Below are 144,179 nucleotides of genomic sequence, written 5' to 3' on the forward strand. Positions count from 1 at the left end.
AGATTTATGGTACAATACACACATAAGAATTTAAGACACGATGGAAAGAAACAACAACAATAGCAACCCTGAAGTCCATCAATAGAAGAGACTGGAGAGGTGTCTGCCGTTGAAAAGCCTGCGGTCAGCAGAACTCAGTGTTGGACTTCCAACTTACTAAAGGAGTTAATTTCAATCTTATTTAAGTTATTGTAGGTGTTAGAGATAGGCATGTTTCTTGGGTAATTTGATGAAGTCCGCATAGCAATACCACAGCCTGCAAAGGCAACAGCAGCAACCGAAAAGGTAGATCTGCTTTCTTCCTACTATGGATGCCAAACACATGAAAGACTTGTCGCAGGCTGTAACAGAGGAAGTGTCCACTTCGAAGAAGGCTTCAACACGGGAAGGAAACGCAGGCTAGTTCAAGGATTCTGGCTGCATATTGATTACTAGCCATTACCAATAGGTTGTGAAGGCAAATTTAACAGAGAACAAGTTATCGGAGTGAAAGGAAATGCTCAGCAAAATAGGAAGGAAGTATATATAGTTAACGAAGGCACACTAGTAATGGTTTACGTACAAAACGTTAAACCGTTACTCAACCCCAGGAACACACAAGCATCTCCATAATTACTTACCCTGGTATCTCTAGCCACCAATGAGACTAAAGGATTCATAAAAACAAAGAGCTGAAGTAGCCTTTTCTGAATATACACCTCTCTCTTTCTTAGAAAATTCTCCTGAGGCTTCCATGATCAAACACGGCATTTGGTTGCACCGGATAAGCACAGATGCGGCAGAGAACACTAGCCGCTGTCAATCCAGGAAATGGCACTCAGAGATACCGGGAGAACATTAGATCTGGAAGACAGATGTTGTATGTAACATTATTAAGTTGAGTTTGGTACGAAAGGTATAGGCCGCAGAATAACAAAACTACAAACACCTGTCATCTTCTAGGTCAGAAATGATAGTGTTATAAACATGTCAACTCTCCAAAAATTATACACAAATATAATGCAGCTTTAAGCACTATTTTCCTTTTACATAAAGCACTGTACTCGTAAAGAGTGATTCAGGGGTAAAGGTGCTCATTGGGTAAAGAAAGGTACTTGCTATGAATCCTGCTGACCTAAGTTTGACACCTAGGGCCACATGCTGGAAGGAGAAAATCACTCTCTTATCCTGTCCTCTGACCTCCATATGGGCGCTGTGTCATGCATATATAAACAACTGTAATAAAAACGAGGAAAAGAGCACTGAAAGTTGTCCTGTGCACAGTAGGTACATTTCTGTACAGTGACTGGGGGATTTATATATCGTAGGTTTAAAATAACCATTCCCTGCTTAGTTAATGGTTGGGCTAAAAAGTTAAATCCAGAAGACTGGAGAGAGGGGCTGAGGTGCCGGAGATGGAGACAATGGAGGGGAGACAGAGGAGGTTCAAGAAAGAGGGGGAGATGGAGGAAGGGCGGGTGCTTTCTATTGTTCTGTCTTTGGTCAAGCTGCTTGTGTCCTAGCACCAACTATGGAGTGTCCTGAAACAAAGGTTCCAGATTCCTCCCCGAGTTACAGAGACAAGCTGCAAATCACTTTCAGGAATCACTGGCTGGCTACATGCTCAGCCATCATTCACTTCAGACTCCCAGAGCATCAACAGCGGTCCCCAGGAGAGGGTTAGCATCTAATCCTCACACGTGAGAAATGACTCATCTCTCTTCGGAATTAGCCGTGCGCATAGATGTCAAACTAAGTCTGACTGGGCACACGGGTGCAAACCTATATTCCCAACACTTGGTAGGCTGTCAGGATTCACAGCAAGACTGTGTCAAGGCACCAAAAATAAACACAGAAGCACGAAACAGATTTCCCACTGCAGACAGGCATGAGATGCATGGCTTGCTGAGTGGCTGACTACCACAAGGGTGGGGTGTGATGCCAGGCACTGGCTCAAGTTTGAAAGCAGCTTTTTGCTAACGCTGCCATTTTAACTAACGGCTTCATTGTCTCTGTGATGGAGCTGGTAGATATACTAATGATTTACTACGTACTAGCTCAAGGCAGACTAGGAGAATATACACAAGTCACATCCTCAACGTTGGCCTAATCTGACACATATTAGCACCCGAGTGAATGTGCTGCGACAACCCTTCTGCACTGAGCAGCTTAGCACAACTTATTTTCCTCTAAGGCAGCAAGCACCATTCCTACCTTTCTTAGTATCATTTCAGGGCAACACGTTTAAAGATTCCTAGGTCATCTTAGTGAATACAAACGAATTTGCCTCAATAACCAGCATGTAGATAAAGTTTCAAGCAACCTTGGATGATAACTATCCTTCCCACAGTCCTTTCATTCACCTCAAAAAAATCTTCTTTCTCCCCACATCTGACCTGTCTTCTGTCATGAGGGTTAGAGAAATAGTGCATAGATCCAAAACCTCATACACTCATCTTAGAACATGATTCTTCCCCTCTATGGCCCTAGTATACCCTTAGGTTTTCAAGACATTGAAAGGTCTGTGACACCCCACCCCCTTCACTTTAACAACTTTTCAAGTTGTCATAAACATTTCCTTTTCTTCATCGGGAAACATATGTGCTAAGAACATCAACTCACAAATAGGTGGCTACAGAGGACACAAGACCATCAAGTCTCAAGACATCCATAGGCCATATCCCCCTTTTCTGTATCTATTTCTATCTTCAGCCATCTTTTGAAATCTTGTCTACCCTTATTACTGCTACCTTCAACAGGGAAACAATTGAATGTGGAGAGAGCGGCACATATCTGAGGCTGATTCTATGTGCCCCGTGATGAACCGTTGGTGTCTCTAAGGAGCCAGCTCTCTGGGCTCCCCAGCAACGCAGGGCTCTAGGGATATGTGCTATGCTCACGCTGACGTGCGAACACCAGCATGCATGTACCTTATCCCAATAGCCTACCATACAGAAAAGCAGCAACTTCTGCTCCTGAGTTCTCTTGCTTGAGATCGGAAGAATGGTGGCCTGAAATGTACATGTAGTGTGAGGTGTGCACAGGGCAGTCATAGTCGAGGACGGGCAGCATGGTCCTCACCCTCACGGGAATGCTCCACTGAGCTTCTGACCCTGTTGCCCTAACTCTTCCGGGGAAAGTCCATTTTCTCCTTTCTGGTCCACTTTTCTACATCAGGGTGATGTCATGTCAGATACTCAAATACCTCTTCTCCATCATAAGACTCAGTTTTCACAAAGGTCAAACTCTCACCCAGGTCCCAGTAATAGCTATGTTAAGGCTTACAGCATATTCTCCCCTCCCCCACCCCTGGAGTATTAAATCCAGACGTCAGCGTCGGTTTTGCATCGTTTAAAACCCCATTTTAAAAACCAGGAACATTTCCATCTCAGTAAAGTAGGGAGTAGAGGCTAGAATTGAAAATACTTCTGCTGTGATGTTCCTGTAAATGCTCAATTTATGTTGGCTTATCCAGAAACAGTAACTTAAAGTGAAATTTCATTTCATTTGGGGTACACTAAGCACCCCACCCTAGTCACATTTTATAGGTAACTGCCAATTTCCTTCTAGATGGAGAGCCAAACAGTTCTTTGTTAACCACTGTGCTCCAGAAACGGATGTGAGTCTAGCAGGGACAGGGGCAGGAAAACCAGGGAAGTCAAAGAAATTTCACACTTATGCACTTTTCCCAGTCCTGTGAGGTTCATTTCATGGAAGATGACGATTATCTCTGAGTTACCAAGACAGTAATGTCTGAACTCATGAATAAGAAACCACAACTATTCTTGAATTACTTCTGGATTCTTTCATAGATCTGTTCAAAGTGTCCACACCTTCAATCTACATTTTCCAACTTCCGCCTAGAGAATTTTGTCAGCAGGCTCTCACCTCAGACAGACAACAACCTGTTGGGTGGGTGCTCACTTGATCTTACTGTCTAACTTTCAGGTTCACATTTGATGCCCTCTTATTAGTAACTAAAAAATAAAAAATCAGAAGAGCCCTTTTGCGAGATCCAAGGCACCCCTCTGTGATGAGTTGACGAATGGGCTTGGCACCTGGCGGTCTAGGTCACAGCATGATGAAGGAGGTGGTTCAGAAAGGTGTCAGGCCAGCTCCCCTAGCACCCCCTTAGGAGGGGACGCCACCCTGGAGCTAGCGTTGCTAGGTCCTCTGTTAAAGGCGTTCTGAAAGCTCCCTGAGCGGGACCAAGAATAAGGCGGGGTGAGGGGTGCCCTGGAAAGCCCAGTTCATCTTTCTGTACACCTAGATGAAAAGCCACGGGGCCGGGAGGTTCCTAGTTCTCGGGGCGACGTGCGGTCAGAGGTTTTTCTTGGTTTCTTCTGCCCGTCGCCAGCCCTCCCGAAGTCCTGGTGCTCGCATCTCCAAGCACGACGCGCACCCCTGGGCGCAGCGGGCAAATGGTCTGGCCCATCGGTAGCTACCACCCCTTTGGGCACGACAGCTGTTCCAGCTGCTCCTAGTCGGGTCGGGCTTCCGAGCTCTGAACCGTGGCTGCCCCGGGCGGTGGGCGAGCTGAGGTGATCCCAGGACAAGCCGCCGGGTGGGCCGACCGGGGAGCCTCCAGCCGCTGGCGGGGAGTGTGGGCCACCGAAGGACCGGCCACTGGATCCAGCCAGAGAGGTCCCTCAGCTGTGAGTACCTGCCCTTGCTCCCGCCCCTCTCCACCACACCCCAGGTCGTGGTGCCCATTTCCTCCTGTTGGTCCCTGTCCTGGAGGCGTGCCAAGGTGGAAACTGTGAGGAGGGCATCTGCTGCCTGGCTCATGATTCAGCATCATTGGCGCCCAGTGGTTTGGGTAGAAGGAGGGGGGGACTGGACCGGTTTATTTATGGGGGTCCCACTTCTGTTTCTAGACCCGCTTTGGCACAGTGAAGGGGGCAGAGCTCCCACTACCCCTCTGGGTTGATTTTATTAAGATACTGTGTCCCCAGCCCCAGTGTCTACCTCCTTGAGCAAAACATGTTGTGTATTCTTGAAAGTGTGTCAGTGAGTCTCCCCCCCACCTCCCTTTCTCCACTTCTCATCCCATTAGAAATCCACTTTATCTGATATCAAAACATCCCCCCAAACGACATTTATTTTTTTGTAGAACTTGTCTTATTTTCACCATTAGTTTGACTGATTCAAAAAAAAAAGATGTATAGGAATTATGAATAATAACATTGTATTTTAGGCGTGTGTGTGTGTGTGTGTGTGTGTGTGTGTGTGTGTGTGTGTGCAATCGAGTTAAATTATCCATCAAACTCACAGCCAGTTCTGAAAAGGAACAGAGATCTTAAATCACAATCTCAAGGTCACAGAACAAGAATTTGAATCCAGGTCTCCCTCATTCCAACATCTATGGCCCACTGACTGTATCAGTCAGTCTTGGGCCCACTTATGCACGATTAGATATCAAGTATCATCTTAATTTTCCATGGAGTAATCTCAAACACTAGCAACCTGTAAACTTTCTGCAAATTATGCTGCACATGGGAGCGACCCTGTGAGAAAACATGCATTTCCTTCGCATCTAACAAAAATGTCTATTTGGCAAACACTGGGAGAGCTGGACCTGAACCAGAGATGCCCAGCCTGATTTTGGGTGTGGATACATGCTGGATGCGGAGAGTCTTGGGAGAATCGATTACCCTCACAGTAAACAACCTCGAAATCGCTACCTAATCTTTGGGTAACATTCAAAGGAAGAAGAGTGATCTAGTTTATGAGATGTGAGACTGAATCACACACAGCAGGGTGATAAATAAACCAAGACCCAAGTAATGCTATTTGGCTGTCACAACTTTGTGACTTGGTATAGCAGGGGACAGTTTATAGGTTAAAGAGCTAAACTATAGAGAAAGTCTGAGGTCATCCAGTAAGTGCAAGCACACAACACGCACTTAGTCTTAAGTGCTACCTCACTTACTAAATAAAACATGTATGTGTTACAGTAAGATGGTGTCGTGAACAGTGGGAAATGGGTTTGTTAATTGATTCCCTGCCTGTCAGAGTCAGTAGTCCTATTGACCTTGTATGCTCCTGCAGAAATGGTGGACAGTGGGTCTTTCTTTCTGCTCTGGCAGGTCCTTTGGCCTGCTTTCATTCCTGATTTATGGATCTTCTCTTAAGATACACAACTCTGTGGATGTCCTGGGTGTCAGGTTGCTAATGTACAGATGGGGTTTATTTCTAAGTCCTGGCAGAGTATTTGGTGGTTTAGTCCATCTCTTCTGAAACTCTAGACCGTTGATCTGGAGAGTTCTGTTTATGGTTAAAGGGGACATTAATAGACTAAAGCCCACAGCCTAAGTAAGGACATAATGTGGAGACAGAGACTTATATATCTGTTGTTCAGACAAAACCTGCAGGTGAAGCGGGACACTGTGTGTGGTCTTGTGATTTCTAGAAGTCCATTCCACTTGTTATTTTTATTCTGCACCTTGCTGAGGCAGATTGCAACCCAATCTGTTTGATCCCAAGAGGAGCCTCTGGATTGATATGAATGAATAAGCAGAAATAGGTCGTTACTGCTCCAGAAGCAGAAAATGGAAAGTGCATGTCCTGCTAGTGATGTCACGGGCAGGGTTGTAGAACCGCGGGTTTCATTTGGATAATACACTAAAGGCACAGATAGGATGCCAGCCGGGCTGTAGAATTCTACTTCCTGTCTGCCTCTGTATGCATTTGGCTAGCAACTACTGAAAAACATCTACATGTATGACCTCAAGAAACCCCAGGTCTAGCTGAGAAGTATTTACTTACTCTGATATGACTAACAGAATGACACCAAGTGGGCTCAATGTCGACAGGTGATGTGACTTCAGGTGCTATAGCAATACCCAAAGAAAAGAGAAAACCCAAAGAAGTACGGTGGTTGGTCAGACGGCCACCTATCTGAAACTTGGATTGATTTCCATAGGTCTCGAAGCAGTAAGTCAAGATGTGCTAGGCTTCAGGCATGAGACCTGCTTCTGATGTGGAGGCCACGAAACTAGTAGAGAGAATTTTAATCAGAGTGACTTTCTTGCTCATGGCCACCATTTCCTTTTCCCCAGTTCCCTTGCAGAAAAATGGAATTCTCTTGGACACTAAAAGAATTATCAACTAAATGCAGAAAAAAAAAACTTCTGTGAAAATAAAATATTTCCCTTCTAATGAGAGTCCCCCTTTAAATTTGTATCCATTGTACAATTATGAACAAATTGGAAAGTATCAAAATCTAAATAGATAGTGTACTCTTACCAAGTAAAAACAACCACTGACAGCATTATTTGTGTTTGGCTTGAACTGTGATAAGTTAATTATCACTGTATTTTTTAAACTTTTACTCTCTAACACTAATTTTCACCAAATTGTAAGTGACCACTAATTTTAATGGTTGCATATCTTTCCATGAAGTAGACATACTAAAATTTCCTAATCAGTCCTCCTTGTCAATAAATTATTGATTATAATCATGACATCCTGGTGAACATTTTGATGCATAACATTTCTTTATTTTGAAGATTAATTATGTAGGCTAATGTCTCTGGAGAAAGAGTATGTGGACTCTTCAAACTGGATGATTTCAACAAGTTTTGAATGTCTCCTAAAGTTTGAATGTCCAGTTCAGGTTCAGATATTGGCTATACAATATTTGTGTGTTGTTCAAAATGAAAGTCATGTCTGCAGCTTCTCCGATCGCCCTGTTTCAGACAACTCAACTTTTCATTAGAACAATTAACTAGATCCTAAGTACCTGGAGGTAGGTAGACCTTTAGAGTTAAAGAAAGAAGACAAAATTAAAGCCAGAGAACAGATTTGACAAGAGAAAGGGGGAGTGCCCGTCCAGAGAAGAGGTACTTGTGCTAAAGGACCTTCAGCTCCCGGGGATGTGTTGTGGACCCAACACTACAACTTAACTTTCCTGAAACAGTCTCCTTCAGACTTTAGCCTCTGTTCTCCCATGTCAGATTCCCATGTCTTCAGCTTTGGTAATGCTGGGCTCGGATCGAAGCTCTCTCAGTCTATAACTTAGAGAATCTATGACCCGAGCCACACCACGCCTCTTAGCAGAAACCCCTCATGGGTATGTAGGAGACACATTTGATGGACCCCGAAGACTCCTGTTTACTCCCTGGTGAATGCTCGTCAGAGGTAACCGAGGTGACCTTCGAGCAGAGTGGTGGTTGGGAGACACATAACATGCTTGGTGTCACCACCCAACACTTAGGTTCTCACCTCATTTCTCACCAGAGGAAAAAATTCCTCTGTGGACGAGACAGTGTCTCTGTTTTTCTTCTGTCTTGAAAAGCCACATAACATTCCCTTTCTATTAAAAGTAAGACAGGAGCCCAGTGTTGAGAAGGTGCTTTAACTGGGCTCTTGACTTGATCCTCAAAGTTCTTCGTTGGACTTCCCTTGGAATCTACTTCCATCCTTCTTGCTTGGGTCATGAGCCTGCGACTCCGCGGAGGTGGTTGGCTGCCTACTGTGAGATGGTCGCTGTCACTGGTGGAAGGGAGGTCAAGGCTAAGACTGCACTGGAGGACACACGTAGGAGCTGAAGTTCGTTCTAAGACCAGTTGGTCTTGAAGCAATGAAAACCTGAGCATTGCACTGCAAACCACCTGACCTTCTTCTTAGGCCCCAAGAGATGATTTTTGATGGAAGCTAGGCTTTCAAGGATCTGAGGATTTTTAGCTGAATTTGCCTTATGGTTAGTTGAAGCTTATAAAAAAAAGTTGGCTTAAGTTCTTAGGAGCTTGCAACTCCCTTTCCTTTTAGCTCAGGCATTATTTGTCCATTATTATAGGGTGGGCTTAGCAATCTCTAAAGTGTAACTAGCTTTAACTATTCATTCCCCGTTCACCTGTTTTTCCCATTGGGCATTTATCTCTGACCACATGGCCAGCATTAGTATATACCACTAGTGACAAAGCTAAGACAATCGGCTCATTTAGACTCTAGAGCATGGGTGGGTGATGGGCTAATCCTCCTCCCTTCTCTCTCACATCTTTTATTTGAAAGCACCTGGTTGACTGGTTCTTTTTTTTTTTCTTCAGGTTTTAGAATTCAGTGGTCAAGAGCTCACTGTAGTCTTCTCTCAAGGTACCCCAAAGGTTTCTGGGATTGCTTATCCACCACCCTGTATTTAAAGCTACTGTCGATATTCAAAGCTGCCACATTGGCTGCCGATTCTAAATTGTTGGAACACCTAAGCTTCCAGCCCTATGTTCTTTTTGTCCCTCTGCCTAGCCATGTGAAACGAAACATCACATTTGACAAAGGACTATTTTTGAACAATTCTAGCTCTCTCACCCACTGCTTTGTGAAGTGTGAACTGGTACCACAGCCGATGAAAATAGCCTGGTTTCTTTTTTGAACTTTATTTTTATGTTGAAAGTTCCTTCCCCCCCCCCCCCGTTAGCATTCGAGCAGCAAAGCTGTCTCTTAAAGCAAGTGAGACATCTGTAGATTTAGGTGGTGAGGGAACAGTAATCCAGCAGCATCTCCAAGACTACTCTTTGGCTGTAGCTCATTCTATGGCTGGCTGTGGACATCCTTACAGACTCTCATTAAAGGTAATTCCATCTCTCTTTTCCGAGTATTCCTGCTTAAACTGCATGCGAAACTTAATTGGCATAGCCTTACAGTATTTACATGTAGAATACTGGTGAGAAAAACCACTGTAGGTTTGAGGTACTGCATTTTCTGGAAACATCTTAGTGCATAAATTTTGTCAAAATTAAAAGTATGCTCTTTAAAGGACCTGTTAGATAAAGCGTACGGCCGCACGTAACATCTGCAGTGATAACTGGAGAAGCCTGGTTCTTGGTTGGTGTCTGGCACAGTCTGCTGCTAGCTAGTGGCCCTGGGGTAGTCCTGGGAAGAAATAAGATAGAAACTGACCCTTTTCTGTAGTGAGTTGGTTTAATATTCATGAGCCACCCGTGAATATATTTACTTAGTTTTAGTTTTGATCACATCCACAGAATAATGAGGAGTCACACAGTCTAAAAGCCTATGATGGGAAGGTATCATTCTAACAATGTGAAAAATAGAACTAAAAAGACACAAGGCAAGCAAACACTAGTGTGCAGAGAACCAGCATATGCCGTGTTATCTTTCCCCACATCCGCTGCTAGGACTTCATATGAAACAAAGAGGATGACATCACTGGTTTGTGCTGAGAGTCTTTTAGTTGTACTTCCTCAGGGCACCTGAGAAAAACTTAACTTATTGAATCCCTGTGTGATCAATAGTTCACATTCAAACCCATTAGTTTTGCAAAGTATAAAATATCATTTCTAGAACTCGACAGAGATGGGTGGAAAGAAAACAGGCATCTTAAGTACTAAGGGAGGCTGTGAGGGAAGGAGCACTGTTTCTCAGACAGAGCTTGGGCCAGAGAGAAGGCTCATCAGGTAAAGTGCTCGCTTCACAAGCGAGAGACCCAAGTTTGAACTCTCGAACCCATGTGGTGCATGTGAGTGTGGAAGGAAAGAAATTACTTCATAGGAGTTCCTCTGATTCTACCATTTGTTCCGTGTGCATGTGTTACCTGTGTTACCTTTGTATAATAGTGTGCATTTATTTACACATACAAGCAATATATAAACGGTTTAAAAATTTTTTTTAAATTAGATTTTATATCTGAGAAAAAGCCTTTTCACTTGTCTAAAACTGATACCAAACAAACATTTGGTATAATGAAATGGTTGCTATCACATACGTTTTTGGGTTGTCATTTTATTTTTAAAACGTTTATTTGGGTGTGTTCTCAAGAGCTATTTTTAGCCCTGACTCAGTGTTAAGTATAACATGTATTCCTCATTGGTTGAGCATAGCATATGTGTTTCCATTTGGTACTTCATAAATTGTGAATGTTGTTTCTAGAGCATTCAGGGGGTAAGAATAATACAGATACAGAATGCATGAAGGTTAGAAAGCACATGGGGATAAGGAGATGGCTCAGAGGTTAAATCATTGTGCTGGTTTTCCAGAGAACCCAAATTTGTGTCCATCTCCCCCATGAGGCAGGTCACAATTGTTTATAACTCCAGCTCCAAGGAATCTAACACGTTCTTCTGCCTTCTTTGGTCACCTGATCTCATGGGCACAAACCTACACAGACACACAGATACACACACACACACACATACACACACACACACACACACACACATATGTATATATACCATATGTGTCTATGATATATATATATATATATATATATATATATATATATATATATGATTAAAAATAAAATAACATCTCAAAAACATCATAAAACCCAAAAAGTGTACCCTGTATTATTGAATATAAATTTTGGATTTTCAAAAATTAGCTGACGATACAGAAATGAATTGTTCGTCTTCTTACCTAATTGTATATCTTGTGTCAATATAAAAGTGGTTGTAGTATTTTCCACTAATAAATTACAGTAGTCACTGCTTGTCTATGATGTCATCTTTCATGGTTTCATTTATAAATGGCTAACCATGATCTAAAAAATATTAAATGGGAAGTTCTTGAAATAATAGTTCACAGTTCTGAGTAGTGTGGCTCCAAAGTGTGCAGGCAGTGGCTATGGGGACTTAGATATGACAAAAAGAAGTAGCAAAATACTCTTCCCATGGATATACTCCCAAAACTCCCAATGAGAAAGACGACAGTCATGGGCAGTTGTTACTGTAGCCTGTAGTACAATGAGACATGAAGAAACACATCTGTGTACCTTTTACAGACTGAATTGTTGGGTTGTCATATTTTACTGTTCGTTGTCATTGTTGATTTCTTTCTGTGCCTAGTTTATAAATGGAACTATCGCACATAAAACACAGACACAACACGCAGAAACATAGTATATAAGAGTTGGTTCTAGCCAAGATTTCAGGCCTTTGCTACGTGTCTGGGGAAATATGTCCTTCCTCTTTGATCTTAGCCACAGGTAGCCAACATTCTTCTTTCTGTGTCTCTGAGTTTAAATATGTTAGACTCTGATCGAATGAGACAGGATCTCGGGTGGATGGAGCCAGATGCTGTTTGCCTTTGGTATCTGTTTATCTGGACATAGTTCCCTCAGGGTTCACCTGTAGGATGTGGCAAATGTTCCTTCCATCTGAGGGCTGAGTAACAAGATAGTGTGCTGGTGGATCACATTGTTTCTCACTTGGCTCCTTCATGACCTTTGTGTCCTTTCCACTTCATGGCTCTAGCCCTACTGCTTCTGTGGATGTGGGAATCACATGTCTCTTCAAGGCTTCGCTCACACCATTGTTGAATTGTATTCACGAGCAGGATGCCTGGATCATGGGGGGGGGAGGGGTTCTACTTTGCACACTTTGAGGAACTCCCATGATGTTTTATACAGAAGTGCCAGTAGTTTGCCACCAGCACTGCACACGTGTTCTAATTACCACACGCATGCCGACACCACCTCCTTTTGGGTGTTTTGGGAAGTGATGACTCTCCCGTGGTTTTGGTTGTATTCTTCAGATGATTGGTGCTGCTGAGAATCTACCTTTCCATATGCTCAGTACATCATCTTTGGAGACATGCCTATTAAAGTCATCTTTTAAAACAGCATTAGTTACTTAAGTTTTTCGAATAGCATTTTTTTTTTTTTGATTTTCACTGTTAAGCTGTAGTTTTTATGTATACTAGCTGTTACTGTGTTCAGCAGACACTTTGCAGATATGGATTCCTATCCTGCACATCATGTTTTCCTCTGCTGTGGCCTTTCTTATTTTATATTGTCAATTTTTCTATTTTTGCTTTTCTTGCTTTACATCTATAATTGGTTTTTTTTTAGCAGTCTAAAAATTTACTGTTGGATTGTTTTAAAACTTATGTTCTTGAATTCTTTTTTCCTTACTTTAAAAAAATCTACAATATAATTTTTGTAAATTTGTGATTATGACATATACCATACCTTTTTATAAGTTAAACTTGGTGTTAGCTTTGATTGTCTGTGAAAAAATGTAAAGTTAGTTGATAACTTTACTGTATCAGTTTTTCAAATTGTGAACATGACAGATTCTCCTAGGCTGTCTTACAAGTTTGATGATACCGATTTTTCACTTTAAGTCCTTTTCTTTACCTGGAACAGATATAAATAATATCCAGTTTCAAATTTCTGTTTCTATTTTCTTGTTGTCAGTAAGTAAACATGCATTTGGTTTTGAGTCTCAATTTTGTTAGCCTTTACCTTACTGAATTTGTTTCTTGGTGATAGAATTCACAGATTTTTTTTTCATACTAAACATGATTACATCATCTGCGTAACAATTTGCCTTCCTTTCAACCTTCTTAAAACCATGGTTGGAACCTCTAGGAACCTCTGGTATTCCCTTAAGTAAAAGTGATGAGTTGACAGCATTGCCCAGCTCCCAGGGTTAAGCGGACATCATTCAGTCCTTGTTAAGTACAATGCTAGTTGTAGTGTATGTGTGTGTCTTTGTGTGTGTCTGTGTGTCTTTGTGTGTGTGTGTGTGTGTGTCTGTGTGTGTATATCTGTGTGTGTATGTCTCTGTGTGTCTTTGTATGTATATCTGTGTATGTGTGCCTATGTATGTCTCTCTCTCTGTGTGTGCATGTTTCTATGTGTTTGTCTTTGTGTATGTGTATCTGTGTGTATGTCTATGTGTGTGTCTGTGTGTGTGCACCTGTGTGTAGGTCTATGTGTGTGTATGTCTGTCTGTGTGTATCTGTGTGTTTGTCTGTGTGTGTGTGTGTGTCTGTGTGTATGTCTCTGTGTGTCTGTGTGTATGTCTGTCTGTGTGTGTCTATGTGTGTGTATGTAGTGTATGTCTGTATGTCTCTCTGTGTCTGTCTATGTGTGTGTGTATGTAGTGTGTGTCTGTGTATGTTTCTGTGTCTGTCTGCGTGTGTTGTCATCATCATCCCATTGTTTCTGTCAACCTTTCCATAAATGAAAACTGTTTATAAAATTGCTTCTGTACTGAGCATATATTTACATTCCCTTTTCATCATCACTCCCAGAAAAATGTAGAGTGACTATTTACACAGCTTTTGTGTTGTATTGTTAGGAATGTAGAGAGGGCTTAAAGAATTTGTGGGAGGACACGGGTCCAGGAAATGGGAATATGTGCAGCTTTGTGTAAGGGCTGAACAGGGATAGATGTTGTTGTTTATTGGGAGCATTGGAACCTCTGTACCTGCCGTTTCTGGAGGTCCAGGACTTTCCTCTCTGTTCCTGGTGCAATGAGACTTTTTCCATGAATGGAGGTTACAGCCATAAGCGGTGATATCTGTCTAACTGCGACACTTGGGAAGTAGAGGCAGGATTAGGAGCTCAAGGTTATCCTTGGCTATATACTGACTTTGAAGCTAGTAAGGGTTACATGGAATCCTGGCTCAAAATACAAAATGAAAACCAATTATCATTCAATGTGAGTGTATAATTTTTCTTCTCCATGATATCTATATGGTACATCATATTGATTTTTGAATAATGATTCAGCTTTATAGACATGAAATAAATATTGATTAGTCATGAGTGTGTGAACATATTATTTGCATTTATACATATGTATATACACATATTTGCTAAGTTTCATTAAGGACATTTGCATTTAAATTTATAAAGGGCTATAGTCTGTAGCTTCTTTTATTCATGTGTTTTCTTTATCTGGTTTGGTTCTATATACTAGATCATGGGTTTGGTTCTATGTACTAGATCATGGGTTTGGTTCTATGTACTAGATCATGGGTTTGGTTCTATGTACTAGATCATGGGTTTGGTTTGATGTACTAGATCATGGGTTTGGTTCTATGTACTAGATCATGGGTTTGGTTCTATGTACTAGATCATGGGTTTGGTTCTATGTACTAGATCATGGGTTTGGTTCTATGTACTAGATCATGAGTTTGGTTTGATGTACTAGATCATGGGTTTGGTTCTATGTACTAGATCATGGGTTGGGGAACTGTTTTCTCTTCTATAAGCTCACGGAACTATATAGGACATGGGCATTTCCTTTGCAGAAATTTTTAAATTAAAAAAACAACTCTAACAGTTGAAAAATGGCTCAGGTCATGCCTTTATTCTTAGAATGAGATTTGGCAGTTTGTCATTTCTAAGGAAAATTCTCTAGGTTATTGGGGTTGATGTATTCATTTGTCCCCAGATTTCCCTCACCTACTTTTCCTTTCTTGGATTTTTTTTTTCCTGCTTGCTCCAGCTTTATTTTCTCATTTTTTAAAAGTTTTTAAACAAGCTGAGGTGTAGACTTAGGACGGCTTCTTCCATCTCATGCCAGCATTTATGCTCGACACGGTTCCTCTTGACCCGGTTTTGCTTCTATTTTACAGAGTGATGTTGCATTTTATCTACAGTCTGTCCTAGATCTCTGTTGAAGAAAGCATTTCTGTTTTAACCAATGGGCTACTGAGGAACCCTTTCCCCTCCTGTGTGTGTTCTGTAAGGTTTTATTTTATTTTTTATGTACATGTGCACTTGTGGTGTGTGTGTGAGCGTGTGTGTGTGTGTGTGTGTGTGTGTGTGTGTGTGTGTGTGTACCTTTAGGGCCATTTCTTAGAGTTGGAATTACAGCAGTTGCTAGCCTTCAGATATGGCATGGGGGACTTAACCCAGATCCTTTGGAAGAACTGAACGTGCTTTTAATCTCTGAACCTGTTTTCCAGCTTCTTATTACATTTCTTAACTTAATTTTAATTAGGTCTCACGGTTTGGCCCAGGTTGGTCTTGAATTCATGGCCTTAGGTCGTCATCCCAGCCTGGTGGGGAAGAAGAGACTGACTTTTCAGTTTGGAGATTGTGCTGTTTTGGTTTCTAGCTTATTTCTTCTCCTTAGTTAAGGAATCTATTATAGTTTAAAGTATTTAAAATTTGCTTAAAAGTTGACCTTGGTTTGCAAGTCTTCCTGTGTGTATGGGTGAATATACAGTAATTCGGTAAAAGCTTGATAGGTTCTTGAAATAATGTGTATTTTCCTGGTCTGAGTAGGAGATCCTAAAGCCGGCCAGATCCTGTCAGCTAATGCACTGCCAATAGATACACTGATCCTCCTGTCTAAACTAACCCCATTGGAAGGTTATTGTTAGAAGATCTCAGTCCACTAACGACTCTTGACATACCAAACTTGTGAGTGAGTCTGATTGATTAGAACTTTTGAATTCTAAGTGAATGAGGCATGTGTTATTCGATGACTCCTGAGTGTCCTATCCCTTCTTCTTCTCCCCTGACATTTTCCAGTCTCCAGTGAGCAGTATTTCACTCCTACCTTGTGTGGTATCAATTCTGTCCTATTTCACAGGTAAACACCAGCTTGTGTGCACGCGTCTTCTGTTGCTGACTCACTGCATCTGTCTTTTCTTGCTGACTTAGTGCACCTAACACAGAGCACTCCAGCTCCGCCCGCACCTTCACTGGTGTCTTATCATTGGCTAATACCACGTTGCGTGTGTGTACTGCATTTCCTTTGTCTGAGCATCCATTGATGGACACTGTTTCCACCAGTCAGCTATTGTGAATAGTGCTGCAGTAGGTGTGAGAGCAAAGATGGCCTCAGTGCACACCGATTGAATTTCCTTTGCCTTGAACCCGGCCATGGGTTGGCTCAAGTGCCTTAAAGCTCTATCTTAGGTCTCGGTGAACTTCCAGACTGTTTTTTGAAGTATCTCTACGAATATACATTCTCGCCAGCAGTGTCAGTGTTTCTGTCTCCACGAGCTTACCGGTCCTTGTTTTTCTCTGTCTTCTGTAATAGCCATTTGTAACTGATTCAATGAGGTAGAGACTGAGTGCATTTTTCCTCTATGATAAGCAGTCTCTAGTGTGCGACTTTAGTGGATGGTCGGGAAGGCCAGTCCTTCTGGATTTTTATGAAATGATTCTACTCTGCCCATCTCATTTGCATTTTGGATTGAATTCTTGAGAGGGACCCTCTCCAGAGACGTTGTCCTCCGTATGTGGCTTCTCAACTGTTAGTGAGGAACTGGACAGATGTCCAGGGAAGAAAGAAGGGTTTTGTGGAGTCAGAATCTCCTGGGATCTCCCTCTCTGATGTGGTGGTCTATTGAACAGCTGCCTCAGATTCCATATAGATTAAGGTTACTATCATTCCTCGGTGGTGATCGGTTATACCCTTGGTAGGTGAGGTTAAAGTTCTGGAGGGCTCACCTCACAGGTTAAAAGGAGGGAAAGGGAAAAACACTGGTTTGGGGGTTGACGTTGGGCATGGTACCCAATGTATAACCTGTATATGCAGGTGATGTTGTCACACAACCCCAGGGAGAGCATGCGGAAAAGATTGCTGTGGTCAGAAAAACAAACAAGTTGCAGATAATCCTTCCTGGAATCACCCTATAACCGTGCGTTCTCTCCTGTGTGTGTGTGTGTGTGTGTGTGTGTGTGTGTGTGTGTGACATACTCAGACACTAATGGCCAAGCCAGTGCTATGAAGTGAAGTTGCACTAAGAAGGTCAGGCCAAATATTGAAACAGAATAGTGGTGTGAAATTTTACTCACGTCTGAAGATGTTTTGGTGAATTGTTTCTAGAACTTCTGGAGTTTATGCTTCTAGAAGCTCTCCCGACCCAGAAAGCCTCTTAGAGTGCTTTGGATTCCTCAAATAGATAAATACAGAGCAATATCTGTGTTCTCTGAGTTACTCTAAAGTTAAGTCTCATTTCTATTTTCTTATAATTGTATAGTTCTTTAGTGATAAATTTCAATTCTAGTTTTCAAAGTTTTTATATTCTGTAGTTAAGATTATATACATGCAGTCAATGACATTTATTAAACCACTTAAATGCAGACCACTACACTATAAAGGAGTTTATATTGATGGAAAATATAAAGTATTAAAGCCACAATACATATGTAGAAGCAAACTTCGTTTTGAATTATCAAAAGTCACAACATTTAAGTACAATTGGTAAATGGGAAAAATATGAAAAAAAAAGGCTTTACAGAGGTGAGCACACATTAGAAAAATTTTGATGGGGTTTAAAAGTCAAGATTGAGAGAGCATCAGTGTGTTTCATTTGAGTGTTTTTTTTTTTTCAGATGTTTCCCTCTTTTATTGTTCATAAGATAGGAAAAAGCCATAACTTAATTTAGTGTATCTTGGTAATTGTTTAGCAAGTGTCTGCTAAATTGAAAGCAAGTAGGAAAAGATGGATTAGAAAAGTCTATTTGTGGACTGGAGAGATGGCTCAGTGGTTAAGAGAACTGACTTTCAGAGGTCCTGAGTTCAATTCCCAGCAACCACATGATGGCTAACAACCATCTGTAATGAGATATGATGCCCCCTTCAGGTGTGTCTGAAGACAGCTACAGTGTACTCACATATAATAAATAAATAGTTTTCTTCTCAAGTTTTTTATTGGGTATTCTCTGCATTTACAATTTAGATATTATCCCTTTCCTACAGTCCTCTCCCCTCTCCCACTGCCTCCATGAAAGTGCTCCTTCTCCCAACCACCCTCTTCCACCTCAACACCTTGCCATTCCCCTACACTGGAAAAATGAGCCTTCACTGGACCAAAAGCCTCTCTTCCCATTGATGTTAGAGAATGCTATCCTCTGCTGCATATGCACCTGGGGCCATGGGTCTTTCCAAGTGAACTCAATAGTTGGTGTTTTAGTCCCTGGGAGCTGTGGTGGGTTTGGTTAGCTGATAATTTTGTTCTTCCCAATGGGGTTGCACACCCTTTCAGATCTTTCAGTCTTTTCTTTAGCTCCTTCATTGGGGTCCACATGTTCAGTCTGATAGTTAGCAGCAAGCATCCTCCTCTGTATCAGTATGGCTCTGACAGATCCTCTGAGGAGGCATCCATATCAGGTTCTTGCCAGTAAACACTACTTGGCAACAGCAATAGTGCTTGGGGTTAGTGGCTGCATATGGGATGGATCCCCAGGTGAGGCAGTCTCTGGATGATCTTTTCTGCAATCCCTTCTCCTCTATTTGTCCCTTTATTTCCTCCCATGAATGTTTTGTTCTTCATTCTAGGAAAGACTGAGGCCTCCAGTTTATGGCCTTTTTTCTCTTTGAGCTTCCTATGTTCTGTGGATGGTTTCTTGGGTATTCAGAGCTTTTGGGGCTAGTATCCGCTTATCAGTGAGTGCACACCATGAACTTTTTTTTTTTTTTTTTTTTTTTTTTTTTTTTTTTTTTTGTGACTGGGTTACTTCATTCAGGATGATAGCTTCAAGCTCCATCCATTTGCCTAGGAATTTCATGAAATCATTGTTTTTGATAGCTGAGTAGTACTCCATTGTGTAAATGTACCACAATTTCTGTATCCGTTCCCCTGTTGAAGGACATCAGGTTCTTTCCAGCTTCTTACTATTATAAATAAGGCTGCTATGAACACGGTGGAGCATGTGTTCTTGTTGTATGTTGGAGCTTTATTGGGTATATGCCCAGCAATGGTATAGCTGAGTCCTCAGGTAGTACTATGCCCAATTTTCTGAGGAACCACCAGACTGAATAAATCTTAAAAAAAAACTTATTTGCATTGAAATTCTCTAATAGGCTGGTGAGTGAGTTCCCAGGATCTCCATTTGGTAACTTATAACCTCTGCTCTCATGGAGCTGTCCAACACTCTAACAAGAGTGAGTCTCTGAGTTTCCTATTTAGAATAGGTCAGTAGAGCTCATGAGAATGAATTGATTACTATAATATGTTGCTAATATTGTTTGAACACCAGGTCTCAAGTCTTTGCTGTGTGATTGAATCACAAGAAAAGTTTGAGGAAACTTTGACCCAAGCTGAGTTCTAGACCCATTATATTAGAACATTTGAGTCTGGGACTGAGGCTTCAGGGTTTTGTTGTTGTTGTTGTTGTTTGTTTGTTTTGTTTTGTTTTGTTTTTTTCCATTCTCATAGTTGGCAAGCCTTGACTGTAATGCTTAAAGTGCAGAGTATAGTGTGAGGTGGGTATTTGACCCATATCTAGTTATCTTAGCTAAACACCAACAACATATGTAGTTCACTTTTTAGGCTGTTTACTAGTGAAGAAGACATGTTTGCTTTGTATGTTTCATTCTGCCACATATGGATAAGTGTATGGCTGCCATTAAAAGAAAACATTGCTTAGTGTTGTGGGAAGGGCTGGCTGGGACAATTAGGGGCTGAGGTGTAAATGGCATTGCTTAAAGATGGAATTGGCTTATCTTAATGTTTCTAGACTTTGCATCAGCTTTAATCAATTTTAATCAACTTTAATTAATTTTAGATTAGACCTTAAACCTTCAATATCGTCTTATAGAGTAGGCACAGTATCAGTTTGACATAGATAAATCCTTCAAATATGTAATGTTCTCCATAATAGCAAGAATATATTGATACAGTAGAGTGGAGCGTGTGTGATATTTGTGTGGAGTGGTTGGGTTGACTTCTGAGATTGTGAGAAGTATTGAAGCCAATTGTATGATGGCTTCAATAGAATTAGGCTAGAAAGGGACCAGAGGCTCTAAGAGTGATTTCAGAATTTGAACGATACCTGAACATAAGCCAGGGACAGGAAGGCTTGCCTTCTAGGTGGGGAGAATGGATGTGCAAAGTCCGCGTAAGTGGGAAGAGACAAGCGACTGGAGCACAGTGAAAGTTGTGCTAGAAGAATTCATAGTGAAATGTTTGTAGCAATTATAAGGGAGATATTGAGTTCTTGCATCTCTGCGTCATGTGGTGAATCAACAGACAATCAAGTTAAAGACCTGGCCATACTTGGAAAGCACAGGTCAAAACTAGTCTTTGTTCGACTCTTACTCCATGTAACCCTAACAGTGTGGTTGACCTCCATGAGCACCTGATGCTCTTTGCCACAGAGCCTCATAAAAGCCTGGGTGTGTTAGGTTTGGAGAGGTTGAAGTAGAAGACACTAGAGAAGGCAGGGAAGATTCATGTCTATTGCTGCCCTGTGTCATCAGGGACAGAAGCAGAACAGTGGCTGCACGGTGCACCATCCTTACCCCTAGGGCATAATGGCAATCTTAAAAATGCAGGCCATTTTCTTCTGTTGATGTCACTAACCGGAATTCAAGCAAGGACAGGGCTTCTAGGAGATATTAGCTCAGTAGCTCATTTCATGAAAGATTGATTTTAGTTTGATTTTGAGTGTTTTCATATTAGCGTTGTAAAGCCATCAAACTTATGTAAGCCAGTTAGAGTGGTGGTTATTTAAGGTGGGGTGTCTTAGTTAGTGTTTTATTGCTGTGAATGGACTCTGTGACCAAGGCAAGTCTTATAAAGGACAACATTTACTTGGGGCTGGCTTACAGGTTCAGAGGTTCAGTCCATTATCATCAAAGCAGGAGCATGGCAGCATCCAGGCAGGCATGGTACAGGAGAAGCTGAGAGTTCTACATCTTCATCTGAAGGCTGCTAGCAGAATACTGGCTTCCTGGCTGCTAGGAGGAGGGTCTTAAAGCCACAGTGACACACCTACTTTAACAGGGCTACTAAAACTAGCCTTCCAATATCTTCAACACATCTTCTAATAGTGCCACTCCCTGGGTTAAGCATGGCAGGGAGGCATCACATGGAGGAAGGATGTTAGAGTAATCGTAGATTTCCATTCTGAAGTTCTGGTGAAGAAAACAGATCATAAGCAAGCAAGTGGATAGATGTGCTTACGTTAGGAACTCAGTTAATGATCAGAGTAAGCAATGGTGCCAGCAAGGATGAGAAGCAGAAACTAGCAAGGGCCAGTTCTGGTTGTAGACAACCAGAATTGGGTGATGTGATTCATAAGTGCTGGGGCAGAGGAAAGAGTCAAGGTCACGGGCTGGTTCTGGACACTGAGTTTGCTGTGGCATTGAGAATATCCAGATGGAAATGTCTAGTAGGGACATCATATGGATAGCAGCCATTGCTACAGGAGCCGAAACATTACTTGGAGAGAAAAATTAGTTACCTACGTGAACATCACTGGCTTCCTTTCTGGGGCCTCAGGTTCATTTCTGCTTTATTTTTGGGTACCCGATAAACTGCTGCTTCCCCAGAATGGAAGAGAACTCTTTTTTCATGTTCCCGCTCTACTCTTTAAATCTCTGCATATTCAGATGCTTGTCCTCCTGCTGCTGTTAATCCCACAGAATCCCTGTTTCAAGATCAGCAAGAGCTCCTTTTCTAAGTAGGATGACTTCCTTGTTTTATTCCTTTCCTTTCCTTCCTTCCTTCCTTCCTTCCTTCCTTCCTTCCTTCCTTCCTTCCTTTCTTCCTTCCTTCTTCTTCCCTTCCTCCCTCCCTCTCTCCCTCTCTTCCTTTCTTTCTGTAAATCTCAAATGTCTTTCTACACTGCTCTTGGAAAAGCAAGGAACAAGTCCCATATCTACCCTCTTAGCAACGGGGCAAGCATACCGTGTTCTTGTTAGTTCTCTTGATGTCTATGACCTTGGGGTCTCCATAATCTTCTCCTACTGCTGATGACTGCTTGTCACAGCAGACAAGAACTTTTCATCCAGAATACACAAAGAATTCATGAGGCTCAAAACAAACCTTCCAGTTAAAAACTGGACCAAAGATGCTCTGGCATGCAAAGGGAGATTCTTGAACTGCATTACTTGGACTTAGCAGGCGCAGCATGGATAAGACCGCACAGTTCTCTGATATCCAGAATCTAAAACCCTGACACCACAAAATGCTAATGTGCAGAGCAACAGGAACGTTCAGTGATTACTGACATCAAGGAATGAAAAACCATGGTAAAAACTTATTGGCAAAATCTTCATGTAGGATTCAGTTTCTTTAAAGTAGACAAAGTATCTTTTATACCCAACTCTCTGGAAATAAACGATTAATTTACTAATCTACTAACTGCATGAATTATTCATCCATTTATGCAGGCAGAGGTTTAATCTTCTTTGGAGTATCTGATGGAGGAGGGTTATGTGTAGGGCCAGTGTTGCGTGGTACCCTCAGTGCCCTGCTCCCAGTCCCTGGTGGTGTCTTAACATGTCAATAGGCTCCTCCTGCTCTAGTGCTCGATTGTGCCTTTCTCTGCCCGAGGGTGTTTAAGGCACTCCTGGTTCTTTGCCATCCCTGGCCTCCTCTGTGCACCCCCCTTTCTGTGCTGTCCAATGGCAGGAGATGATTAATCCTCCGTTGCCCCAACAGTAACTTTCAGCTGATGGTTGGCAGTTGGTCTGTAACTATGAGCTTCATGCAGAGCGGAGGTTCCCTAGGGACCGAAGCTGTAGCTGCTTCATGACACAGCCTTTGTGGCTGCCTTTCCTTCCCCGCCTTGCTTCCCTGCACCACTTAGCAGCATTTTCTGTAACTTGCCCCTGTTGCTGGTACATGCATCCTTTCTTTTGAGGAGCATGAACTAAGACTAACTGGCAAGAAGCACTGTCTCTCATTTCTTCCAAGTTCCTACCCCCTCCTCCTTGTCTTACTCCCTTTTCCTTCTTCTCTTCCTTTTCCTTTACCTCTTCCTCCTCACCTCTCTTCTTCCTCCTCTTCCCCCCTTCCCCTTTTTCTTTCTCTGAGTACTAAGTGTGTGTCCCAGGGCCTTGTGCCCATTAAGGAATCTCTCTACTGCCACCATGTTCTAGCCCCGGTCTTATTTTGGTTTTAAAAATTTTCGAATGTCTTAATTTTCACCTACTTCCCAGTGACCTCTCAGACCTGACATGGGAAAGAAAACGCAAATCAGAACCTAAAAAACAAATTCGTTCCACATTGCTGAGGAAGGATTGTTTTCTGGGATTTCAGCAGTGTGCGGTGTGCTCTCTTTCTCTTCATATCTGATGGGAAAAAAAAAAAAAAAAAACTTTTCAGTGGACTCAGGGTGCTTGCATATTCCTCCCTTGCTCTGGCTGCAGTGGGGACAGCACTGGGCAGATATAGCTTGCATTCTAAATTCACTGGTATTTTTACACGATGACCTCAGTCTTGGCTTGTGAATCTAGAATCTGGGATCAGCTTGTTTACATTCTGATTTGCCCTGGAAGCGTTAGCCTCAGAGGTGGTTTAGCAAATACTTCAAGGACTAAAATAAACACAGAATGCTGTGACTCACAATCATAATCCTTTCAAACTCCTTAGGAATCAGTCTTCTAAAAGAAGCCAGGTTGTTCACTATTAAAACAAATCTTTATTGACACAGTTGATGACAATTCATCCTGCCATAAGATTCATGGTTATTTCATATTATTGTAACATAGTTGGATCAGAATTAGTAAATCAAAGCAAATATTAAGCTTTACAATACATTTATCCATTCGTGGAAAGATAAATATTATTTTATTTCGTATGAATCATTCTCAGCCTTGCTCAAAATAGTATCTTCTAAAACTAGTGAGAACTTTTCACAGTTCATCTTAGCAACCATATCATAACCGATGTTGACTAGATCGAGTATGTTTAGAATGTTTTCAGTTCTTATTTTCCTTTTCATTTTATTATTTTAATTTTATATGAATGAATGTTTAGCTCAAATGTGTATATTACGCACGAACATCCAAGGAACTGCTGACATTGGATATTGTCAAGTCGTGTTTCTGTTTCATTTAAGACTGTGTTCAAGTTGAGAAAAGAGAAACAGTAAAATTGAATAGAAGAATTTTGCAACTGCCATTTGGGATGATTAATGTTAAATATTTGATTCCCAGCAACCACACGGCAGCTGAACATCATATGTAACTACAGTGCCAGGGGATCCCATACTCTCTTCTTGCCTCCATGGGCACCAAACATGTATGTGGCAGACGGACATGCATCCAAGCAACATAACCCATATATAAAAATTAAAACAGACATGTATAGAGTGCTACATTGTGCAAATGTTTTTTATAGTCAAGAAAAACATCTTTAATAATTTGTTATTTATATTTTAGATTTTGATAAACACAAGTGGTCTTCTTCTGAGAATAAAAGGTTGGTTCTGAAATTAGTGTGCTCAGCCCTTATTGTGATCTTTTAGAAGAGTAAGTTGTATAGATTTTAAGTGAAATAAAATAATAAGAAAGGGCAGGAGCTGGGTATGGTGGCTTACGAATGTAATCCAGGACCTAGGAGGCTGGGGCATGACATTTGCTGCCAAGCTGAGGGTCAGCCTGGGCTACAAAGCAGAGCTGTTCACAGAAACAAAACACAAGCAACATCAGCAGCGAGTAAACATGAGGATTTTTAAAAAACAACTTTAATGCTCATGGCTAACATCCTTCCTACAAGGTATCTCCTCTTTTGGCCTACGAGAATTCCATTTAGCAATTGTGTGGACTAGGTTTATGACTTCATTAGTCCTGTTTTTCCTTGGCAACCTAAGACGGTGTCTACCTGGTAACATAACGATGGGTGAACCAGTGAGTAGGTCAGACGAGTCGGGCCCCCGACGCCAGTGTTCTAAGAATCAAGAGAAGTGGTAATACTCCAGTCCAGTATTCTAGCTGTCTATGATGGTTAATAGTGATTGTCAACTTGACAGGTTCTAGAATCACCTAAGAGACAACCCTCTAGGCTTGCTGTGAAGGACTGTCTCGATGAATTCAGGGGCAAAGGCTCACCTCAGCTGGGGGCAGCTCCATTCCAGGGACTAGGGAACGACATGGAGTTAGCTCAACACCAGTGTTGATCATTGGTTACGGATGCCATGTGACCGCTCGCTGCAGGCTCCCGTCTCGGCATAGACCATGCCCTCAGACTAGGAACTAGAATCAACTCCATCTTCTCAGCCTGGACTATGACCTCAGTGTCCTCAGGCTAGGGACCAGAATCAATTTCGTTTTCACTAAGTCGTTTCTTTCAAGTGGCTAACACGCTGTTTCTGAGTTCTCAGCCATATATTGACGTTAGTACAAATACGTCTATGTGATCTACATCTGTGTGAATATTTGAAATAAAATCCGTTTTGCCTGGTATTCAGTGGTTTCGTAATATTATCTAGTAAGTACCAAGAAGTAAACAAAATAGACGTCTGATCAGCCAGAACAACTTTCGTACTGAAAACCTGAATCTGAGTCCTGGCCGTGTGCACTGGACTCACCGTCCTTAGTCCTGTCTTCTTGGTGACTGAGGGAGGAGCAGCGGTGTTGTGAGTGAAGAGGGGAGGAAAAATGTCAGGGATGTTCACTTGGGGATGTACCCTACGCTCATTGTAACTAGTAAGATTTCAATGCATACTATCAAATTTAAAGAAAATCAAGTACTGACAAAATATATTTATATAGTTTTGTGCAAAAATGCTTTTAAAATCTGTATGTTTATCTCTGTTTTTTTTTTTAAAAAAATAAAGTTTTAAAAAAAGGGATAGTTTGAGGAATGAGCAGAAAAATAACAACAATAAAATGACATTACAAAAAAAAAAGAAGGGGTGAGAGGCACCACTCACACCTCCAGAGACGTGTGATTTCCGATTAAGGCAGCTGAGGTATTGATCTTTACACCAGCTGCCCGCTGGGTTTGTTGTAGCTGACGAGCAAAGGGCACAGCGCTGTGTCCTCCAGCACCAGTGGGCTGCCATGACTCCCACCCAGGGCCTGATGCTGATTTAACTCATGCCATGGGAGAATGGTGGTGTAGGCACTGCCTTTAGGATACAGCCAGCTCTACTCTCAGCCTAAGCTGGCCGTGCCCCTAAGCATCTTCCCTTGCATCCTGCCGGCCAGTCTTCAGGATCCTATAACAGCTGTTTTGGTGGTTTGGGGCAATTTTTTTTTAATCAATATTATTTGCTAACAGTTCATTTAGGTCCATTTTTAACGAGAATTTTAAAGCTTTGTGTTTTGAAGGAGACCTGCGTTAGAAGCTCTGTCTTGATCGTGGATGACCAACCTCCATTTTTTTAATCCCTCTGACTTGCGTGCCTGTTTACACGGTAGGAGTTGTTGGTGCTAGACTGGATGTGGGAGCTCACGGGGCGTCGGTCCCCTGGCCGCTTCAGTACCGACGTGTTAACTCTGCAGCCACAGAGCTATGCACGTGAGCTAATCCTGTCTAGGTCAGGATGTACAAGGTCCTAGCCCAGACCTGAGGTGCCACATGGGTCACACTGACATAACCTGGAGCATGCCGCCTGGTGATCGTCTCCAGTGTGAGAACCTCAGGGCTTGAAGGAAGTGTCGCCACCATCAATTTTTTTACACTTGAGATAGTGACAGCCGCTAAGATGCCGTTTTCCAGTGTGGATCAAATTGCATTGCAAGTCACGTCACTAAGTCATTCACTTGGGAAAACGAAACAGATGCTGCTTCAAACTATGCCTTTAAAAACCTTACCGTGTATTTTATACTCACTGGGAACACCGTTAAGGACACTCCACTTTATGCACTAACAAAGAAAGAGAAGTAAGAAAGACAAAGTGGTCAAGGCATTTCTTAAAAGACAACGTGTGTGTGTGTGTGTGTGTGTGTGTGTGTGTGTGTATGATTCAACCCTCATATTGTGTACCCTGGATATGAGGAGTTGATGGTGCAGCCAACACATGATGGCACATAGATTGAATCCCAGAATTTGGGAGGCTGAGGCAGGAGTGTTGCCAGTTTGACAACAGCCTGGGGGCGGGGATGCATGGCTGTATCCTAGAAGGAAGAGAAAGAAAAGAAAAATGGAAGGAAGAGAAGGAAGCAGAGAGGCAGGGGAGGGGAGTTAGTTTACTGTTTGGAACATTTCTGTGGTGTTCTTGTTCTGTGCTGGTGAGTGTTTGTCTCGGCAGCACATGATGCCCCTGCTGCTGACTTTGCTGGGTGGGAACTGGGGAAACTGTGTGTGTGTGTGTGTGTGTGTGTGTGTGTGTGAGAGAGAGAGAGAGAGAGAGAGAGAGAGAGAGAGAGAGAGAGAGACAGAGAGAGAGACAGAGAGTGGGTGAGAGAGGGGGGGGGAGAAGATGCTGACTTAAGGAATTTCCTCCTGCAATGGGAGGCCTGCCAGTCCAAAACTTGCTGACAGGCTTTGACTGGAAAGAAGCAATGTCATGGAGTTTGAATGCACACAGCTGGGATGCAGTTTTCGTCGGGGGAGCCTGAATCTGCTTTCCCGCTCCCCTTCAGCCTATGGAATGCAGCTCAGGCACGACAGTACATTTAGGCACTAATTGAACCTGCTAAGCACCTTTGCAGCAACATACAGACTGCCACTTGAAAAAGCAGTGTGGACTCTCGAAGTCGATACATACACAGGAGGCTGCCTTTGTTTGTGTTCTGCGATTGCTGATCTTGATTTGCTGCTGACTTAAGATCATTCCTGAGTGAATTTTAGCCTTTCCATCATCGATTTCCTTCTTAACAGCAGGTGGACATTCAAGTAATCTTCTTCATATGCATGATGGCTGTGGTGAGGATGTGGAGTCAGACCCACTGATGAGAAAGAATTAGAAAGGCTTGAAACCTTTACTCCTGCAGAAGGGCTGAGGTCTTACAGATGCAAGGAGAGCGGCGAGTTCGTCACATAACGCCCACTTAAGAGTTTTCTTTGGGAGAAGTAATTTAGCTTAAGATATCTTAGAAATAAAACTCAATTCAAAGTCTATGACATCGGCTGCTCATAGCAACCCTAAGTGTGCTCCAGAGTGACAGTCAGTCTCCTGTAAGAAAAGTTTAGTCTTGTGGTTTGAGGAAGAGATTCGAATGGAGTGTTTAAAGAATCAAATAGCAGCAGAGAACAACAATGTCAGTAGGAGGACCAGGAAAACTACACACAAAATATATATTGTTATGAGCAATTTTCCATGTTCTTACTAACATTGGTTTTCTGCCCAATGAATTTCAATCAATGGACTGAAAATAGTCGAATGAAATTAACACTCGAAGGGCTGGAGAGATGGCTCAGTAATTAAGGATGCGTATTGAGCTTGGAGAAGACCAAAGTTCAGTCTCTGATACCCAGCTTAATTAGCTCCAGATCCCTCTGTAATTTCAGCTCCAAGGAATCCTACAACTTCTTCTGGCCTCCAAGGGCACTGCAGTCCCGTGTGAAGACTTATGTGCGGGTGTGCATATGTGTGTGTGTGTGTGTTTACTTTACACACACACGTAAAGTAAACAAAATATTTGAGCATAAGTTCCCAGCAACGTGGTATTGCCAGATAAAGACAGGAATGCATGCAACTAGCATTGCATTAATCAAAAGCATTCTAAGGACTGAACACCATTTTCTAATGAGACTTGTATAATGGATAATTTTGGATACTAGATTAACACTTTCAAAACTGGCCTATTTGATCTCTCATGGCACATTTGAAATATGACATTACCTCTGCTTCTGTCGCTGTTTTGTGTGGACTGCGATTCTTGAGCATACGTAGGGTTGATATGAACAGCCGATGTCATGGACTTTGAAGTTTTATTTTTAAGATATTTCAAGATAAATTGCTTTTCCAAAGGAAAGCGGTATGTGGGCGTGTCGAACTAAAAGATGCTCATTTTACTTTACCTATTAAGTTGGTGAGCATTTGTCTCAGCTGAAGCTACTGCTGCTGTGATGAGCACTGTCAGCAAACGCAGCTTGGGGATATCGGGGTTATTTGGCTCACCCCTCCACACCGGAAAGCATCACTACTGGAAGCCAGGACAGGAACACAAACAGGACAGGAACCTGGAAGCGGAAGTCAATGCAGGCGCCATGGATCATGGAAGCTTACTGGCTTGCTCCCCACAGCTGTCTCACCCTGATTTCTTACAGAACCCTGGAACAGCCCAGTGCTGCCCCCATCCAGAATGAGCTGGTCCCTCCCCACCCCTCACTAATTGAGATAATACTCTACTAGCCTGCCTAGAGCCTGATCTTACAGAGACATTTTCACACCCAGGGTTACCTTCACTTTTATGATTACAGCTTGTGTCAACTTGACATAAAAGAATAAAAATGTTCAATATGCAACATAATGAACCCATAAGGGGGCGACTGAATTTTTGAACAGCTTGGTGACACAATGCCCTATGTGACATATTACTTACCGTGTCAGTTGACTGTGTGATCGACGAAGCAAAAAGTCCAGACATGGAATCTGTGAGAAAATAAATGCTGGTGATTCCAGAGCATCTACGGAGACCGTGTTATTGCGCCCTGGCCAGCTCCGGACTCCAGTCCTGTTTTGCATTTCATCCATGTTTATTTTGATGAACAAAAATAGCCTTCTCTCTCCATGTGTCTATAAAAGGACTGGTTTTATGGCAAAGGCTGTAGTGCCTAGAGACAGTGGTCATAATAAGATTTATTTATTTTTAATTTTATGTTTATGAGCGTTGGCCTGTGTGTGTGTGTGTGTGTGTGTGTGTGTGTGTGTGTGTGTGTGTGTGTGTGTGCATGCTTAAGAGCACCTTGTGAGTGAAGTACCCACAGTGGCCAAAAGGGGGCAGTGAATCCTTGGAACTAGAGTAACAGATTCCTGTGAGCTGCCATATGGACACTAGGAACTGAGTTCTGGGTACCAAATGCTGGCTCTCTGGAAGAACAGCAAGTACTCTCAACTGCTGAGCTGAACTCTCCATTCCTTAGAGTTTTTTTTTAAAGATTGGGAATTACTTATTTGTAAGTGAGCTAATCTTATTAAAAACAGTTGAATTTAATTAGTCTTCTTAGCAGACAGCTTTGGAGGTAAAGGTGACTGTTTCTTTCCTCAAACATTGCTCTGCAAACTCACTCTGCATCTACCTGAGTGATCGAGAGACACACTAATCATTTTTTTTCCTGCTTAAAGTATTAGATTTATGCACGTGTTAGCTTTACTCACGGACACCCAGGGAGCATTGCACGAGGACTAGAGAACTTCCCGTATGGACTTTCCAGACGTCTAGTGACTCAGTCATCGCCAGTTAGTTTTATGTGATTTAATTTCACCTGGAAACATTTGGAGATGATGGCAGATTTATCTGACGTTTAAGCTACTAGTGCAATTGTAACTTTAAAAGTTTAAATCTAAGAGCCTTCTAGAGAGTAGTATTTCTCTAGCATGGTAAACCTAAGTTGTATTCAGGCTTTGCCTGGAAGGCAGTGCCTTTTGGGGAAGAAGGAAAGAAGGCAAACCTTAAAGCACTTTTATTTATTTAATTTAAAATATATTATTGATTTATTTATATTTCTGTTTAAAAACAAAAGCAAGAAATGAAACCTGAATTCCCACAGATGGCTAGTGTGGGCTAGTAGCGATAGATACGTATCTTCTCTGATTCAAACGCTTATCACAAGACAGGAACTGTTTCTCTCCAGGAGTCTTAGAGTGAGCTCTGGGCGTAATTCTTAATATGGGGTAACATATCCGCCAAGAGGGTCAGTGAGGTGGTGGCAACAGAAGCTTAAAGCAACAGGGGTCTAAACAAGATGGCTGCCGGCTTCCCAGCGAATACAGTAGTTCTGAGATCAGATCTGATCACTGAACCACACAGCAGCTGGAATCACGTGTACACTCAAGGCAGAGGAGCAAAAAGTCCAGGAAGAGGGTTCTTTCAGGTGCTCTGGGAAGTCCCGCCAAACCACATCCTCTCCTCCACCCCGTTACCCTCTTCAATGCCCACTCCTTTAGAGTCATGTGGTCACTAACATCCAAGGACGTCAGGTACATTTACATAGGCACACTGATACCCTCACAAAGAGCCTAATCTATGGTTGTTTGGTAAGGATGAGGTAGAGGCCAGAGACACTATTCAGTAACTTAGTGACTAATAGAGATGGTAAAGGGGGCTTCTTTAGCAGTCTAATTTATGAAAAAAAAAAAAAAAAACCATCTAAGTCTTACAGTGCAGCCCAGGCTGTCCTTGAACTCAGTAACTTCCTGCTTTAGTCTCTCCTGTGCCTGGATTACAGGCATATGCAGTCATGGTTGGTAGCTTAATAAATTTAATGATTTAATATGTAATGATTCACAAGCATGGATATAAAAATAAGCACTAAACTAATATATAGCCTAAAATTGGTAATATCCATGCACCAAATAAGTATCAAACAAGGAATTCAAAGGGAAAATTGAGAAGGATTTTGTTGTGTCTTTTTCGGGTTTCACTATGCCATGACACACTTTGTCAAGCTGAGGAGTGTCAGAGGAGCCACCGGATTTATTTATTTATTTATTTACTTATTATTTAATTACATTGGTATTTAATAATAACAAACATAAGAATTTAAAAATAATCAGCCTCATATTAACTACAGTTTTGTAGAAGTGGCCTATTAGCATGATCTCTGAAGTTACAAGGTTGAATTAATGTAAATTTGATTACTTTTTAGGTTGATATACTTTTTTAAAACATTGGATATTTTCTGTATTTACATTTCAAATGTTATCCCCTTCCCCCACTCCCATACCTCCTCATACTTCCCTTGTTTTTATGAAGATGCTCCCTCTTTCAACTACCCTCTCTACCTCAGTGTCTTGGTATTCCCGTACACTGGGAAAATGCACCCTCAGTGGACCAAAGGCCTCTTCTCCTGTTGATGCCAGACACTGCTGTCCTCTGCTACATATGCAGTAAGTTAATCTCAGTTAACATCTCCCCACATTTTTCTAAGAACTGGGTTACGGCTCTAGAGTTTTTACTGGATGCTAATATGTTGATTTCTCCAGTTCCTTCATTGGGGTCCCCATGCTCAGTCAGATGGTTAGCTGCAAGCATCCTCATCCGTATCAATAAGGCTCTGGCAGAGCCTCTGAGGAGACATCCATATAAGGCTCTTGCCAGTAACCACTACTTGGCATCAGCAATAGTGACTGGGTTTAGGAGCCACCAGATTTATAAGTGATATTGAAAAGTTAAGTTTTGGACAGTGAGAACATGCTGGTGTCACATGACCCTGCAGTGATGTCTTCTTTGCACCCACGAGGCCGGTGCACTGTTTGACATCTACTGTGATATCTCTGTTCAGCATTTTCGAAGCATGTTTCTGAGCTGGGGGAGCTGGGTGGAAAGCATGCGCAGTCCCACCTGACTATCTCAGAACAACACAGTGCTTCCTGTAGCCAAGTGTGAGCTGATGCTTCGAGATGCCATAGATTCGTAACTCTGTGTGTGTGTGCTGGTGAGCACAGGCCAGTGTTTATGTGTGTGTCCATGTGTTCATGTGTGTGTCCCTGGGTATGTTTATGTGCATATGTGTTCATGTATATATGTCTGTGTATGTATGCATGTATGCATGTGTATATTTATGTGCACATCTGTGAATTTGTCTGTACTTGTGAATGTGCATGTATGTATGTGTGCATGTTCATGTGTGCTCATTTATGTGCATGCATGTGTAGGTGTGTGTATGCGTTTGTGTGCACATGTATGTGTGCCTATGATCACATGTAAATGTCTAGACAGAAGCAAGTGAAATGTGCACTTCTCCTCCCTTCATCCCCACTTTGGGGAGATCTTAGAACTTTTTAGAATAAAATATTATATTCTTGGAGACCATGTCAAAAGGGGGTTTGACTCCAAAGCATGTAACATGTTATGTGATAACTTTGTATTATGTTACTTTAGTAACTTTATTACTTGATCTGAACTTTACTCAATCCTCAACTTACTGAATGAGATTTGTGTTTTTTTTTATTATGTCAAGTAGTGGAAATATACATATTAAAAAGGGAGATACCTTCAGTGTATGATATGCTGTACTAGTGGTTGCCACATTTTTTTTTTTCGTGTAACACTCAGCTAGATGCTAAGGATGAGATACTCCACAGACTCTTCTCACTGTTGCCTTTGGATGATCCCAAGCAAACTGTGGGAATCTGAAGCAATGACACTCCATTGTGGAGCTACTGCCCAAGGTCAGTGTTCCGGAGTGAACACATGGTCTTTCCTTGGCTCCTGCAGATCTGTAACATTCTACATAGTCAGCTCTAGGTTTGGAGAGGGTAGCCATAGTGAGAATGGGACACAAACGCTCCTGTGTTTAGCAAGCAAGTGGCTTCTCCAAACTCTTTCAGTTTGAGCACACAATGAAGAGGGTCAACGCACCATTGTTAGGAGGACAGTTAGAATGACGTCATCTGTTGTTCACCAGCCATGCAGCTGTGCACACTGAAATGTATTGTCATAATTGGGGGAGGGCTAGAAGCAGAAACAAGATTAGTTAGGCTGCAGAAGGAATCTGTAATCTGTGTTCTTTTTAAAGACTTATTTTTATTTTGTGGGTGTGTCTTGCCTGAATGTATTTGTGTGTATCACGTCATATGTGTGCAGTGTCTGCAGGGACCAAAGGAGAGCATTGGGTCCTTCTGGATCTGGAATTACAAATGTTTGAGGATGCTGTGTGGGTTTCACAAATGCCATGGTTCCTCTGGAAGAGCAGTAAGTGGCCTAACCACTGAGCTATCTCTCTAGCCCCATTCTGTGTTTAATTAAAGGTGTATTCTATATAAAATTAGAGGTGTTTCTTGTCCTATCTTCAATTACAGATTCTATTTATTTTCTGGTCCAGATTCATCCATATTTTTTCTCTTCAACTGTCAGCTTGAGCATTTAACTCCTGGGACTGAACTGGGACTGGATTTTTCTTTTTCCCCTGCATTTCTTTTGATGCACAGAATCAGCTCTTACCCCCTTCTCTTAGCCAGGCATATGGAAGTCATTAGCCACTTCTCTCATGATTGTACTGCAGTAACACTTCTCTCTCTCTCTCTCTCTCTCTCTCTCTCTCTGTCTGTGTGTGTGTGTGTGATGCTGCCTGTGCCCAAGCACTCAGACCTTCAAATATCTTCATCACTCTGTTCTTCCTGCTCCCATTACACAGCTCGAGTAAGTAAGGAACGTCCTTCAATGGCTCTGCATTGCTTAAGCTTCAAAGGCGATTTCCAGTGGGTACTTGCAGAAAAACACACCAGGGCTCAAGTGAATCTGTCAGAGACTTGTGTTTCTAAATGTATTTGATTGTGTCAGGAGGTGACACTATGGTAGACGTGGGCTAACTCATGATGACATCGCTATGGTGGACGGGTGCTAATTCATGGTGATATCGCTACGGTAGACATGTGCTAACTCATGATGACATCACTATGATAGAAGGGTGCTAACTCATGATGACGTCACTATGGTAGAAGGGTGCTAACTCTTGGTGATGTCACTATGATAGAAGGGTGCTAACTTATGATGATGTCACTATGATAGAAGGGTGCTAACTTATGATGACATCACTATGGTAGACAGGTGCTAACTCATGATGACATCACTATGGTAGAAGGGTGCTAACTCTTGGTGATGTCACTATGGTAGACATGTGCTAACTCATGATGACATCACTATGGTAGAAGGGTGCTAACTCTTGGTGATGTCACTATGATAGACGGGTGCTAACTCATGATAACATCACTATGGTAGATATGTGCTAACTCATGATGACGTCAGTTATCACACTCCGGTGCTTCTTCACTTGGAAGAAGTGTGAAAGCTTCCATGTCCTCCTCCTTTTCAGGAGGCATCAGGCCTGGTGGCTGTATTTCCATGCTGCTCTTAATACCTTTGTTCATACGCATGCAAGCAATGGTTTCGTGTGTACAATTTGTAGCATTTAAAATCTTAAGTAAATAATATACTATGTATATTCTTGGGTGATTTTCTAAAATCTGAGTTTTTAATGTGGCTGTTCATCTAGCTCCAGCTCACTTTATTGCTTAGCTGGGATTTTATTGCGTGAGTGTACCACAGAGTGTCTACTCTCTCTCTGTGCTGTTGACTTGTTTCTCTTTCCTCTGTATTTATTTCCCATCCCTCAAAAATTTCACCCTCTGTGACCTTTCAGATCAAGGTCCCTTACCTCTGGCCCAACACGGAATATAATGTGCATTATTAAACTTCATGGTTGCTGTTACTTTTCATATTTAGTGATTTCTGACGCATTGATTTTCCAGAAAAGTGATCGTATTAGTCAGCCATAGTGGGAGCTTGTAGTCAAGAGATGAGATGCTTTTCTCTCTTAGCTGGCACAGGTTCCCTCAGCTTTAGCAAGTGAGGAACTTTATAGTCCCCCTCCCTTTTCTAGCTGCAGAAATAAAGCTTTTCTCACCCGATGCTGTGTCCTCCACTTATCGCTTACCCAGGGGAGTATGGCTGTGTTTCAGAAGGATCAGCTTAAAGAAGAGACCCCAGTCTGCCCTGACCCCCACTTCCTAGAACATGCCAAACCCACCATAGGCCTTACGGTCTAGCTCTAGTCTGCAGCAGGGTCACAGGAGCTGGCAATTGAGGTGTCTTATGCCCAGACTGGAGACGACTGAGGTCAGCCATTGGCCTGGGAACATGCATTCCTAAGCGCTGTGCAGGTGTAAACGCTGGAGTTACGGGGTATTTGGGGAAGCACTTTGCAGCCTGTATCAGATGCTTCCCCACTGCTGATAAACCAACTCCCAGAAGGGGTCATTGTGGCTTACGGTGCTTGAGGGGTAGAGTCTAAGATGGTGGAGAGGTTAGGCAAAAGTCATACACAGCATGAAGATTTCTATAATATACGCTTTTCTTCTAAAAACAGGTAAACTTGACTCCACAATGCTTTTGTAGAAGTTCATCTTCTCCCCCCTCCCCAGTGCTTCCAGCCACAAGAGATCACCAGTGCCCTCTGCACTGACTGTATTGCTCCTCGGGTTTAACCCAGCGGTGCTGTATTATAGACACCTTTAACCATTCCTTCGCTTCTAACTTAGAATATGAGCATGATTGGCCTTGACTCATCATAATCCCATGGTCTGCTTTCCTCACCTAAAACGATTGCAAAGTAAGTTTTCAAAAAAAAAAAAAAAAACTCATTTTATTAGTCAATATGTGTTTCTATAACAAAACACCAACCACTGGATAATGTGTGGGTCATAAAAGCCCGTGTCTCACCGCGTTGACATGATAGCATCTGGACCCAAGAACTGACAGACACATTCTTTGCTTTTGAGACAGCATCTTTAGTGCTGTGTTCGCACATGGCATGGGAGAAAGGCAAAGGGGGTCAGACACTTCGTGAAGCTCTGTGCAGGAGAGAAACGTTTATGACCTCCTCAGCTCCCCTTCACAGCATTGCACTGGTTATTAAGCTTCTCCGTGATTTCAGGCAGAAGTAACGTCCAAACTGTAGCACGCATCAGCTTAGCAGCAGGCGCCGACTGAACAGTGTCAGGCCCCAGTCCTGAGAACTGTGAGGTGAACAGACAGAAACAAGCCACTGTCTTCGGGAAACTCACCCTCCAGACAAGAAAAGATCTCCAGAGCAGGCCAGGAGAGGGAGAAATGAATCTCACACACGAGGCCAAGGTCGCCATTTGTCTAGATTTTCAGTGATGGAGGTTCAAGCGTGGAGGAGGTCTCAGGCACCAGTGCTTTCACGGTTTGGGGTTTGGGTGAGCAACCATTGGCTTAAAGGATTTCCTAGGTAGATAAAACAGGCCTCAGCGTTGAGAGAGAGGACAGTGGTGGCCTATCTGCGTGATGTCGTTAGTGTGTTCTCTCAGTTTACTTGGCTAAGATGAAGTAAATTAGTTAGAATTGGAGGATACAACTAGTTGTAAATGGGACGGGGTCATTTTAAACACTTCATACACCTGGGTGACTCCGAGAAACATTTTCATTCTTCACTAGAAACGGAGCTGTTTATTTTATAACTTAAGTTCAGAAATTAACAAGCTGTTTTAGGAGCCTGGTGTACGCCGGAAAGAAACTGTTTTCAAACTCTGACTTGTCACCCACTTCTAATGAGATAGTGTGGCATCACTGTGAAGGGACCTTTGTTTACTCCAGTGACAAGGTGTTGATCACGAAATCCCAAACTCAGTGTCCTCCTGAAGTGTCAGAGAGCTTCTAAGCAGAGCTGAACTGAAGGTCGGGACACTCCGTTCTTCCCTCGGAACGGTGACCTAGTCCATTTCCAGCTTAGATTTGGGAGCTGGAGGATCAGTTCAGAGATGTTTACTGCAAGTTCCCTGTTTGGTCCGAAGTATTTGCAGAGTACGGCCTGTCTTCTGAGAACCAAATTAGCCCTGCAAGTTCCTTTTATGTCCATGTAATGTTAGTGTGGTGTCTAAGAATAGTGGAGTGGGGTGGACAGGCAAAACTGAATCAAAGCTCTTGCTTTGTTTATTTATTTTTAAACTTTAAGCCATAGTTTCTATATCGAGACCTTGTGGGAAAATGATCTGGAGTCCAAGGTTTGCTAACAGGGTTACTTTCTTAAATCCTTAATACACTGCTACCCATCACCAGTCTGTAATCAATGATACTTTACTAGTTTTATTGTGAATCACACTGGAGACTGATTGGCACTGAGACTGCACCCTGAGAATGAGCAAGGCTGTACCTGCCCTTTAATGAGACCTCACTGTTAATAATGAGTATTGAGGGTCCTGGGTGACTGGGTCAACTTTGATGTCACAGGATTTGTGATAATCTGATAATCTTACTAGTTCAGCGGAACAGTTCTGATTTCTTCTCCATTGTGGTTAGAGACATTTTATAAGAGTTTAAAGAAGAGAGAAGTCTGAGAGTCGGGACTGTGAACTGGTCAGTATAGTCAAGACCCAGTGCCCAGGTTCTTTCTCAGACTCTGCTGATGCCCACACAGCATATGTGGATCCTGTGGGTGGGATGCGGCTGAATCAAGATATTTATCCCTTAAGGAACCATTGTGTCTCTCTGTGTTTAAAGAAGACCCTGCTGCAACGGGCCTATTCTGTGCCGCCATTGAAACGTGTTCTGTATCTTAAGGCATGGCTCCATCTACTTTACGGAGCTGTTCTTCCTTATCTTGTAAAAATGAATCCCTGTTCACATTCCTTCTGGAGTGACTCCTACCCTCAGGGGAAAAGTGTCACCTTGGGAACAGGCAACGTATTGGAAGAAGTTCCTATGGGTTCTTGGGTCAGGGACTCTGGCTTTGGAGCACTTCATTTCCAACTCCATGTTACCTCTTCCTTTGCATAGAGAGAAAATGGTTTGTTCTTTCTGAGCTTAGCTAACTTTTCTATAACGGAAGGATAAAAGGCTTCGCCTAATCAGGCTTGAGAACAGGCAGTCTATATAAATCTCAAGTTTCTCCATGCACAGTGCATAGCAGTGGATTTTATTGTTTTTATTTCTGTGTTTAGTATGTATATGGAAAAGGTCTAGGATTAAAAAAACACCTTAGACTGTGTACTTTCAGGCTACAAAGCTATAATTTGGTATTTTCTGCATGGGTTAATAATAGATCCACACAAACTGTTTTTATGGAATAAATTGACTTTTGCTGTTGTGTGGTTTCTCACGGGGACGGTGTTGGCATGAGAAACATCATGAAATGGTGTCTTGAATAACTCTGTCTTAAATCTCTCTAGGTAGCATCCTAGCCCAAAACTTGTGTTGTGAAACCCAAGACTGTGACCCAGATAATGTGATAGGATCTTCCTGTGATTTGGGGCCATATCCTCCTTAGATGAACTTGGGACTTCAGAGAGCACTTGGTACTACACACAGGCTTCTTGATTGCTTCGTATAGATTACCATGCCATCACTGCCTCAAGACGGGGGTAAGTGGACTGGCCGGACCCTACTAGGATGTGTCTAGAAGATATGATATTCAAGCTCCGGGAGTGTCACCATTCATAGTTTTAACTCGCTGGAGGCAGCGTGTATGTTTCGGGTCATAATGTTTGTATTTTAGTGACGACTGTTCACTTTGTGTTTCTTCTTGAAGTTATTCAGGGATCATCTCCCCTGGATCTGAATACAGAACTACCTTATCAATGCACAATGAAAAGGAAAGTAAGAAAAAAGAAAAAGAAAGGAATTATCACAGCGAATGTTGCTGGGACAAAGTTTGAAATTGGTGAGCTTCTTCAGAATCCTTTGTCTTTCATAAATGCTGGAAAAGCTGCCTGGCTTTAAAAACAGCGTAGAGTTCTGGAGAGACAACTATTTTTACGTAATGGATTTTTAATTGTCTAAATTTCTGACAGGTTAGAAGAATTCTTTTTTCTATGCAGTGGAGGATGATCTACTCTTAAAAAGTGCTAATGGGTTTCTAAATTTTCAGTTCAAACAAAGAAATGCATTCAATTATCTTGGCTTTCTCTTCAGAGAAAAGCTGCAGGTCTGGTGTACAACACTGGGTTTTTCTGTAATGTATCAATGTGAGCTTCGAATGGTATCTATCTGAGCTTTGAGGTAAAGGTTTAGATATGCCTGACTTTATAGATTTGTGAATGTAGAGTATATCTTTTCAACTATCCTTATGTAGTCTGGAAGCATCTGTCCTGACTGGTGTGTGTCTGTCCTGACTGGTATGTGTCTGTCCTGACTGATGTGTGGATACTTGAAGACCCTGGATTTCAGAAGCCAGCTGAGCTGTCCCGATCACTGCCAGGATTTCTTCTTGTCTTATTACCAAGGGCCACCACTTATGCCTGAAACTCAGATGAGTTTGTGTGCCTCATGGGTAAGGTTTTGTCTGCTGTGAGCCTTACAGAGAAGGAGTCTTGCACGCCCTGTTGCTACTGCTTTCATGCTCTATACGTGTCCAAATGTCACACTAGCAGCAGAACCCTCAGGCCACCATCCCAGCATGAGAATCTTGTGTGTGCACTTGATGAGACAAGGTATCAATATAACTCCAAGCTTCATTCTGCTGCTCTTAGAGAGCAGCTCTCTGACCTCACTTAGATGGTGTCTTAGTTAAGATTTCCACAGCTGTGAAGAGACACCATCACCAAGGCCGCCCTTACAAAGGCAAACATTTAATTGGGTCTGGATTACAGATTCAGAGGTTCAGTCCATTATCATCATGGTAGGAATCATGGCAGTCTGCAGGAAGACACGGTGCTGGAGGAGCCAAGAATTCTATGTCTGGATCCAAAGGCCGGCAGAAGGGACTCCTGCAGGTAGCCAGGAGGAAGGCCTCTTCTACACCGGGAGAAGCCTGAACATAGGAGCCTCAAAACCCACCCCACAGTGATGCACTTCCTCTAAGAAGGCCACACGTCCTTCAACAAGGCCACGCCTCCTAATAGTGCCACTTCCTATGGGCCAAGCATATTCAGACCACCAGAGACGGCCCCAGGGCCTCTTTAGATATCTCTATATTCCAGGCATCACTGCATATAAAACCAGTTCTTTCTCTAGCAAATAGCCAAGAGGCCCTAGGATTTGAGATCAACTGTGCTCACCTATCAGCTTTACACCTAATCTAAGTCAGCCACACAATTCTCATCACTCCTCAAATATCAGTGGAGCGTGGTATAAAGAAAACGTTAAATAATGGAACTTGGAAGCGTTGGCGTGTAGATACACTTTTTTTTTAGGGCTCAGAATTCGCTGGGACTCAGAGGTTACCCCAACTGTATGACTCCTCTTAATTTCAAACTCAAAATTTGTTGAAAAATTCCAATATACGAACTGCAACCTCTAGGCTAAAGAGGAGCACATGCGGTTTGTGCTCAAAAGGATACCCCGAGAGTAATCTTTTTTCATTTGGGACCTCAGGGTTGGGGGCAGTAGAGACCCAGTTTCCAAGTCTTCTGTGAATTTGGCTTCAGTTCCTCATGCTCTGAGGAAACAGCTGACTTGGTGACTAGAAGTGTGAAAGGCACAGGGCAGATGGTCCAGGGTATTTTTACCTTTCCAGTTTTATACCTGGTTCCAGGACATAGAAGAACCCTGAGGGTAGATGTCCCTGTGAAGCGTAAATTCAGCAGTCTGTGCGTTTCCACTGTACCAAAGTCACTCTCTAAACTGTCTGCAAGTTCTGGGTTGTGGTACATTGCAGAGGGTTATGACTAAGGCTTTTTGGTGCAGCCCAATTCAGTGTGAAGAATAGTTTGGTCCTAGATAAACGCTGTCACTGGTAATGAGCTTATGCTATAGGGAGTGGGGGAGTGTGAGTGTCTTTAAGGTGTTCCGGCTTAGGTTTGATGTAATCACCTCCTTTCAGTTCGTTTAGTAATAGATGAGATGGGATTTATGAAAACTCCTGATGAAGATGAGACAAGCAATCTTATCTGGTGTGACGCTGCTGTTCAGCAGGAGAAGATCACAGACCTGCAGAACTACCAGGTAGGGACTGACTGCAAGCCATCATCGTCAGGGGGACGTTCACACCCCTTCTGTCTAAGATGATGCTTTGAGATTGTGTGTCGGTGGACAGAGACCTCACAGCATCAGCTCGGTTTAGTCTGAATCTATAGTGCAACGCAAACACGTTTGGAAGAAATGGAAGCCAAACAGGAAAACCTACAGGGAACTAAAGCGATTGATGTCTGCTATGGTCCCTTCCTCCCTTTCATCCCCGTCCTCCCTCTTCCTTCTTCTTGCCTCCTTCCCTACCCCTCCCTTTCTCCCTTTATCCTCTCCCTCCCTCCACCTCCCTCCTCTCAGCCTCTTCCTTGCTTTGATTCTGAGAATACATAGTAGAGTAGACGGAGAAAATGTTTTAGTCCCATGTTATCAATGCTTGTATTTATGTCTAGCATTCCAAAAGCAGTATGGATATTGAATTGTCACTTATCCAACACAGAACTTTAGGACTTTATTACCTCTGTAAGGTCTTTTCCAGCTTTGTTCAAAATTTTACAGTTTTAGTCACTGATTATTGTATTTTTTAATTTCATAAGTTGTTAGCCATTTAATTTTAAATTCTTTACATTAATAACTTCCAATTTATTAGACTGTAAACCTCAAAGAAGATTTTTAATTGTGTTACAGTATAAAAGTGTATTCATTGAATCATTAAATGTTAATGTTTACCTTTTTATTTTTCAGAGAATCAACCACTTTCCAGGAATGGGGGAGATCTGTAGGAAGGATTTCTTAGCAAGAAATATGACGAAGTAATCTTCATTTTCTTATAATAGAGAAGACCTAAGCAAGCTTTTTACTGTGGCTGTGGTGGTGCTATGTTGTGTGAGGTTATATCCAGCTGAATGCTCATCCGATGGGAGAGAGACTCGGCTAGAGTGGTCTTGATAGTTCCTTGTTCTAGCTTTTAACTTTGCACAGGAGTTCACCGAGGCCCCGAGAGGAGACTTCTGCAGAGATTCCCACAACAGCTCCTAGTAGGGCTGGACCCCAGCTGGTTTTCAGAATCTCAGAATCCCTTTCTATTACAACTCAGTGGGCTCCTTAGAAACAAAAACGATCCATACATGGTTGCTTTCAGGTTAAACCTCATAAAAAGTCAATGTGTTCCATTATGTGCTGTGTGTTTAGTGGCTTGTGAACATCACACTTTCCAAGTACTATCCGATGTATGCACACATGCTCCTCGACATGGGCACCAGCACTCAGTCGGAGTCATACATACATCTCCCAAGTCAGGAGCTAGAATAATAATTTTTCGAGGGAATATTGGTAACCGGTGCTCAAATGTTTTGTTGGAAAAACATCTGTAGAATTTTTATGCAGTTTATATTTCTGTTAGTTAGATTTAGTTTTTCTGTTTGTTTGCTTGTTTTTTTTTTAGTGGGGGAGGGAGCTTGGGAATGTTGAGTGACAAACAGTATTTTTGAAAGAAAGGAGTATTTATTAAAAAAATCAGAGAACCATGTATATAATTAAAGATTAAATATTGATATTATTCATGTGTATGTTAATAATTGTTCAGTTATTCATTTTTACATTTAGCTTATATGTCAAAAACTAATAGTTTTTAAGTAGCTGAGACACACAAGATATGTAGCCGCATCTGTAGAAGAGAGATGCCACGTGGGTAGTTTTAAAGATCACTGCTCTAATAAGAGCCTGAACTCGGTCTAATTTCAGGTCATTGTTAAATATAATAAATGACTGTAAAGGCATTAAAGCAAATACGACAACATTAACACACATTTTATTTTTTAAAAAACCCAAATATCAAATTAGTCAGCGTTGTCCCTTTTTTGAATTGAGATGATCCAGTTGCAGGATTAAGAAACACTGAGAAAATGCAGTTGGAAATTGTATTATTTCCTTTCTCATGGTGGTAATGTCATGTTTGTGTACACACACAGGAAAGAGAGCTAGAGGAAAGGCAAAAGGAAGGGGGTAGGGTGGGGGAGGGTGGAGGAAAGTGAGGGAGGGAGAGGATGGGGAAGGGCGGGAGGGGGAGAGGAGGGGATAGGTGTGCTGTGATGTACACACTTGCATCTGAAGTTGCACCTGCAGACCAGAGGGGGCGCTGTGTATCTCCTTTGTTACTCTCTGCTCACTGAACCTGGAGCTGGGCTAGTGGGTAGCCCCAGTGGTCTTCCTGCCTCCACTTCTCTGTGGTACTGGAAGTTCATATGTGGCTGCACCTCAATTTTTATTAGGGTTCTGGGGATTTGAAGTCATGTTCACATGCTTGCTCAGTGAGCACTCTTACCCAGTGTCCTATCACCCCAGCCCAACATCACTTAAACACATGCACACACACATCACATATACCACATACATACACCACGCATACATATACACATGCATCACACTCACCACACACATCCCACAATACCACACACATACCATACTACATACATACCACACATCATAAACCTCACACATACAACACACACACAGCACAGATATATACACCATGCACACACAAATACCATATATATATATATATATATATATATATATATATATATATACATGTATATATATGTATCACAAATACATACCACATATAATATATACACACACATCACACACATACCACACACACAGCACACACACAAACATATCACACATGCCACACATACATACAATATATACACGCACAAACATACCACACCGGTATATACACACATCAAACACCCCCCCCCACACACACACACCAGGAATGTCTTTGGGAAAGGTCTTGACGTGTGTTAACTGTGTGAATGACTCGCTGTTTCACCCGTTGGCGATGTTCTTCTGCAGATTCTCCTCTCAGATTGTAGCTTCTGCTTTTGCGCTGTCTGTCTCCCGTGGCTGTATTTTAATATGAGTAACCTTATTTGCAGATTATACTCATCATCATTACATATTTAGAAGAAAAAAGTCTCTTTTGAAAATACATTCTTAAAAGGTAGAAAAATGCTGTTAGGATTACTGGATGCTCTTCCCAGAGCGATACAGGCTTGAGTCCCAGCCCCACATGACTGCTCACAACAATCTGTAACTCCAGTTCCAGGGAATCTGATGCCCCTTTCTGGCCTGTTCAGGCACCAGGCACATACATGGAGCACAGGCAAAATGTGCATATGTATTTAGTTAGTAAGGCTTAAAAAATTTACCTTTAATAATATTCAGAAATCATTCTTCATTTTTGTTGGGAATTGATTGATAAGTATAAAATACTTAACATTTTTGGACGAATAAAAAAGAAAGCTTTTTGGTCCTAGTTGTACAAGTTTGTAATCCTACCTACTTTGGAAGATGAGGCAGGACAGTTGCGGGTTCAAGGCCCGCCTGGGCAAGTGACGAGCCCTGATTTAAAATAGAGACTACCATGGAGGAGTGGGTACTCTCAGTGGGGGGCACACACACGTGGGGGACCTCTAGTTCCTCCACTTTCCCCAAAACAGACATCTTACACCTCACAGTGCCATCAAAGTATGGACCACAATAGACAGCGAAATCCTAGCAAGTGCAACACAATCAGAGGACACACTGTGAGTGCAACACAATCAGAGGACACACTGTGAGTGCAACACAATCAGAGGACACACTGTGAGTGCAACACAATCAGAGGACACACTGTGAGTGCAACACAATCAGAGGACACACTGTGAATGCAACACAATCAGAGGGCACACTGTGAGTGCAATACAATCAGAGGACACACTGTGAGTGCAACACAATCAGAAGACACACTGAATGCAACACAATCAGAGGACACACTGAGTGCAACACAATCAGAGGACACACTGTGAGTGCAACACAATCAGAGGACACACTGAGTGCTACACAATCAGAGGACACACTGTGAGTGCAACACAATCAGAGGACACACTGTGAGTGCAACACAATCAGAGGACACACTGTGAGTGCAACAGAATCAGAGGACACACTGTGAGTGCAACACAATCAGAGGACACACTGTGAGTGCAACACAATCAGAGGACACACTGTGAGTGCAACACAATCAGAGGACACACTGTGAGTGCAACACAATCAGAGGACACACTGTGAGTGCAACACAATCAGAGGACACTGTGAACCCAGAGACTCACGTGGTTGTCTCGGAACTGTGGCGAAACTCTAAAGCAGGGGCCTAGGAAGAAGTCAGGAATCGCAGTCTGTGATGGCGCAGGGGACACCAGGGATAAATGGCAGCCTAGAGGTGCTTCGGGACTCAGGCTCGGAGTAGCCAGTGCTGACTCGTGTCTAGCCTGCCCCTTCAAGCCTTTGCTCTTTGTCTTGTGAGTTCATACCTCACCTTATGCACCAGGGCCTAGCGCAGCGCATACTCAAGTAAACGTTCATTGAGCTAAAATGCAAGTCAGTGTGTAACGGGCAGGAATTCTTGTCTCCTTATGCACTTGATACCTCGTGTGGGCTCTTCTCTAGTTCATTTTCTTCACAAGTAAAGGAACAAGGAAGGAAGGAAGGAAGGAAGAAAGGAAGGAAGGAAGGAAGGAAGGAAGAAAAATAGAAATCCAAGTGTTCAAAGTATCACTGTTACAGAAATAATATTTATTTAGTTTGAATAGAATTTGTGCTTCCTCTTGCCTCCGACTTACAGAATGATCAAGTCTCGGCCTATGGATTATACTTTTGTTCCTCGAACGTGGATTTTCCCCTCTGAATATACTCAGTTCCAAAACTATGTGAAAGAATTGAAGAAAAAGCGGAAGCAGAAAACGTTTATAATAAAACCAGCCAACGGTGCAATGGGTCATGGGTAGGTTAATTTATTTTTCTGGAAAATATAAACATTGCAAAATGAGAGAAGATATGTACGCAGTGACTTACGCTTGAACACCACAGTAGAAAGGAAAGAAGTCTCTAATTGTTGTGTTTTTATGACTACAGCTTCTCAAAGACTTTAGCAATCCAATTAAAAAGTAATTGAGGCTAGTGAGACGTTAGAGAAATAATATACAGGGGTATTTTATTTCCTTATTTATTCACAAACACGATGCATGCTTATAGTAATATCATGATATTGGATAATAAGGCAAATCGCTGCAGTATAGCTAAATTAGCTTAGAAAACAAAGTAGAAAGAATTTGTCTTGTCAAAGTCAGAATGCTTGAGGCGAAATGTATGTAGCCTTGCTTTATAAATGAGTGTTTTTCTTTGGTAGCCATGGTAACTGGAGTGAGGCTACAGAGGGCACAGTTGAAGCTGACACACCAAAGAACTAGACAGTTTTTTCAGAAACAGTTGATTCTCTTTGCTTATGGTGGTTTTCTGTAGTGCACTCTTAAAGAGAAAGTTGTTTCTTTTTATCAAAAACCATGCGAGTCATTTCAGCTTGGAAATACTGTAGTGCAAGAGATCCTTGGAAATGCTAGCTTTTTTTTTTTTTTTTTTTTTTTTTTTGTTTTTTAAGAAAACATTTAACTTGTGAGCATGATGTACTGATTCTGCCATCCACCATATCCAAGCTTGGTCATGCACACGCTAAGACAAGCTTGGTCATGCACACGCTAAGAAGCATGCTAGTAAGTGGGGATTTTGTGGCCACCAATGAGTGTCATGTTAGCTTCTGGTCATCCATTACTGCAAAGAAAGTTGGAGGGGCGGTGAGGACGGGTCCACAGTTCTCAAACTTTGTGCTTAATAAATGCTTATGAGTATTAGTCACATATATTTGAAGGAAATGCAAAATCACTGAGGAAACATCACGGAAAGGGCATTCTCTATTGAGTGGCTTTATTTGGCATATCATCATGGCGAATGGGCCCATGAGGCTTCCACGACCTGCTGACTAGATTCACTTCTAGTGGCCTGTTATTGAAGGTGGGCCACTGAGGGTAAATTCTTCAGGTACCATGGCGGAGCTATTTAACTACCAGAGCTGAGCGATTTTTCCTTCATTTTGATCATGTTTTGAAGCTCATCAATAACATATTTTTAAGGTTTATATTCTTGAAATATTCACTTATCATATGGTATCACATCTTGACTCTTGTCCGTCATGATGATTTTTGTTTTTTTGCTGCATACAGCTGTAGCCACTTCAGAATACCATGCGATTTCATTTTCCATCATTTTTCCTCTTAACCTTTTGTGTACCTAGTTCCAAATGAGCCCTTTTCTCAATGACATTGTAACCAGGCCAAGTATTTTAGAACCCATTTCTCGAGCCACACTTTTCAAGCCAATCTGTCGACGTTTGGTTTAGAGACTAAAGATAGAATAGTTCTCCTGTTGTCTTACGTGACATGTCATGCTTGCTGTATTTCATGTCGTTAAATTTTTCCTCACGACTTCGCACTTCTCTGTGTAAATAGTTATTTGATTGCATCCCCTATAATTCATGGAGTCATTTCTTCCACTGTAGCCATTTTGTGTTAGGCAAATGAAAGCAAGCCGAGTTCATCTAGAAAGCCCACGGCAGGTCAAAGTAAACACACAGGAATAGTCCACTTGGCCCACTCCAGACCTAGCCTCAGGGCTGGGAGCAGATTCTGGAAGGACCAGCGCTCACCTAGGATTGAGTAATGGAACAGAATTAGTTAAAGTGTCAAAAGCTCTGTCAGGTACCACTTACTGCTGTTTCTCCCCTTTCCCCTTCAGTCCTCTCTCCACGGTAAAATATGCTCTGAATGCTGCAAGCTTTTGCTTGGCTTCTGACGCCACCCCACTCATTGCTCTTGTGGAGGGCAGAATTCTGGAATTTTCTGTACTGCTGTTCTCGTTCTGAATACATAGATGACATTTCCCCCTGACCTCTCAAGCTCCATATCAAATTATTTTGTATTTGTTTTCTTTAAACTTAGGATTTCATTGATAAGGAATGGGGATAAAATTCCATCTCAGGATCACTTGATAGTTCAAGAATACATTGAAAAGCCTTTCCTAATGGAGGGCTACAAGTTTGATTTACGGATTTATATTTTGGTTACATCCTGTGATCCATTAAAGATATTTCTCTACCATGATGGGCTTGTGCGAATGGGGACAGAGAAGTACATCCCACCAAACGAGTCCAACTTGGTAAGTGACAACAGAAAACTTAGTTATTTCTCATTTGTTCGATGTTTAAATCATCTATTATGTGTAAGGGCCTTATGACTTGACCTTCTGTGTCCTTATGGCTGAATGAACCACGTGCTTCTCACTGACAGACAGTGCTGTGAAAACTAAAGTCAATGCAGTGTGGGAAATACAGTGACGTGCAGGGGTCCCGAGGTTCAGTTCCCCCACCAGGAGCTGACAAAGCTTCTTGTAAAAGGTATTGTATGAACATGGAAACATGGAAGAAAGTATGTAGACAAAAACAGGAGTTAATCAGCATCAGGGTTATTTCATAGGTGTAGAGGGAGGCAGGGTTCTAAATTTGCATTGAGCACTCATGAAGTTAAGGCAGAAATGCGCCGTAATCCTGTGTTTCTTTGTTTATTTGCTTTAAAGATTTTTATTTAATGTACATACCTATACTATATATAATATATTATATATATCATATGTATATATAAAATATACACATAGTTTACATATTATATATATGCACCTCTAATATGCCTATATTATACGTGTGTGTGTGTGTACACGTATATTCAGTGTGATGCAAAATTTTTATTCAAAACAATCTTGGGGAGTAGGATTAGGAAAAAGTAGGAATTAAAGAGATTTTTTTAATATTTATACCAACTTGATGGGGAAACACTAAATGTTTACTGCAAGTTAAGAGAAGTGTTAGATTTTGGATTCTTTTCAAGTTTACTTTAAGAAAATGGTGTCAACAAGCAGGATGTGTGGTGCTACCTCCTGAGTTTGAGGCAAGAGTACCACAAGTCTCATCCAATGTGGAGTTCTAGGTTATTTAGTGAGATTGTGCTCCAAAAAAAAAAAAAAAAAAAAAAAAAAAAAAAAAAAAAAAAAAACTGGCTCCATCTAAAACAGCAAAATAACATGACAAGTCTAAAACACAGATTTTATAAACAGGGCCAGCTCTGTCTTACACGTGTCCTGTAGACATCTGTAGACAGCATGTAGACATCTGTAGGGATCATGTAGAAAGCATTTAGACAGCATGTAGACATATGTAGACATAGTGTGACCATCTGTAGACACCATATAGACAACTGTAGACACCATGCAGCTATATGTAGACAGCATGTAGCCATATGTAGATAACATGCCGACATATGTAGACATCATGTAGACATATGTAGACAGCCTTGTCAAGTATACGGTGACTTCCTGTTGATGTCAGATGCACTGTCTACCAGTGGGCCCAGGTGCCCTCTCAATCAGTAGGCAATGTGGGGACAAATGTGCTTGTAATTCTGTGTCTTGGGTACCCTGCTTCCTTATGCTATGATTTTTTAATTGTTTCCTAAAAGATGTAGAATGTTTCTGAGAAAATTACTTCCTGAAATAAATTTGAATAAACACTGAATGGGGCCAAGCACTAAAAACCAGTGTGGTAATGAAGGGAAAATGGGGTAGTTTTACTGAGCAACATCTCACATTTTCCTTTCTTCCTGTGATGTCATTCCTTGGTATTTTGATTGTAGATATCACATATAATTAGTGATTCATCCCCCAGTACTAACATTCACGGCCCTCTTGTGGGAAAAATGCCATTTCATCTCACCGGAAAATATTTAAGCAACCCAAGTCATCAGTTGGTACAGTCTGGAGGTTTGTTTTTAGTTAGCATATATTAATTATATATGGGTTTCATTATGACATTTCGAGATATGCACATGATGTATTTTGATCATATTTCCCCAAGTGCCCTTTCTTGTTCTCCTCCCATTCTCTCTCACACCCTCTCTGTTTCTAGCTTCCCTCTTTTATACTTGCATGTCTTTTTATTTTTATTTTTTAGTTTTATTGGGTTCCTTATAGGACCATGGGGAAGGTTTGTTTACAGGAGCATAGGCACCTTCCTAGTGTTTGTACCACTGAAGAAACTCACCCCTCCTCTCTTTCTTTCTCTCAACAACCACTGACTTCCCATAGATCCTTCAGTGAGGTGGGTAGGACCTCCATGAATGGAAATTAATTATCCTAATCTTCACAAGTCAGTCCAGCTCTTGTAAATTCATGGGCACAGTGACCATGTCTATCCAGAAAACAGCTTTCTAGAACATTACAATACTTCTCGAGCTCTTATGTTCTTCCTCCCCCCATTTTTTATGATGCCCGCTAAGCTTTGGATGGGGAAATGCAGATGTTCTACAGCTGGTTGAACACCTAGCTGTCATGCAAGCTTATCACCTAGGCCAGTTATGAGTGTCTGCCATTAGCAAGCCCACTGCATAAAGAAGCCCTTCTCATCAAAACTAGCAGCACCACTGACCTATGGGCACAAACACCCTTATTTTGAAGGCAGTTTGACTAGGTTCACAGTACCAGACATGGACTCCTTGCTGTGTAATGGATGGTGAGTCCCAACAGGATGTGGTTGGCTATCCCGTTACTGACTTGTCATGATAGCAGTGAGCACATGCCTACCAGTCGTCAGTGGAGTGCTGATGATGTTTCTAACCCCACGGCTCTCTCAGCACCTTCAACACCATGCAAATGACCCAGCAGGGATGAGGCTTCCCGCTCTGTTCCAGTTCAGTTACCTTATTTTCTTTGAGCAGAGGATGCAGTGTCTTCCGGAGTAATGTCTAGTGTTGATGGATACTCAGTGGTGGTGGCAATTGCCTGTGTTGTTTGTGTAGTCACCAGGCCCTCATTGATCAACACTCTGCAGCTCACCTTCAGCACCTGGGCTTTCTTTGATCAGCCATGACTTCTAGGAAAAGCTTTGTCCATTGATGCTGGTTATGTCTGAGGTTAAGTTTTATCAGGTCGTTGAGGTTCTCTTTCCAGTAACACCACATGGCTGTGGCTCTCCCGGGTGATAACACTTTGGTTTTCCTCCTTACAGACCCAGTTGTACATGCATCTGACCAACTACTCGGTGAACAAACACAATGAACGCTTTGAACGGAACGAAACTGAAGACAAAGGCAGCAAGCGTTCAATCAAGTGGTTTACAGAATTCCTACAGGCCAATCAACATGATGTTACTAAGTTCTGGAGTGATATTTCAGTAAGAGTATTGTATTCTGTAACTGTAAATGTATTTGACTAGCATTAAATTTAAATACATATGGACTTTTTTTCATCCATCTATCCATCTATCCATCTATCCATCCATTTATTAACCTACTCATCCAATCCCATCCATCCATCCATCCATCCATCCATCCATCCATCCATCCACCCATCCCTCCCTCCATCCATCCATCCATCCATCCATCCACCCATCCCTCCATCTATCCATCCATCCATCCATCCATCCATCCATCCATCCATCCATCCATCCATTAACCTACTCATCCAGTCCCATCCATCCATTCATTCATCCATCCATCTATCCATCCATTAACCTACTCATTCAATTCCATCCATCCATCCATCCATCCATCCATCCATCCATCCATCCATCCATCCATAGGTTCTCACCTTCTGGCATTCTTTTGTCCTTCTTTACCGTATGACCTTGGGTCTTTGAGAGAGTTCCCATTCATTTTGGGCTGCCTTGGTGGGTGGAGTGAAGGACCCACCAGAAAACAGTGGTCACAATCTCCTCTTTATACTCTGGTTTCAGACAGTACTTTCCCCACTAGACCAAGTTAGGTGCTCAAACAAGACTAGTGGAGGGTATAAAAATTAACTTGTTAGATCCTGAGGTATAATTTTTAGATGTGAGCCTGAAATGCTAACGTAAATCTTACAATCTCTGACACATTTCATGATCTCTACAAATCTGGATTTTTGTTAGTTATGAATAACCAGCTTAATGGGAGTATTTTAAAAATATTTCAAATACACTATTACAACTACTAAGCTGCAGTGGATACACAGTCATTGAACATTGAACTGATGAATGTCTCTTGATGACAACATTGAGGTTAATGCCCTTCCCCACTGTCCTGTGACACTTCCACCCAAAGGTAGGTTATTTGACATGAGGCACGAGACGGATTCCTGAGAAGCATCAGAGCACCAGCAGCAGTAGCACAGTAGTGAAGTAGCTAACACATAGTGAAGGCTCGCTCTGTGCACTGTGCTGGGCTTTGTGTCTGGGTCTCACCTGGTCCTCTAGGGGTTTACATTTGGGAAAATGAGACTAGGACTTGGAGCAGCTTTCACTGCCTAGGTAGGAAGCAGAGAGCCAGGTGCATACTCTGATGTCTCACCCAGAGAGACAAGGTGCTTTGTGTTGCCTGTTCTCAGACAGCAGGAGTTAGGAAGCCAGTGTGAGCAGAAGCCGGAAAAGTCACTGGTTTTCCTGTGTGTCCATTTTCCTCATGGAAAAATTTTGATAGACAGTTCCAGAACACTTGTTTTTATTTTATGTGTATGAGCAGTTTGCCTGAACACTCATACGTGTGTGTGTGTGTGTGTGTGTGTGTGTGTGTGTGTGTGTGTGTGTGTGTGTGACTGGTGCCCGTGGAGATCACAAGGGGTCATCAGATCCCCTGGAACTGGATGTAGAAGGTTGTGAGCTGCTGTGTGGGTTCTGGGAACTGAGCTCCGTTCCTCCGCAGCAAGAGCGCTTATCCACTGAGGCATCTCTCCAACCCTGAGAGCTGATGTATTTCTTTCTCGGGGAAACCTTTACCGAGTACAAACCAGTGCCATGAATGAAGGCAGCACCCGTGGTCTCCTTATTCCTCGCCTCTTCAGGATCTCTATAGGTGGAGGTGCCCTCATGCTATTTGGGGAAAGCTGTGCCCTCCCTTAAGTTTTTCTTCCTTGTAATTCTTCCCCACTTGCACAGGGCTAGCCTATGCTCATTTTTCCCTTATTTGTTTACAAATGCTTTTGAGCATCTCCAATGCCAGGCACTGTTACTGACACTGGGATGGTGCAAAATAAAACAAAGCCAAACAACGACAACGACAACAAAGCAGACAGAAAGGCGTCAGTCGGTGGCGTGTCCTGGCCAGTAGGCTGCATTTTCAGGTGTGGTTGCTCTTCAAGCACGGTTGTGGAAGCCCTGACTGGGTTGGCAGGAGAATCTAAGGGAAGATGCTCCAGGAAGATGGGACAGCACAGAGCTTCAGTGGGAAAACCAGAGAGTGTGGCAGACAGAGAGGTGGGCAAAGAGCAGAGCTGTGGGGAGCGAGGGCAGGACAGCTCAGGGGGACGGTGCCAAAGCTCCACGAAGCCACCAAGGATGCTAGATGTCGCTAGACATTTTTTTTAAAAATTGAAACTATATCCAAAATGAAACATTTTCATGCCTTTCATCACACTCTCAATAGGAGTTGGTGGTAAAGACTCTGATTGTAGCAGAACCGCATGTCCTGCACGCTTATCGGATGTGCAGACCCGGTCAGCCCCCTGGAAGCGAAAGTGTGTGCTTTGAAGTCCTGGGGTTCGACATCTTGTTGGATAGAAAGCTCAAGCCATGGCTTCTGGAGGTAAGGTGTTCTCTAAGAAGTGTAACAAAGCAAGTCAGGTAATCCTTGTGCAGTTAAAAACCGTGTTTCAAATGTGTACTTGGCACAGGTGTCCCCACTCCCTGGTTGGAGTGAGTGCGTGGGAGGGAGTGAATGAACATTCTAGCGCTAGAACACTCCCAAGGATGAACTGATATGATTTTCTGTCATGTCCTCACTTCATCATAGTGTGAGCTGGTGTGAGCTGGTGTGAGCTGGTGTGAGCTTGCTGACTCTGAGCTGTTGGCTGCTTACATAATGAACTCTGGGTCTTGTATCTCTTCTGGGTGGGCACTGTCTCCGGACCCTGTCTTTACTGTGCCTTTAAGCGCTGCACAGAGAGGGGCTCCCGTTGATTTACTTTTTAGTACCTAGTACTTAACACTGCAGGGGACATACATCCTCCCTTACGGCCATCTGATATTTCTGGAAACTGAATGCCTTTGGGTTTGCTGCCTGTACCTTCTGGTTATTATTAATTTTATTATAAAATGCCACTTAACATATAGAATGCAAAGGATATAAAAACAACCACTGCTTATGTCATGCCCAGTCACATTTATATTTGTGTTACTCGAGAGGCACCTTAGAATTCTTGTCCAGCTGTCTCCCCCGCCAGATGTGTTCTCTAGGACCCCTGCTCTGGCATTACAGAAGAAGCCTGCCTTCCTGCGGCCACTCCACACAGTTTGTAGGCATCTGTCAGGGAAACAGCACAGAAGGAGTTTATTTTAAGGAACCCACTGCCGCAGAAGCTAGAGCCAACCGTAGCTTTTCATTCCAGGGGGTTGCCTGTCTCTTAGGTTAGCTGTTAGAAGTAAGAAATTGCACCATTGTCTCCAGGTTTTTGAAAGCAATCTGAATGAGTACAGCGTGAGATCGTGATTCAAGATGTATTATGAAGGAAAGTACGTATCTTGAATTAGAGTGAGGGAGAGAAAGAGAATAGTGTATTCATATATTCTGGACAAATAGCCTGTGTTATATGTCCAAGAATGATCATTTTTTCTTCTAGCTAGAATCTGAGCCCAGCCTGGGTTCTAGAAATACGACCTGTCTGAGTCACCTGGGCTTCTCTGCGTCTGTCATCCTCGGATAGAAGGGTCCGTGACTGTGGTTTAGGAAGGCCAGGAGTTGTGTTTCCGGGATTGAACACGTTGACCCAGGAACTTGTTCCCTGCCTGTTGGTGTCTTTTCCTCTGCTCCTGTCCTGGTCATTTATTCTAGATGGTGGGAGAGCGAAGGCACTCTTATGTTTTACCAGGAGGAAATGAAAGGATTGCTGGGAATAAGAACTTCATAAAATTCGAAATGACTTTTGTAAAAGGAATTTGGTCTTAGGAACTTTTTATTAGCTTGTTAAATTACAGCTTACTGAATAATTAAATTCTGTATATATTTTTAAAACTTCCCATTAAACATTTTCCATTCTTTATCCTTAATTGTTTATACCTTACACCGGTCAGAATCGTTAATAACCCCACGGCAGGGCTGTCTGTGAGTAGTGAATATCTCACATGTTCAGATTCTTGAATGCAGTTTGAGAGCCTGCTCTTCCTTTTGCTGCCAAATGATGATACTGTGGGTCTCATCCACAGCGCTGAGACCCTCTGGCGCCACCTTGTGGAATAAAGTGGAAGGTGTGTCTGAGAAGGAGAAATGTCTAGCTACTTAGAATTGGCAAACATAAAGAAATTTCCAAGCATACCTGATAATGTTTTCCAAGGGGTTTGAATCGATCTTTGCAGAAATGAAGATTAATAAGTCACTAGTGAGCTAGGTGGGGAGAAACCGTATTTTAGGAAGCAATAGAATTCATCAGGAAGATCTTGGGTGGGGAACAGAGGGAGCGGGTGGTTCCTGAACGCCAAGCACACACACGTGTGTAATAACTATTGCTGTGTTGGTAATATCTCTATGATGGGTCTTCCCAACCTTCAAGGTAGGCTGCATTTAACTTTCCTAAGGCTTTATGGTATAGGTCAGTGGTTGACGAGAGCAGTCAGGTAATTCTGGCAATTAGGACTAAGCCTGTGGGGGGAAAGTAGGTGCTTGCAGATGGTTTTCTGTAGTTCTTTGCCCTAGTGTAATAGAAAAACAGGTGTGGCGGTGAGGTCCGGGGCATCTTCCATGTAAAGCTCGGAGACTCGTGACCGGAAATCCTACATACATGTAAGAAATGCGACTGGATTGTGCATTGCTCTCCATTCCACCAAAGTCGTTGTCTGCTCTGTGAATTTCAGATTAATCGAGCCCCAAGCTTTGGAACTGATCAGAAAATAGACTATGATGTTAAAAGGGGGGTTCTACTAAATGCGCTGAAGCTGCTGAACATCAGGTGAGACATCTTACCATTCACTGGGGTCCTCTCAAAATCAGGTGAGCCTTTTCCTCGCTTGCTGTGGTTTCCCAAACATCTGGCGAGAGCCATTCTCCTGCTCACTGGGGCACCCCAAACTTCCGGTAAGCCTTTTCTCTGCTTGCTGATGTCTCCTTCAAATATTGGGTAAGCTTTACCCTAATTCTCCCTGGTGTCATTCAGACACCAGGTGAGCCTTTCCCATACTCCTGGGGTCTCACACACATTAGGTGAGCCTTTTTCATACTCCTGGGATCTCACACACACCAGGTGAGCCTTTCCCATACTCCTGGGGTCTCACACACACCAGGTGAGTCTTTCCCATACTCCTAGGGTCTCACACACACCAGGTGAGCCTTTCCCATACTCCTGGTGTCTCACACACATTAGGTGAGTCTTTCCCATACTCCTAGGGTCTCACACATATTAGGTGAGCCTTTCCCATACTCCTGGGTTCTCACACACACCAGGTAAGCCTTTCCCATACTCCTGGGGTTTCACAAACATTAGGTGAGCCTTTTCCATACTTCTGGTGTCCCCCACACATCAGGTGAGCTCCCCCCTCGGGTTGAGGCTCCCCACCTTTGGCACAGATAAGGCACTCACATGAGAAACTGACTTTGCACCGTGAATCCCTTATATTTTCTATTTTTAATTTTGGCTTTCTTTACTCTGCTGTGCAAACCCACATTGTTTTAAGATATCTCTTTATTTCCCCGTGCCCACTGCCTTTGCTGCCCCATACAGCTCCATGCACCTCAGTAACTGCATTAAATCCTAGACTGTACCATAAAGTACCAGGTTGGCTTGCTGTGGGTGTGGAGACCCTTTAACTTAGCTTCCTTCTCCTTGAAGGAAAGTTAAGCACCAGAGGCACCCAGGAAAGCTTAAACATGGATTCCTGCCTTCTCGGGTCTTTCCTCTCTGTCTGGCTTCTGTACCAAAAGAGATGTCACTGCTCAGTGAGGTGACAGAGTGGGAAGGAAGGTTTGGAGGGAGGAATGATGCAGCCGGAGTGGGCTGCTTGCATTGTACTGGGCCATGGTTTCAGGGATTTGAAATGCTATCACACAGGCAAGGTTTGTTGACCCATTATGAAAGGGATTTATTAAAGGAGGCAGGAAGATTGTGGGTTTGGAGCCAGCTTTGGGTACATACAGTAACCCTGTTTCATCGAGGAAAGAAAGAAAAGGGAGAGAGAGCTATTTAACTTAGCTGCACTGTGCTGTGTGCCCGACTCAAGGGCCCTGAGGACTGAACAGGGATGTTATGCCTAGCTTATTTTTATCATCGCTTAAGATCGCTCAAAGGGTTACGAGATACATTAAGGAATTCTTTTATTTAATTATTTTTGCAAGCACCTAGTTGTTATTGAGATCTGGTTTTATCTGGCAAAGCACCGAGAGAGAAGGTCCGCCCATGGCTTCTGTTGCAGGGCAGAAGGTTCATGTGTCTGCATTTTTAGGTGTCTTTGCACCGATCCAGTCTATGGTTTTAGATTACGTCGGCTCTATGTTTTACAAGAAGCTTTTGACTATAACAGTGCCTTATGTTCAACTTATGGATATCCCTGGAGCATCTTTAGATTTACAAATGATGATACTGACTCAGAACTTACCCGTGGATGTTCTCGGTCGTTTCAGAGGTCAGATAACTTTAGGGGTACGGAATTCCTAAAGCTGTGAGCATGGAGCTTCTCCCACGTGTCCCTCTGTGTTCTCCACAGGAGGCAACCCAGGTTTTAACACCTGGAGCACGCGTGTGTTGCACGCCTGTCTTCCCGTGTCCATAGAGGGCACCACAGCGCACAGCACGTGTGTTTCTGAGCTGGCTTTGTGTCCAGCGCGTCATAGTGACTTAAATCAGGAACAGTGGGGACTTCTCGCCTTGTACTCAGTATCACAGACTTAATTTTCACACGGGCAGAACTGCCATGACACTGCGGAATGCTCTGCTTTCCACTTGAGCTTTTCCCTCTTTTCGTGTTTGTTTTGCTTCTTAGGAACCCAAACTGGGTTTTATCACTGACTGCCTAGGCTAAGTGTCCGTAACACAACTATATAGCTCCTGTATCTTAATACGTCCCTATTTTATCCAAGCCATGCTGGGATGATCTCATTATTTTCCCCACATCTACTGCCCATTCCTGCTCATGGCTTGTCCGTTCCCTACTCGAAGAGGATGCTTTTCCTTGCCGTGTATAACCCAGAGCATCTTTTGCTATAACGGTTCTTATTTTGACCTGAGTTACTCTTCCCATCCCTTTTACAGCATTTCACACTGTTTGTCACACCGTTTTTCCCTTTATTCTCTGCTCTGTGCTGTTTCTCCTGGGCCTGCTTAACTTCTAATTTGATGCATGGGACGAATGGAGGCAAACGAGAAACTCCTTTCTCCTGTAACCAGGGAAGACCGAGCCGCATTGTGCTCCAGTTCTCCCATTAAGGGTTTCATCCCCTGGGAGTCTTCTACCACAGTCATAAAGACTGAATCCAGAGACGACAACCCTGAGCCCCGAGGTCTGAAACACTTGTGAATTAGATCAGGTTAAATGAAATGCTCAGTTTTATTTTATTTTATTTTGTTTTTTTACTTAAGACAGGTCCGTGTGCTACAGGTCTGAGCATTTATCTACTGCTCCAGGTACCGGTCCTCCACGCCTCTCTGACACTTGGCCATGCTCACTGTTTGGCTCTTTCCATCCTGCCCTTTGACCTCCTGTTGACTGCTTCCCATCCTCCCGTTGTGTCCTTGTCTCATTTCTCTTTTCTCTGTGTCAATGTCACTCGTTCCTGAGTGTGACCCTGGAGTCCATGAGCTGTGACATAGAGAAAGAGATGCTCAGGCCCTGTCTGGAGCCCAGGTCCTGCGTTCGTCATCATCTGCTGACAGTGACCACTGCATCATCATCATCATTATATTATTATTATTATCATCATCATCATCATCATCATCATCATCAACTGAGCCCGTGATTATACACATGCACTAAATCAACAAGGAAGTGGATGAATGGATGGATAACGTGTCTCATGTTTAACTTTAGTATGAGCAGAACTCGGTTTATTTCCTTCAGTCACACTTACCTTGAGTGATTTTCCTTCTCCCCACTGCAGTAATCATGTGTACCTCCAGCCCACACATGCTAAATATAAACACAGGTCCTTACTGGACATTTAACAAGCCTATTGGAATCTCGAGTTGATGCAGTACGTTTTACATGCCTTTTACTATACTACAGATAGGTACGGTCCTCTTGTGTGTCCTTGAGGGCCATGCGTTCAACTCGACTAAGACACTGGGGAACAGAGCAGTCCCAGTGCTAGGACCTCAGGTGCCTCAGTGCTACCAGTAATGTCCTAGACAGACTCATAGGACAGTGCTTGTGGACCATGGTGAAGACAGAAAGTTCCATGCTCTGTCCTCTCCTAGCTAAGGACAACCGTCCATGCGACAGTCCGCGGTGGATGCACTCCTCTTCCCTCCTCTGCGATGAATCAACTGCACGTTGCCAACCCCATGGCGGCCCCTTAGGCCTTCGTGCTCCTCTTCCGGGGTCAGCAGGCCCAAGCAAAGAGTCAGCACTTACAACAAACATAGGTCCAAACCTTTGGTGTAACTGGGGGAGAATTATTTTATCTTTCTTAGCAAAGTTATCCTAGACTGAAGAATTTCTAGACAAAATAGGTCTATGTGTCTCACGGTGCTGAAAGCCCGAGGCTATGCTTGCCTGCTATTTCTCGGCTTCTTGTGAGGGCCTCACACGGTGACTTCTCATCTTGAGGAAGAAGGAACTTGAGCACAAACGGAAGAGCAGGTGTGAGGTGACGAGGCAGACGGGACGCTGGCACGTTTTATCAACGGTTAGCTTTCAGCGCAGTTCATCCAGCCCCATAAGACTCACTTCAGCTCATAAATAACCCAGCCTTCCAAGGAAATTGTGGCACTGCTTTAATCACCTTGCTCTAGAGTCTTTCTCTAAGGGCGGCTGGCTCTCAGTGTGTTAGGTTGGAGAGCAAGCTCCCAACAGGTGGACCTCTGGGGCCAGACATCACGAACCTTATGTTGACTGCCTTTATGTCAATCTTCTTAAATCTAGCTCAAGCCTAACTTCCCCTTCTTTTGAGCGTCACCATCTCTACCACGTTGTACCCTGTACATTGTTTACACCCTATCTCCCACCCTGGCTAGACTGTCACCTCCAAAGGGGCAGTGGACCCTCTGTCTGTTTTCATGCCTCTTGGGTCATATTTAATGTAGAGAATTTTGAATTGGAAGACACAGGGAGAAGAGCCTTATAGTGTGGGACATGACTTGCTGAGGACCGGGGAAGGTAGAGCATTTTCACACGTCTGCTGTGTCTAGCGCAGGACACACCACAGATGAAGCAAAGGGGTAGGAAAAGCCCCAGAGAGATGCTCAAAGTAACGTGTGTGGAAGAGTCAAGAGTGGGCAACAAAACTTCTTCGGTCAATGTACAGACATAGATAAAGGAAAAAGAAAAACTTGTTGTTTGAGATGCTAAGTAAAAGTCAATCATCTGGCCTGTGGTTAAATTTTATTCTGGCCTGTGAAGTAGGAGCTGTTGGTACTAATTTATGCCTACATTTATAGGAATGCAAATAAAAATTTATATGGGCAGTATTCCTACAAGCCGGAATGTGGAAAGGCGATCCTAACTGAATTTTCACTATTATCTTAGCTCTGTCCACACAGGTGTGTGTGCACGCTGCTGTCACCTGACTTGGGACCTTAGTGCTGTAGCAGAACCCAGGGTCCCTTGCTTGTCTGCTGACCCAGCCTGCAGATAAGAGCTAGAGAAAGAGAACTGACTTGTTTACAGTTCTGAAGGGAGCAGGAGAGACATTCCAGGCTCCGCCCGAGTCAACTATAGTGGTGCGATTATTTATAAGATGAAGGAAAAGCCAGGAGACACCACCTGTGTCCACTTGGCTGAACTGCTCAGCCACCATTTTCTTGCAGACCGCCCCCCCCTCCTACCACCCCAGCAGGATGTAATAGAGAAATTCTGATGCTTCAGGGCTTCTGTTGGCAGGGATTCACTGCTTGGTTCTGGGCTTCTTCTCTTTTATTCTTTTCCTTTGGTCTCTGCTATGCACAAGTGATCATTTTAGAGAAACTGGAATCTTAAATATAATGATGTTGATGGTGAGGCTGCTGCCGCCACCGATGATGAAGAAGATGATGATGGTGATGTTGATGATGATAAATATCTATCTTGGCCCAGGAATTTCCCTTCCACTGAATACACTCAGTCAGACGTGCAGTCATCATTAGAACAGAAATATTCTTAGTCACTGGTCCCTAACATCAGAAATCTGTCTTGATCCTCACTTTACATCTGTCCTTTCCCCAAAGTATTTGCTTTGGAAAAGCAGTCTTTAATGAACTCAGTGGGACCCCTGTAGCTCACACAACTCTTTCTTCTTCACACAGAGCAGACAGCATCTTTCCCCTTTGATTCAGGGTAACAGCAGCAAAAGCTATGGCTGTGTTTAAGATTGGTGACGAGGGCTCTGTTTGGCTTCGTTTACTTCTGTCCTGTGGCTGAGGGCTCTATTTCTTTGCTTTCCAGTTTCTCCCAGATTCTGCCTTGCTGCAGCCTGGGGTGGGGGAGAGAGATTTCAGACTGGGTCTGGCTCTACAGGGGAGGGACAGCAGAGAAAAGGAAGGTGCAGAGGCAAATGTCCCAGAGAGGGGCTTCCCTGCACACCAGAGAGTTGTTAAATGTTCATAGTTGAGTAAAACGATGGGGAGGATGTAGAGTCAGTTTTCAAATGATAACACATCCTAGGGTTTCGGACCTGTCCGGAGAGTCTGGCACAGCACCAATAAAACAAATCAGTAAAAGGTGGAGAGACAGTTTGTCACTTACCTGGATTAAGTCTGGAGGGGAAAACAAAACACATAAGCATTGCTTAAGTTTGAGGGGGAGGGAGGCAGATTCAGCATTTAATTCACCAAAGACTGTAGATCCTGCATTTCTAGGATGAACTATGAAACCAGGGGCCTTGGACTCTTCAAGACACACAGGGTTTCCCATCCCTCCTGATATTTTCCAAAGCGACCCTTTACTTACTGGTTAGATGGACAGAACATAGGTGAAGAGACAAACTTAACAGCTGTATTCCAGGTTCAGCATGTTTCCTCATCTGCAGTTCCTGCTCAGAGGAAGTTTTCTGAAGTGAAAGTTATAGTCTTGTGTTTTACATTCCAGGACCAGCGATAAAAGGAAAAACTTGGCCAAACAAAAAGCAGAGGCTCAGAGGAGGCTGTATGGTCAAAATCCAGTAAGAAGGCTTTCGCCTGGTTCCTCCGACTGGGAACAGCAGAGGCACCAGCTGGAGAGGCGGAAAGAAGAGTTGGTATGGGCCGCCGGGCTTGGTGTCTTGGCGTACTTTAACTCTGACGCGTGCTTTGACGTGCAGTGAATGCGTACTGGGGCGTGCTCTGCCACCAAGCCACACTCCAGCCCGGTGTGAACATTTTAACAACTACTTACAGCTCCCACTGCAAGACCTAGTGTAATTTTTTTATAATAATTTGTTCATTTTTAGAAAGAGAGACTCCTTCAAGTCCGAAAGCAGATTTCTCAGGAAGAACATGAAAACCGACACATGGGGAACTACAGGTAGACGCATTGCTGGCTTCTCGTTGTTTTGTTTTCTTGAGACCAAGTGGGGGTGCTTCATTCTAGCCCTTTCCAGTGTGTTTAAGGGCTGTGCTTCCTTTGTTAGAAGCACTCTCTCCGCTTCAGGATGTGAACAGGTGTCCGGGTGTCTCAGGGCCCTGGCCTGAGGGAGCTCCTGTTGGCTGAGCCAGCTTCTGCTCTGCCCAGGGAGGTTTTGAACAAACCTGTTCTGTGTCTGTCCTTGGTCACTCTGTAGTATTTTAAGAAAAGTAAAAGTCGGGTCTTCTCGTACTCCTTCTGGCAGCCTCAGGTAACCGCTGTACTTCCTCAGCAACAGGCAAAAATGGAAGGTTTTGAAGGCTCTGAGTGGAGATGGGAGAGAGGATATGGGATATCGTCACAAAATACCTCCGGAAAGGACAGAAAGGGAGCCCTTAGTATTATGGGAAAGATGGTCCCTCCTTCCTGCCTGATGTTGCCACTTGAGGATTAAGGAAGGGTGAGGGGAGGGTCCTATTTTCTTACCCTTTCTGGTAGAAATTCTTTCCTGTATTTAACACCTCCATAGCATCAAGAAGAGGCGAAGATAATTTTCCCGTTCTGGTTCTACCCTGTTATCATTTTCTCACCCCGAAAAGATCATGCAGACTAGTACAAGCAACTTCCTCCATTATCCCAGGCAACCTGACATACTTAATACATACACCGAGACCGTCTGCACAACCCCAGGTCCCCAGAACACTTTCTCTCAACATTCGGTATTTCACCAACTTGTCCAAACAACGTACTTCAAACACCTCTGTGAAGCTTGTCCACATGCATGTTAAGTGGTATACCAGATGGATACTTGGGACCGCCCTTAACCATCCATGTCTGTGTCTAGCACCTAGTTGGCCCAGAGCAGGGAGAGCAACAGTTTTCTAACCTGGTGATCTTAACTATTGAATTGTGTTAGATTCTTTTAAGCTCATTGGTTTCTCTGACTTCCGTTTTTGTAGGAGAATTTATCCTCCTGAAGATAAAACACTGCTTGAGAAGTATGAAGGTTTGCTGGCTGCCGCCTTCCAGACCTTCCTTTCAGGAAGAGCAGCTTCATTCCAGCGGGAACTGAACAATCCTCTGAAAAAGATGCGGGTGAGAGGAAGAGCGTTTGCATAGAGAAGGGGGAGCCAAGCAATGTGTCCTTAGTAAAGGACCCATCTGAGGACATGGCTCAGTGGGTAGAAGTGCTTGTTGTCCAAGCATAAAGACCCAGTTCCAAATGCTCTACACCCAAGTACAAAGCTGACTGTAAGCACACATGCTTCTGTAACCCTAGTGCTCTATGGGGCACAGACAGGAAGACCCATGGATATTGTATGCTGCCAACATGGCTCAGGTTCAGGGAGAGACCCTTTCTCAGGGAATAAGGCAGAGTGGTTGATACAGAACCCTCACTGACTTCTGTACACACCATACAAGCACACATACACACAAACACACACACAGAGAGATACAGACACAAACATACACACACACATGCATGTGATAGACATATACAGACATGCACACACATGTACACACATGCATGCCTACAGACATACATACAAATATACACACATGCATGTGCACATAGACACATGCATATATACACGTGAGCACGCATACATATACAGAGATACACAAAGACACACACAAACATGCACACATGCACATACACACATGCACATATACACATATACACATAAGAACTCGCACCGATAGATATGTACATATAAACATACCAATGCTTGTGACATCCTCCTTTCAGTTATAGCTGGCCCTGCAATAGCTTTTCTTGATGCTACATAGACTTGACAAATAAGAGCAGCTAAGATTCTCTCCCTCATCTGACTGTGGCAGCATAGTTTTGCCTTACTAGCAATTGGGGAACTGAGGCAGGAGGATTGCCTGGATGGCCTAATGAGCTGAAGAGCAAGCTGGGCTACAGAGCAAGGGCCTGTTTTGGGAATCTTAGACAAAATCACACACCCTCATGTCTTTCTTTCATTTACTTTCTTTCATTTACTGTTTCATTTCCCCATCTCTATTCCTGTGTCCTCCTCCTCTCTCCTCTTCCATACTCTCTCATTTTTCTTTCTCTTTCTCTGTCCATGTTTCCTACCCATTTCCATATTTCCTCCCCCTTTGCACTTGTGCAAGATCTATTGGTCATCTATTGCACTATAGAAAATCTCTGCATTTATTTGCTTATTGTGTGGCCCCAACAGAGAACAGCTAAGTGGTTCCCTGGGCTGATTTTAATTTGCAGTGAACTATGTAGGGCAGACATGTCTGCATCTAGCTGGGGATGGAATGTCATGGTGGCCTCAATCACACGTCTAGGCAATTAGGTAAGGTGTTGGCACACCTGGGAAACACATGGGAGCTGGCTGAATGTCGACTTTTGTTCGTGCTTTCAATAGACAAGTTAGCTGAGTCTCTTACTATATATCATTCTGATAGTGTCTCAAGGTGACAATCGTAACTCAGCAGAACTCATCTATGGTGGCTTTGTCTCTGCCCATCTGTGCTCCGATTGGACAGAGGATCCGGATGTGGAGAGTGTCCACTCTTCTCGGCTCTCTATGGGGGAACCTAGCTCTTTCTAGAGAATTGGACTGCTTAGTACTTTGTTTATCTGTAGCTTTCTCTTTTTAAAATATATGTCTGTTTAGTTCATCTTGAGTCTTTAGGAGGAAAATATTGTTTGGTACGATTTTTCTTCTGAACAAAATTAGACTCCTTGAGATTAGGTTTGAGTTTCTAACGATGCTATCCGTAAAATCCAGTGTAGGATCAGAGCCAGAGACTTTTGGCATTTTGATAGCTATTTTTCCTAGATTGGAATGCACTTCTACTGTGAGCTATGACTCCTGGTTTCTTCAATAAACTTTTAAGAAATTTCAAAGTAGAATTACAGTATGTGAACATAGTTTTGTCAGTGGATTTCACAGGGAGGTGGGTGATTTTTGCCTCTTAGTACAGCTGTGCAAGTTTGCTCAACTTCCAATGTTGGTGGATAATCTTCTTATATTTTTTCCTTTGATTTCAAAATAAGTACAGAGGCTCATGAGAGAAGGCTATTGGGATACTCAGAGATTTCCTCTACCAGTAATAAGCACGGAATTAAAATGTTTCCTAAGGCTGTAAAAATATTCTTGCAATAATTAATATGTCTAAGCAGATTCATCAAGTGGCACCAATTAAACAAATTTCTAACACTAAATTTTTGCTAAATGAAACTCTTGGCCAGATTTCATTTTCTGTGTCCTGTTTTAATACTAAATGGTATTAATCAGTATAGGAATGATAAATGGAACAAAGTCTGGAAGACCAGCATGAGCTTTACTTATCCAGTGTCTCCTGAGCTGATTCATTACGGTTGGGTATTCTGAGATTTTAGTCGTCTGCTGGGAAGGACATGCTTACTTATGATGATTGCTGTGCTGCGTATTATGTTGATAACCAGATTTTGGTAAAGTTTCTTGAAGCCTTTGCCTTTAATGTTTCTTTCTTTGATCTGAGTAATCACCACTGCACAGGTTCTAGAATAACCACCGTAGGCCAACTTGTAGACATTGATGACCTTGTCAAAAGTCTCTGTACTTCTCCTGATCATCATTTTAATCATGTTTTTGAAGGAGGAAGATCTTCTGGATCTTCTGGAACAGTGTGAAATCGATGATGAAAAGCTAATGGGGAAAACCGCCCGGGTCCGAGGACCGAAGGTGAGATAGCACCCAAGTCCATGTCATGAGTGCAAGTCACCTCTGCTCGGCACTTCCGGTAACAGTTAGCATGTATTTTCATAGGGACTTCAGGAACTTTGTGTTCAGTGAAGGCAAACAGCAAATGGTATTACCTCACACTCATGAGCCTTCTTTCATTAGCTCCCTTCAGAGTTTTGGTTCATCCCCAAGTGCCTGGAGGTTTAGATATGCTGGACTTGGAGGATGACCACTACTCTAAATCCAGTGTGTGGGATTATGGATAAAGTAGACTGTGCCACTAGAGGGACGTTAACAGGGAGCTCTCCTATCTCTTCACTTAGTTTCCATACAATGTGAAGGTCCACATTATATTCTGAGCATAGGCTGAGAGTTTTCAAATCCTACTTTAATAAGGGTTCACCAACCTCCCTTCTAGCCCACCACCCACATGAGGTAGGAAAAAAGAAAGATTGATGGGAAACAGGGTGTGGACCTGTTTAGAAATAGTTCTTTGGGGGCCATTTCAAACTTCGTTATCAGCAGTCCAGCCCACGATCAAAACACCAAACACGAATCAGCAGTAGCAGTCCAGCTCACTCAGCAAACACCAAACACGAACCAGCATCAGCAGTTTGATCCAGAAAAAACCGAGAAGCTCTGTTGAGTGGCAAGAAGCCCACGGAGTTTCATGAGAAGTTCTTTGGCGAGTATCTCTCTATGAAGTCACGAGAAGCAAAGATCAGCAACACTGTGCAAGGTGAACCAACTCAAGACAGACTTCAGCAAAGACTAGTGAAGCAGAGCAAGGCAAACTAATGCAAGAGCTTTGCCCCACTGTCTGTGGGATTATGTCTATAATCTTTTCATTCATCACCCATCCTTTCACCTGTGTGCTTCAACTAACATCACACAACATTCACTGAGTCCCCAAAGAGACCAGAAATTTCCATTTCAGTTGAGTGTAATTCTGATTCTCCCTTTTCTTGCCCATTTCTTCTATTAGCTTCCCCAGTCTCCCTAAACTTTTTTACTTTTATTCTCTCATTAAGTATATGTAAATGATTTATTATATCTACATAAAATGCAGTGACCACAACGGAGAGAAAATATATAATATTTATGTAAGATTAAGATTGTCTTAATTCACTTAGCGTGGATGGATATCCCAGTTGCATGTTTTCCTAAAAATGACACAGATTGATGGCTTTTAATGGCTAAAAATGTGTATTGTGTATGTGAAGCACATTTCCGTGACATTTACGGCTGGCTACATGGCACAGCCATGGCCAATGGTGTGGTAATAAACGCTGTCATCGGAAATCTCTTCAGTGTCCTTGGGAGCCTTCCCTTTGCTGGCACAGTGACACTGACAGAGAGTTCTCACAAACAGACACAGTTCTTAGGAATGGGGACGCCACTGTGTTGTCAGAAGAGAAGCATGGCTTTGCTTCACTTAGCATCTGTGATGCTGCTTCTGCAGTTTAATCTAGGGAGGCACGACGTGGAATTTGAGAAATCACAAACACACTTCTCTGTGCGTCCCTCTTCACTTATGTTTCAGCATTGCTGAGCCATCTCTCCTTCCGCTCATATGTTTGAATACCTGTTCACTAAAGCAGACAGGCTTTATTAAACATTAAACATATAGGTATGCTTTAATACTTGTTCACTACAACAAAGAAGAAGGAAACACTGATGAATTGCTGGACTGATTACAGACTCCATAACTATTCTGCATTATGGCTATGTTGTGTGAACTTGCCCTTGCATCACTACTTAGCCTTATGTTTAAGTCTACTTAAACTTCTCCGCCCCCCACCGTGAGTAATGCTCTTTCTGAGCAGTTGTGATGAGTCATTATTTGTGTGAGGTTGTGTGTACTTTTAAAGTGGGAAGTGGATTTTAATCTTTCATCTCTAACACGCAAGAGTGTCTAGTACATTGTGCATTCCTAAAATCTATTGGTCAAAATTGTTAAATGTGTCCAAAATGTTTTCATTAGCTAGTTGAAGAGGGGATAGGTTTATAGCACAGTTTATGTGGTGAGTATGGAGTATAAATTGGAAGGGTTGCCTGGAGACAGCCTTCTGGACTGGAGGCGTTTTCACTGGAAACAGATTTGCAAAATGAGCCTTGCTCACATGGGGTAGAGGACATATAAAGTAGAGCCATAGAGTTGTGATACTGTGTTAATTGGGTGTGATGGAGATGTGGAAGTTTGTGGCATGCTTTGTGAACAAGAAATGAAAATGATACAAGACAATCCTGGTCAGGGATATCTGTATGAAGACCTCGGATGTCACAGATTATTCTGAAAGCTGAACATTCCTGTGAAACAAATATGTTTAGATTATCTGAGAAAGTGAATGCCCTTATAAATCATGGCTCCATTGGGGGAAACATTTGAGGAGTTTTAAAGCTTTTCCTATCTTATATGTATCTTGCACCTAATGGTTGTACCACCAGAGTTCCTGAGCTTACAAAGCAGTCATCATTGTATGCCAAACCAACTTGAGATAGCCGAGGGACAACGCTATTGGTAGAAAGGCATGCGCAAAGGCCCTTGGCATCTTCCATTTTCCTATGTAAGACTTTTCATCCAAACTAAAGCATCAGAGGTTCCAGGGAAGAACTTACACTGTACATTTCCCAACTTCTCTCGTTCTAAGTAAACAGGATGAGTTAATGGTGCATTCGTTGAAGGGAAATCAACTGGACAGTTCTTTCCTTGTTAAAGTCAGCAGAATTTATGAGTTGCTGAGAACAGCATAATTAATGCAGAAGTGTACTCATCATTTTTATTTAAGGTTTATCATTGTGTCTAAAGTGACTCAGGCTTCTAAAGAGAACTCCCATTTCAGGGACATGGTGCTTTATGGCAAATAGTGGTCACAGTGGTCACCAAGGTCTTCATTAGTTAAAGAATAATTTGAAATGCTTTTGTTAATACAACTTTATACAGGACAGATAGTAGTACTTATGCTGTCGTGTATACTATAGGTAGTAAACAATATTTGAGAATTTGAGGTATATTAATTAACCACACAAATAAAGCATTAGCGATGTTTTTACGTTGGTAAGTACACATTGGTTGTATCTATACCCATACAGATCGTTATATCTGCCCTGTTTTCTAATAAAACTAAAACTAAAGTTAGGTGGCATAAATTATGCCACAACCTCAAGCCGTTTTCAAAATTCCATCATACAGTCAGAGCGCAGCTGGGATTCTCAACCGCTGTGACTCCTCGTTGCTTGAACATTATGTTGGTCAAAAATTCCTAAATGTATGCATGACCCTGCTCTTCAGCTGCCCCACTTCCTCTATGGCTTCCTCTTAGGGTTGAATAATTAAGTCGTCCAGGTCACTGGGAAAACTGGAAGCTGTGCACTGCTGAAAGGAGTGCACTCCTCCAAGCCTGAACTTCTGAAGAGACATCTTTTCTCTAGAGTACATGTATCTCAAGGTTGTCAATGTGTTCAATGACTACATTGCTGGCAAATATTTTTATGCATTTCTATTTGAACGTTTTTGGTAATCTCTGAATATGAGATCATCAGAAGGAGAATATATTTCTCAAGACAAGTTGGTACCTAGTGTGTTCAGCTCCCTTTCTATTTTGGATGTATTCCATTCTTCACCCAAGCTGCCACTTTAACAGCTTCATGCTGTGGCTTGCTCTGTGCTGTAGGTGCTTCTTGAAATGCCTCTCCCCTTTCTTTCTTATCCCACGCTGTCACAGTTTTCTCCCACCAACACCATGATGACCACAGAATTCATCACGGCACACAAGAACATGAAAAGCACTAGTAAAGGACCGCAGAAGCCTGTCTCTGCGGGAACAGGAGACATATGATGTATGATGTGTGTAACAAGCAGCTGTAAAATAGCTGGTTCTGCATTATGTACACTCTTTCTGAAGTTAGGCCGTCGCCTCTCCCTCCCCGCCCCTTAACCTGGCGTCTTTAGAAACATCACAAGGAGTGGGAGCAGGTTGAGTCTGTGAGAAATATTAGGGCACAATACAATGGTCATTGGATCTGTGCAGAATTACTCTTTCTGCATCATGTCCCTCCTCCAAAGAGATTCATTGTAGTGATTTTCATGTGTCATGTTGTTGGATGTCACCTGTTTGTCTGTCTGTCTGTCTGTCTATCTATCTATCTATCTATCTATCTATCTATCTCTCTATCTATCTGAATAGATTACAATAGTGAGCTTGCCTTTTGAATAATGTTCTACTTCCTGTACATTACCTGAGTGAATAGATTATTGGCCTATGTTTTAGTGCATGGTGTTCTAATGGATTCTCTTGTTTCTACTTTATTTTTTAAAATTTATTTATTCATGTACATGAGTACACTGTCATTGTCTTCAGACACACCAGAAGAGGGCTGTCTTTATAGATGGTTGTGAACCATTATGTGGTTGTTAGTAATTGAACTCAGGACCTCTCGAAGAACAGTTGGTGTTCTGAACCACTGAGCCATCTCTCCAGCCCCTTGTTTCTGCTTTCTTAGTCCTTTTATCCTTCTTGCCTTTCTATCTTTCTCCCCACCTCCCACTTACTTTTTATTGGGTAGGGCTTGATGCCTGGTCTCTCTTGGGCAGAGTAAGGAAAATGGATTGTGCTTGGTATATCTGTATTTTTTAATATTAAACATTTCCCCTCACTTTGTTGTTTTTATTTACAGAAACTCACTACTGTTTATTGCAGTCACGTAGAAACAGACTTGCCCTCATCAGGACTGAACCATAGGATGCTAAGCCAGGCTCACAGATCATGCAAGCTCTACTGGTTGAAAACCAACAGCAGTAGAGGGGGCTTTCCATCATTCCTAATAAGCAGGGGGCATGGGCGGGTGGGAATGGGGTTTAAAACAGTGAGTGTGCAATGGGATTCTAACCAAAAATGTCCCTCTGTTTCAGCCCCTGTGCTGCATGCCAGAGTGTGCAGAGGTCATGAAAAAACAGAAGTATTATAGTAGCAGCGACAGCAGCTATGACAGCAGCAGCAGCAGCAACTCAGACCTGGACGAGAATGAGAAAGAGCTGTGTTCAAAGAGACTAGACCAAGTCCCATATAGCCTTAAGCACACCAGTCACTGCAAGATAATCCAGCAATCCAGTAAGTCAATCTTTCCTATGTTGGTAGAGGAAAAAACTATAGAATCGAAACTCGTGAACTGAATAAAAAGTCCTTGGGCCAAAAGAAGCATTGTCCTGTGTGAGGAGACCTGTGTTCTCTTCCTTGTCCATCCCTAGCCAGGGCTGGGTCCATCCCTCAACCCCTCTTAACTTCTGCAAGGAGGAAGTGGCCTGAATTGAGGACCTTTTCTTCCATGTCCCATAGTGTGTTTGTTAAGTTGTGGCCTGGGTTTTGTGGACATGCCACAGGGCATTTAGGCAGGATGTGTTCTCTTTTAAGGCCACATCATGTCTGACTCAGTTTCTACCTGTCAGCTACCTTGTTTGGTACTGTTAGTTATTTTTAAACATCTCTCCAGGCATTTGACTTGATATGTCTGTGAGCCCCAGAACTGGGGATAGGGTGACATTTTGCTCCTTCTAGCTTTCATGCTGGACAGTCATTTTATCAAGGTTTATGGGTGCATCACAGGCATTTATCAAAGCAACCAGCTTTTCTTCTATTTCATTCCCTTCAGCTATCTTAATTCTCTCTCTTTCCCCATCTCTCCTTTCAATTTCCTAATTGCCATGATCCAGCCTCTGATTTGCCCTAAATATCCAAGCCAATACCTTTATGTCTTCCAGAGTTTTTTGAAAACCACTTTCTTGCTGCTACCTCTGGACTAGGACTGTCTTAAGACCCTTGCCACAAGGCCTTTTGCACAGCACACAGTGTCTGAAGGGCCAACCAGATTCTCCAGCTCAGCAGTGTAGTGAGCAGGGCTGGAGCTTTTGCACAACTGGTCTCCAGTAGGGGTTAGCCTATGTGGGTCCTGGTAATGTGTTTTAAAACTGACCTTTGAGGCTTGTAGTAAAGCACCCAAGGAATGAAGAACCAATAAAAAGAAGAACTCGGAGAAATGCCCTCTTGTTTTGTTTTCCCCAACATTTCATCAGGATGCATGCCCCTACTGCTCCTGTCATGGATGGCTTGTGTATTTATCAGAGAACCCACCTTATTGAGTAGTATTCCCAAGAACCAGCGATTGATTTCTGTTACATTTCTTCACTTCTTTTCCTGAAGGATTTTATAAATGTGTCTCTGGATAAATCTGACTTGGTTTTTCTTTTGGAAGCTGACATTGTTTATGTCCAAATTGTGCTGGGTTTTCGATCCCTTGTCTGTCAGCTAATGTGACTGTAATTTAGTAGCATGAACTGATGAGGGTTTTATGGGTCAGTGAGAGAAAACATCCTGAGAGAGTTTTCCAGCTCTGAGATTGTACTATGCTCTGGGACCAAGAGATTCAAGGACCAATATCAGAGTGCAGCTTAATAAAGCGAGGCGCAGAATTAAAACAGGTTTTTATATAGGAATTTTTATTTTAAGTCAACCTAATTCAATTACATATCTATTTCCCTATTGTATTGTTAGGTGGGGATTATAACAAGGGTTTTACTTTGTTTTGTATTCTCTCTTTAATCTTATGCCAAGAACCCCATAGCCACAAATCCTCTAATGACCAAGGGCAAAATCCAGATCACGAGTAACACTATCTTCTGTAGACAGTGGACTTAGGGTATTGTTAAAACCTCACAAAACAACATAAAACACCTTTTTTTTTTTTTTCCCACATCATTTTATAGGTGGAAGTCACAACCATGTTTTCTACACAGAACCATCGATGTATCTAACTACTTTAGTTTTCTTGTCTGAATTTCCAGGTATGTAGGTGATAAGGGAGAAACTGAGACAACATTTTTCTTCTACCCCATGAGCAGGTTCTTCTGCCTCAATTCTTACCTAAGACCTGTAGCTGGGAGGAAATGGTTTAGACTTCGTTCTTCTTTCCTTCCCTCTTTGCTTGTTTCCTTCCACTTTTGTGAAAATGGCCTTTGTATTATTGTTGTATGTTAAATATGTGACCTTCACACCTAATATCTTTTAACGGTACACTGGGCAGTGACATGTTCCTATGTAGTTTGCTGCTAAAAAGTGTTGTGTGTCACAGGTACAGAAGAAAGACTTGCAAAACAAGTTTTATTTTGTTGTTTTTAAATAGCACCTTCTAAACTGAAATGAGTGTATATTTTATGCTCCCCAGAACATAAAGAAACAATACATTTTTCACAAGCTCACAGCATCTTTTAGAAGTGCGCCCCTAAATCCACCTTTTATAGCCATCACTTTTATGAAGCTTTGAGTTCTTTTCAACAGTTGATGAAGACAGACCTATGGGTATGCTACCCGGCTTCATGTTAGTTTTGTAAATGTATTTAACTAATGGAGATTGACATATTCTCCAAGCAGAGAACAAACCCAGGATAGAGGATCTACCAGAGAAATGAGCGGGAGAGAAAATTAAAATGCTGGTGGTGTTGAGCAAATCTTTTTTCCAGGTCTGGAGCCACAGCTTCACAGATGTGCTTGCCTTCCAACAGTGTTCACAGAATGCACAAGGGCAAATACTTGATAGTTTCCTTGGATATTTATTTTGATAACAGTGCAGTTCTTTGTCTTCATTTTTTTCTTCACTTAAATCTTTTGCTATTGAAATTTGTGTGTGTGTGTGTGTGTGTGTGTGTGTGTGTCTGTCTGTCTGCCTGTCTGTGTAAGTCTACCGATTTTGCTGCAGCTCTTTTAATAGTCAGTTATATTTACATTAGTATAACCTTTGCATCGTTCTGTTCTGTGACTCCCACCGGAAGCCCTGAGATAAAGCTCTGTCCTTCATCTGTTTACCCTGGCCACTGACTGTTCTTTTTTCCTCTCTCCTGTGATACTTACCGTGAAATGGTTAATTTTTGACCTACACAGAGACTCCGACAGCTAGTTTCCACCCAAGGTTAGTAGATAACATTGTGGACTTATAGAGATGTGGAGACTTCTAGCATTCAAAAGGCGAGGACTTGAGGTGTTGGCTGACCTTGGATACCATCTTGCTGTGTGACTTCGAGAAGGCTCTTCTGATATTCTAGACAATAGAAATCCAATTTCCTGGCTAGGGAGCTGGCAATGTGGCTGAAATGCTGGCTGTGCAGGTGTGAGGGCCTAGGTTCAAATCCCTAGAACTCAGATGATGCTGGGTGCAGTGGCGTGTCTGTGATCCCGGTTTTCCTCTGTCGAGAGTGGAGGTGAAGATGTGATTCCCTGTACTCTGGGGGGTCAAGTAGTCTTGTGTCTACAGCAGTAAAGGATAAATGATGGGGAGACTTTGTCTCAAACAAGGCTGAAGGTGAGGACTTGTGCTCTCAACTCCACACATGTGTGCCATGGCATGTGTGTTCCTGCCTTTACACACACAGGGACACACACAGAGAGATACACATACACACACACAGACAGACACAGACAGACACACACAGGCACACACACAGGCACACACACACAGTCACACATACACACATACACACACACACACACACACACACACACTCACACCCCCTCCTTCTGCCCAGGTTTCTGTAAGAGTGACGTCAAGGAGCAGGACCTTGTAAATTCCTGGCCCCTAAGTGCTTCTTGGGTGTTTGCCTCTTTCCTTCTGAATCTCTAACATCACACTTGGAGAACTTAGCACTGAAGTCTTGTTTGCAGTGTTTTCCCAGCAAAACCGTTCTTCATACACCAGAGCTTCTTTTCTTGAGATAATGTCTAGGCTTGACCTTTGTCACCACACCTGGTCTATTGCTTAGTCTGCTGAGCCCTCCTAGGGAGAAAAAAGTACTAATGGTACCCCTTCTCCATCATTGCTAGATCCCATGAGGCGTTCGGTCAGCTGCCCTCGGTCCATCTCTGCCCACTTACCTTCCAGAGGCGATGTGCGCCCCTTTTCTTCTCAACAAGTGGTACCATTAGCACGACCGACTTCAGCGTCGAGGTCGCATTCCTTAAACCGTGCTTCCTCGTACACGAGACACCCGCCTACCAGCAGCACCGCCAGCTCTGCCAACACTCTGGTGGTAAGCTCTCCATCGGTTGTGCTCTCCCAAGATTGCAGAACACCGTAATCAATGCAGGTAGAGAGGGGATCAACCGAGAGGATGGGGAGAGGGACCCCTGACCTCTTCCGTGATTTGTTCATGACCTTTGGACATTGCATTGTTTATGTATCTTGGACCCCTAAAAGGCAAGCGTCACCCACCGTATCACAGAGCTCAGGGTTGGAGAGGGAGAATCCTTTTTTTTTTTTTTAAATCTTCTGAGGCAGGAAGTAACACTGTAACCATTTTTGTAACTTCGTGTTTCTTTTTCTTGTAAGATTTTAATCTGCTATAGAAACAAGCACATTAAGTGTATGGAAGATACCTCTTAAGACTCTAGATGAATAGTTTGGGTAAATTCCACTCATGGAGCCTACTACGATGTTGTTTAGAATGCTTTCTGGATATCATATTAACAAAGAGTCCTCCCTTTTCAGTATAGGGACATTTACAATTAGAAAAACTCGGTGGCTTTATTTTATTTTGCTGGGGCTGGACCAGAGAGTTATATAAAGTCTCGGTTTCATTAACTTTTACAAATTTAAGACTGAGTCTTTACAGTGAGAGAACTCGGGAAATAGAGGTGACGTCATTCCCTTCACCATGATGACTGATCTTTTCATCCAATCCAAGAACTGGTGCAAATGAAACAGACTAGAAAGTTCGTTTAAACTACTTATATGTAATGCTCATATCTTGAGCCAGATAAAAATACGATCATGAGAAAATATCAAAGATATTACAGATAGTGACCAACTCAGTGTTAAAAATTCATAAACATCCATTAAAAATTAAAAGCGTATCCCTTAAACCTAGAAATATCTTTCAAATTATACTGGTACAATGGACTAAGACCGCCTTCCTGTGTCTGTATCCTTTCCATTTTAAGAATGAGTCTCTGCAGCAATTGAAAACGAAAGAGCAGGAAGACGACCTCACCAGTCAGACCTTGTTTGTCCTCAAGGACATGAGGATCCGCTTTCCGGGGAAGACAGATGCAGAGTCGGAGCTCCTGATAGAAGATGTGAGCCTCTGTTTACTCTCCTTAGAGTGGTAAAATGTGTTGCCTGGGACCAGGGAGGTGGGGCTTTCGGTAAAGCACTCCCTGGGCCAGCGTGAGGCCTTGAGTCAGATCCTCAGAACTTACATAGAGTTGGGCTGGTGCCCACACTGGACTGGCAGAAGGAAGTCTCCTGGGCTTTCATGGCAGCAACCCCAGGCTACCCGGTGAGCTGCAGACCCTAGTGAGAACACCTCCAAGCCTGACCTCTCACCTCCACATGCATGCATGCATGCACATGCGTGTGCACACACATAAAAACTAGCGGACATGTGCACTGTACACAAATGTACAAGCACACATGCCTGCTATACATCTACACAAAAAATTATTCTCTGGTCGAAATGTACTTAATTGGATAGGAAGTGTAATTGATATTACTTTTAGCCCCCAGAAACTTTATGAAGCAGACGAATTCATTTTAGTTATTAGGAACATTTTATCACATAATAAGGCTTTCGAGTGAGAATAATTAGCATCAAATAATAACTGTTCTTCGTGATCAAAGAAATACCAGGATAAACTCTTGTATTTAAAAACTGGCTAAGCTGAAGAGCTCAAGATGAAGAGAGACAGGATGAAATTAGCACCCTGTTAGAAAATGTCAAGACACAGGTGATGCCTGGAAAATCACGTTTTTTAGAAACAACCTGGAGGAGTTTTGTTCACCTCCGCCACCTAGTGGAGCGTTTGGAAACGGCAGACGTTCAGCTGCTCAGCACTCAGGAAAGAAATCCAAGGTCACTGAAATGGTTTGATGGAAGAACATTTCTTCACTCAAGGTTTCCCTTCTCCATTCCACACTCTTTATAAATATAAATTCTCATTCTTAGATCATTCGTCAGCCACAGAACAGTCAGGAGTAGGGTAGATAGATGAGTTATGATTTTTCTTTTTTCTCCAGAAGGCACCATCTAGTGGTCATATGCAGAATAAGAAACAAAGCTCCTCCCTGGGTCCTTTTCCTGTTCACCTGACTTTATAAAGCAAGTGCGTATAAATAACAAAACAAGGAAAAGGTTTCTTGCTGCAGAAATCCATAATGGCATCATATGGTTGTTATTAGACAATTATCATTAGGTATCCACGCCTTTTGAATTTTGTGTTCTTTTCAAAAGCGAAAGTCGTATGTTGCTTGTCAGGGAGCTCGGGACAGCAAAGGAAAATTTAGATTGAGTGTAAGGTGTTGTGATAAGTATGTTTTAATATTTTTGTTACTTTTTAAATTTGGTGTGCTTATGTGTGGGGGTCCCAGGGATTGGACAAAGGTTATACTTGCCAGCAAACAGTTTGCCCACTGAGCCTTATCACTAGACTAGAAGTTTTAAACTTATTTTGATAACGTTTATTTTTAATAAAAGCCAGTAATTTTGCAGTGGATGCATCATTTTATGTCCGTCTTTTATGTTCTGATATTTTTCGAATTTATTTATTTTATTTCTATAAACATTTAGTATGTATGTGCACCACTTGCATGCCCACCGTTCAGAGGTCAAGGAAGGCATTGCATCCCCTAGAACAGGAGGTAGAGTTTTGTGTTGCTAAGTGGGTGCTATGAATTGAACCCAGGTTCCCTACAAGAGGGACGAGTGTGCCTAACCACCATCACTGTGACCCCATTAAGTTCGGCTGTTTTTAATTAGAAAATGAGACAGTGGGACTGATGTGTGTGGCTAATTTGATTCTTCTCTAAGGAAGATTGTTAGGCTTATACAGTTAAGGGGACATCAGAATTGATGTCAGGCATTAGATTCTTTGCGGTATCTCTTCTGTGTTTCAGACTTGCATGTTTACTACAGGACACATTAGAATATATAGAGAGAAATTCTGTAGATAGACAGGTAATACAAAAGAAAGGGCTAGGAGAACCCTAACTGAATATAGGTTGACTTTTAATGGTTTATTCAATATTGTATTACTGTGTGGGGCAACACAGCCCTATGAATAAAGATAGAAAATCTACGGGCAGGAGTCCTACCTAAAATTTGTGTATATAAGGATTTCTAACTTCTATCCACTGAGTGATATTACTCTTACAGAAAAGAGAGGGCTCAGGTTTAGAACTCCCAGCTGGTCTAAATCTTTGCAGTATCTTTTTATGAATGGTAGAATTTGTGTGAGAAGTAGTATCGCAGCGTCTTCCCTGCACAAATGAATGTCATCAGGGCTAAACCTTTCATTCAGTACTTTCAGCGAGCATTCTGGATTAAGTTTGTTAACTTCTCTCCCCCAACAGATCATGGATAACTGGAAGCATTATAAAACAAAAGTGGCTTCCTACTGGCTCATAAAACTGGACTCTGTAAAGCAACGGAAAGTGAGTAGCACTAAAAATCACTTTTCCCTTTATGTATTCATTAAGATAAATCTTATTCAGGTTCACAAGTGTACCTGCGAACATTTATGGGCTCGTGTCTTCAACAAGTACTGTGCGTCTATTATGTGTTAGACAAGGGTTGAGATTGAGAGGGTAAAAGTGGATTGAAGGCAAAGTAGTTTAGCTGTGAAGATATCTGTGAATCAGTGTGCCAGCAGATATCTGTGAATCGGTGTGTCAGCAGGTATCTGTGAGTTGGTGTGTCAGCAGATATCTGTGAATTGGTGTTTCAGCAGGTATCTGTGAATCGGTGTGCCAGCAGATGCCTGTGAATCGGTGTGCCAGCAGATGTCTGTGAATTGGTGTGTCAGCAGATATCTCTGAACCAATGTGTCAGCAGGTATCTGTAAATCGGTGTGTCAGCAGATATCTGTGAATTGGTGTGTCAGCAGATATCTGTGAATCGATGTGTCAGCAGGTATCTGTGAGTTGGTGTGTCAGCAGGTTTCTGTGAGTCAGTGTGCCAGCAGATATCTGTGAGTCAGTGTGTCAGCAGATGTCTGTGAATCGGTGTGCCAGCAGATATCTGTGAGTCAGTGTGTCAGCAGGTATCTGTGAATTGGTGTGTCAGCAGGTATCTGTGAGTTGGTGTGTCAGAAGATATCTGTGAGTCGGTGTGCCAGCAGATATCTGTGAATTGGTGTGTCAGCAGATGTCTGTGAATCGGTGTGTCAGCAGGTATCTGTGAGTTGGTGTGTCAGCAGAGCAGGGAGCAGTAACAAAGGTCATGGAGTGGAAACCAGTTCATTGTGCATATGGACGACAGGTCACAGTTTTAATTACTGATCTATTCATATGACACTCTTTTGTTGGAAAAGTATGTGACACAGTAGTTGTGAGAGATGAACTTGGATGGCGTGTCAGGGCTCAGGTGGTGACTTTATGGGGGATGAGGAAAAGGATTTTACTGCAGGGGGTGAGATGCCCCTGAGAAAGTTTGAAAAGACGGTTATAGTCTGACTAGTAACTAAAGGACGGAGAACCACTTGAGGACAGAATGGAGAGAGTCACAGAGTAGAAAGTGAGGAGATGGTTTCTAGGGCAACTGAGGCAAGAAGCAGTGAGGGGTCAGCTTGGAGCAGACAGGATGCTTCGATTCTGTGGGCTTGTTGTGGTTCTTTTGTTGTGTGGCTTTAAAAACATTTATTTCAGGGGCTGGAGAGATGGCTCCGCAGTTAATAGCATTGGCTGTTCTTCTATGTACTCCAGGATCTATTCCAAGTACCCACTCGGAGGCTTATGACCTCCAGTTTCAGGAGACAGACACTCTCTTCTGTCCTCCAAGGGCACTTCGTGTGCTCAGTGCACGGACAGACATACGGACAAGTAAAACACCCCCACACAGAAAAATGCTTATCTATTTCACGTGTGCATATCTGCACGTATAATTTTGCGCCACGTGCCTCCAGGACCCCAGAGAGGTCAAAAGAGGTGTCTCCTGAAACGGAAGTTACAGACATGGGTGAACCTCCGTGTGGGTACGAGGAAGTGAACACACGAGGAAGGTCCTCTGCAAGACCAGGCGCTCCGGACCACTGAGCCGTCTCTCCAGCTCCCTGTTTTGTTGCGCTGTGATATTGCATAGAATATTTAGATGTACTGATTAGCTCTCCAAGTGACGATATTGAGTGCTTTTGATGTACATATGGGTTTGAGAGCGGAGCTGAGGTTGGGTGTGGAGTCTGTAAGGCATCTCAAGGAATAGGGCTGGATGGAACTATGTAGGAAGTTTGTAAGAGAACAGTGGGTTTCTGGGATGCTGTGTGCCCAGGGGCTCTCCTGCAGGGAGGAATGGAGAGGTGGGAGGGATTCTCTGAAGAGCACTGAGGAGACAGGTAGTGCCTAGTGAAAACAGGAGGGCTTGGGTGTCCCTGAAGCCCCTCGAGGGTATCTTAGTAACAGACTCATATACTGTGCTGGAAGTGGATACTAGGGTTTGAACATCAACCTGTCTGTTGTTTTGGGCAAACATGGAGGTCAGTGGTGACCACAGTCAAACTTGAGGAATCAGAGGTAACAAAATGTAACTGGGAGAGGGTGGTTGGGAGAGGGAGCACCTTCATGTAGGCAGTGGGAGGGGGAGGGGGATGGCATTGGGGGGAGAAGATAGCATCTGAAATGTAAATGCAGAGAGTGTCCAATAATTAAAAAGAAAAAAATGTAAGGAGAGAATTCAATTAGTGAGTCTCAAAGAGGCAACATCTGTACCCGGTGCAAGGACTTTTCAGAGCTGGGGGAAGAGACAAAAAGAAGTAGTGGTGATGGAAGAGAGATGTGGGCTAGGAAGGTCTTTTTCTTTCTGCCTTAACAATGAAGACTCTTTTACAATTATGTGCAGGGGACAATAGTCTGGAACAAGGACTGGCAAGGAAGGACAGTATTAAGTTCTTCAGGAAACCGCGGTCGGGTCCAACCAAGAGCAGTTAGTATAACCTGAGGTGAGAGAGGAAGGCCCCAGATGGTGACAGAAGTGAGACCTGAGGAGAGAGCAAAGGGCACATAACAACTGCCAAGGAGCATGGGAGGCAGGGACAGCGTCACCTCCCGGGGCTGTTTTTCAGGAGCGAGTGCTAATTCGGTAGCTCTATGAAAGTTAAGACGAGTTAAAGTTTGGCCATTCTATGACTTGCTGATAGATTAGCTGACATTTGAAATCAATGAGGTTACGACCTTTACCGGAGTAAACTGATCGGAATGGTGCCCATCAGCTCATGCCTTGTCGGCCGTGGACAGAGGCAGCATCTCCACTGAGGAGTATGTGTCAGAGATGGCAACGGAGGTAGACACTAACCAGGCTGTGAGCAGTGGATATCTTGTTGCTTAGCCACCACGTCTGGGCATCTCCACCATTATGGAGAATAAGCCAGAAAACCTTCTCCTTCTTGGAGTTTCTTTAGGTCATGGTATTTTATTATAGCAACAAAAAGTAACTAAGGCAATGATGTTGAAACAATTGGTTATTTTAGAAGAAGATAAATGGAGCTTATTTCTTATGATACACAAACTAAATTCCATGTGGGTTACAGTTTGGTATATAACATAGGAAAATATTAAGGCAGAGGAAACGTAGAAAGAAAGATGGTTGTAATTGTAGACTGGGAGAAAAAATAAACAAAAAACAAAAAATAAAGAAACGTCTTAAAACAGACCAGATCAAGAAAGCTTCTAGGGAAAGCTGGAAAGACAAGACTGTTACAGAAAAACTTAAAGTCAGCTGTAGGGACTGGTTCTTCCCTATAATCCCGGAAAGTGGGAAGCCAAGGCAGGAAGACTGTTGGGAGTTCTAGCTTAATCTGGGCTGCACTGTGAAACCACATCTCAGAAAAACAAACAAACAAACAACCCCAAACCAAAGAACCAAAAAAAACTTAGGAATGGCAAGACACCTTAAAGCAGGTTAAAAGCAGTGTGTGTGTGTGTGTGTGTGTGTGTGTGTGTGTGTGTGTGTTGAGCAGTTAAGGAAGTGAGTTGAGCAGACAGGGGTGAGGGTTTGAATAGTTTTAGATTTGAGCGAGCGAGGGGGATGTTGAGCACATGGGGAGTGTTGAGAAAGACTGATATTTAGTGTCCATAATGAGAATTCTTAGCAATCAGTCACCAGAAAACTAACTGGTCTACAAACATCGACTGGTAGTGTGGCACAGTGCATAAAAAGATTTACTAGATGTTCACATAGCCAATTAGCATGTAAATAGATCCTTGGCCTCACTAACGATGAGGCAACAGCAAGCTAAAACTATCCTATTGGCAAAACTTAATAAGATGGATAATTCTCACCGGCGATCCTGGCATGGCTGAGAGGACCTTTGCTCTGCCACCAGACAGAGGCTACAGTGGTCTAACTCTTCAGAAAGGTCACTCTGGTACTTATTAAATTATGGATTCTCCTAGCCTCACGAATCAGAAGAACCACTTATTGCACTGTGTCCAATAATATTGGAGTTCACCTGAAAAGTAGCAGATGTTCATCCTGAAAAGTAGCAAAGACACAGTGCTGTTTTTAAACGTCAACTACTAGAAGTAGCTCGAACGCCTCACCGTGGGTTTATGGCTAAAGACCTGGTGCATCCTTGAAATTTAGTGGCATTTGATTGAGAGCTATTCTAGAATCTTCTCTGAGTAGAATACAGAACCCAAGCCTGTGATTTAAGAACTGCAAAACAAACATGCTAGTAAAATAACACAAACATTCCTTGTCCTGGGCAAAACACACAACAAGAAACAAGACTCGATGCACCACTGGAACCGAGGGTGCCCTTCAGATCTGGTGGCCATCTTTTCCTGTCTGAGTTTCACCCGTGCTTTCTGGAGGGTGAACTCCAATATTAATAGCCAAGCGAGGTAAACATCCCAGGCTGAGTTTTAGGAGCTCGGTCCCTCGGAGCTTTCTGCAGGGGTGGGAAGGGTCTGTGTCTGCGATGGCCAGTGTCACTCAGTAGTCATAGTCCCTCTAAATAAACAGCTGGAAAGACAGCAAGGGAAGTTTTTATGGAAGACCATGTAGAAGAGGCCATCTTGCTGTCAAATGAAGAAGCCAATGGATATGACTGTCCTCTCACTCTAGATGAATTAATTGAAACTAAGTTCCAAATTCAACTCCATGGTCACCGATCAAGTGTTCAAGAGCTTCATGTGACTAGGGTGTTGTTTGTTTGTTTGTTTTGTGGTGCCAGAGATTGAACAACAACAAAACAAAACCAACACACACACACACACACACACACACACACACACACACACACACACACACACACAAAACCAAGCAAGTGAAAGGAAGGAAAGAATACTGAGAATTAGAAGTTAAAACAAAGCGGTTGATAAAGACTGCCCGGAACCCTGGCACCTTCCTCCTACGCAGGACGTTCCGGCGTCTTCATGTGCCCTATATGATTCCCCCACGCCCACAAATTATCTTTCCCCATCTGACATTTCAGTGCATTCGTGCCTGCTTTCTACCTACTGTGAGAGGTTTATGCATTTTAAAATGCCTTTTAGGTCTAACATGTTATCAGCTACCTGCCCGGGTTCCTCTTTGTACCCACAGTCTGTGGAAAGGAGCGGAAACCCTAGGGCAGTGCTGGACAGTTCTGGCGAGTGTCACTGCCCTAGGAGCAGACCCCAGGGCTGACTGCTCCAAGCTCTTTAGAGGTCAGGGACTCAATTACTTGTGGAGGTTTTCGCCTCTGGGCAGGGCTAACCAACTGGCAGCTTTGAGCAGTGGTGCCTGTGTCCAGGCTTTAACACCTCAGGTACAGATGGCTCCCTCTAATACGTCTACAAATGAGTGTCACTTGTAGTCACCTGCCTGCCTGTGCTCTGGACTGCCCGCTGTCTGACCCTACCTGCCCTTGGGGGTTGAAAGTGAGGTGGTGCAGAATCCACGGAGTCTCCTGGAGTGGGTGAAAAATGCCTCAGCAAGCTGACCTGAATGCTGCAGGCGCTTTTCATACCCTCCACCTGTGCCCCAATGGTCCTAAGAAGGCAGCCCTTCTGAATAGCAGTTCCTGATTGGCTGGCGTTGTCTGTATCAGCAATCCTTGGTCTCTCAGGCAGTCCTCAACTAGGTCCTCCTGCGGGAGATACCTTTGCAGCTTGCGGCTCGGTGTTTATGCGGAGGTGGCTGCGCTGTTCCCCCTTCAGCGTGCAGGTTTGCGACGCACATTTGTTATATGAGTCTAGAAGGCCCTGGCAAACATGAGATGAGCTTATGATGTAACTTGAAAAGGACACAGTCTGTGAATAGAAGGAGTAGTGCATATGGTCAAGGGTCATGCTTGCTAGGATTAGAATTAAAAATAAATATAATCCCTTGTGAATTTACGAGCACACAAGCACATTCCACCATGTCAGCCCCTTTTTGCCAATTTACTGTAAGGACCCCTGTGTGCTCTTCAGTTAAGTCTTGCTCAGAGGCTATTCTGAGGGAGCAAGGAAGTTATACCAATGTGAGGTCCAGTATCTATATTTTCAGTTTATAATTTTCTTTTATTTCATTTTTTTGAGCTCTCATTCTGCTTCTTCATCCTTTGGTCAAATATCACCCAAAAGTACTTCCTGTGTGCTTTAAGATTTAATAAGTTACCCATCTCTGACAAAAGCCTGCTGATAATGTCTCCGTTCATGTTAGCTCAACAGTTATGACCATTCCCCTACATGGCTAATTTAATAGTTGTATTTTGGGCCAAAGAATTCATGTATTGGATTTTGGCATTCAAAGGGTAAAATGGGCTGATCGGAGTTAAAGAAAAATTGGTCCTGCTGAGTGGCCATCGGACATGGTTCAGAACTGCTAGATGGAGGCTGCGCAGAAGAGAAACTCTGGAATCCCACAATGCAACTCAGTTCTAGCAAAGTTTTCTTGCTGTGGTCATGGTTACAGCAAGACTCTTTTTTCATCACTATTCTGTCCTTCAAGAGGCTTTTGCTTGACAGACTCTGTTTTCTCAGAGTAGTGAGGGAGAGGCAAGGCACCCGGGCAGAGCAACATTCAAGGGCTCTAGGCAGTGGCCATTCTGTGATGACGATGTCTTACTGCAGGACCACGTGCAGCACTCTCTCCCATGAGCCTTCATTTGGTTCTGAGTTCTAAATGTGTAGAACTTTCCATCTTTGTAAAAACTATCTATGCCAGTTTGACAGCCCACCAAATACCCATTCAAAGATGCATGGACAGCCCCATCCCACAGCACCAGGCGACCAGGGAGGCATTACATTTTACCGTGAACCAAGATTTATTGTTTTAATTAAAAGTTAAAACTCCACCCCCTAGCTTAATCCAGTGTATGTAAATTAATTACCCGAAATTCTTAAAACTTACCCCAGACAGAGATAAGAGTATGGAATTATCATTCTCAAGATTGCTGGGGTACATTATAGTGTGCCTAGCTGATTTATTTATCTATGTTATACATCCAAACACATAGATCCCTTTTCTTCATCTTGTCTCTATTTTAAATTCATTTCTGGGAAAATGAGTAACAAAATGAGTGACTAACTTGTGACACGAGAGAGGTAACATCATAGCAAAAGGAAGCACAATGAAAACAAAGCTATATCTATATCTGTTTATCTGTCTATACACATATATACATTCATACATATATACATACGTATATACACATTTACACACACACATATATTATGTTGCAGAAAATATTAATGATATAAACACTTATGTCTTTTCCGGCCCCCGAGGCCTCACTCCGCGGACACCACTTTTAGTGTGGAACCGTGCACACGGACTCTGTCACTCCGTCCTTTAGCCGCCCCCTCCACACGGTTCCCTTCTCAGGCTGTTCACTCCGCCCGCTCTGCTGCTTCTGGCCCGGGTGGAATAACCTCCCCGTTGTCTTCTTTCCTCCACCGCCCGTTACAAACATCACTTCAAATCCCGGTAACTTTTCAAACGGGCTCATATAATAGATTCTCAATTCACAAACCCTCTCCACAATAAGATTATATCCAATAGACAATGATACAAACTGACCTTGGTTATGAGATAAAGACCTATAGAATCCATTTAAATATTTATATTTACCCATGTCTGATTATGGCAACCAAGGTCTAAGTCTGCTTTTCCCGGCTCCATCTTGATTTTTTTTTTCAATCCCTGTTCCTCTTCTGTTTTTCTACCTTTTCCACCTACCTCTCCACGGTCTAATCATGTATCAACTTACCATAAATCTACATGTATATGAATGAGAGAGTCAGTGTCAGGGGGTAGAAAGAGGCCCTGACCTAGGGGAAATACAGCTTTGGGTTTGGTAGACTCCTACCCATACTGTAGCTGAGAGACTTAAAAGCCCTTCTCTGAGATTTGTAGCTACAGGCACTGGTTCTTGTGAGAAAGTGAAACCTTGTGCACACTTGAACCTAGTGTGTGGAATTCTGTGTAGAATGTGTAGAGATGAGATATAATTATGTCATATAAATACGACCTCTTAGCCTGTTGACCTACTTTCTAAGGAAATAACTTGCTGTTATTTCCTTAGAAGGCTAGGGATATACCGAAGACATGAAGAAATGAGAAATGTGTGTCAGCCATGGATGCAGAGTTACATCTGATAAAATGTCACCCGTTTAGAAAACCGAAGATCTAGCTAACGTACTTTGGCGTGGATTAATCTGACGCACCGTTCTCTCAGCTGTGACAACAGTCAGCCACCACTGGAGAGCTTTGCTCTTTTGGGATGCAGTTGCTAAGTGAGGATAATTAGAAGTGAAGGAGGTTTCTATGGGGGACACCCAAGGGGAGAGATCTGAAGGAGGCAGCAGGAGAACGCTTCAGCTGTGGTCAGACTTGTGAACTGAAGGGGCAGATGGATGGAAATGACCCCAGACTTAAGTGAATCTTAAGAAGGTGCTGGCCAGGCTGATGGAGAGTGTAAACTAAAACTTGGTATTGGCAGGTTGGCACGGGTCAGCAGAGCCTCCAGCCATGCTTGCTTCTTGGGTGGTGCAGCCTAGGTAAGACACAGGCAGTAGCTGACTATTACAGGCGATCCTGCATGGGAAAGCACTGGGCGACCAAACTCTTTAAAGCAGGTTGATCTGAGTTGCCTGGATCCCTGGCTGTCACTTAGGTTGTGTGTTATGTGATTTGCCAAGAGTTTATCGGTTGCCGGTTTTGCCCATGAATGCAGCTGGATACGGTCAGGGATTTTGAAAGTTCATTTCCTGTTTTTATCACGTAGCCATGAGCTCTTCAGATATTTGTGGAGGGATCAGCACATCCACTCTGGGGCCACTGTTGAAACACAGTTGTCTTGCTTTTATTAGTTGCAGGATAGTAACATTGCTGATGGTCCATTGGAGTTCTGTGAAATTCACAGCTTAGCTTGCTAAGCACAGAGGCATCCACATGCTTTGTCAAGCATGTGTGTGTGTGTGTGTGTGTGTGTGTGTGTGTGTGTGTGGTATTTGTGTGTATGGAAATGAGATGATTTGCCTTTCTTCACATTTTCCTTAATGGGTATAAAATAATAAAGCACTGGAGTCAAGAATTAAATACTGAGGAGATTCCTCAGAGGGCGTTGGGGGAAACAGTTCTCCTATTTAACATCAGGTTGTGGTAAACCTGCAGTTGTGCAGTCAAGCTTGCTGCCAAGGGCTGTGCTTCAGATGCTCCATAAGGGAGGGAGGGGGACACACACACACACACACACACACACACACACACACACACACACACACGTATATGTATATATGAAGCATGAATGTGCTGCTGAGGTGGTGGGCTGTGAGGAACGCCCAATTTGCCGAGAAGCACACTCCTTGTTGCCATATGTAGGCGTGAATTAAGATGGGAGAGTGGGGGCACCCAGCTATGTTGGCATGTTCTATTTACACTTGTTTTGGAGTTTCTAATGGATCCCTGTTGATCAGAGCTGCTTCGTAGAAAATCCCTTTCACACCCACCTTAGCTGCTGCTGCTTGCATTTCAGGGCTGCCGTCTCCCATCTCTGTTTCAGTTGGGCTGACAAGAAATGCTGTTCTGAGTGGTTCATTTTGTGTCAGCAAATATGCCTTCGCCCTGTCACCACAGTGGCTGCACACATCATTAGAGCTGCACACAGTGATTTTAACGTTGCTTCCAAACTGCCTTCACCCTTTGCCATTATTTTAATTTAGGACCAACTGCTCAGCCATATGGAGTAGTTTGTCATTCGGCATCTGTAGTGGCAAAATATGCATTTATCTATGTGCTTTATGCCTTCAGATGGGCTATGTTTCATAAAAAGACAAGCCTTTTCACTTTATTAACGTGGCCATTCACTGAATTTTCCATTTGCTTACCCCACAGAGGGCTTAATGTTAGACTGGGGTGCTTCGCAAAGTCATAAAGAAATGATACCTACTTCTGCACATTAGCTCCTCCTGGGCTCACGGTTAAGCGCAAGGACACCTCGCTGGCCATTTATCACTATACTTCACAAATCAGCATCCGGATGTGGGGGGTGTGGAGTGTAACATCGTGGGTAGAGGCTTGCCTAACATGCACAAACCTCTGAGTCCGATCCCGTCCATCCCTGGTTGGACTCGCATGCCTGTTATCCCAGCATGGGGGCAATGGAAAAGAGAGGATAATAATTCGATGTTATGCTCAGCTTTATAACAAGTTTAAGGCCACTGTGGTATGAGAGCTGGAGAGATGGCTCAGCGGTAAAGAGCACTGACTGCACTTCCAGAGGTCCTGAGTTCAGTTCCCAGCAACCACATGGTGGCTAGCTTTGCTAAAGGTGCAACCACTTAGCCTTTTAAACAATCCAGTCCAAACCCAACGGGCACCAAGATGGAGGTGTCCAACACCCTTGTCTGCACCGTGATTATACTTATCTTCTCAGACATGACTTGTTAGAATAGATCAGAACCTAAGAAGAGACAGTTGGAGTTTGTCTCCCTGGCTTTTGCTCTTGGTCTTTGAGAAGACAAAATCATGTGGTAGTGATAAGAGAGGCTGAGATCTGAGCTGTCTGTAACTCAGTCAAATTGCTCTCTGGTCTGACCTGATTTGCCAATGATAAGATTTAAAATGTTCTAGCAACTTTAGACATTACTTAGTAACTGGGTGGCAATGCTTCATTTACTTGATCTCATGTGTTGACCATGATCTGGCAGGAAATAATTTATCACTTCTGTTTATCTTGCTTTGACTTTTTTCATCTCTTTCCTTCAAGATTTATTTATTTTATGTATATGAGTACAATGTAGCTGTCCTCAGACACACCAGAAGAGGGCATCAGATCCCAATACAGATGGTTGTGAGCCACCATGTGGTTGCTGGGAATTGAACTCAGAGCCTCTGAAAGAAGAGTCAGTGCTCTTAACCACTGAGGCATCTCCCTAGCCCCCTTTTCCATCTTTTTCTAAAGAAATATTGATGTGTATGATTATGGACTCCACCTCAGGGGCTTTATAAAGGGGTCATAATAGACCTACAGAAGTTATTGCATTGGTTTGGGAATTTGAGGATTTAATATATGCAGACGTGCCTAGACTAAGTTTAAGCTCTGATGCTTATCTCATCTGCATGGGTTTTACTTGAGCAATGGTAGCCCTTTTCCTAAGCCTTTGGGGACAGGATAAATGTATGACTGGATGGGACATTAGTTCTCTGTCACTAATTAATGGGAAGTTAAAGTCAGATGGCAGACAAGAGAGGAATGTCTGGTCAGTGAGGGACCGTGTGGTAGTTGAGTGGTAAGTGGAATGATGGGTAAGCATCATCAAATGATGGCGTCTGAAGATACAGAATTTTCCAGGTGACTAGGCAGAGACTGCTTTTGTTAGCACAGAGCTTGTGCAAGGTTTTAGAATCCTGAAGAGGAAGGGTTTGCAATTTTTTCCCTCTAAACTATGGAAATGGATCTTTCTAATTCACCTCCTCTCCTAAGACCAGAGCCTGCCTTCAGAGGAAGCTTCTTGAAAACTGAAAGCAGGGAGAATCAGGGGATCAGAATTCCCAGTGATGTTCTGTAGAAAGGAGCAAGTATTCACACTCACCAGGTGGTACCTAACTTACCCAGTCTGGGGAAGCTTCCAGGGCAGAAGGAGATCTTGGTTCTGGAATGAAAGCTTTCTCAAGCACTTAGGCCCTGGCTTCCAGACAGGCATATGTGGGTTAGGATACTAGACTATCATGCTCTTAAAATTCTCTTAAATAGTGTGCTTTGCACCATGCTTGGCATGGGCATGGCATGATGTAAAAGCCAGTTGCTTAGGGTAAGTTTAAATCCTGAGTATTGATAGCATTTTTCCATTTTGGTTATTTTATGTAACTCATGTTTATTCTTGAGATTAGCTTATGATAACCTGTAATCGGTTACTTTTTTATTATTTCATTTTTGGATTATGATTTTTGCCGTTGTATTGCTTACCAATACACTGGCAGAAAGTGGAAAGGAACATTGAGAAATGACTTAACTTTCTATCGTGTCTCCGCCAGTGTTCACTCTTACATCGCAGTGCTCACAAGTCCTACTTTATGTTTGAAAGATGGCAAAGCATTAAATGATTCGCTTAAATGAAATTTAAAACAGCATAAGTTAAATCGATGACTGGTATGAATATTATAGCAGAATTATTGTGAATAATTTATACGAAAGTGTTTTCTTAATCCTCTTTGTAACTAAGGAGAGTGTCTGTGTCATGAGCTGCTTTCCTGTGGGTGCTCATCTCTTTCCTGTCCCCTGAGCTGCTTTCCTGTGGGTGCTCATCTCTTTCCTGTCCCCTGCACTTTCTGACGCACCTCGACATATAGCAGGACGTGCATTTCTGCCCCCATTTCCCAGTAAATGAATCAGGAGGAAGGGAAGGGAAGCCAGCGTGCGGCTCACACACTTCACTGTGAGGACCCACGACTAGTTTGCTATTCTGCAAAGACGGGTGATGGCTTGAAACTGAACTGGTCATCAGCAGCTAATGTCACTCAGAATTTAGGGAGCACATGTAGTAAGAAGCGATGTGCAGTCCTTGTTCCCATTCATGTTTGTTCCTGTAGAGAGCAACTGTCTTCACAATTCTTTGTTTTGAATACAACTTAATTCTTTTTTTTTACACCTTTATTTAAAAAGGAGAGAGATACATGTACAGATTTTTAAATGCATTTTGGCAGAAAGATATACTAATATATTTTTGTTGGTACTTGATTTTTTTAAAGGTTTGATAGTATGCATTGAAATCTTACTAGTTACCATAAGCATAAAGTACGTGTAAAACAAAACGTAACATGGAAATAGTCAAAGTTTTCTTGGTGTGTAAAGATTAAACATAATGATTTTTTAAATACCAAAATATTGGCACAAGGCTATTTTCTTAGCTCTTGAATTATTGATGATTTAAGGTCTAGGTGTACCCCACTCTGAGTGGATGCTATACACTTGTTGTTGGTTTTTTGTTTTGTTTTGTTTTTTCCTATGACTGAGGTTTCCATCTTTTGGCCTTTCTTTTTTTGAGCGTCATATGATCTGTGACTTGTTTCTTGGGTATTCAGAGCTTTCTGGTGCTAGTATCCAATTATCAGTGACTGCATATTATGTCTGTTTTTTTTTTTTTTTTTTTTTTTTTTTTTTGTGTGTGATTGGGTTACCTCACTCAGGATGATATTCTCTAGATACATTCATTTTCTGTAGTACTCCGTTGTGTAAATGTACCACAAGTTTTGTATTATTCATCTACCGAAGGGCATCTGGGTTCTTTCCAGTTTCTGGCTATTATAAATAAGGCTGCTATGAACATAGTGGAGCATGTGTCCTTGTTATATGTTGGAGCATCTTTGGGGAATATGCCCAGAAGTGGAATAACTGGGTCTTCAGGTAGGACTAGGTCCAATTTTTGGAGGAACCGCCAGACTGATTTCCAGAGTGGTTTTATCAGCTTACAACCCCACCAACAGTGGAGGAGTGTTCCAGGTGGATCCTGAGTCCTTCTGCCAGAGGACCAGCTCTACTGTGTGCTGGACAGGCACCTTTTCCGCGAGCTCTGCCTAGCCCTCTCTGCGCTTTGGTTACTTACTCACAGCACAATCTCATCTGGCCTGTGTCCCCAGATCTCTGCTGTTCCAGGTGGCAAAGGGCCTGTCACAACCTAATTCTTTATATCTGCAGTGCATATTTTTTTCTCCTTTGGGAAATTTTTGTTCATAGCCTTCTGATATTTTTATTAATGTTTTATGGAAGTTTTAAATATGTTCATGATATTAATTTCTTGTTGGACATGTATGTTTGAATATATCTTCTCTGTAATTTGATCATTTCCTTTTTCTTTTATAGTATCTTTGTATGTTATTCTGTGTTTATGTATGTATGTGTTTGTTATATACTGTGTTTATGTTTGTATGTTATATGCTATGTTTATGTGTGTAAATGTGTTTATGTGTGTGACATATACTGTGTTTGTATGTGTGTGAGCTGTACTCTGGTCATGTATATTTGTAAATTTACTGTTTTTATGTATATGTGGGAGCTATACTGTGGTTATGTATATGTGTGAGCTATACTGTAGTTATATGTGTGAGATATACTGTGTTTATGTATATGTGTGAGCTATACTGTGGTCATATGTGTGAGATATACTATGTACATGTGTGATATATACTATGTGTATATGTGTGTGAGCTATACTGTGTTCATAAGTGTGAGATATACTGTGTTTATGTGTGAGATATACCATGTTTGTGTGAGATATACTCTATTTATGTGTGAAATATACTGTGTTTATGTGTGAGATATACCATGTTTATGTGTGAGATATATTGTATTTATGTGTGAGATATACTGTGTTTGTGTGTGAGATATACCATGTTTATGTGTGAGATATACTATGTTTATGTGTAAGATATACCATGTTTATGTGTGAGATATATTGTATTTATGTGTGAGATATTGCACTTGATATATAAGTACTTCTAGAATTGGGATGTGTGGTTTTAGTCAAGTTCAATGTCCTGTGTTCTTCTTCTTCTTCTTTTTTTTTTGTAAACCATTTATTTTATGGTCCTCACTTGTTTTGGCCCTCTCTGCTTGCTTCAGCAGTAGGACTGACCAGCAGACCTGCTCACAGTATTGGTCTGTATTTCTGCTGAGTTCTTTATTTCTCTCCAACTTTTCCTTTCTCCTCTTCCTCTTACTCCTCCTTCTTTCTTCTCCTCTTCCCTCCCAGTCCTTCTGCTCTCCTTTCCCCCTTCCCTGCCTCACCCCCTCTCCTTGCAGACATCTCTTACACTTAAGTCAGCAATGATGATACATGCCCACAATGTGAGCCTTTGGGAGGCATAAGCTGGAAGCCAGCTCCAGTGACAGTAAAGTCTTGGTCAGCCTGGACTGCCAGAGATGACACACACCTTGCACTGAAAAGAGACATCTTTGAACCTTCAGCTAACCTATGCATGTGTAGATTTTAAGTTCTCGTCTTTCCACTAGGTTTTGGACATAGTAAAATCAAGTATTCGTACAGTTCTCCCAAGAATCTGGAGTGTCCCTGATGCTGAAGAGCTGAGTTTATACCGGATTTTCAACAAGGTTTTTAATCGCCTACTCTGGAGTCATGGCCAAGGACTGTGGAGCTGTTTCTGTGATTCGGGGTAAGTTCAAGTCATTTTGTTCTGTTACTGCATTTTGACCGCGTTGCTATTTATTCATAAAGACAGACTGTGAAAGTGGTCAAATGTCTTTAATAATAGTCCTTTAGTACAAAGTTTCCTGCCTATAATTGGAGTAACTCAAGTATAATTTACAGTAAGTAAATCGATTTGGATGAGTTAGTAGTGAGCTCTGGGATCAATGTGAGACCTTCTTTACAGAAGCAAGATAGAGAGCAATCAGGAAAGATACCCAGCATCGAACTCTTCTCCCCATGCATGCATGCAGCATGTGCATACACACAGAATATGCATACCACACACATACAGCATAGATACACACACCGCACACACATACACACTATACATAAGACATATGTATATACTATACACAAACACTACACACACACATACACACACATACATACACATACACAGACACACTTATATATATGCACATGCACAATGAAAGAGACTTCTCTCAGTCTTGCTTCACTCCCTTGTTTTATCTTATGGCTTGCACGGTGGCAGCTGTCCTCACCTGCCACCCGAGTCTACAGTTGTCTACAAACACAGCCATCTAAGCCCCGGCCCTAACTTCCTTAGGCCTTTCTCTTATCATCTCCTGTTCTGAGTGAGCTCCATAAAAATGCTTCACTTCTCAAATACCTTAAAACTCCACCCATTATTCGAGTCCTACCTATAGAAGCCCAGACCATGCTTGCCTCTGCTATAAAACTGTAACAAACTATTCTGCTCTGACCTGGTCCCTGAGCAGCACGTGCTTGCTCTCGCTGTGAGACTGAATCCTCCAGGCCTTTTTCGGATCCCTTCACACCACTATATGCTTCTTGTCACCCGCCAGTCACCGGTAGGGAAAAGCACTCTGGTTTGTAGTGACACCTGTGGATAATCTTGGCTATAATACATTTCTACAGAGATTTATATGAAACATTTGATCTCTGTTCTGTAGCTTTTTAGTTCACTGTGCTCTAGAATTTTTCTCTATACCTGAATCCATTTTTACTTGATTTGTTTGTAGATCCTTTGATTTGGTGCTGTATTGGAATTTCAGCTCTTGCCCACCATGAGACAGCGTGCTATTTATATTAATGCTAGGTGTTTGCTAGAGTCAGCATCTAAAGATACTTTTCTGCTGAGTCAGCATCTGAGGATACACTTCTGCTGAGTCAGCATCTGAGGATACACATCTGCTGAGTCAGCCTCTGAGGATATAGGCCTTCTGACTTCATTGACCACAGGGCTTTATTTCCACACTCATTTTTTGTAACATATTCTGGCACGGTTGAGGTTCCTTCTCACATGCCACTAGCATAACACTCTGAAAATTTCCATGGTGATGTCTTTGCTTACAAACACTGACAGCAGTTGTAAGTCAAACTTACTGTGGGTTTACTAAGCAGAAGACAGTTGTTCACATATCCACTTAATAGTATCTAGAATAAACTATTCCTGTTACCTTCACTTGACAGGTGAGGTAACTAAAACACACAGCGCCTGTCATCTACCCAGGCTCCTATAGAGATTGGGTGAGCCTTTATTTAGACTCGGGAAGTCTGGGTTGAGATTGCAGAACAGGGCAGTGTGCACTGTTCCTAGACAGATGCATCAGAGTTACCACTCACTGGCCACATCAAGTCCCAGCAAGTTATGCCTGAGCAGGCAGAGGAGGGAAACTCTGGGGCTCAATACATCTTAGCTCCATGCCCATTTTAGAGATTTGTCTTTGGGCTTTATTTGATATAAGACTACGTGCTATTACTTGTCTTTGGTCCTCTGCTTGAATCTTCCAAAGTTCTAGTGTATCTTCTGAATCTTTGCCTGTGCAGTGTGTGTGTGTGTGTGTGTGTGTGTGTGTGCCTGCCTTTAGCAGCCATGGAGTCAAGGTGAAAGAAATCTAATCTCATTTTTTAAGAAATGATTTTAATCTTAAAAAAGTGTAGCTTTCTTGGTCAATTACATGGGAAACATTAGGCAAATGTAATTTAAGTCACTGCAGGACAGATTCATACCTATCTCTGTCTGTGAACATACCCAAGAATAAGACGGAACGAATAAGCCACCTTGCCTGCCCGAGACATCAAACTATAATACAAACTGTTCTTGCAGGTTTTGGTAAATTCAGCCCAGGGCTTTTGTATCGGATGTATAATGGTTCTTCTCCTCTTGTTGGATGTTCATGGCCAAGAGCCCCTTGGTTCCATGTAGCCCTCTGGGAGACTTTTAAGAGATATATTTCTAAAGAGATATTTTATTTTAAAGGTTATGGATATATGCGTGTCTGAGAGCATGTGCATGTGAGTTCAGGCATGCGTTGGATCCCCTGAAGCTAGAATTACTGGCAGTTGTGAGCTTCACAATGTGGGTGCTGGGATCCAAGCCAAGGTCCTGCTGGGAGAGCAGGAAGCACTCTTAACACTAAGTCCTCATTTACCACCCCCCAGGAGGGTTCTGATGGTTCACATTCTGACTGTGGTAGTCTCATGAGGAGTGTGGCTTTAGAATCTTATTAAATAAAATCATCTACTGTGTTTTTCTGGACTGAGGGAATTCGAGATTTCTGTGGACTCTATCTAACTCTGGCAGATAACATTTCAATGAGACCTAAAGGAAGAGTAAGAGTTGACTACAAAAAGCGGGGAGGGGGAGTGGTGGGGGGCGAGGAGGGGGAGGAAGAAAGGGGAGGGAGGAGGGAGGAGGGAGGAGAAGGAGATGTAGAGAAAGAGGAAGTTGTAGCTAACTGTATGGCAGAGGGAAAGAATTCTCCAGTTCTCTCTGTACTCAGAGCGAGTTATTTCTAGTTTAGGCCTTTTAGCCCAAAACATTTTCTATGGGAGTTTGTCATATGCAAACTTCTTTATTTATTTTCAAGGTCTTAGTTCAGAAATAATAGAGTCAGGTACAGAGCTGTCCTGGAGTTACTTAAAATATATTCGTCAAAGATTTTCCACATAACTGAGCAAGAAAACAACACATTCGTTTTTAAAATTAAAATCATTCCTTGAGAAATGCGAAGACCAGACTTCTTTCATGTAGACTCCATGGCTGTGAGACCAGCTGTGAAAGGCACACACACCGCTGGGGAGAGCTACAGAGGAAGGACTCAGCGGGACTCTAGACGATCCGGACTGAGGTCCAAAGATGAGCGCAGCACTCGGCTTCACACAGTGGACTGTTTTTCGGCTTTGAGCTGCCCTGGCGTGAAAAACAACGGGCATAAAAGATAGACATTAGGCAATATGTAGTCATTTAAGGCTCTCCCATCTGGTTGTGTTCACAGTAGGTCTTCAACTCTCAAATCTTTCTCCTGGTGACTATTCACTCACTTGACTGACTGTCTAGATTTTTATATAGACAAAGCAAAGTTGTTCTCTCTCTTTTGTCCACCCAACCATCAGTTAGGTTTCCTGGGCCACAAAGGAATAAATAAATCAGTTCCCTTCTTCAGATAAATGTTTTGTGAGAAGTTTCTGTAAGGGAAAGGGTGGGGTGATTGGATGATCTAAGTCTTGCATTTCTCTTTGTTATGATAAGTATTCAGGACTCTACCCTTTACCATATGTCACCAGAGATATCATCTAAAGCCACCCCTTTAATAGTTCTCAGAGGATTAGGGAAAAACGAAAAGAACTATTTAATCATTTAATTTTTCTTTCAGAATTCATTGATGTTGGCACTTCTGTTTCTGGAGAATGTAGATTTAGAAAGCAGGCAATGAGAATTTTAGAATTTTTTAAATTTGAAACCACTGGTATTTCTAAAATATATCATCTCCTTTTGCCCTTGTAAAACCAACACCAAACACACACACACACACACACACACACACACACACACACACACAAGAACCCCACAAAACTTTGTGCTGTTACTTTGAGCAGCTGGGATTCAAGAGGTAGCATAGGAGTTTTCATAGATGCCCTTGCTGACAGGCCCTAACTGAGGGAGGGGGTGGGGGTGGGGGCCGTGTATAGTACTGAGTCTCTACCACAGCTTTCCCGTGCATGGAGGAAGTTCTGCAGTCTCTGACAACAGGACTCAGGTCTTGCTTATTCTTCTTTCTCTGCTGAGGGGTTTTGGTACACTCACACTTGAATAAAACTTAATAGACTAGAATGGGGTGTCCTGCCTGTGATGTCAAATGCATACCCACATTGACACATATGTTCATCTTGAAAAGGAAATAGTAGACCCATCAAAGCTGTTCTGACACAGGCTAGCAAGCCGTCTTGCCTACCATGGGAAGTTGGTAACATCAAAGGACTTAAAAACTAACATCACTGGTTATGGAGAAAGTTACATCCAGTTAAAATGATGAAGCCCCCTTCTCGTTCATTATCCCACTTCATCCTCTCTAAATTCTAAGGTCAGCATAGAAAAATAACCTGTGAGGCCTGGCACAGATCCAAACAGACTATCTCAAAGTATAAAAACATAAATAATACTGTCCAAAATGGAGGGGAATGAGGTAGGCAGACTTTCATAGACTTATTAGGACCCCAGCAGAGAGGGCTTGGTGGGCAGTCAAAACGGGATATTTTCTGTGTATTTACAGGCATACCCAATTTTATTTCTCTCAGCTCAGACATCTAAGATCTTTTAGATTATACAAATGTAAATGTTAATTATTTCCAGTGTTTTCTTGGTTCAATTAAGCAATGAACCTGAATTATCTATTCTACCTGTGGCCATAATATATTTCTTGATAACACACATACATTGTCTTACAGTTAGCAGTAAATTTTGAGTTAATTGAGCTATCAATTAAGTGTTTATGGATCAGAAATGTTTATTCCTTTGCTAAGAAAAAAAAGTATTATATTTAGAACTGAATATTTCCACACCAGAAGAAAATCTGTTTCTTTCAATGAACTTACTTGAGCTTTGACCCTCTAAGAAAATCTGTCATTTGCTGATGACGGGTTGTCTTCAGGACCATGTTGTTTGTTTGTTTGTTTGTTTTCCTGAGAAAATAAGCAGTTGTCTTTATAGAGAAAAAACAAAACAAAACAAAACCCTCAAACATTTTTAAATCGGTAAAGACTTTTTTTTTTTAATTGAAAATACATAAAATGGCCACTGCAGGTTGAAAATTGAGTCTTTGAATTTCCTGTTGGGATTTTGTTTTCTTTTGAATGATTTTTTAAAATTATTATATTTTCTTTGTGAAGACCTACCCATTCTTTCCCCTGAGGATTACCCAAATTGGTTTTTGTTAAGAGAGACTTGAACCATTATGAAATTTCAAGCCTCTTTTCCCTCAAGGTTTGAAAAGAATCCCCCCTCTTCCATCCCTGCGAAGGTATGTGTGAGTTAAGCCCTGATGACTAACTTGGGATTTGCTAACAGTAGCACACAAGCAGTGAGGTTTTCCAGAAAATGATGAGATGCTCTCCCTGGGGAGCAAGTTACCTAGAAGAGGAAGGATGCAGCTCTTATGGGGGTGGGCATCTGTTGGGATACATCACTGTAAGAAAAGACACCTGTGCCCAAGGAAGCTCAAGGGATGGGGTGGGAGACAGAGAGAGTAGGGGGGAGGAAAGAGAATACTTAAAATTAAATTTACAGATACTTTAATATGGAGTAGTTTCACTCTTTAGAAGCAGGAACGAGTAATTTTCTTAGCTATGCAGGTTGGTAGCGCTCATAGCCTTAAAGAGTAATCCTGTAATAATTTGTTTTTTAAGGAACAAAGACTAATTTCCCGATTTGTATCAATTATAAAATATCCCCCTTCACCACATGTGTGAAGGGGCCATTCCCGCCTTCTGGCCCAGTTTGCCTCCCGATGACTGATGTGGCTGTTTGCTGTTCTCAACACTGAACAGGAAGTCCTGTCTGTTTCTATGCCAACAGATCCTCTTGGGAGAGCATCTTCAGTAAGAGCCCGGAGGTGGTGACTCCTCTTCAGCTCCAGTGCTGCCAGCGCCTGGTGGAGCTTTGCAAGCAGTGTCTGCTCGTGGTTTACAAATACACAACAGAGACAAGAGGGCCCATCTCAGGCATTGGTCCTGACTGGGGTAACTCCAGGTATTTTACATTCTCAGTTCCCAGTGAGTTTTGTATAGGCACATGACTTAGTGCAGTTTGAAATTCATAGTCTTCTAAAATTAGGAATTTTTTTATGCTTTCATAACCTGGTATTCTTCTGAAACTGAAAATATATTCATGCTATAATCTGGAAAATAGCTTTCATTTGCAGTCTTTGTTTTTAAGAGACTGAACAAGTACAGCAATCACAGACCTAAAAGGAGACAGATAGGAGGTGAACGGAAACCAGCGTATTTGGCTTATATATTCTTGTTTCCAATAATTGGGTAAGAGCACGTCAAACCGTTGGAATAAAGTTAATCATTACCCCCTAATAGGGATATTTCAACATTCAACTCTGAGAGCAACACAGTTTAGAAGGTACGTTTGGTTTGATATTATTATCCAGCATTGCCAAGCCAATCAGCAGGATGCAAATTCTTGGAAAGTTCTATTTCAAAATCAAGTTTCATGCCTAACGAGTTAAAACATGCAGTTTTTAAAAGCAAGGAACACAGTGACAGGCAACTGTGAAGTTGCAAGATCACAGGGTAAACCAGTAGTCCGTTTTAGACTTCTCCAACACAATTACGGTACCTAGTGCTACTGAAGAGGAGTGCTAACTTCCAGTCTTTGTTGCAGTTTGGTGGGAGATTGAACTCAGGTCCTTGCACAGGATAAGCAGGTTCTCCCTGCACTGAGCTACACCCCCAACCTTTGTCACACTACCTGTATCATGCAAATGTGACACCACTTAATGCAGAAGCATGTGAGCTGTGCAAATGAAGTTATGGTCTAAAACAAGTCAGGGGGTGGGTTAAAGATGAAAGAGCAAATGGAATCCCTGCACACAGATGTAGTAAAATGTCCTGGGCGGGCACTACAGCCCACTCTCTACAACAGTGACCGGTGACCACAAAGTGGATCGGAATATTTTTATCAGAAGGGACCGACACATACACTTGTCCTAGACTTTGTTTTTTTGTACACAGTGTAGGCTGTTGAACCCTTTTGCTTGTAGTAGCCTAATGATCATAACAGTTCTAGAGACAGAGTTCCCTGAGTACCTTAAAGTTACATTGCAGAGTTTTAATGGGAAATAAAACTCTCATTAACGGTTCCGTCTGATTCAAACAAATGACAGCCATCATGTTGATGTTCTAGCTCAGAAACAAAGAGCCTTCACTTTAGGGGTACATGCAATGGGTGACCAGGACGGCTCAGAATCCCACACAGAGGGAGTTTGACAGTGCACTAGCATATGCCTCCTGTAGTACTAGGCCCACAACTCAGTTTCTCTTGATGGATCGCGTAGCTTTTGTGAGGAAGGATAGTTTTCTGGTCAGTCTGGATGAAGAGGCTACACTCCACAGTTGCTGCAGGTCTTTTCTTTGCTTCTAATTCTGTGACTAGGAGAGGTGTCCTTGTCCTGCAATCTTCAGTTCCAGACTTCTGAGAGGTGCTCAGATGAGCCCGGCCATGTTCAGAACCCTTCATTTACAGGAGACTGCTCTCAAAGTGGACGATTCCTGACAAGCCTTACCGGGGAAATAATGTAGATGACCCCTGTGAGTTCTGTAAAACACAATCCAACTTATCTTCTTGAAGGCAGGGTGGAATCAACATGAAGTTTCTACTACCATAGCCTAAGAAGTTTAATTCCTTCCAACGAGGGCTGGAGGCCAAGGAAACATGCAATTTCTCTGCAGAAGGGCTAAGCCAGGCAAGCTTGCATCCTCCTCTTACATCCACTGGTCAGAAGGTGCAGTTCTGGAAAGAGGCCAGAACACAGCGAGAGTTAGCTCTTCAGGGAAGTCCAAGGAGTGGAGGAATATGAACCTGTTAGTGCAATATCTAGCTATTAAAACTCAGATGGCTGTTACAGCAATTTAAGAGTAATAGTTTTATCTCATATGGAAATGAATCTGTAAGTTATAAAGTTTAGCTTGATGGATTTATTACTCTTATTTATAAAGTATACTTGATAAATACACATGTGAATGTATATGTGCAAATTAATTACAAATAAGAGTGTGCATAAGCATAAATGTAACATGCTTTCATGAATTAAGCTTGAGAACTTTTATGAGGACATATATCTTTGGAAATTTTATCTTTAAAAAAAAAAAACCCAAAAGAGAGACAGTTGGCTTCACCCAGTTTTATAGACCTATACACTAACATGACTTTGAATAATATTTCCTAAGAAGTTTTAAATATTATATGCAAGAAAGTGGTTTCTGAACTTGAAACCCTATAAAAATAACACATCAATAAAGAAGACACAGCACACTGAAGTCTCATAATAACCAAACAGCTAGCGTTGGTGTGGGAACCAGGGCTTTCATTTAGAAACTTGTACTGTCTATGCAGTCTCCAGGATACTAACGTTTGGGACTTGCTTGATGCTCCACTGAACTGAATTGGTTGGTAAACTATGGGTTCTCAGACTGCTTTGTAGTGTCTAGGTTTACATGGGTTCACTGTCAACCTCACCTTGGCAATGGAAAAAGAGAGAACTTAGTTTCTGTCTCTTTAAGACTATTTACCTATCTTTGATACAAAAACCCAAACAGAGCTTTATTAACAAAGAAAAACAGATGTTCATTCTCACCTACCACTGACATAAAGGTAAAACCCAAAGCTATATATTAGCAATCAGAAGAAGTGTTAGTGAGGGCGAGCCTCATCCAGCTGTGCTGGTAGCACTGGTGACTGTTCCATAACCTGAAGAAGTGGTTGAAGTCTTCTGCTACCCGAGAGAAGAGAGAAGCAGAGAGATTGCCGGGAGGTGGCCGAGCGATAGGCGTATTCATGGTGGGTATGGCAGGCCCTGGGTTTGACCCGTAGCATCGCTCCCTGTTTCAAGTCCAGAGAAACCCTGTTACCAAATTTAGTTGTACTTGCGATTAGAAAACCATTTATCCAGCCAGGAAAAGAAGAAAGGGGATTTCTGAGGTCCAGCGCTTTGTGACTGCAGAAGGCGCGTAACAAACATGTCTAAACGCCCAGCATCCCTTCTTCAGTGAGGAAGAAGCCAAAGCTGTCTGGCACACCAGCCCCTGTGCCATGCCGCTGAAGGACCTAGCAACACCAGTGAGGAAGCCGGGTATAAGGCATCAGGTTTGAAAGAGAAGTAGCCAGGATATCTGGGCTCCTAAGCTTCTATAGAGAAACCAGGTAACATCAACAACCTTAATGGAATCAGTCAGTCTAAGAGAGTAAATTCTTATTTTCTCAGCAGCAGAGTACTAGAATGTGAAAATGTAAGCGCAGCATCTATACCTTGAAAGAATTTCTAGTAGTTAGGAATAAACATGTATGAGGTCCATATTCAGGAAGATGTAAAAATAAACTTTAATAATTAAAATAAACATTATAATATAATTTTCTCTCAGAATTATTACGTATTCTCCCATTCAATCACGAGCCTGACATCATCTTTAATCTTACTATATTTTGCAGCTTGTTTGTGTGTTTACTTATTTTTGGTAGCAGAAATATTGGTTCTTAGCTAGTTCTAGCATTTAAAAATACAGAAGTGAAAGGAAAACGAGGAAAGACAATCTTAAAACAGAAACATAAAGTAGAATTTGTAAACTACTGGTAGAAAAACCATTGAAGAAGATGAGGTAAGTGATGGAAGGTTGGCAAGCAGGTTGAGCAGTGGAATTCCTGTGGAAAGCAGTAAGCCAGTCCAGACATTCCCAGAGCCCTGCTTCATAACAAAGGGGGTGCATGTTCTTCATAACAGGTGAATAAAGGAAGATTTCTCATACACTGGGGCTAGAAGAGTTGGATATCTAAGTACTGGAAAAGGAAGCTCAACTTTATCCATTAAGATGATGAGCTAAGTGTGCAGTCATGAAGGGTAAAATGGAAAGTCTCCATGGGTAGTTTAGGAGAATATCTTTATGAATTTGAGACATATAAATGGCAATTAGAAAAGTAGCATCAAAAGCATTTCTCCTAAATGAAAAGATAGATGGATTTTGTATTACGATTAGGTACATATATGAATAGTTATCAGCACAGCCTATTTAAAAATGGAAAAAAAAAAAACCCAACAACAAAAAGCTACAGAATAGAGAAAGATGCCTGCCATTCATATATATCATGCCTTGTAACATTTGCACCTTTCCCATATTCAAGACACTACAGAATAACAGAAGAGGGCATCCAGAACTGCCAAGAACACCGAGAAACAAGAATTAGCTTCATGGCAGGAAGCAGCAAAACTGTTGACAGTTGAGCATCACATACACGACCCTTCCACTCATGGCCCCTGTACCAGTCATTTTCCAGTAGAAATGTATAAGAACAAATACAGATGCTCTTACTGCAATGGCCACGGCATGATTTACTCATAGCACTGTTCTAAAAAGTTAGAAACAGCCTAAGTATACAACAGAAGAATTGATACATACTTTATAACATCACACAGTGGAATAACATTCAGTACTCGTAAGGAAAATGGTTTACCTGCATCTACAAGGACAAAGGCTCAAATATGAAATGGAGCAACTTATTCAGGAACAAAAGAATATCGATTTCGTCCTATTGCTAATGAAATTAAAGAAGAAGCAAAACTAGTCTTTAAGGAAGATGGATTTGGATGGGAAATAAGGTTGTAAGTGCCACAGTGACTTAGATGAGCTTAAGTCCATGGGGGAAGAGGATGCTGTAATTCTGAGCTCAGAGACCCCACAGATGCCCAGATGCCCAACATGATGGCTTTATACAACTAATCACTTCAGAATACATATAAACTGAAGGTCATGCTTAATGTTTCTTTCTGAATGTGTATTATACTTTCGATTAAGAAGTTGCAAGCACATGGTATCATTAATGGCCTGAGGCTATAGCAAGCTATGTTGAACTCAGAAAAAGGACCATCTTACTCATGAGGCTGATGTTCAGGACACATCAGATGTAAGTAATATCCGTTGGTGTCACTGTCAGTGTCCCAGGGAGATGGGCAGGCCAGAGCTCATTGGAGTTCTTGAGAGCTGAGAAACAGGTCTCACATTAGTAGCAGGTGACACAGTGGGTATTGGACAGTAGGCCTTGTCCTCTTCCTTTCCAGTTGAAGTTGAAATCACAAGGTACTTCATAATGGATGGCTGCTCTCTAGCATGGAGGTGCTGTATAAATGTGTTGTCAGATATGAAAAGCTGAAAGGCCCAGGCTTTGCTGCTGAAGATGAGAAGTGGTATGACTTCTTTGGAATGCAGCGTGGCATTCTCAGAAAGCTAAATATAAATACATGCACATATGACCCTGAAGGCACTGAAGCCAGGCTCCTAGATGCTTCCACACCGGTTACAGAAGCCGAGACATAGAACCTACTCAACTACCCGTCAGTAAGAGAGAGTATCAGCAGACTGTGAGGTCATGGATATGATGTGGAATATGAGCCGTGAAACAAAGAAATCAGTACATGACACAAAGGAGAAGAAAGGCCAACACTCCAAGCTTGTAAGCAGATAGAAATCACATTTGTGATGCCATGTCTGAGTGTAACAGTCAACTTCATATTCCGGTACTAAAATTCAAGTTTCCTGGGTAGGAGGGGGGATAAAAAAAACATTATTTTTTTATAAATCTAAAAGAAAGTTTTCATATATTTGATTATGTTTTCATCTCCCCTAATCCCTCACACATCCCTACCTACCCAACTATATGTTTTCTCTAAGAAGCAAACAAAACAAAACCACAAACAACAAAAGGCCAAGAAGAAATACACACACACAAAACCCCACAACAATGAGAATTAGTATGTCTAAGCAGACATTTTGTCAATAGAAACAGTGTTGAGTTTGCTTGGTGTTGCCCTTCTATGCCTGGGCATGAAGCAGACCCTGAGTGTGGCAGTTCACTCCGTGAGACTCCATTGGAAGAAACTAATTTTTCCTTTGCCAGTGGATATCAGTTGCAAATAGGGTCTTAAGAGTGGGAGTCTATGTTCACTTTTCTCCCTCAGTGCTGGCTTGACTCTGCCCAGGCTTTGTGCAGGCTGCCACGGTCTGTGAGTTCATGCATGCTTCAGCCCTGTTGTGTGTGGAAGACAATCATCTCTCAAAGTAACCCATCTCCTCTGGCCCTTAACCTTCTTTCTGCCTCCTTGTCTACATATTCCCTGAGTTTTGAGGGGAGAGGTTGATGATGGAGGAAAGAGCATCTTCCACAGATAGTGCTGAACAAATCGGATGGCTGCATGTGGAACACAAATAGGATCCTGTTTATCAGTCACCCCGTGGAAACCTCAATTCCGAATGGATCAAGAACCTCAACATAAGACAGATAAATACCCTGAATCTGATAGAGGAGAGAGTGGAGTACAGGCTTGAGCTCATAGGCACAGGGCTTTGTGAACATGATACTGATAACTCAGAACTAAGGATCAACAGTCAATAAATGGGACCTTGTCAAGCTGAAACACTCTATATGGCAAAAGACACCGCCACACAGGCAAAGTGGCTTCTTACCAACTGGGAAAAGATCATTACCAATATGATAGAAGGCTCGTATCTTATATAAAGAACTAAAAAGGCAGAACATCAAGAAAATGAATCACCTATTGTAAAAATTGGGGACAGAACTATGTAGCCAGTTCCCAAAAAATTAAACACAAATGGATATGAAACACATAAAAAAATGTTCAGCATCCTTAGCTGTCAGGCTATGCAAATTACAACTTTTGAGATTTCATTTTAGCAGTCAGAATGGCCAAGATCAGTCAAACAGATGACAGCTCATGTTGGTGACGTTGAGGATTAAGGGGAACATTTATCCATCACTGGTGGGAGTGCAATCTTGTGCCGCCGCAGTAGAAATCAGTGCTGTGGTTCGTGAGGACTCTACACCTCAAGGTGCACCTCACCATCCAGTTATACTGCATATACCCAAAGGCTTGTGTGTCTTACAGAGGAACTTACGCATCCACGTTAACTGATGCTTTATTCTGAAGAGGCATAAACAACCTAGATGAATGGTTTAGGAAATTGTGGCACATTTACAGATTTGTTTAAAACTGACATCATAACATTCATAGGCAAATGGATAAAACAAGGAAAACAAAACATCCTGGGTGAAGCTGCTTAGACCTCGGAAGATAGACACTGTATCTTTTCCTTTTATGAGTGAAGCAACTTAGAGCCCAGAAGACAGACACTGTATCTTTTCCTTTTATGAGTGAAGCAACTTAGAGCCCGGAAGACAGATACTGTATCTTTTCCTTTTATGTCAAGCCTCTGAAATGTGTGGTACCATCCAAGTAACCACAGTGGTTTGGTACCTAGTAAGGGACTAGGGAAGAGAAGAGGATCTATCAAAAATAGTCTCTTATAAGTGCTTGGCACTAAACTTAGGGCTGTTTCTCTCACCCAAGCTCCTGAAGCCAAGCTGAGGAGAAGAGAAACTAAGAAAATTACTAAGGGTAGAGATTCGTTTTGGGATGGTGGCAGCATTCTAGATTTGCAGGTGGTAATATAAGATTAACATACTGAATTTTCTATACAAAATGATAAAAAATTATTTCTATGTCACAAGATTTCAAGACAGTGAGAAAAGTTTTCCAAAGCACAGGGCACATAGTCTGTTAAATTTTATTTACCCTGCAGTCCTCAAACCAGGAATCTGGGTTCACCTGAAGGAGTTCAGGGGTCCTTGTCCTACTACAGAGAGATGTTGGAAGGTGAGTGTAACATGTTCAAAGTGAATTCCCTATCAGTTTTGGATTGTTCGGTATTCTGGGGGAATCACCAGAATTAGCAATAAGATAGCATATAAAATTCTATGCCAATCTGGAATTTGAAGAGTATGCATTCTACGTCTCCATGGTGGGTATGTGAGGATGAGAAGGAGTTTGGCTCTGGTGTGAAGTGAATGAAGATTCTCAGTGGTACTGCTTCTGGGTACCAGTTAGCTATGAGTTATTTTGGTAAAGCAAAAATAAGCCCAGATAAAAGCCGTAAACCTCTTTGTAATTTTGGTACTTATAGGAACTCTTCAGATATAGTCTATAAATTCACTTCCTAGAGACAGTCTTCCTGCTTTAAAAAAATCAAATTGCATTATTTAACTCCAACGCAAAGAACAATTTAAAAGTAATCTTTGCGGTTCAGCTACAGTGGGTCTCCCAGGAGATATTAGTGGAGACTTCAAGGCAAATAACTTTTATATTGCTCCATAGTGCCCTGTGCCACACAGGGCATTTGCTTTAGGTAGGCAGTGTTTTTACATTATAACTTCATCTGCCTTTTCAAGTTCATGATTCATTTCTTCTTTTTCAAGTCCAAAAGAATGGTTTCTTAGTAACTCCCGCTTCTATTAAAAAAGTTGTGGCGTATAAACCAACCCTATTCTTCTTATGACATTTCATACTTCACATTTCCAGAAGTAAATGAAAACTAAATGTAAGTTGTAAAGTGACAAGGGTGTGGAATTGTCAGGACTCAAAAGTTCAGTCCTGGACAGCAGCAACCCTGTAGATGTGCAGGGGGCTCTGAAACTTTCAAGTCTCTTCGATAGCTATGTGACCTTTGACCCTGTGTGCTTCATAAAGTTTATTTATCTTTAAAATGTTGTGAGCAGTGACATTTAGTTAGATAATTGTTATTTGAGTTAAATGGGTTAATATTTTTAAAGAAATTAGAAGTGTTAGCCTATAAAATATTACTAAATAAGTGTTTAGTAAAAAATAAATTACCCAGAATCCCGCACTTTGTGATTTTATTTATTTCTTGTTTTCATGTGCTAAGTAGAGCTTCTGTAAGGCTAGGGGTGGTATCCCAACTCCTAGGAAGCCATGGGCAGAAGATGGTGGGTTCTGGAGCTAGTAAGAGGCAGTTAAAAAAAGTTTGTGTGACTGTTGCTAAAGTGTCAATAGCATTGATTTATTGGAAACTAGAGTTTTAACTGGAGGATTATCAAAATGGTTCAGCGGATAAAATGTTTGCCCCACAACCATGAAGACCCAAATTAGATTCCCATCCCCATAACCCACATAGGAGCAAAATCTCGGCAGGCATAATGGCCACCTATAATCCCAGATTCTAGGAGATAGAGGACATTTGGGACAGCTGTGAGCTAGAGAGGTTCAGCCAGAGACCCCGTCTCAGTAAGTCAAGTGGAAAGTGATGGAGGGAAACAACTGATTACATCAATTTAAGGCCTCTGTGCTCATGCCCAGGTGACCGTATACACGTGCACGTGTGCGCACACACGCACACACGTGCACAAATGTAGAGGCTGGTAGAAGTTGTTGTTTTCTGTATCATTCCTGATGCATTTTTCAGAAGCTAGAGTATCTCCCACAAGTGTTGACGAGTGAGTTTTGATCAATCAAGCACCTTAGTTTATTTTGCACCTTGCCCTATATATGAAGGGAAGATTTTTTTCCCTATGGCAAAACATATCAGATTAATCATTAGAACGTCACCAGCTCTTGACATCATAATTAATCCATATAAATTACCCTAGTGATATTAAGAAAATAATTTATATAATCTGTGATGTGAGAAATCAGTTGTTTCATTATTCATCACCCATTCTGGAATTTTGATTTAATTTAGTTTGTTGTGTATTATTTTACTGCTCTATTAACTTAATGATTGGAGCAATTATTTATAGTTTGTGATATTAGGTAACAGATTTAGTAGGTATTATTATTCATGATGAAGTAATGTTTATGGATATTATGGAAAATTCTATTTTAATCTGAATGCTGTTTGCTGTTTGATTATAATGAATTCTTTTTTTTCTCTAAGTTTTATAAGAAACAACTGTAAATTTACTTTCCCATTAATATAGATGTATCATAATTCTCACACTGTTCTACACAGAATAGACAGCTGACAGCTCTTGCCCCCCTTTTTCTTTCTTATCTGCCATTTATGATGCTGTCTCTAGAGGATTCCAGTGACCAGCAAAAGAAGTGAAACAGCTGATACTCCCCTATCACTTGTTCATTTTTCCAAGACCACAGCTAATTCCTGGTTTTCTATTGTCACGTCTGTGATTAAAAATTCACCATACATATTTTTGTCTTGACTTTACAGTACATTGTTCAAGTTGTTACTATAACTTTGTCTGTGGAAGCTATGGTTTATTTCCATATCTATATATTGCCCCCCCCCCACCTTGGCTATTCATCTCCTGCCCTAAAGATTGGACTGGCAAAATCTTACCAAGGTTATCACAGGACAAGATAATTTGGATGCATAACTTTTATGTAATTTACAATTTTCAAGGCTTGGCATTGAAAGAAAAACAAGGTCCAGTTTCTTCACAAATGGGACCTGAATTAGCATAAATTTACTTATAGTCCTTAATATTAATTGTGAATATTCACAATTTTATTGTGTACAAGTTGTTATATCCTGATGCAGATGTTACATAATATATGTATGCTTTCTTGTCTTTCTAAAATCACAAAGTGGGAAAAATCACATATTCAGAAATATGTTTGGCTGCATGGTTACATAATTTGTAACTGCAAGTTCTGACTTGTCTAAGAATATGAAGCTTCAACTTAAGAGTGTTTTAGATGAACTTCAGTTATAATGATACATTATACAGTTAGGTTCCATGGTTCTCTAGTTTTGAAACACATGCTACTGTTAATGTGGCTTGCTGAAGTCTCTATGAAAACCATTAATAAAAGGCTCAACATGCCAAAATGTCTGCTTCTATATCACATGTTGACACTACTGCTTTTGCAAATATCTAATTTTTTTTAACTACCTCTTTTAGGTATTTGTTACCAGGAAGTACCCAATTCCTCATGAGGTCACCACTGTACAACATGAAATATAATTCACCTGGAATGACTCGCTCCAATGTTTTGTTTACGTCCCGATATGGCCGTTTGTGAAACTGAATGGAAGATTGCCGTGGGCATAGTAGCAATTCATTTATTTCTTTCAGTTGAACCTTAAGAAAGCTACCCTTATGTGCTGTCTTATGTATATATGTCATATAAGTGTGTGAAATACATACACACATACACTCAAGTAACATATAGATATATATATTTATTATATGTAAGAAGAATTAGCAGAAAATTGAATATAAGATTTAACCTTTCTGGAAATGTAATAAACCGTGTTAAAGTTGTTTACTTTACAAAGACGCAGATGTGGAGAATTTGCTAGGTTTATAAGCAATTACTTCCTACTAGAAATGTTATTTTTGCTGCAGAATGGATCTTGAAGATCCCATCACGGTGTTGTAAATGGTTTTCTAGATCATAGGGCTTTCGACATGAGAACACAGTCTCTTATTACTTCTCTCACGATTAGTAGCTATTTAACAGCAAAACACAAGACATAGATACTTGGGCTTGGCTTGACTGTAGGATTAGGATACAACGGGTTTGTTGTTATAACACACTGTAATGTCCCAGCCTGACTCTCTGAGAGTTTACTCCCCTAGATGGAAATTTAGCAGCTTGTTCTAGTATTCATTTTCAATAAAGACCTGATAAGATCATGGGATCATGCATAGATGGAAGGCAATCCAGAGGGTCAAGAATAAAATGTGAACATGCTTTAATTTGACTGTTCATGGGGAGACATATGAAGAAACAAGATGATGGCAGTGACAGAAACTTTGCCATGTGGCTTCTGTGTTACTATTCCTCGGAAAGCGTATCATTGGTGGGTGTAAGTTTCTCAAATTAACCTCGCAAAGTCTAATAGCAGTAGCTTCTCATTTCACTTAAGAAGTGAAGCCAAAGGCTCTGAAGAGGAGATTCTGTTGAGCACAGGCCTCTGTCCGTTGCTGTAATCTGAAGGGAGTCTTTACTCAGAGTTCGGTGTGAAATTGTCTTCCTGTCCTGGGGCTTCAGTCTTGTGTTTCGGAGCAGCTCTCTCCCATTCTCCCTCACCTCCCTCGCAGCCTGAGAACCAGTGCGTGCTCTCGGTTTTCTGTACTAATAGAGAACATGCCCTATGGATTTTTGGACTCAGAAAGTACAGTGTTTGCTGAAACTTCCCTCCAATGGTTTTACTCGAACATGTTAAGATTTTGAAAAAAATTCAGAATATTTATCACCTCATATCTCCATATCTGTTCCCCATAAAGGAAGAAGGGACTCCAAAGCAGTAAGAGGTCATTTGGTTTCATTCAGAGCTGGAGAGGTGGTGACCCCAAGCTGTAAGATTTAAGTATTTTGTTTCAAAAAACTACCTTTGGAGAGTATACTTTTTACTGTAATAGTCATTTTTTTTTACACATATTACTGGCAGCTACTTAACTTCTTTATGGCTGCCTACCCACACGCATTCCAGCAGAGACTTTTCTTACAGGAAACATCCCACGTAATTTTGTCTTATGTTTTTGAAAGAGAATAAAGCCTCCAGATAAGGAAGATGAGTGTGGTGTTTAGAAGTCCATCTTGTGACTTCTTCTACATGGCATAGATTTCTTAGAATAAATGATTCGAATATCGGACCACTTCAGGATCCTTATGGGAATAATACACAAATCTGCCCCTTTTGGGGTTTATTTGTAGCCATAGTTATTTTCAATTCATGATTTAAAAATCATGGAGGAATAAAAGTGAAAACTCAAAACTCATGGATATGTCACTTAAAGTGATCGGTGAGCGTTACCAACCTAGTTTGCTGGCCGTTCACTTTGTTTGTCTTAAATCAAAATGAGTTTTTAATTGGATAGAGTATATACCCTGAAACTTCTATCAGGTACTAGGAAGATATTTTCCTTAAAAAGGGGGAGGGGGCATGTTCCACATTAGGAATTCTAACCCTAGAAACAACACATTAAAAGCTACGAGTGTATGTAAACACACAAAACTGCCACCTCCCTGTGAAACACCATTGTTTCCTTATCCATCCAAGCAGGGCCTTATTTTGAGCACTAGAATTTTATTGCTTGCATTTTCCTATTTGGACCAGGTGGATAGGATAAAGTTGTGCAGAAAGCCAAGTGCTCATTATTAATGTGCATTACCTGGTGTGCTGTGGACTGAGGTTGTCATAGCACCAACCCCTAATGAGCAGCCACAAGAAGACATGACAATGAACAAGACTCCTAGAAGTCTCAGGAGGCCATAGACAGGTATTAGAGCTATAAAATAGTTCTTAGTTTTTGTTATCGGTTTCCCATGCCTAGGCTTGAAACTTGTCTGCAGTAGAGACAGTGTAAATCTCTCTTCAATAGAAGAGAGAGAAAACTCCAGAAGCTAGTTAATCTTGCCAGGGTTTTTCTTAGAATGGGTTTTGGCTTCCTTGTAGTTAGGTAACTACAAGCAAGAGGATAAGTGTAGGCCTGCAGTGTATAGCGCTGTTTGGTTCCTCACCAAGTTGGAATGCTTCCCCAAGCTAAGATAGGGATGTTTTCCTGACTGTCTAAGTAGTAACTTGTTTGTTTTATGTCCTTACCTACAAACAGATTTCTAAAGGCACAGTTGAGTTTTCACTCCTGTAAGCTAGCCTTATAGGTTCGAATTTGTTAAAAGACCCTGTTGCAATATGAAGAAAAAGTTGTATACGGAGCACAGGGTGAAGCAACTCTGCAGTCTGTAAGCTGCAAGCGTTTGCCTAAAGTAGATCAAAATGCTTTTGTTTCTCAACTCTAAAGTTCAAACCAAAGCAAAACCAAGCCCCCTTCCTTCACCTAATATTCATGCATACACAGAGAGTAAGTGCCTCCTAGACATCAAGAAAATGATTTCATTCAAATTATCTTTTTATCTGGGAAAGTAGATCCGAATGGGATGATGCTGATTTGAAATTTCAGATATTTGAATAGAAATCCGATGCTTTCTTCTTGACATGTCAATGTTATTCTGTGTAAACATTATCTTTAAACTTAAACATATGCAATACACACTATTCACAGATACCAAAAAGATAGATGCATACCTGTCATTACTTAATCTTCTATAAAGCACTTAATCATTCTTAAATATATATTCTTTTAAAAATAGTAAATACCTCAAAAGTGACAGAAAATTCCTTCCTTCTCTATTTAGCAATTGCTACTTTACATTTCGAATCTCATGTACTTGGTTCTAAGCATTAATGAACAATAAAAACAAAACTATACAATTACATTCTTGTGACCTGGTGATTTTTGGACATTCTCTTTTCTATTTAAATTGAGTGTAAATGGCCATGTTATCTACGTATTAATCGTTAAATACTTAGTTGTTTTGAATCAATGATGGCTTGTAAGAAAATGCAAACCATAGAAATACATTCAGAAAATAAACAATTCCTCCCCTCCTACTCCTTCTCTTCTTCCTCTCTCTCTCTGCCTCCCTCCCTCCATTTCTCCCCCCCCCCCATTCTCCATTAAATTCACTTTGAAGCTTTAGCTGTGCATGGTCAAAGTAAAGAGAAAAATATCTCCTTTTAAACACTGGTCTTCCTTGAATTTTTATAGTCGTGTATTTTACCGGAGAAACAAGAAAACTTTGATGAAATACTGGGTAAATTCGGTTTGCTGAGAACTTTAGGAACAAGGTTGAAGTCTGGATACCTAAAATACAGTGTTGATCCATGTGACTTGAGATGTTCTTTAACAGACTCGCCACAGAAACGGATGTATTGGAAAGGCACCTGCTGAGATTGCTTCCGTTTCTGAAGGTCTGCCATGAGGTTGTATATGGTGTGTTGAAAGGAATTCACTCAGGGAACTGACTGTGGTACTAAGAGGGGGTCATCTTGTATGAGACTTCTGCTTCATTACCACACACCACTCAACAGGTTTATCATAAATGAGTAAGAAGGCATGCCTTTGAAAAGTGGTCAGATAATTATTCTATTTCTTTCAAAGGCTAACAGCCATTTCTGGTCCTTGAGTTCATATAAACAGCTATTGTCCATGCTACAGCATCTGAACTTTAGTGGAATCCGAGTTAGAGGGGAGAGAGCTGCTATCACAAATCATGCATCAAATTATCTCCCTGTGCTTGGCTTCTTGTATATGAATGCAAATGTTACAAAGATCTTGAAATGTCAACTAAGTGTGCAGTTGGCACCGCCATGACATGCGCTCCCATGTGACACCTGTGGTGAAGCTACTTCATTCACTATAATAAAAACCGTCAATGCAAGAAACCTATGCTATGTCGTCATTGGGCTTGTTTTTTTCACACGTAGGCTACCTGCTGTTAAGTGTCAGGTCAAGAAAGTAAAACTGCCAACTTCTCTCCATTGGATGGGAAGACAGAGTGTCCAAGACGCCAGTAGCAATAGTTCAATGTGGTTGTACAATATAATAATTATATTATCTCAGGCATGAATTAACATGGTGTAGGGATTTGCAATTTTATCATTTGCCAGCAATAGTCAAAGCATCATTATGAGGAACATTTTGTTTGCTGCTCATCACATCGCTCTTTGAGATGTTCACGACAACTTTGGGATTGTTTTTCTTCATTTGTTTGATTTGCTGAAGAAGGAACTCAAAGTGACATGTAGGGAACCCGGGGCGAGGAATCCCGGAAGGATCCAGTCAGGTAGTGGGTAGTTTGACACAAACTTGCCTTGACTTATTGGCAACCAAATGGTATGGAAATGAGTATGTACTGTGTTTGTGAATGTGTGTGTGCCACTCCGTGTGTGTGTGTGTGTGTGTGTGTGTGTGTGCATGTGTATGTCTATGTGTGTTTATCTGAGTATGAGTATATATGTGCATGTGTCTGTATGTGTTTATGCATGTATGTATGAGTATGTATGTGTATCTACATGCATGTATGTTTATGAGTTTTCCCACACACTTATGTTGCAGACGCTGGGGAAGATGTTCTTTTGTCATTACTCCATGAGACAGGGTGTCTCAAATACACCATTTAGCAAATCACTATTTTTAGCTAAGTTCCCTGGCCAGTGAGACAAAGGGATCATCCTGTCTCCTGTACCTCTGTTCCCTCCAGAAGGGTTGGAGTTAGAGGTACATAGGGCATGTTTAGCCTTTGCTGGGGTGCAACAGGCTCGTGAAGCAAGTCTTTCTACCCGCTGGGCCCTTGTCTCCTCAGCCCCCAAAATTGACCTTCAAATATATTTAAAAATTAATATTTTATAAAATAAAATCTTTTCAGTGATGAAAAAAGATGGTGCTGATGTGTGTGGCTTGATATCTGCCTGTTTTATCAAAGAAAGCATCATGTATCAAACAGTACATGTGTAATTCACAAACATAATTGAGTATTACCTAAGGTTAAAATCTTTGCAAAAATAAAACATTTCAAGATAATTTATGATATTCAAAAACTAAACCTATCATGTTCAAAACAAAATGATTTAATCAGCAACACAACAGAAGTTTACACTAATTTGGAGAGAGTTTTTAGTGATTATTCCTCATATACATAACAAAGGGGGGTGGCAACAGTGCCTGTCGCTGCGGTGTGGCAAAACTGGGGAAGAAAATAGTGAGAGCAAAGGTTGGGTGTGTTGTGTGACTGTGTAGACCTAAGATGATCTCGAGGAAGCACCAGGAGTGCAGGTCAGAGGCGAGTGCTCATTTCACACCAGCGAGTCCTAGTGTCATCTGCCACTGCAAAACAAACCAGACAAGTCCCAGGAATCCCGTCGGAAGAGCCTAGAATCTGTGTTAGTTCTACACTGAGCTCGCCAGGGTATCTGTGCTACAGTGCACTTTCCAAAACTCGTCTTTTATTAAGAAGACGTTGGAAAAGAGGAAACTAAACCAATCCGTACCCTGGTAAGTAATTAAGACAGTGTATTCCAGTAAACAATGGTGTTCTGTCTGCAGACACAGAGAATCAGACCCCGGTGTGGTGCAAGAAATTTCCTAGGCCCCATCCCTTGAGATTTGGCCATTTACAGAGACCATTTAAACCTGATTTTCAAGAACAGTGGCTTGAATCCAGCAAGCATAGCCAGAAATAAAATAAGCCTAATGGTACACAAGAATCAGACAAGCCATTCGCAACAAACATAACTGTGATGTGTGAAGTGGAGTGAAATACTTTAAGAATCCTGTCAGGGTGCCATCAGAGTGGCTAATGAAAAGACATTAAGCATCTATTTATGTGTGATAAAGGCTTTTGTCTTTAATGAGATTCCAACATTACTCACAAGCAGCCAAGTGCTTTCCGTGCTATCTTGGTGTCTATCTAGAAGCTCAAGACAGCCATGTAAAATGATACTTTCAAACGAGAGACCCGCTGCTGATGGAGAAAGATGGAATCCATCCAGAATTTGTCATGTTATTTGTGAGAGACAATATTTATCATGTCAGATGCTTTCCTGTGGCTGTTTTATTTAGAGTAACGCAGTGGCACTTCCCTGAGTAAATCCTGCCACACTTGTCTTACACTGTGCAAAAATACTGTGGAATTATCTGCCAGATCATGACAAATACAGAGGCGGATGCTCACAGCCAACCGTTGAACTGAGAACCGGGTTTCCAATAGAGGAGTTAGAGGAAGGATTGAAGGAGCTGAAGGGGTTTGCACCATAAGAACAACACCAACCAACCAGAGCTCCCAGGGATTAAACCACTATCCAAAGAGCACACAGAGACCCATGGCTCCAGCTGCACATGTAGCAATAACCTTTGTGGGCATCAGTGGGAAGAGAAGCCCTTGGTCCTGCCAAGGCTCAATGCCCAGTGTTGGGGAATGTCAGGGCAGTGAGGTGGGAGGGGCTAGGGAGCACCCTTATAGAAGCAAGGGGAAGGTGGATGGGATAGGGGATATGAGGGGAAACTGCGAAAGGGGATAACATTAGAAATGTAAATAAAATATATCATTTTTTTAAAAAGCAATATGACAAAGCCACCTTTGGTTATATTTAAGGAGTATAACATAAAATGTATTATCATGGCCTAAGCTGAAAAATATTAAGCATTTTGTTAGGTTTTAATTTTTAATTATGTGTATGTATGGGTGAGTGTATGTGGGTATATGCATATGAGCGCAGGTACCCAGAGAATCCAGAAGAGGACACCGTATCCCCTGGAGCTGGAGTGACAGGTGATTTTGAGATGCCTCACATGGGTTTTGGGAACTGAATTCAGGTCCTCTGCAACAGCAAGAGTGTTCTTCACCGTTGAGCCATCTCTCCAGTTCCCCACACTGAAGTATTTCATGAAGTCGCCAAAAAAGCAGACATGAGTGTTGACTGGGTAGCAAACATCTTGGGGGCCACCAACCTTTGAACTATCATTTCATGAGTCTCTTCAATATTTGAGTCAATAATATAATCTCAGAAGATGAACAAATGAGCCTAATTGAGGACAAGAGGAGACACATCCTTTGCAAAGTCGATCAGCTCTGCAATAACCAAACTTTCAAGAGTAATCACGAAGCAGCTGTGTCTAGTTGAGCCATATTGTACTGTGGATAGTGCGTTGCTGGCATTAGGACACTATCCTCTCAATGATCAAGAATGGAATTAATTTTGAAACCTGCAGCATGCTTTTCGCAGTAAAAATGTTAATCTGCATCTTTATAATGCATCTGACTCGGAGGAAAAGTATATGACACCGAATATCTGAAAAACCGAGAATATATAAACCTTAATACATTCTAAGAAAATACCATTTCAGCATATTACCTCATTTTCATTAAAATGATGAAAATGTGAATACAGAGATTTCACTTCATCCTCGGGCTAAAAATAGGTAGATCATCAACATCTAATATCATTTTAGCTCAAATTGGTATTTGTTCAGTAAATGTTCCACTTCATAATGTGAAAAGTACAAAGGGAAAATTCAAATTTGGGCGAGAAATAGGGCTTTAAAAACCAAACAGCTAATTCTATTGTTTTGCCTTCTGACGCTGAAGCTATCCGTTTGTCATGAAATGTTTATCACAAAAAAGAACAGATTCCTCCGAAGCGATCTCGAGTTCATCCAGTACGGCAGCATCTCAGCCTCCCGTTCCTCAGCCAGATCTTGCTTGTGTTTGATCCTCGAATTATGTCATCTTTCAGTTTCAAGCCCCTCGCTTCCCCCATTTCTCAGAGAAGCATAGTTACGTTATCTCAAAATAAAAAAATAAAAAAAGAGGAAGGAAGGAAGGAAGAAAGGAAGGAATGAAGGAAGAAAGAGAAAGAAAGAAGAAAATAAAGAAAATGAAACCAATTGTGTTGACTTTGATTCTCTCAGCTAGAACAGTGAGGCCTCACAGGCATCTGAGAGAGCAGACATGGGGACATTGTGCTGGTTGGCCTGTCACCTTAAGTCAACCTAACACTACCTGGAAGATGGTCTCACGAGGAACTGCTTACACTGAGTAGGCCTCTGGGCCTGCCTGTGGGAAACTGTCTTAAAAGCATTCAGTCCTACAGAGAGGAGAAACAGGCGAGCACAGCCTGCACACGCTTACCCCTCTGCTCCTGACTGTAGGTACAATGTGACCAGTTGCATCTTCCACCATTGAGCCTATTGTAGTGATGGGCTGTCACCTGGGATTGTGAGTTCAAACAAGCCTTTTCTCCTCCAGGCTGCTTTTGCTTAGGGTATCTTCTCATAGCAACAGAAACGAAGCTAGAAAAAGATGATTCCACTACTGCATTGTTATTTCTTTTCTTAGGGACTGAGCCTACAAGCATGGCCCTACAAGCATATTGCTCTGAGAAGCTGGCAAAGGATTCGGCCAAAGTGTGGTGGTTTCTCAGACTCTCTTGTGTCCCAGTAGACCAGAAGAAACTCATTTTAGGATCTGGCACATCCTGAGGTAGCTTTTCCCTCTTCTAACATGGGAGGTATTTCCATAGGAGTCTGCTGAAAAGAAGAAGCAACTTAAGTGAGAAGAGTTTATTCTGGTTCTTGGTTTAAGAAGAGACGAAGAAGGGTTATAGTCATTCTTCCTGGCTTTCAATGCCTTTGCTTTGCCTTTGTCTGTGGGAAGGGAAGGTACTCCCTTCACATCTGCCTTCTCCACTGTGGCAAAGCAGACTATGCAGGCTTTGAGAGTTGGAGCCTCATAGAGAAAGTGAATCATCTCGGGGCTTTAGGCTTTATAACCTAGCCCATTTCCTGTCCACTCTGTGCTTCCTGACTGGAGAAGTGATACCCTGTGTTTGTTGCAGCATTTCTCCCCTGTCATGGTGCTGAAAGGTATCTACAGCCACAAGAAGACAAAGACATCCTCCACTGTTATTCCACGGGAATTACTTGTACATGGGCTGGAACGAGCCATCGTTGGATGTGGCTGTTTTCCCAAGGGCTCATCTATTGTAGCCTTGACCTCAGTGTGCAAAAGGTAGGACTAGTAGAAGACCATTCTGGGTGCTGCCTCTTGCAAGAGTTTAGGCAGCGCTCATAAGAGTTGCTTAGTTCTCCCAAGAGGAGTGGACCTGGTTGTCTTAAGTTTTCTATTGCTGTGAAGAGACCCCAAAACCACAGCAACTCTTATAAAGGAAAACATCTAAGTGAGACTAGTTCATTGTCATCATGGCAGGCACCGTGCTAGGGAGGTAGTCGAAAGTCTTACATCTGGATTGGCAGGCGCAGAAAGAGACTGTGACCCGGTGGGCATGCTTTTGAGCTTCTGAGACTTCTAAGACCACCACCCTAGTGACACACTTTCTCCAACAAAGACACACCTATTTCCACAAGGTCATCCCTGCTAATAGTGCCATTCCCTGTGGAGCTACAGGAACCATTTTTATTTAAACCACCATGCTGATCTCACTGTCTGACAGCTTGATCTCTGTTGGTTTCATACTGCCATCACGAGGCCCAGCATGACACCGTCATAACATGAAGTCTTTCCCAGAGCTGAGCGGACACCACTAATGTGCTCTTGGACTTCGAGAACCATAATTCTCTTCACAGAGATGTCCAGTCTCAGGCATTTTACTACAGCGTTGAAAAGCACAATGACAAGGTATGTGCACAAAGACGTTTCACTGGAATAAATCCCAAATACCCTAGATGCCATGTTCAGAGTTTGTATTTTGTCCTTACTGGGCTACTTTAAATTATATTTTAAAATTATTCTAAAATCTTTCTATACAATGTATTTTGACCATACCCAAGTTCTCCCAGATGGTCTCCATCTCCCTACTCACCCAACATCTTTCTTTTCCCTCTCTCTTACAAAAGAATAAACAAAATAAAATCAAGTAAAACAAAATCCATGCAGTGCATTTCACACTGGTCGGCTGTTCCTGAATGTGAGGCTTTCCCTGACGCATGGTTGGAAAGCTCAGTGTTTCTTCTATGGAGAAAACTGGTTTTTACTTCTCAGCAAATTCATCATTTCTTGACCAGGGTTGGGACTTTGTGACGATTTCCTTTTGTTTATGCTGGGATTGTATCAGCTTGGACATTTTCAGGTCTATGTGTTAGCAGTCTCTGAATTTGTATTGTGTCTGTCTCCCCCTCTTTTTTTTTTTTAAATGAGTGAAGTTGTAGAACTTATATTTTACAAATCTTTTCACATTTAACAATTATGCTAAAACTATTATATTTCAAAATTATTCTAAAAATGTTGTTAGCCCCGAGGGAGAAAGGACAGTAGACATTGGGAACAGTGATGGGAAGTCGTGGATATTCTGTTGTTGAAGCAGAGCCGACAAGGAGGAAAGTTGAAAATGTCTCCTCCCCTTCCCTCGTATCCCCCCTTCCCTGCCTTCTCCTCCTTTCCATTCCCCTCCTCTCCCCTCTTCTCCCCTCCCCTTTTCTTCCTACCACTCCCTTCCTCTCCTCTCCCCTCTTCTCCCCTCTCCTATCCCCTGCTTTCCCCTCTCCTCGCCTGCCCTGGTATCCTTTCCCATCCCTTTCTCCCTCCTCTTCCCTCCCCTTCTCTCCTCCTCCCCTCCCCTCCACTGCTCTCCCCTGCCCTCTTCTTCTCTCCCCTCTCTTCCCCCTGCCCTAGCCTTTCCCATTTGCCCTCTCCTTCCCTCCCCTCCCCTTCCCTCTCCCCCCTCCCCTCCCCTTCCCTCTCCCCCCTCCCCTCCCCTTCCCTCTCCTCCCACTCCCTTCCCTTCCTGCAGTGTTGTATGTGGCTCTCACGGGTCTTGAACTGACTACGAATCATCTTATGACCCCGAGCTTCTGCTTCTCTGGCCTCTACCCTCTGGAGTGTTGGCAGCGGAGGCACTGCTACACACGGGACACATATGCTCCTGGGGACGTGCCCGGGGCCTCCTGTGAGCTACGTAAGCACCCTGCCAACTGAGCCACATCCCTAACTCCTAAGACATTTCTAAGGAGATTCCATCAGTTGAAGAATAAAGGAGAGAAATTGAGACCTTCCTAAAAAATGTCATTTATCCGCTTCTTAAGGAGCAGCCGCCTTTCCCTCATTCCGTAGCATGCCCTACGAACAGTAATGGCAGTACTGGACATTATCATTTAAAACTTCTTCTATTAATACATAAATTACGTTGATTTTCTTTAGCAGGCTTTTATTGGTCATTACATCTAGTTTCATATTTTAACAAATACATGTTTCACATTAGTTAGGTAGAATCACACTAGCTAGTAAAGAAAGAAATTATTATTATCCTCATTTTCCAAGGCCTTAAATTTTAGTTCAGGAAAAAGCCATCTAAACAAAGTATTGTGAACTTAAAGGTAAGTAACATTTGTGTGTAAGAAAGTCTATCAAATGTTTATTTCTAGCATAGAATGCCTCTCCCCGATGGGAGGGCCTGACTCTGATTCCCAGGTGACCTGGCTCTGTAAGCATTGTGGGTCCCAGGCCTTGCAAAACTGCATGGCCCTACGTAGTCTACACTACATAGGGGCATGAAGCAGAATGAAGCTTAAAGCAGCTGCTTTTTGGGAAGGGTTCCTGGATTTTGTAGTTTTATCGTTAACATGGATGAGAAGTATGTAATGTAATTGCTATAAGGCTGGATTCAAATAGTACTCTATTACTTACCCAGAGCAGCCCCTATGTACTTAGTTGGTGCTTTGCCTCTATTTTCCTTATCTGTAAAATGGGGTGATGGCAGCAGTGCCCACATGGGTGCTGGGAAGATCTATGTGTACCTATGTGTAGTCAGTAAGCTGTAGTTTTGTTTTTATTCTCTCTGATGAGGAGACTCAAAAATAACTATACTCCAGAGTCAGGCTTTTGATTTTATTAAATCAACACCTTTATTGACTTGGTGCAGCTTTTAGAAAGTTATTTTTATTATGTGGTTTTACCATAGATTCTGATTATATGTTGTATTTAAAACCGATTCTCACACATCTTCAACGTAATGACTTGTAACACTGAAAACTGCATTCGCATTGATTGTGCTCCGCCTGGTGCTGGTTCCTTCTGTCTCTGTTACCGACACGATTTTTCTGTCATTCCATCAATAACATTAGGAACAGCCTTGTCTCTCCAGATGCCGTTTCATTTTGAGGTCTAAGTGGCAAGTGGGCGACTCTCTGTGTTCAGTGATCGTCTTTTCTAACATCCTTTCATTTCAAACACGGTTTTGCTATTGGTTTTCACTATGACAGACTGGAGATTAATCTAGAAGCTTCATTTCTGCATTCAGTGGCTGGTACTTTGGTCAGGTGCTCGGCTGTGTTATCACTGATAGTGGCATTGTTGGAACTGATAGGCTGAGCTCTGACTCAGGGAGCCTGTTTACATTAGTTTATATAAAACCACCAATTAATTAATAGTAGGTTTTTTTCAACAGAACAGTAACCTTGATGTATAACATTTTCAAGTGAGTCCTGGGAACAAAGACAGAGCCGAAACTGAAATAATTATTAATCTATATCTTCCTGATAATACACAGTGAGCTATACTGGACTCAGTTTCTTGGATGTGCCCTGTGAATGCATTATGCCAGCTTCTGACATGTGTGAGCGACTGAAAAATGAGGTATATATATACATGTTTATATATAAACATCATTGTTGAATAAAAACAAACTTTTACTCCCGCATTGTCACCATAGAACCTGAACGACCTGTTTCTCCCGTGCAACACAATATCATACCCAAACATTTTGCCATGACCATGTGCTTGAATACATGGTATTTGGGTGTGACACCATTTCTCAAATTTCCCAGCCTCTATTATTTTAGAGAGCTGGTGTAAGACGTGGAGGCAGGGAAGATATCTCAACACGAGGACTGGAAACTCATAGGGACCAAGTGGGTGTGGTGGACGGCCTGTAAGTCTAGCCTTGGACGAAGCCAAGACAGGACCCCAGAGCAAGATGAAAAGACTAGCCTCACTGAGGAATTGGGTTTTTATTGGATATATTTTTACTTATGTTTTAAATGTTATCCCTTTCCAGGTTTCCCCTCAGCATGTAGACCTATTTGAATTGTGCATGTCTGAAAGCAAGGGGCAAAGGGCCTCTGTGTGGGCTAGACCACCGACCCAACGTGCTTCACATATACAGTGCTTCATCTGGGATGCTGTCCTCTAAGAAAGCTTTTCTTCAGAGTTATATTCATTGTGATTAACAAAAATTTGTTAATTACAAGTTTTCTTTGGAAGGTCTCCCTCTCCCTCACCCTCTTCTCCCTCCCTCCCTCCCTCCCCCTTCTCCTCCCTCTCTTTCTCTGACAAAATCCTTACTTAAGTGTTAGTTGACTTATGTAGTGGTTCCAGCTGGTTCCAGCTGGTTCCAGCTCAGCACTGCTTCTGAAATTAAAACTGATCATCACATAGGTTTTTGGCTTCTACTAGTGCTTGTCCAGTAACAATTTCTTGCTTTGTAATGAATCAGTTTTTCTCTCCTATCAAATGAGAAAGTGGGCAGAGCACTTAGAAAGTGGACAGAAACCCCTGCGGTGAGCGCTTCTCCAAAGCCATGGGGTTAGGGCCTTCCTACTCTTCACTTTACTCGGTACTCGCTTTATTACAGTGTGGACTTTCTTGGAGTCTACATTGCCGTGTGCACTCCCATCGGCTTCCAGTCACATCAGTTTGGAAACCCAGGGTTATTTCAAGCACTCCTAGCTGTTCTAAGGCTAGCAACTAGCACTTTAATTTGTGCAAATAGCACTGAGAACACGGTATCTAAACAAACTGTTTCTCTTAAGAACAAAACCTTTTTGAAAAAGTTAAAAAACCAAAAAACTCACCGGCAGTCGAGCCGAACAGTGCTCCTCCTTGGCCAAGAGAGGGCAGCATAATCATACTTTACGGAAACGCCTGCCCGTGGCGGGTCCCTCAGAAAAGCACTTGGAGCCCCCGTAGACACACCCATAAGAACTCATCTCTTTACCTGCTCTGAGCTTAACGGAGGAGGCGCTGTGATTAATTAGGGGTACATTAAAGCGGCGGGTGAGGCATCCTATAACCGTCATATTTTGTCTTTAGATATTTTCTGTGTACAATACGTTTCTCTATTAGGCTTTCACTTCTGGTTTGCATTTATGAGTTTCTAAAAATTGACATTGTTTTTCCTGTCAGAAATGGCTTTCATCGGGACACATTTTCTCCATCTGGTATAACAAAGTTTCGGGGGGTAAGAAAGGGAAGGGTTTTAAATGTATGAATGATGGCTTTTAGCTTGTGATCTTGTTTTTAAAACAATGACTGTCTATAATATCCAAGTTTTGGAGGACAATGCGACTGGAAATTTTAAGATGATTTCGGCACTGTATTAATTTCTTTTCTGTTATTGGGGTGAAATACCCTAATGGAAACCATGTCTGGGAGAAAGGGTTTATTTGGGCTTACAGTTCCATAATCATGTCCCTCGGAGGATGAGGAAAGACCAGGCTGTGGGACCGGAACAGTAAGCTGCCTAGTCACATTGTTCAGGACTCCAGTGGCAAATGAGAGGCCAGGCTCTAAAATCTTGAGCCTGCTTTTTGCAGGTAATGTCCTTCCTCCAGCCAATTTCTATCACCTTTCGAAATAGAAATGCTGGCTGGGGCACAAGTGTGCAAACACGGACCTGTGGGACATTTCCTCTTCAGACCATAACGAGTGTTGCTAAATATAAGGCTGATTTCAAATATAAACAACAGACACTGGAATAAAAGGGCAACGATGAGACTTTGAACAGATTCTGAACCTTTGAACAATTAATTATAATTAACTTTAATTAGCAATTTTGTTGGCTTTTGTACATTAATGTTAGGGAAAGCCTTTCCATTTAAGGGCTCCATGTTCTAATAAAAGGCAGTATCTTTAGGTTGTAGGGATGAAATATTAAACTCATATTGTTTCTATACAACAGCAGGAAGGTGTTGCCCGAAACGCATATCAGTAAAAAGTGGGTACGGGCAGATCTTAAAAATGTCAGCAACGAATGACTTACCATACTTATTAAACACATGTTTTTATGGATTTGTAAATTCAACTGGAATGGGAGGAGGTCATGAGGGAAAGAAAAGAAAAAAATAAAACCACTCCTGATTAAAAATATATGTAATAATTCTGCATTTAGAAAACACATTGTTGTCTGATTTTAAATGTAGAAAGGGCAGAATGTAGTCGAGTTACACATGACTAGATTATATCAATTAAGATGCAGTTTTAAAGGCATCAGTAGGACTTCAAACTTTTTGTTGCAAACTTTAGTCTCCTTTGGAGAATTTATGTTGAAAGCTATGCATTGAGAATGTCACTCCAGGCAGCGAGGTGGCTCAGCGGGCAAAGTCCTTGCTGCACAAACAGGGCATGGTCTGTTTGAGTCCCCGGACATATAATTTAAAAAACAGGGGACAAAGCTGTGTAATGGCAGTACTTGTATGAGTGGGTGGGCGGTGAAGCGTGGGCGATCCCTCCAGACCCAAGCCAGCTTCCCTGGTCAATGTAGCAAACACACTGAAGCATCTGTGCGTCTGCACTCACATGTAGAAACATGTGCACACACAGAGCAAGGAAAAAAATGTCTGCGTAACAAAGAGGCATTTGCTCTGGACACTCTAACAGCCTGGGCTAGCCATCCTCTCATATTTACCTTTTGACACATAAAAACACATAAAAATGGTAACTAGGACTCTAAGTCTTATTCCATATTTAACCATATTTATTTCACAATATAACAAATTCCATGCTTTCAGTTTGTCTCCTACCTATTCTAGTCCAACCAGTCTGCCAGGTATTTAGGGAGCACATACCAGAAGTCAGGTGTTTTCTGTGAAATCTAAAAACCCAGGAAAAGAAATCCCGAAGAAACATAGAGGCACTGGGTTGGTTCAAGATGGCCTGTCAAGGCGTATAGGCAGGCCATGGAGGTTAGCATGCAAAGTCTTGAAAGATGACTCCTATGAGGATGAAGGGGAAATGAGATACTTATCTCAGACTTTCAAAGCCATGGGCTCTAGATGGTGAGGAAATGCAAGCAATGGTATTTATCACTCGGTTCTTCTAGGCAAGACTAAGGCTTAGTAATTAGAATGGGTAAGGTGAGCTGTGTGATTTAGAATATTTATAGCTCCATTAAACATGGTATGATTAAGATATCTGTAAGACCGGATTCCATGCGATATGGGGAAGCTAAAGAAAAATGGTGATCGGGCCAAATTGTCGACGTGTTATTTTCTAGATATTCACAAATTATACAAATAATTTGACAATTTCAAAGAATATTTCCCACTGCATCAGTGTGGACCACGTTCTATGAAGAAAATGAAATCAGGACATTGCTGTAGATAGGGAAGCAAATAGGGAAGTTGCCCACATGCATCCCAACTGATAAAGAAGGCAAACAGCAGAAAATCAGGTCATTTTCCTGATTTGAAGATCTGGTTGAGACTGGTAAGAATAGGCTCTGAAACACTAGATGCAAAACCATTTTAAAGTTCTAGAAACACACAGTGGGATTTCTGATGTTAGAAACGGAGTCAAGGGGCTGGAGAGATTCAGAGAACCTGCCGCACGTGGAGGGAACCCGACTCTAGTGAAGTTTCCCAAACTTTAGTGCAGTTTTGTGGCGTCCTTTGCCTCCTTCTGACTTACGTGAATATTGCACACATGTGGTGCACACATATAATGCAGATAAACATGTATGCACAAAAGTATAAAATGAAATAAATCTATTTTAAGAAACTAAATTAGAAGAGTAGATTAAAAACCCAATCATACCATCATTTTAAATTATTACCCCCGTATTTCACAAGAAACTGTTTTGGTACAAAGTTCAAGGTATATGTGTGTTATATTTGTGTGTATGTGTCTACATATACGAGCATGTGTGTGATTTCACCTGAGACTTATTGTCTCAGGAAACTGAGAACTTGATACTCTGTTAAGTTCTGATGTATAAACAAAAAAGTCCCCCATTCACTACATAAGTAAATATATAGAATTAAACATTTGAGCCTATTCTATAGGAAATTTATACATATGTGCAATGTATTTTGATCTTACCAATCCTTTATTTCTCCAACGTGCCTCCCTCTCAATTTCAACCCCTTTGTATGTTCTCATACAACTTTGAGCCTAGCTCATGCTCACCACCCACGGGGACATGTGAAAACCGTAGGAGGTCACCCTCTTGAAGGAATAGACCCTCTTTCCTAATAGCAGGCATTTTTTAAATGTAAGAACTAAAGTTTAAGACCAGAGATGGTAAGAACTGAACACCCCTAGCAAAATGTACTTTACTAAATTTAAAAGAAATAAGCAATGTAATATAAGATTTGGGGCAGACAAAGGGAAAGAATGACAAAAACAAAATTTGATAGTCAAATTGAACAGTATGAAGCTACAGGGAAAAGAAGATCTTTACCCCAACACATTATGCCTGCATGTGAATGTAAGAGTTCAACACATATACATCGTGTGTCTAGAGAAACGGAATAGAGAAAGTGAAAGGCAACCAAGTAAGGGATTATTAACTTCTCCAGTTCAAGAACATCTCTTGTCCATATTGGTTGCGTTTTGACACACCAGAGTTTCTTTGAATGTTACCTAAAATACTAAAAATCAATTTCCATTGAGCAATATCTGCCCTCAAATCTTACAAGATACTTTGAAAACGCGATCATGAATAGAAACAGAAATGCTTCCTACTTGTTCTTCCAAAGCCTGTGAGAAGCTAATTGAATATTGAAGGTTTTCTACCTGATGGATTCAGAAGGCATTAGAAGGGTAAAGCTCTGCTTTGAACGGTTGAGGTCGGTGCTGATAGGTTCTGGAAAATGTCTCAGAGGCTGAATGGAGTGCCTGGGACTATCCTGGGAAACATGGAATGCACCGTGAACTCCGGGTGGCCTGGCAAATGTTAAGTGCAGGTATGTGTCACTTATCAGCAGAGATCCAAGTCTAGAGAAACATGTGCTTAGTGCTTTCATGGTAGACTGCTCATCAGAGACTGCACATACTCAAAGTGGACGGGGTAGCCTGTTACACACCTGGGATATTCAGTACAGATACATCATGCATGTGGTCCATTGCGGAACAGATCATTATGAGGAGCATAACGCATTTAATTTGGAAACTGAACAATACCAAATTCAACTCACAGGTACTTGTGTGGATTTTCTTTGGAGTTCCTCATCCCAACACTTCCAAATAGTCTCTCTTTTGTGTTTCTCTTAACGAGACCGGAATTCTATCAGACCTGACCGAACTCCTAGAAGAGAATGGAACATCGTTGCCTTCTCTTAAAGCAACAAACTTGGTTGAAGTCCAGTGACTTCGAAAACCTATTTGCCTCTGTGTTTAAATTAAGCCAGAGGGAAACAGATGCAGAGTTGAGTGGACACTTAACCTTGGCATACTGTCTTAGTCACTGTTCTGTTGCTGTGATGAGACACCGTGACACAGGCAACTTATAAAACATAGCACTCAATAGGGGGCTGCTCACAGTTTTAGAGGACGGTCCATGATCATGTCGAAAACATGGCAGTAGGCAAGCAGGCATGGTGTTGTAGTAATAGTTGAGAGTTTACATCTGAGTCACAAACCTAGGGCAGGAGGAAGCAGGGGAAATGTGTGTCTATGTGTACCTGTGTGCATTTGTGTACACATGTGTGCATTTTGTGTGTATATATAGGCTCTGCTAGGTACATGTGCATTTATGTTTATTTGAATGTACATCTATGTATGAGTATATATTTGTGTGATTGTGTGTGCATTTGTCGTGAGTGCATACTGATTGTGTATAAATGAGTATGCCTTTGTAAATGTGAGTGTGTTAATGTGTACGAGTGTCTGAGTGTGTAAGTTTGTGTGTGTGTGCATGCACATGTTTATGAGTGTGTTTGATTGTGGAACAGTATATGTGAGTTTGAATGTAGGTGTGAGTGTGCATGTGAAACTGTTGTGATTGTGTATGAATGATTGTGTATGCAAGATTGAGTGTATCTGCATATTAGCCCATATATTGTGTTTTTAATGTGCATGTGAACATGTGTGTGTATGTGTGAGTGTGGAATTGTATGTATATGAGTGTGTCTATATCTGAGTGTGTCTGAGTGGGAATTTCTATGATTGTTTGAGTGTATGTGTGTGTTTGTGTAAATATGTGAATGTGTGAGTGTGTGTGTTCATGTACATGTGTGTATATTTGCATGTTTATGTCTGCATGTGAATAGAAAGGTTGTCCAGAACATGCCCATATTAAGAAACTGCTAGGCTCTTAAGCAAAACTGCCTTTATGAGAAGTGCACGTTAGGACCTCCAGATGTGTTCAATGGGAAGTTTAAACAACATTACTGAATGAGCCTTTTGTTCTTTCCTCTCGCCCTTTTCTCCTCATTCTGATTGTGAAATATTAGAGAGAACTGACTGGGTTGGGAAGACGGAAGGAAGGTTGCTCACCTCCCTTTCAAGGGACTGAATCTATGATGATGAGAGGGAGAGGGGCTTTGAAGGAGAGCTGGGAATCGGACACTTACATTTAACAGAACCCTTCACTACCTGGAAATGTTCTGTATTTATAAAGGTAAGAGCAAATTCTGTTTTGTTATTAAAAATGACTGGATGCATATGGACTGCCACTTGAAATGTCATGAGGGTGTGGGGTAGGGTCTGACACACTGAAAGGCAGTGGGAAGAGGAAATACAGCTGCTTCCTGTTTGGACACATTATGCTCAGCCCTTTCAATAAGCTGGTCACACATCTATTGATTCTTGTGTAGTCACACAGTGACTAATAGCCACTCACCCTGCATCTCAATAGCATAGGACCTGAAGGAAGAAGAGGCACAGACAGAGCTCAGAAAGACACAGGTTCTTAGTCTACAGGGAGGATAAGAGAGCCCACCCACATGTCCAAAGTGGTGGTACCTAGAACACTTTCACTTTTTCTCCTATTCAGAGTCACCATCTGAGTTTGTCTTCTTGCTCTTTTCAGCCTCTTACTTATCTTCTGTTCTCTGATTGCTTTGGCCACAGCTGTCCTTACCATCACTGGTACATTACGTTGTGTTCACCATCACCCTCGCATGGCACTGTCCTTAACTATTTATCTTCACTTTTCATGTCAATAGTTATGCCATCAGGTCCTGCCTCAGTGACAGCCTTCAGAGCGTTCCTGTTGTGGACTCTTCTTAGTTCTCATCTGGGCCACTCATTGTCATGTTCACAGAAGTTACATATCTATGGTAATGACAAAGCCATAGCACACAAGACATGCTTCTTGTTCTGTAAGTCCTTGGGATTTAAAAGGGGATGGCGATTGAAAGCCCATGGATTACATAATCTACAGTGGCAGCTGAATCCTAGTGGACTAGAATTTCTAACTTCGTAGCAGAAGGTAAAGTATTCTGTGAGAGAGGGACATCAGAAATGGTCTTTAAGGGGTAAGTAGAGAGCAAGATGTGGGCAGGGATCACCCAGCAGGCAGCAGGCAAACAGAGGGAAAACTATTTGCTGAGGCACAGAGGCAATGTGGACCATCATGAGAATAAGGTGAGAAATGACAGAAGAGGAGAGGAAAAGGTGAGAGAGAGAGAGAGAGAGAGAGAAAAAAAATGGAGAGGTAGAGATAGATAAATAGATAGAAGATAGAGATAGTAGCTAAAAGAGACAGATAGGAAGATAGATAGATAGATAGATAGATAGATAGATAGATAGATAGATAGATACTGACAGACAGATAAATATTGACACTTGAAGTCATTCTGTAGAACAGCTTTCAAGACATGAAGTAGTACACATCATTAACATTTCCTCTTGAAGAGCAGGGGTGTGAAGGACATTCTAACAGACCCTTGACAGGCCTTAGGAAGCCTTAAGATCACATGTTTGTTTTTCTGTTCTGAGGACTGGGATGGATGATGTAGGAAAAATAAGCTTCATCAGAATCCATTCTCCACTGTGTCCATTGTTAGATGATGTAGAGTCAACAGAGAGGCTTTAACACAGGAGGTCACGACAAGTCCCTCTGTGCATTTAGAAATTGCCCTACCAGTGACGAGAAAGCAAGAGGCCGTTGCATACAAAGGTTAAGAACCTGAGATACAGATATGGCAGTTGATATGAAATGGAGAGGTAAATTGTGCAAGAGGAAGTCTGAGATGGAAGCCAATGGTTCCCAAGGTAGCTGAACATTTAGCTATCTATGGATTATCAGAGCTGTATCCATTCAAGGGCAGTTACTCCTTGAATCAGAACTTGCTGAAGCAGTGTTGGTGGCCTTGGTGCCATTGGACTGGCTGGGAAGTTTTTCCCTCTCAGAAGAGAATCCTCTGTTGATACATACTTCTGACTCAACCAGAAAAAATGAAGAGCTACAGTTCTTTGGCTCCCCTCCAAACACCTTTGCAGGTTATAAACATTCTCTGCTGGTATGCCTTTACACATATTCATTCCTCTGTGTTCCCATTCACTCTACCTATGCACAGCCTTGGAGAAGCATTTCAGCTAAAGTCTACTGTGGATACTTCTTCATATTCCTCTTCCTTCCATGAGTGAGATAATGGTCCTCCCCCTCACTGAGGGCCTCAAGGTCCTGAGTAACAAACCTATGTGAAGACATTTTTGTCAGCCTGTGAGCTTATTGGGAAAGAGACTATTCCTAATACATGGTTATCACTGCATTATGAGTACATATTGAAATTTGTTTTTATCAACTTATGATTAAAGAACATTATGAAAACTTAGGGCTGGGGGTTGTATAAACATCAGGACTGAGTTTGGATTCCAAGAACTTACATAAAAGCTAAACACAGCATGAGCCTATAACCACCAGGGTTACACATGTGGAGAAGCATGGGGCATGATGATCAGATCCTTGAACTCATTGACTAACTCAGCCTAGATAAATCAATGAGCTCTAGGTTCAGTGAGAGATCCTGCTTCAAATATAATGTGGAGACTGATCAAGGAAGCATAGGAAGTCACTTTCTGGTTTCTATAAGTACATACACAATCAAGTACACACACACACACATACACAATCAAGTATACGCACATGTGCACACAAACACACACATTCAGGATACTAAAACACTTGTTTTTTCTTAACAGGGTCTTAAGACAAGTTTAAATGATATAAAACATAGCCTTTTAAGTAAGTCACCCAAATTAATCATTACATTTGAACAGCTGTCTGCAACAGAGACATATTACTCCTGCCTTTAAGGCCTACATACAAACAGGCTATTTGTTTATTTTAATCGGGGTTTAATTCTATTTAAAATGAAAGTTGTAGCTGCTTCAATAGTAATAATCACAAAAATTAACCCCATAATTCTGTTCTGAACAGGGTAGATCTCAGAAAAATAAACAAACAAACAAGCACAAAACACTGTTGGTTTAGACCTCATCCCCAGGCCACTGTGCAGTGTTGCTGCGCCTTTTGCAGAACCTGCGGCAGACAGCTTTGCTGGGTCACAGTGGGCTCCTGCACTTTTGACCCTGTACTTTAGGTTGTCTGCTTAGGGTTTACCCGAAAGCTGAATTAATTCCTAGAAAATTACAAGCAGTATGAATGACTGGGCACGTAGTATTTCATTTTTGCCTCATTATGCATCAGATTTGGGGTCTCTTGTCATGTACATGGTAGCTGAATACATCAGCCCATCATCGCTACTCTCTCTTATGCATGGCCGCTTTCTGCTCCCCCTCCCTTATGCAACTGTGTCAATCATTGTGTACAGCTGTTATTGAGATGCATAATGTGTCTGCAGAAAATAACCCTTGGGTGTTTGTTATAAAACCATGTGTAAGATTGCAAGAAAACATAAGGAAATTGGGCTTGATTTTAACACACACACATGCACACACATGTATGCCCACCTCTGTGCACAGTCCTCATTCCACACCCTTAGTATGTCTTGAAAAGGCAAACTCTTTTTTTTTTTTCTCTTTTCAAGGCTCTAAATTCCCCTTCCCGATACTGCTGTGTTCCGGGTAAATCAGATATTTGCCACCGACTTCTGGTACCTTGGTTTGGCTTCTCCATTTGTAGCTGATTCTTAGAAGTGGTGAGTTTCATGAGGAACAACAGATAAAAATGCTTTGGAGGGGCTTTGGCTGCCTTTAGTACTCTGTAAATGCTTAATGACAATAATATACAGTAGGGCATCTTCCCTGAAAACAGTAGGGGTGCTTCCTCCTGTAAGGACCTGACAGACAGGTTATCACATCTAATCCCCTTAAACCCCCAAAGCCCTTTGATAGTGGATGTTGTAAAAGGCCAGATTAGAGCACACGCTGCTCTTTTATTGAGCCCCTTCTTTCAGGATCTCTGCCATACTCAATTGCTTCCTCTCTAAGTGTGGTCCATGCTAACCTGCTACCTGCAGGAACAATTAGGAGCAAAAATAGAGACCAAAGGACAGTGCACTCCAGTAGGAGAAATTAGTTAATGCTTGTTGTCCCCAATATTAAAAATCCACTCTGGCCTTCACACGCGGCTTCTATCGAAGGTTCCTGCCCTCCTAATTTCTGACTATTAATCTCAAGCTGTGGGTATTTGTCGGTGTTGAACACAGGCTCTTTGTGTGCGTGTGATAGTCTTGTGTGTGGTGAGAATGGAGCTTCACTGATATTAATTCCACATCAGTGAGGTTTGGGGAAATCACAGGCAGTTTAGGGTATTTGTGGCATTTATGTAAGAGTGGTACTTTCAATCAGTTCCAGATGACGAAGGGATGGTTCACAACCGCTCTACTCTGGCTTTCTGCTGTTCTTGAACCTGGGCTGGACCAATGTTCCACTGCTTGCTGTCCCTGTCTTCTGAGCATAGTTGTTAAAGTTTCCAGATCCTCAAACCTTTTGTGGCGGTCCCTGAATCCAGACTCAGCACACATCCTTAATTACCATTTTTGCTTTCTCTGCATGCTTAGAGGTACAGGTTGTTCAGACATCCTCCAATGTGCGTAACCCACAGAGCCAGACAGAGGACAGAGGAAGAGCTGCAGACAGTAACTGTCTTGAAACTGAATACATTCAATGCTGCAATCAGTATTTAGCCCGCTGTCTCTCTGAATCTGGGATACACAATACCTCTGATGAGTTTTCTGAGAATCTCCTACCTTTATGCCAGACCTTCCTCTTCTCACCTTCTCAGAAACATCACTGTGGCTTTTGTGCACTTCCCTTTGCTGCATTTTCATACCTTCCCCCCCTTTCTGAGTTACCCCCACAATGCAAAGTGCCGCCATATATCCCAACTTAACAAGAATTCTTGTTTGGGCTCTGTATTACCTTCATGTTTTTATGAGTCTCAGAACAGCAGAACTTTCCAAGAGTTATCACCACATCCCGGCTCCAAGCTTTAATTCTGTTTGTGTTGCTAGAACACAATACAAAGTCTAAGTCATCTGTGAAAAGAGAGAAATTATCCCTGATTGTTCTGAAAGTCAAGAAGTCCCACTCCAAGGTGCCTGCAGGTTTGTCAGCTTCTAGCTTGCAGAGGGACAGGAGGTAAACTTGGAGGAGTAAGAAGGCTCCCTTACTCATTTTATGAGGCACAAATCCATTCCTCAGATGAGGACCCTCAGGATTTAATGACTTTGCAGATTCCAACCCGTAACAGCACTGTAATAGGAACCAAGTCCAACGTAAACCTTGAAGGGGGCACATGAGAATCAGGGGCTTTCTGTTTTCTCATTATGTGCTCTCCCTTTCGTGAGTGTGTGTGTGTGTGTGTGTGTGTGTGTGTGTGTGACAAGTATTAATCAAACTCTAACCACAAATACCTAGGGAACCTTTATTAAATTTATGCACAATTGTAAATAAAAACTGCTGTGCATTGTTCTCTCCATTATTTTACCGAATCATGTAAGTATCCACTGAACAATGCAGAAAAGTAGTTCACCCTATATGGACTCCTTCCAAACACAAGTCCCCTTGTGTAGGCAAATCTGTATTCCAGACAATCACTGATTTGGTTCTAAGTCTTAACTTTTTTCATGGCTGTTTTTAATCTCATGTCACTGACAGTTGGACTAGTCTTAGTTTTTTTTGTTTTCTGGTTTTCGTTGTTTGCTTTTTTGTTTGATTATTTATTTATTTTTTTTGTCTACGATGGAGAAGTTTCCTTAAGAACTTTTCTCATGTTTGTTTGATTGACATGTATCTTTATTTCTCGAGGGTGTCTTTCTGAACTGCCAGGTAGTAGAGTAGACGTGTGTTTAACGTCACTAGACACTCTCAGTGTTCAAACGTTGTCATATTATGTCTGTGCCTCTGTCAACCTTGTATGGATTCCAGTTGTTTCACACTCTCCCCCATATATAGCATTTTAAGTCTTGGCAGTTCTAAAACATGTGAAATCATACTAGATTTTGGGTACTATTTACCCAAAATATTTTACCCAAGAGTTTGCATTTACTAATGAAAAGAATCCAAGTAGTTCCTGGCTATTTAAATGTTTTTTACAAATTTATTTGATGTATGGTGCTCTGCTGCATATACATCCACAGGCCAGAAAAGGGCATCAGATCCCATATAGATGGTTGTGAGCCACACTGTGGTTGCTAGGAATTGAACTTAGAACCTCTGGAAGAGCAACCACTGCTCTTAACTGCTGAGCCATATCACCAGCCCCGTTACTGGACATGTTTGTACTTTGTAAAAATTGTTTGTTCAGGCCTTTTGACTACTTAAAAATCGTAAAACTCGGGGATGGTGTAGGTCAGTGAGTGCAGCGCTCACCGTGATGAACACACGAGCTTCCTCTTTAGCTGAGGGACAGAGGATACTCAGGTCCCAGATGCTTCTTGGGCACCCAGTCAAGCTCCAAGAGTGCATTTCAGGCTCAGTAAAGACTCTATTTCAAACAATAAGGAGGAGACGCAATGTGGAGAAAGACATCCTTTGGCTTCCACATGGATGTGTGCTATTGCATACATACAAACATGCAGCACACACAGGCATTTTTATGTGTACAAGGGTTTTGCGAGTGCGTGTGTGTGTGTGTGTGTGTGTGTGTGTACCATGTGCATGCCTGGTACCTGTGGAGAGGATGCACCTAATCCTTTAGACTTGATGTCCCAGGGAACGGGAATGCCTGAAGGTGGAGGAGCATCACCTCAGAGGTAAAGGGAAAGGGGGCTGGAGTAGAGATTTCTGGGAGGGGACATGGAGGGTGGGCTACATTTGGTATGTGAATAAATAAAATAATTAATAATAATAATAATAATAATAATAATAAAACAAAAAGTGCTTTCAATTGCTGAGCCCTCTCTTCAAAATTTGAAAAGTTAATAATGACGGGGTTTTATGGGTACAGTAATTATACAAAATATTTTGTATGCAAATCTTTTGTTATACTTGTATTGCAGGAGTTGTTTTTTTCTGTTTGTTTGGATAATGTGTAGTGTTAAAGCCACTTTAATGTTGACAGTGATTCTGCCCCTGTGCACATCAGCGTCATGACTTCTGTGTGCACTTCATGTAGAAAGTCTTTACATGTCGCCAAGGGATGAAGCGCTCATTCATCTTTTGTCTCCAGGTTCTCACATTTAATTCTGCAATCTGTCTTTAACTTTTCTCTGTTTTGTGAGGCAGGTGTCAGAGAGCCTTTATTTTTCCAATGCTGCAGCATCAAATGTTGAAAGGAATTTTCTTCCTCTACTGAATTATCTTAGCGTGTAGATAAAGGTTCACATGCATTTTCATGCAACACGTATCTTCTGATCTACTTTGCACACGTGTGCGCCTACAAATCTGTCCGTGTGCTTGCACACATGTGCCTCTACAGGACAAAACGGAGTCAGATGCTCTGATGCTGGGAGCCTTGTTCTCTGTAATAACAGCAAGTGCTCAGGATTGCTGAACCGTCTCTCCAGGCCTTCCTGATGTGGTTTGTTTCATAGAATATTTTGGGTTTGTCTTTATAGCTTATCAATTGCTCTGGACTTGTATTTATTTATATATTTATATACATGACATAATTTATTTATATTTACGTAGGTTTCTCTGTGGTAAGCTAATGCTTACCAATTCCTCTAGATTTATATTAAGTTTTATGATCTACTGAGCTTTTCTTGGGTTCCTGTTGGAGGCTGCTTGACTCAGCTGTAAGCTCTTTATTTTACCTTGTAAATTTAAGAACCTAAGTGTCAAATTCTGTGAAATTCTTATGGGTTTTGACTGATATCACTTTGGTTAAATTATACACCAATTTGAGTAAATGTACCACTTGAAACTCATCATATCATCTAACAATGGGTGCGGGATATCTTCCTGTCTACTTAACTTCTTTAGTAGTTCTCAGAAATTTTAGCGTTTTAAATATATGAATAGCATATTTTTTGCCGATGGTATAGCCACATATTACCTGGTCTTGGTACAACTATGTATTGTTCGTGTATAGGATATCAATACCAATGGCCTTTACCATCTCAGTTTTAGTTCCTCTTGTGGGAGAGTCTCTAGACTTCCCTGGCTGGATGATGGTGGCCCCCCAGTTTCTAGTGTTTGGTTAACCTGAGTTCTATTTTGATTTTGATGTATTTTAGGATCTTACGACCTGCCTCATTTGGCTGTTGAGGTGAGACCCATGGTCTCAGGTAGCTCTGTTTACTTAAGGCAAGAGTAGGGCAGCTTCTCTGCTATTTGTACCGGCTGATTTTGTGTCAACTTGACACAAGCTGGAGTTATCACAGAGAAAGGAGCCTCCTTTGAGGAAATGCCTCCATGAGATCCAGTTGTAAGGCATTTTCTCAACTAGTGATCAAGGGGGGGGCAGCCCATTGTGGGTGGTGTCATCTCTGGGCTGGTAGACCTGGGTTCTATAAGAAAGCTGCTGAGCAAGCCAAGGGAAGCAAGCCAGTAAGCAGCATCCTTCCATGGCCTCTGCATCAGCTCCTGCCTCCAGGTTCCTACCCTGTGTAAGTGTCAGTCCTGATTTCCTTTGGTAATGAGCAATGATATGGAAGTGTAAGCTGAATAAACCCTTTCCTCCCCAGTTTGCTTCTTGGTCATGATGTTTGTGCAGGAATAAAAACCTTGACTAAGACACTATTTTAGCACTTGCTGATTTGACCCTTCCTACTCCTACCTCTGTGTACCTTGCTCTGAAATTTTACTTTTTTCCTTAGTTTTTGGCAGCCCTGCTTAAGTATGTATCTCAATATGGTTAAAATGGTATATTTATGGCATTTATAATATGTGATAATAGAAAGATAACTGTACGTACGTACCAGATATTTGTCATTTGTAGTACAAAGTGTCCACCTGTTTAAGTGTTATTATCTCTGTTCTTGGATTAGTTAAGTGACAACACAGTCACATCAGGTTATTTACAGTTAGTGATGGGTGTCTTTTGCTGTCTTTTAGCATTCACAATCTTTGCCTTTAAGGTCTCCACCTTTTCTGTTATTTATAGACATCATATCCTACTTCCTTAATCAGATGATAGTCTCTAATTTTCCTTCCTCTCTCCTCCATTGCTCTTTTTTTCTCTTTCTTTCTGCAATGCACAGTTTTGAACCAAGGACTTGCCTGTGCTTAGCGGGTGCCATATCATGGTTCTACCTCCCTACCTTGCGGCGGTCTCTGATTATAATTGATGGTGGCCATGTTTATATTATGTAGTGACTGACATGGTTGCTTAACATCTATCATCTTGCTACTTATTTTCAACCTGTTCCACGTGTTTTACTTTTCCTGTAATTTTTCCTGTTTTTCTCTTCTGATTCTCAGTGGTCCATGGTATTTCACCGGCCACCATGACTTGGTCACTGTATTTTATTCATGCCAGTGAAAAGCCAAGCACACTATCGCGTCAACCCTGTCTTTACATTGTTTGTGATTATTGCATTCTCCCATCAGGCAACCTTGTAACCCACAGCTTCTCCTTCTCCTGCTGCTGGTGTTCCAAGGCCTTCCACCGATACCTTATTCTTTGCCTGGTTTTCATGATATTATTTATTTATTTATTCATTTATTTATTTATTTATTTATTTATTTATTTATTTTACAATAGCACACGTTGTTCCTTGGGACCAGCTCATCTTTGTTTTTTATTTTCTTTTACTAAGACTAGTACGTAAGCTGTGGAGAGCTGACCCTTATGTTAGAGTCAGGGCTGTGTCACCTGCACTTTGAGTAAAACCTGATGACTGACAGGTCTTCATAAATGTTTTCAAATTAACTAAATGGAGTAGACATGTACAAAGGAGGCAAGACCCATGTTAATAACATTGCCTGAACTAAAAGTATCAGGACATGAAGAGTTTATTTTATTTTTTATTTATTTATGTTTATTTATTTATTTATTTATTTATGTTTTTCATAGTTAGGAATAGTAGCATAATGTGAATAGAAAAGAAACCAGATTTCAGTTCCATATGCTTCAGTGTTATCAGACAAGAAAACCAAGATTCAGTCTTCAGTCTAGATAGAAGAGAAATTAAACTACATTGTGAGAATAGAGTGTAAGACTTGTATGTTCTAGATCAGTGACTCTCAACCTTCCCAATGCCGTGACTCTTTAACACAGCCCCTCAACCAGAAAGTCATTTTTGTCACCAATTTATTACTGCAAGTTTGCTCCTGTTTTTGATTACGATATACGTGTCGGATATGCAGATGATCTTAGGCAATCCTGGTAAAAGGGTCATTCAATCCTAATAAAGGTCGAGCCCCACAGGTTGACAGCCACTGAACCAGATGGTACCTGCAGCCATGAGTATAGAGAGCTACTGTGTTTGTGACAGAATCCAAGAAGAGGGACCCTCAGTTCAGAAATGTCCCTGTAGGAAAGCCCGTGGAGCGTTTTCTTGATGGACAACTGTTATGGTAGGGTAGGGCTCAGTCCGCTGTGTGCCATCCTTGAGAAGGTGGTGGAAGTTAAAGTGAGCAATACAGAAGCCTCTGAGAAGCTAAATTTTCCCATGGTCTCTGCTTTGGCTTCCTCTTCCAGATTCCTGTGACCCAGTACAATTAGTAGGTCAAAGGGTTACATCAAATCAGTCATAGAAGCATCAGAACCAGTGTGTGTTCTCTGGTTGGCAATAAAAAGTTACCTTCAGGATCCTAGCCTTGGATGGGGATTAATCTAGGTTCCACTTCAAAACTAAACTTATAGTGGTCAAGCCTGTATGAAATCATAGTCCAATAAATATTCTCAGAATTACAATATGGTACTAAAGATTACGGTTCCTTTAGTTAGTGTAGATTTATTAAAGAATCGTAAGAGGTTGGCAGTGCAGATAAAATCCTTTGGGGAACGATACAACTTAGGCGTGATTCTTCAGAATCTATTGAAAGTTGATCTTGGCCTGGCTTGGGTATTTCTGACCACGTATGAGATCAAACACTTGACAAATGGTGGAAGAGAATGAGAAAAAAACCAAACTCATTTAGCTATTTCACACCTTGGGGAAATGAGCCTGAAGTTGGTACCCATGCAAGCATAAGGATCCTTTAGTGCAGGGTTTCACGCACTAAAAGAGAGTATGACTTCATAGGTAACCCCAGGCACTGGGAATCGGGGGATGAGCAGAGTCCTGGAGCTTTTTGACCAGTTGGTTTAGTCAATTGCTGAGCTCTAAGTGCAACAAGACCTCTTCTACAAACAAGACTGAAGACAACTTTTGAAGACAAACAATACAGACTTCTGGCTTTCCTAACTCAGTGCACATGCACCCACATATTTATGTGTACACACAGAAACACACACACACACACAATATTGCAATATACAAATGTACGAAAGTAATCAACATTTGTTGACTGCTGGCTGCTGAACAGTGAAGGGGTCTCAGGACACTGGGATGCTAAGGCCTCCGATGTCAGGGAGTCTTCCAGAATATAAACTCAAGGAACTGATGTCAGTCCTGGACAGAAGAAAAAAACAACCATTGAACCGATGCTAGTCAAAAATCAAAATAAACTTAATACTTAATATAATGCTAAAATCAAAATATATCATAATGTTGCTTTTAGTGTTAGAGTAGTTTTCGGGAAGATGTTAGAAATGTATTGTTTTATTGTGACTATTTTTTTCAGCAGTGTTATTGTAAACTTGAAATGAGACATGGAGTTTCTTTGAAGTAAAATTGAGTAATGTCATAACAGGTTGAGGGAATATATTTCCAACAAATTAATCAATATTAGTCTGGTAGCAAGCTTATGATATTTCTATCTTCAAACATGTTTTGTGTAAATTCTGCTAATAGTTTGCTTAAAAATATGAAAGGTGTGATTTTTAGACATGCTAATAAGGTGAGGCTGGAAGGTTATCAGATATTTGATGCATGGGGACATCAAGAGAGAAACTAGAAGGCTCGTCTCCTGCATCTCAATGGCTTCCACCGGATATATCACTGCTGTGTAATGTTTGCCAAATGTTTCCTTCAGAGCCCTCCGGGACATACCTTGTCCAACCTTCAAAGAGCCTCTTGCGAAGAAATTCTGTAATCACTTTAACCTAGAGGGCAAATTTGGCAGGATGGATATCAGGTCTTCCTAAACCAGGGTCCAGAATGTGGAGGTGTCAAAATACTTGCTAACAGTAAACATTTTCTGAAGACTCAATGACCAAAAACCAATTTAAAAATCAAAACCATGATAAATCTGGGGGTGTTTCTGCCAGCTCTCACCCATGGTCAGCCACACAACCACATGGCAGCCTTGGTTCTGAACACACAACATGCTTGCTTTGCTCTGAGCATTCACACCGTACTACCATCCAACCCAGCCCTTTACTTTAGACTATAGTGTGGTATGGTCTGCCGTGCTTTTCCTGTTCTTACCTAAGTGGCTTAAATTTAAAAAGCAAAGACCTTAAATGATTTCCTCTCATAAATCTTCAGCATGTAAGTATCTTTCGATTGTCTTGTATTAGAATGTTTCATTTTAAAGACCGCTGCTTAGACTGATAGCCTAATTTTGTAAAAAGAAATATTGAATGACTTTTGGCTTGGAGTGAAGGCAGAGACTTCCTAACCATTTCTGAAATGGCCATAAACATACTTCTGCCATTTAGTTAGTGACATGTGTTTATGATAATTGGTGTTCTCAACATTGATTATTATAAAATAAAAATGTCAGTCAGCGCTAAAATGTGTTGACAACGGTCCATGCCCTATGATATCAAATATTCATTCAGGGTTTAATTCTTCACATCAAGCACACA

The 144,179-nt window shown here is 42.0% G+C and overlaps 1 protein-coding gene across 3 annotated transcripts; it reads left to right on the forward strand.

Moving 5' to 3' along the window:
* The first annotated feature begins 4,490 nt into the window (after positions 1-4,490).
* TTLL7 (tubulin tyrosine ligase like 7) lies at positions 4,491-115,096 on the forward strand. 3 transcript variants are annotated; one of them, XM_080915207.1, is made up of 22 exons: positions 4,491-4,634; positions 39,167-39,358; positions 39,526-39,657; positions 41,758-41,879; positions 42,585-42,652; positions 46,507-46,665; positions 48,713-48,929; positions 51,826-51,990; positions 54,215-54,373; positions 56,635-56,729; positions 62,989-63,136; positions 63,329-63,402; positions 64,401-64,536; positions 67,065-67,151; positions 72,064-72,262; positions 76,019-76,224; positions 77,135-77,269; positions 79,542-79,622; positions 94,601-94,761; positions 100,636-100,809; positions 108,432-108,505; positions 111,565-115,096. In XM_080915207.1, exons 2-22 carry the CDS (start codon positions 39,334-39,336, stop codon positions 111,597-111,599), a joined length of 2,652 nt encoding a protein of 883 aa, XP_080771333.1. In that variant the 5' UTR covers positions 4,491-4,634; positions 39,167-39,333; the 3' UTR covers positions 111,600-115,096. The 3 variants fall into 3 exon arrangements, with proteins under 3 accessions (XP_080771333.1, XP_080771331.1, XP_080771332.1); XM_080915205.1 differs by lacking the exon at positions 108,432-108,505; XM_080915206.1 differs by lacking the exons at positions 4,491-4,634; positions 108,432-108,505 and adding an exon at positions 9,339-9,548.
* The last annotated feature ends 29,083 nt before the right edge of the window (positions 115,097-144,179 follow it).

The sequence above is a fragment of the Micromys minutus genome, assembly GCF_963924665.1.
Source record: "Micromys minutus genome assembly, chromosome: 4".
In the NCBI taxonomy this organism is placed as follows: Eukaryota; Metazoa; Chordata; class Mammalia; order Rodentia; family Muridae; genus Micromys; species Micromys minutus.

Bases quoted from the DNA above. Each gene is read 5' to 3' on its own strand.
- TTLL7 (XM_080915205.1), top strand. From the start codon at position 39,334: ATGCCATCACTGCCTCAAGACGGGG. The intron at 72,263-76,018 runs GTAAGTCAATCT...CATCATTGCTAG, and splicing joins CAAGATAATCCAGCAATCCA to ATCCCATGAGGCGTTCGGTC. The intron at 79,623-94,600 runs GTGAGTAGCACT...TCTTTCCACTAG, and splicing joins ACTCTGTAAAGCAACGGAAA to GTTTTGGACATAGTAAAATC.